This window comes from Mustela putorius, unplaced genomic scaffold (genome assembly GCF_011764305.1).
Source record: "Mustela putorius furo isolate JIRA1106 unplaced genomic scaffold, ASM1176430v1.1 tig00000139_pilon_pilon_pilon, whole genome shotgun sequence".
Classification (NCBI taxonomy): Eukaryota; Metazoa; Chordata; class Mammalia; order Carnivora; family Mustelidae; genus Mustela; species Mustela putorius.
The window spans coordinates 419,262-561,831 of NW_025421293.1; the positions used below are offsets into that span (position 1 = coordinate 419,262).

Here is a 142,570-nt window from a genome sequence, read left to right on the forward strand (position 1 = left end):
TCTGTAGAAATAAAGACGGGCCCTTTAAATAGGTTTTCTTGGCCAGCTGTTATGATGTTCAGCTTTGTCAGTAGAGGGTGAAAGAAAAGACATTGCAAGAAGTTTTCCTTCTTGCTTCTGATCTGTTCCCATGGGCAGACTTCTATGACATGGGCAGTTTCTCTAGTATCCAGCTCCTGCCTCATGACTTCCATACCCTGGATGCTGATTCCACTCGGTCACAGAGGCTAGAAACCTGAGAGTCATGTGAAACTTCTCTCTTTCCCTTGCTGTCCTATATATTGATCACCAGGTCAGGTTGATTCTGTCTGCTGAATATTTCTCATCCTCTAATCCCTTTGTCCCGGTCCTCAGCCCCTCTCAATTCCCATTTCCACTGCTTCAGTTGGAACCTCACTTGGAGGATCTGGATATCTCCTAACCTAGAGCCTCTGCCTGTATTTTCTCCTCAGTTAATTCACTCTCCACAATTCAGAAGGGTGATTTTACTACAATAAAATCTGATCTCAGCATCCCTTGGCTTAAATTCTTCAAATAGGGGCACCTGGGTGGCTCAGTGGGTTAAGCCGCTGCCTTCTGCTCAGGTCACAATCTCAGGGTCCTGGGATCGAGTCCCGCATTGGGCTCTCTGCTCAGCAGAGAGCCTGCTTCCCTCTCTATCTCTGCCTGCCTCTCTGTCTACTTGTGATCTCTCTCTGTCAAATAAATAAATGAAATCTTTAAAAAAATTCTTCAAATAGTTTCCCATTTTTCATAGCTGTGGTCTCTGTACTTCGTTCCCGCACCTGCATGAGGAAAATGCTTTTGGCCATGCAACCACAATACACAAAATAAAAATTATTATAAATAGAGTTTCTTATATTTTCTTTTTATGCCCAATAGTTATTTTTGGAATCTTTCAGGGAGTGTTTGCCTACTTCAAATACAACTAATTAATTAGACAAAAGAACTGCTTAGCTTAAAATACAAAGCCCTCATGATGACTCTTCTTTGACTAGGCTAAAGACTTAAGCCATCTTATTTACTTTTCTGTTGAAGTTGGAGACTTCTGTTTATGGTCCCATAGTCCTTTTTTCATATTTTTTCCATAGTGGTTTTCATTTCTGGCAGCTTCAGAGTCTCCATCTCAGAAGATTTAGAGGCAGAAATTAGGTGGAGGTGGTTGGATTTGGAGGGAGTTGTGACTATCTGACTTGTCCCAAGTCCTGACTTAAATTATAGTGATTTATCCAGCATGACTTTAGTGAAGGAATATTGAAGACAATGAGGGTATTGAAGTTTCCTGACACCCACCCCTTGGCAAATCCCAAAGACTGGTTGCAGGGCTGTCAGGGTCTGTTAAAAGAAGACTCACCAGAAAGGAAGAAAACCACAGCACACATGTGTGGTTCAAGAGTAATGGGCCAAAATCAAGGGAAAAGTAATTCTAAGAGGCCTGCTCAGTCTGTTCCTCTCATCACCATCATCCTCCAGCCCACATTCATGTTAGACTTGTTGGAGAGTCAGACAGGACCAGACCCTGCCACGAGAGCCATTTAGGATGTGTGGTGGGATGCCTCTCTACGGTTTGGAACCAGGGAATTACCTGGTCTGCTTCACATTTCATAGGCCCCACTCTGGCTAGCTTCTGGTAACTAGATTTAGAGGGACAGGTGGTTAGCTTTGTGTGAATATTGTGGCAGCAGTGCGGCCTCAGGTGGGCCATAACCCTGGCAGTCATTGCTACAGGGGGCCCCAGCAATGCCACAAGATATAATTAAATTTGTGCCACATTGGAGGAAGATCCATTGGATTAGCCAAGAACACATGTGACACATGCCCTGAGCAGATCAGGATTTTATAGCGGAGTTTTGTAGAGTTCCCACAAAACGAGTGGGCAGGACAAAACCAATGACATTCTCCTAGGACCATGGCTGTGGCCTCATTTTTCATCTCCAGGCTAGCATTAACATGGCCTGGGAAGCATGGGTTGCACCTTTATTGCTATTTGCATTAGGAATTCACTTTTTGATTTGTATATATGTGAATGAATACACAAGGAATATGTGAGTATATTATACGTATATATCATCACACAAACGTTCAATGTGAAAGAGATACTTGAATACCAAGAAATTGATAAACTTCCTTGGACTTTTGAAACCATTCTTAGAAAAAACATTAAAGAAGAAGAAAGTATCATCAGTAATGAAAATGGACAGAGAGGACCATGAGTCAATAGTACTTTGCACTTCAACCACCTGCCAAAAGAGCATCTCAAAGGGCTGGATATATCAGCATATCACACACTTCCACATAGATCAGAAGGCTGTGTCATTACTCCCTCTATTAAGACTTAAGAATGACCCTTGTCAGGGTGAATTCAGCAGCAGCTCTTTCCCAAATCACGGAGATATTGAGATATTGGTCAGGAAATGGGTATTGCATTTGACGTCTCTTGACAAGTTCCTGGTCTGGGCAGATGGAATACCGCAGAAATATGCATGTGTGTGAACACTCGTGTGCGCACAAGAGGGGGTGGGGGTAGGAAGTTGAGCTTGATTAAACCTGCAGAAGGCAGGCCAAGTAGGAAGACATTGGCTTTGGCATCAGGCAAGGTTCTGACTCTGTCTTTACTAACAGTGCGACTCTAGAAAATTCACAAATACTCATAGACCTCAGTCTCCTCTTCTGGGTAATGAATTTATAATTCCTACTTGATGAGTTATATGTGGATTATATTAACCAATATGTGTAAAATATCTAGTATGTAATAGGAGATGAGCAAATATTATTGTCTGTAACTTTCTTAATGATTCCTTAATTTAAAAAATTTTAGAATGACTATTATTTTTGTAAAAATAATTTGTATCTATATAAAATTCAAGCCACATTCAAAAGTACAAAGAAGAAAGTAAGAAATCATGAAATTTCCTACCACCATTAAAAAAAAAACCTATTTTAGCATTATGTGATAATCATTTCATACCTTTTTCTGTGCAAATATGTAACTTAATAGGGAGATAGACAAAGAGATTAAAAATAACTTTATAGAGACTGAGCCTGGGTGGTTCAGTCATTTGAGCCTCAAGCCTTGCTTTCAGCTCAGTCATGATCTCAGGGTCATGAAATTAAGCCCAGCATCAGGCTCTAAGCTGATGCCTCTGATCCCTACCCCCAGCTCTCTCTCTCTCTCAAATAAATAAATAAATAAATAAATAAAATCTTAAAAAAATAACTTTACATATTTTACATGTACTTTATTTTATTAAAATTTTATTTATTTATTTGACAGACGAAATCACAAGCAGGCAGAGAAGAGGAAGCAGGCTCCCTGCCGAGCAGAGAGCCTGATGCGGGGCTGGATCCCAGGACCCTGAGATCATGACCTGAGCCCAAGGCAGAGACTTTAACCCACTGAGCCACCCAGGTGCCCCCACATATTTTACATGTGTTTTAAATATATATGTTAACTTTAACTGCTTAACAGAAGCAAATGAAACTAATGATGGGGGATTTTCTGAATTTCAGATAAATGCTTATGCACAAATGAGATTTGTTTCTTCAAGATTCATTATATAAAAAAGATAATGAAAGTATGATGATTCTTTTTAATGTGCAGTTTCCATTTTAGCTCATATGTGCTTTATTTCCTGAGTTGGTGCATGTTTGAGAGCTTCTGCTTAACGATTTTATACTTGGATGACATCTTTATGAGTGAATATTCCCTTCCTTTGAGCTATGACATCTTTATGAGTGAATATTCCCTTCCTTTGAGCTATGACTCTAGTCTTCCTTCCAGCTATAACTTTAGTATCACCTGGAACTGGCTGTAGCTATGCATAGTTCTGGGGCTGGCTGAAGATTTTTCTCATGTGAAGGTCATGCTTTTCTGCCCAAAAGCCTGTGGAATGCTTTCTTTATCCTTGAAGTTCAATAGATTAGCCAGGATTGGCTCTGGTCCAGTCATTCTATATTAATTTTTCCAGGTACATGGTGTGCCCTTTGACTGCTGATTACATTCTTTTGTATCTCTGCAAACTTTTCCTGTTTCATTTTTTCATGTTCTCTACCTCGGGGCCACCAGTTAACAACCTGGATTCATTCTTTCTTTCTCTCAAGATTGATTTTATTTATTTATTTGTTTGTTTATTTATGTGAAACAGAGAGAGAGTGAGCACAAGCAGGGTGAGCAGCAGGCAGAGGGGAGGGGGAAGCAGCCTCCCGGCTGAGCAGGAAGCTGAGCCTGATAAGGGACTCAGATTCCAGGATCTTGGGATCATGACCTGAGCCAAAGGCAGATGCTTAACTGACTGAGCCACTCAGGCACCCTGGATTGTCTCTCTAATTTCTATAAATAAAAATCAATTTTTATTTTTATTTTCATTATTTTTAAGGATTTTACTTATTTATTTGACAGAGAGAGACAGCGAGAGAGGAAAACAAGCAGGGGGAGGGGGAGAGGGAGAAGCGGGCTCCTTACAGAGCAGGGAGCCCGATGCGGGGCTCTATCCTGGGACCCTGGGATCACAACCTGAGCCAAAGGCAGACGTTTAATGACTGAGCCACCCAGGTACCCCTGATTTTTACTTTTATTTTTATTAAAGATTTTACTTATCTGTTTGACAGAAAGAGAAGTCACAAGTAGGCAGAGAGGCAGGCAGAGAGAGAGGAGGAAGCAGACTCCTGCTGAGCAGAGAGCCCGATGCGGGGCTCAATCCAGGACCCTGAGATCATGACCTGAGCCAAAGGCAGAGGCTTAACCCACTGAGCCACCCAGGCGCCCGCCCTGATTTTTATTTTTGACCATTCTGATTCTCTTCCTTGTCACTGATCGATTAGATCGTTAATGGCGGCCATTTGTCCTCTCTTTGTTTCTTGGTTCCATGATCTTCCTTTCATCTCATTCTGTGCTGCTGTTTTCTTGTTCTTGTGCTTATTTTCCAGTTCACCTGTAGCACGAAGCACTTGTAGGGACGTTTTCTTCTGATTTTGGACTGTGTTTTCTTTCCAAAGAAAACTGTGTTTTCTTTCTAACATTGTCCTAAATGTTGTAGCCTCTCTAAGATTAGTCCTCTTGTCTGTCTACGTCCTTTGGCTGGATGATTTCTTCTAACCTTTGACTTTGGATGCTGTGTATATGTTAACAACGGGCATACTTATACCTCAAGAGTACACCTACCTCTTGAACTCAAATTAAATTTAAATAGATTCCTTGCTATTGCCTCTTGTATATTGAGAATGCATCTTAAAGCCAAATGTCTTATAGAGAACCTTGGTTTTCATCTCCTGCCTCCCATTCACTGGTTCCTCCCTCAGTGTTCTCCACCACGTAAATGGCACCACCAATACTCATCCTGTTGTTCAAACGAAAGTCCATCCTTCTCATGACCCACATCCAACCCACTACCCAATCCTGATATTTCTACCTTTCAAATGTGACCTAGCATTCTGCATGTCTTTCATCTCCACCCCATTGTCATTTTTCCCCGGACACCGCACTGACAGTGCCTGGTCTCCCTTCCTCCACCGTTGCTCCCATACAATTTATTTTTCCACTCAGGAACCAGGATGTACTGGTTTTAAGCATGTCTGCAAATTCTTTGACACTCTGTCATCAAAAGGTGAAACCTAGTTCTTTTTCCCTTGAATGTGGACTTAGTCACATACCACTTCCAAGCTCAGGTCATAAAAGATGATATAGCTTCCGCCTGGCTCTCCTGGGACTGTTTGTCCTGCAACCCACTTGCCACTCCCTAAGAGAGCCCAGACCACATGGACAGGTTGCATAGACATGTTCTATCAGGCAGCCCCAGCTAAGGTCCCAGCCAAAAGCCCACCAGATACTTGAGCCAGGAAACCTTGAGATGACTCCGTCCACAGTCAATATTTACAGACTATATAAGAGACCTTGAACAAGAGCCACCTAGTTGAGTCCAGTCAGCCCCCAGAATTGTGAGAATAATAATGAGTACTGCTGTTATTTTACACTACTAAGCTTAAAGTTGTTTGTTATAAAGCAATAGATAACCGATACACAGAGTGATTTTCAAATATAAATGATATTATGTCAGTCCTCCACTTGACAGCATTTAGTGGTTTAGAATCGAGTTTAAAATAAATAAAGTATATATAAAATAAAATAGCAAATCCTAGATCTGGTTCTGCTTGCCATCTCCTAACCCTTCCCTCTCGCTCTTTGTGCTCTGGCCACATGGGTTTCTTTTCTGCTCCTGTAAATACCAAGTGCTTTCTCTCCACAGGACCTTTGCACATGCTCTTCTTTGCATGAAATTAACATCCCATGCCATGGTTAGATCTTTCTCCTCTCTCATGCCTCAGCTCAAGCACAAGCTCTATGGAGTCTTTCTCATCCTGTCTAAAGAAGGAACTTATCCTCTTTCCCATCAATCACTCTCTTATTTCCCTCAGAACAGAGGGAACTAATCTCATTAAATCACATTAAAAAAATTAGTTTGTTATTTATTTTCTAACTTCATGTTCCCCAGATTAGAACATAAGCACCATATGACAAGAGTTTCATCTTATTCCTTCTCAGAACCTAGCATAGTGGTTGGCATATAGTAAACATACAATAAATGTCTGTAGAATGAGTGAGTACTGGGGGAAGGAGATTTGGGGATCTGCCACCTTTATGAATCTTACCTACCATTGAAACATTTCATCTGGTGTCATTTCCTACTATTGAATTTAAACTAATTAAAAGGGAATAATAACCTTTTCCCTTTTTGATAATTGATAACTTTTCCTGGTTGTTATCAATTTCTTTCTTTCTTTATCGAGTGCAAGATTCCTTCTCCCAGAAGGTAGGGTAAATAAACAATAAGCACTAAAGATATAACGTGGGGTTAGGATATGATAAGTCTATGAAGAAAAATAAAGCAGGGCAAGGGAATAGAGAGTGAGGGGCCCTGTATAAACGGAAGGATTAGGAAAGATCTCTCAGGAGGTGAACTGAGCAAAGACTTGAATGAAGCGAGAAACGGAGTCACGTGAAGATCTGGGTCTTCCAGCACGGAGAGCCGCAAGAGCCCAGTCCCTGAGAAAGGAGCCTGCCTGGCGTGTTTGAGGAATAGCAGGAAGACTAATGTGACCAGAGTTGGAGATATTGGCAGGATATGAGGACTGAGGGATAATGGGGGCCTGTCAGGAAGACTTTCTGGACCCCTAATAAGATCTTTGGTTTTTATTCTAAGAATATTGGAGATTGTTGGAGGGTTGAGTAACTAGTCATTGTTTTAAGAACATTCTACCTGCTTGTTGAGAAATTGGACATGGCGGGACGATAGAGGGAGAAGAACAATGGTGAAGAGCCACCCCATCAATTTCCTTTGATCATTCCAGGCCAAGTTTTGAGCAGGGCCTAAGAAAATATGACCCATCCCAAATCCTCTCATCTTCACATTCAGTGCCTGTGAAGGCCCAGTGGGGTCAGGCTCTGGAGGCTTCTTGGGAAATCATTGGCTTCTCAAATGAATATATATATATATTTTTTTTTTCCATTCAGATGATTTTTATTTAGTCTTTTTAAAAAAATTTTATTTCATTTTCTGAGTGTTCCAAGGTTCATCGTTTATGCACGACACCCAGTGCTCCATGCAATACGTGCTGACCTTAATGCCCACCACCAGGCTCACCCATCCCTTCACTCCCCTCCCTTCCAAAACCCCCAGTTTGTTTCTCAGAGTCCACAGTCTGTCACGCTTCATCTCCCCCTCTAATTTCCTCCAATTTCATTTTTCTTTTCCTTCTCCCAATATCCTCCATGTTATTCCTGATGCTCCACAAGTCAGTGGAACCATATGGTAATTGACTATCTCTGCTTGACTTATTTCACTCGGCATAATCTCCTCCAGTCCTGTCCATGTTGATGCAAAAGTTGGGTATTCATCCTTTCTGATGGAGGCATAATACTCCATAGGTATAAGGACCATATCTTCCTTATCCATTCGTCCGTGGAAGGGCATCTTGGTTCTTTCTACAGTCTGGTGACTGTGGACATTGCTCCTATGAACATTGGGGTACAGATGGCCCTTCTTTTCACTGCATTTGAATCTTTGGGGTAAATACCCAGTAGCACAATCACAGGGTCATAGGGAAGCTCTATTTTCAATTTCTTCAGGAATCTCCACACTGTTTTCCAAAGCCGCTGCACCAACTTGCATTCCCACCAACAGTGTAAGAAGGTTCCCCTTTCTCCACATCCTCTCCAACACATGCTGTTTACTGTGTTGTTGATTTTGGCCATTCTAACTGGTGTAAGGTGATATCTCAATGTGGTTTTGATTTGAATCTCCCTGATGGCTAGTGATGATGAACATTTTTTCATGTGTCTATTAGCCATTTGTATGTCTTCTTTGGAAAAGTGTCTCTTCATGTCTTTTGCCCATTTTTTAACATGATTATCTGTTTTTTGGTTGTTGAGTTTGAGGAGTTCTTTATAGATTTTGAATACCAGCCCTTTCTCTGTAGTGTCATTTGCTAATATCTTCTCCCATTCTGTGGGTTGCCTCTTTGTTTCGTGGACTGTTTCCTTTGCTGTGCAGAAGTTTTGATCTTGATGAAGTCCCAAAAGTTCATTTTCTCTTTCGTTTCCTTTGCCTTTGGAGACATATCTTGAAAGAAGTTGCTGTGGCTGATATCGAAGAGGTTACTGCCTATGTTCTCCTCTAGGATTTTGATAGATTCCTGCCTCACGTGGAGGTCTTTTATCCATTTCGAGTTTATCTTTGTGTATAGTGTAAGAGAATGGTCGAGTTTCATTCTCCCACATATAGCTGTCCAATTTTCCCAGCACTGTTTATAGATGAGATTGTCTTTTTTCCACAGGATATTTTTCCTGCTTTGTCAAAGATTATTTGACGATAGAATTGCAGGTCCATATCTGGGCTCTACTCTGTTCTACTGCTCTATGTGTCTGTTTTTGTGCCAGTACCACGCTGTCTTGGTGATCACAGCTTTGTAGTAAAGCTTGAAATCAGGCAACATGATGTCCCCAGGTCTGTTTTTCTTTTTCAGCATTTCCTTAGCAATTCTTTTCTGGTTGCATACGAATTTTAGGACTGTTTGTTCCAGCCCTTTGAAAAATGTCAGTGGAATTTTGATTGGGATGGCATTGAAAGTGTAGATTGCTCTGGGCAGTATAGACATTTTAACAATGTTTATCCTTCCGATCCAGGAGCATGGAATGGTCTTCCATCTTTTTGTGTCTTCTTTAGTTTCTTTCATGAGTGTTCTGTAGTTCCTTGAGTACAGATCCTTTACCTCTTTGGTTAGGGTTATTCCAAGGTATCTTATGGTTCTTGGTGTTATAGTAAATGGGATCAATTCTCTAATTTGCCTTTCTATATTTTCACTGTTCATGTATAAGAAAGCAACTGGGGGCGCCTGGGTGGCTCAGTGGGTTAAAGCCTCTGCCTTCGGCTCAGGTCATGATCTCAGGGTCCTGGGATCGAGCTCCGCATCAGGCTCTCTGCTCAGAGAAGAGCCTGCTTCCCCCTTTCTCTCTGCCTGCCTCTCTGCCTACTTGTGATCTCTGTCTGTCAAACAAGTAAAATTTATTAAAAATTAAAAAAAAGAAAGAGAGCAACTGATTTCTGTACATTGATTTTGTATCCTGCCACATTGCTGAATTGCTATGAGTTCTAGTAGTTTGGGGGTGGAGTCTTTCAAACAAGACTATCTTCATTCATTCCTTTGATGCTGGAAACAATGGCCTGTCCTCAACACACATCCAATTGCAAACTGAGTAGAATGTGTTTTAGCTCAGGAGTGTATGTTGCTCAAGAGTTCACACAAAGAGAAATCATTGTTACAGGCTCCCAGGTGAAGTACATCAATTATGACTCAGAACTCCCCTTGGGCAGCTGTGGGTTTCTAAATAATGAGTGTTCCCCCAACACCTCTTTTCCCAAGTTTGTCAATGAAACCCACACTTTGAGAGGGAGAAAGAAATTGGAAAGAAGGAAGGACAAAAAACCGATCAGACTGATTTGTATGAACACTGAGTTCCTTAAAATTGTTTTCTTACTTTCTCTAACAACTTTTGATTGGACTTTTTCTCAGTTTCTTGGTTATGTGTTTTTTAGAAGTTTCCAAATGAAAAAAGTTTCCAATTAAAGTTTCCACTTTAATTGCCATTACTCTCAGTAGATTTGAACATTGAGTGTCTATTCTGTCAGTGAATGAAGCGAATATTGTACACGTGGGAAACCATTTTTAAATTACTGGATTATAGAAAGGGAGGTACAAAGACTGGAGACAACGCAGAGGAGGGGGTCTCTCTGGCTGCATCCCTCTGTTCCTGACACCTCCTTAGGCTCCTATCCTCCGTGTCATCCCCCCCACCCCACCAAGGACCGCTCTCCCAGCATGCTTGTTCCGTGGCCTAGTATGTACGGTAAGGGATTACCAAATGGGATACCCAAAAGGCATAATTCTTGGTTTCACAGAGTTCATTTTATGTAACTGGTCTACTCATAAAATCCACTAAGTGTGTGCATCATCTGAGGGCTTCTGAATATCGACACTAACTGCTAAACACAATGATGTTACGAGAATATTAAAACAAGCGTCATTTTGTAACTGTGAAGATAGGCAGCCAGGGTGAGTGAGTTGTCCGTACTCTGGCAGGAGTCTGTCACCCATCTGGAGAACACACAGCCCTCTGCAGGTGCGTGGTTAGAGCACCTAACCAGGGTGTCAGTCCACCTAACCGACTAGGTGCACGGTGGACCAGCTGCACGGTGGCATGAATTCCTCCTCTGTCGCCTGCAAGCTCAGCGACTGATGCCGCGTGTCACACTGGCCATCTAACCTGGGGACCTGGGCCTGCTTTGGCTCTCCTTTCATGCTCCCCACGAGGTCTGCTTGCTCTCCAAGTCCTATTTGATGTACCCCAAGATCACCTCTCCCGTCTGCCTCCCCTCTCCTTCAGCCCATGGCCACTGTATCAATCTCGCTATCATTTCTGGGCTAGAGCTCTCCTACTTAGTGTCTTTTAAACTCCTTCTAATCAAAGAGAGCTCTTTACAAAATAGCTACATTTAGACACTTAGTATTACCATGCTCTGCCTCGAAAGTGATCCACATAGCATTTCTGTATGTTTAGAATGTTTAAGCTTTCTAATTACCACATGATCCCAAAAGGACATGATCTGACTCCTAAACTCATTGAGTGGTATGCATTAAATATGCACAGCTTTTTATTTGTCATTCACACCTCAACAAAGTGGGGCTAAAAAAAAGACACACTTTAAAGAAAACAAACTATGTAGGCACCTTTTTCATTAACTTTAATCATCATTAATGTACTTCAACGGTGATCTCATCAGGCCATCATGAAACTGATCACTTGTAACTCATTGGGTTTTCTTAGACCCCAAAGCTATTGCTAACGTATTTCACTATATCTAGAAGTGGAAAACCATTTTCTCTTTCCACTTCGCTTAAGTTGCTCCCCAGCTTATTTGGTTAAGCTTCATTCTGGTTCACCAGAACAGAGGCATCCCTGGAGTGAATGCTTGCATTGTCTGACTTTATTGTGTCCTATTTCTGTGGGGAAAATTCCAGAGGTGGTGGGGGACCAGATTTTACTAGCTCACAGCTCTCCTTCCTAACTAAATACTTGAGGAACAGGCATGGATTTAAAGATATAAGAGATAAGCCAAAGTGGGCCTTGGAATCCTTTCCTGTGCTAATTATAGAATTGGAAGGGAGAGCAGAGAACCAAAAGCACGGGCTTTCCCCCCAGCTTTCTTGGGGATTTCTCCAGTTCTCACCCAAGTCCATTTTCCTCTCCTTCATCTCCTTTCTTCCTTTCCCCTCCTTTTTTGGTGTTCTGTGAACCAAAGAGACAAAATGTTGGTCTTACTTCCATAGACAATATTTTAATGGATGGGAGTCCAATAAACACTATTTATGATTAAAAAAAAAAAAAAACCTGCTCAGCTTTCAGCATGTTGCTTTCTTCACACTCCGTGTTTTCCTTTCTTTATCTCTTAGCATCCAACTTCATGGAACACCTCTGGATACACCTTTCCTCCTTTGACTCTTGGGTCTTTTTAATGTGCTGTCTTGCATTTCTATGTTGTTTATTTTGCATTTGGAATGAAAAACTAAGTTTCAGGGACACCCGGGTAACTCTGCTAGATGAACATCCAAGTGTTGGTTTTAGCTTAGGTCATGATCTTGAGGGTCCTGGGACCAAGGCTCGAGTCAGGCTCCACACCCAGTGCAGAGTCTGCTTGAGATTTTCTCTTTCCCTTTTCCTCTGCCCTTCCCCAGTGCTTTCTCTCTCTAAAACAGACAAATAAATCTTTTTAAAAGGAGAGTAAAGCATCTTGGGAAAATGCAGGATGCTTACTCTGAAATAAATAAATAAATGGTAAATTTAATTTGGGCTGAGAGAAAGCAGATAGAAAAGCAGATGTTGCAACTGATGAATCACTAAACACTACCTCTGAAACTTAAAAAAAGAAAGGAAGAAAAGAAAAGAAAAGAAAGAAAAGCAGTTGAATTACTTCCATCTCCGCTAGCATAGACATGAAATACGTTTCCAGGTTTCTCCTTTGTCCCACCTGTTCCCTGACAGTCTGCCAGTTGTAAAGTCTCACCCACACGGAACCGTGGATGCTCTCCTCCAGTGTGAGTGCTTTCTTTACTTCATAAAGTAACTTTCACTCTTACTTGATGAGCCTGGTCTTTATTCACCTAACTGGGAAAAATACATGTGTTTTTCTGTCCCCTCAGGCCTCTGTGGAAGGAGTTTGGAGCAGCGCCAAGCCTTCCCAGCCTTAGCCCTCAATTGCACACCGAGTAGAGAGTCTCTTAGTCCAGGAGTCTGTGTGGCTCAAGAGTTTGCATAAGCACAACGTTGAGAAATAACTCTTGCTGGAGTGACTGCACAAGGCAAAGGACGAACTGTTCCTTCGGGATGGAGACATTACCAAGTTGGCTGTAGCTGTTCCACTGGAGCCCTAGTGGGAATAGCTTGTCTAAGTGTCAGTCTTCTCCCACTACTTGGTGTGTTACTCAGCCTCTTTGGGACCCAACTTCCTCATCTTCAAAATTAGGGGTGAGACCACATGTTCCCTAAAATCTTTTCATCTTGGCTGTTTTATGAGTTAATTACTGAGATTTGTTTTGCAATAAACACTCACCCAAAATAGTTCTGTGGTCCTCAATGTAGGCCTTATGTATGTTCCCATAATCTTGCAATCCCCCAGAATAAGAGGGGTTATTCGAAGCAAAGTTCTTCCTTCTTTGCTCCCTCCCACCTCCTTTCCAACCTGACTTTATTGCTTTCTGATAAGCTTAACTGTCTTTTGAGACTAGAGTTGACATTTACAAATAGCCATTTGAGGTAGGTCTTGTAGATAAGTGAGTGGTCAAGCCTGATGTCCCCACCTTGGCTACAGTAGTTTCCCAAAACCCACGCCGTGAACTCTGAAGTGCTCCCTGCCAGTCATGGGGCCACAGTTCACACTTCTTGCCAAATTCAAAATTCCATATGAAAAACTCTTCCTAATGTCAAAGGATTAAAGCACTAGGGCCTTCTCTTTTGTTTGATCTGTTTATTTTCTTGGTTCTGGAATTTTTAACTGCTGACTTTGGTTTTGGTAATACTAGATACTCCCACTACTTTTTTCTTTAAAACATGCTGATTCATTCAGTTTCTTAGAGAGATCTTTTGTGTTTCATATGTCAAATTATGTAAACTAATGGTTGCAGAAACATTCTACGTTCCAGGTTACTTTAAAAATTAGACCAAAAAAAATTTTTTTTTCAAAGTAAGGATCCATGCCCTGTATAGAGCCCAATGCAGGGCTTGAACTCACAATCCTCAGATCAAGACCTGAGCTGGACCAAGAGTGGACACCTCACTGTGGCCATCCAGGCACCCTGAGAACCAATCTTTACTTACAATTCACTTTTTAGCTTTCATCAAAGCAGTTGGCCATCACTGAAAGAGAATAAACACTTCTGAGCTTTCTACCATTCTCCCCGGTTACAGGATGCCTTCATGGGCATGAATGAATGTTACAGGCAGGTGGTTCCTAGCCAGGTATAACAAGGATACCACTTCTAACCACATCATTGTACAGATGTAGAATAAAAAGCTACTTGGCATGGAGCTGTATTAGGAATTCAGGCAGCACATGGATGGCTAGATCTAAAGGGCCTTCATTTCAGTCAGAAAATTCTACATTTCTATGATGCTAATCCCTTTCTTACCTTCTAGATATGTCTGTTGCAGGCAGCTACCGATAAGGCTCCCAATAATCTTGCCTCTGAGTATTCACTCCTTCATATAATGCCTTCCTCTTAAGTGTGGGTTGGACCGGGTGACCTGCTTCTAAGAAATGGAATACATGAAGCGAATGGGATATCATTTCCATGACTCGGTTACAAAAGATTGGGACTTCCGTCTCACCAGCATGCTGTCACTCTTTCTGCTTCTCACTCTGATAAAACAAGTTGCCATATGGATGGCAAGGAACAGAGGGTAGCCTCTGGGCCGTCAGAGAATGGAGGCCCTTAGTCCAACAACCAATGAGCTTTGAGGCAGATCCTTCCGCAGTCAAGCCTTCGGATAAGACTGCAGCCTTGGCTGACAACTAGATGCAGTCTTGTAAGAACCCGGAGAAAGAGGACTTAGCCAGGCTGTGGATTCCTGGAAGCCTGACTCCTGACTGAGAGAAAGTGTGAGATGATAAGTTTTGTCATTTTAAGACACTGAAGAGTCTAAGGATGGGGGGTAATTTGTGCCGCAGTAAATAATCAACACATCACCCAAGATGGTCAAGAATCCTCACTCTCTTAACACTGTTTCCTCTTCCAGAACTCCTTCACATGTGTCAAGTGTTTCGTTTACAGATTTAATTTTACTGAATTTGCTATTAAATGGGTTGGACTCAGTCCTTTCAAAGTCCCCCTCAACTGTAAATCTCAGAGTCAAATTCTTTGCTCCTCCCACCAAAAAATCACTCACCTTTTCACCCTCATGAAATAAGAAGGGTGAACTGGCCACAGTTGCAGGTATGAGACCATCTGGCTGTGCAGGGGCTGCTGCTGCGAGCTGATTCAAGAGCAGGGTGTGCCACCTGATCCCTGCAAGCTCCTTTCCCCTCTCCACTCTGGAGAAGCTCGGGGTCCGCACTGCCAGCCTCCCATCTGGGAGGGCTCTGACTCAAACACTTACTATTTGTTCCTATTGTGGCTCCTGTCTTGTAGCATTAGTTTATATATATCTGTGATGCCTTTCTTGCTTCTTTTGAAAGAGCGTTTGAACTTATAGTAAAAGAGTGCCTGAATTCTCCCTTCTGTTCTTCTTTTGAGGGCATTGAGACAAAGACACGTTAAGTGGTGGCCAAACCCTGGACTTCCTTCCTTCAAATGGTAGGGCGTCCTTAACCCTGAACTAGCTTCATTGGCAAAAGAACTTTAGGCCTCCTAAGCTTAGGAAGGTGGCGCTCAGACAGACCCCATGCTAAGCATGGAGCCTGACTTGGGGCTTGAGGCTGGACCCCAAGACCCTGAGATCATGACCTGAGCTGAAATCAAGAGTTGGCCACTTAACTGATTGTGCCACCCAGGCACTCCAACTTGGGCTAATTTAAAAAGGAAAGGAACTTCTTATTAAAATGATATTAGATATTGGATAGTTTTCAACATTCCGGAATGGCCAGGGAAAACATAATGGGAAGCTCTGTAGATAGCAACAAATGTCCAGGTCCTATCTGGGAGCTATTATAATGAAGAAACTGCTCTCCAGGATGGCCTGGCAGAACACCTGGCCTGTCCCCACTGACGCTAGAACCCTGTCACTGTCACCTCCAGGAGAAACTAGATGGAGATGCTGCCACGCATCTACCCTCCCTGACACGAGGCCTGTGGGTCTCCCTATACCTCACCCCCAGCAACGCTGGGGAAAGCAAGTGTCTGATGTTTTCAGCTCTTTCAGTGGGAGGTGAGCTCTGCCTCCTTAGGTGGGAGATTGCCCACTGTAGGAGCAGTTTAGATCCTGGGTACCTGCGAGAGAACCAGCCGTCCATGCAGTGAGACCAGACCTCCTGCCCCACTGGACACCCCAGCCTTCTCTGAGCCACGCGACACTTGGGCACCCAAGTGCATGGCGTGGACCCCAGGGCCCATAGGATCATGGGTGAGAACTGCCCCTTCAGCCTGAGCTGTGGCCCCTCATTCGCCAGGACAAAGTCGGACTCCTGTTGCTGTCTTCATGCCTCCTTACCTCCTCCAAAACACCTGCTGAAAATCTGCTCCTGGAGCAGCCATCTCAGCCACCCAGGCAACAACTCCTCCACCATCCTGGAAGTCAAGGAAAGCATGAAAACTTTTTCCTACATGGAGCATTTCCCCTGTTTTCTGAACAAGCAAGTGGACGAGGGGGTCCTCGCAGGTGTGACAGAGGGTAGAGGGAGGCAGAGCTTGTACTGAAATGTGTTCTGGGTCTGGGTCGAAATGGCTCTCTTCCTCCCAAGTTTCCATCTGCATCTACTGACGTATACAGGGGGACTCCGGGGAAAAATCAACTTCAGTTTTGTTCACAACTTAGACTATATAAATCTGTAGGAAGGGCTTGTTGGGACCAGTAGAAGCAGACTATGGAAACTATCAAATTCTTAATGACACCGGTATGATAACCAGATGTTTAAATGGGTTCACGCTAAAGAGGAAAGAGCAGGTGGCCATGGGAAACAGACTTGCCTCTGATGTAAGAAACCATCGTAGGACTGTTTCTGCTCCAGGGGAACAATCATGTCTGTCAGTTAAGAAGACAGTTTTACTACTACCCATCAGTTTGGGGCCCAAATAATAGTGTCCCAGCCTCCACAAGTGAGCATGGTATCAAGGGAGAGTTGTTTGCTTATTTGCTTCTGTGACTTGCTTTTCCTGAGCATTTGTGGCTGGGGGAATCAGCAGGTACCCTCAGGGATGGGGTGACAGCAGGAGACAGGCAGCAGGTCAACTCAGAGGTGACTCCTCTGTTGGGCTGCCTGCTAGAATTTGGGATTGGTGGCAATAATTATGCTGAGGCAGCAGCAAGCTGCAGCCAGTCGGTGTGGGGTCTGCGCACGGGCATCTCTGCGAAGGTGTGGGGACCAGTGGCTGCAGGGTCTTAGCTCAGCCAGCATGCCACTAGCAATGGTGGAAGAGTTACAGACAGCGAAGGTGACTCAGGGAAAGAGGGGCCAGAGGCAGTTGTGTACTTGGCCTCAGAGAGGCACTTCTGAGGACCCATGGGGATCACGACCGCATGGTTCCTTGTTCAGTGCGTGATGACAGTAACGGTGATGATAACAGCACACCAGAGTCTACTCTAAGCGCCTTCCACGGGTTTATTCACGTTGTTCTCACAACCCTATTTTTTAAAAAGATTTTATTTATTTATTTGAGAGAGAGAGAACATGTACAAGAGTGAGGGGGAGGGGGAGAGGGAGAGGGAGAAGCAAGCGGAGAGTCTGGCTGGGACTCCACCCCAGGACCCAGATCAGGACTGGAGCTGAAATCAAGAGTTGGTGGCTTAGCTGACTAAGCCACCCAGGTGCCCCCTCACAACCCTACTAAGTAGGTATTATTATCATCTTCCTTCTACGGCTCGGCCTCGGACAGGACATGTGGCAGATTGTGTTTTCCAAAGATGGCCACAACCACACGTCCTAACCCACATGTTATTCTGCAGTGTGACTGAAAGATGGGGTCTGGGCCCCTCCACTGGCATTGGAGCAGACTTCTCAATCTCTTGTAGTCTAGAGAATGCCGCAGAAATGAGGCAATGTGACTTCCAAGGCTAGGTCAGAAAGGGGATGAACTTTCCACCTTGCTAAAGAAATACTTGTCCTGCAGCCTTGAGCTGCCATGAGGCCACCATGCTGTGAGGAAGCTCAAACTAATCCACATGCAGTGACCACATGGAGAGGTCCCCAAACCACAGGAAGAAGGAGGAAGAGGTACCCAGCGAACCCAGCTGCTCCATTCCAAGCCCTGTCTGACTGCAACCACATGAAGGACACTGAGCCAACCAAGCCCTTCTGAAAGTCGCAACCACAGAAACCATGAGAAATAATACACTGATCATTGTTGCTTTAAACCACCAAGTTTGGGGATAATTTATAATGCAGCAACAGATAAGTAACAACTTGCCCAAGGCTTGTAGGTGGTAAGGCTGAAATTTGAACCATCAGTCTGGCAAACAAAAAGGTAACACATACATACACGAAAGCACTTTTTTTTTTTGAGATCTCCAGATACACCTGGGGAGGGAAACTGATTCTTGCATAACCATCTGGTGTTCAAAATTCACAAGACCCAGTTATAATTTTATTGTGACCTTATTTGTACCTACAAGTTGATGAGGCCTGAGATATTCAAATTACATGGGAAAGTCAGACCTTTTTCAGAAAAAAAAAGTATGCCTGGCTTCTCTCTAGCATGTGAACAGCAAGAGTCAAAACTGCTTCTCTGGGGCACCTGAGTGGCTCAGTTCGCTGGACACTGACTCTTAAGCTCAGGTCCTGTCTTGGGGTCATGGGATCTGTGCTCAGCAAACGAGTCTGGGGATTTTCTCTTTTCCTCTCCCTCTGCCCCTCCACTCACCCCTTCCTCTGCGTACTCGCTCACACCCGTGCTCATGACCTCTGTCTCTCAAAGAAATAAATACACCTTTAAAAAAGTGCTTCTCAAGGACTCACCCTAGAGGGGAAGGGCTGGTTGAAAATTGCAGATTCCCAAGTGTCACTTGAATCTCTTAATCTGCATCTCTTAGAGGTCGGACCTGGAATCTGGATTTTTAGCAACTCTCTTAAGCACCATTAGAATTTGAAAACAACTGCTCTGTGACCATTATTATTTAACCTAGAGAATATTCAAGGTAGGGCTTGTTAAACTGAGCTCCCCAGGGAAATCGTGCACTCACCAGCCCTTCCATCCATGTTGCTGTCTGAATTTGCCTGATCAGAAGGATCCCCTGGAGGCTTGACAAAAGTTTACCTTCCTAATAAAAATGCGCCTTCCTGGGCTCCTGCTCTGCTGGGAATCAGGTATGAAGCAAAGCCCAGGAATCTGCATTTTACATTAGGTTGTTAAATGTTCTTTAAGGAACTACACAATCTGATGTGTTTCATGTAGTTACTGGAACACAGATCAGTTCAATTTGGGATAGCATTTACTCAATATGATAATCTTCGCCTTCAAATAGCAGCTTATTTTAGGCCATTGCTTTTGGAAAAACTTAAGTTCACGGAATGCTGCATTTTTCTTTTCTCTGTAGAGGCCAAGATTAAGGTAACAGTAGTCCACATTTGCTGAGCACATACTATATGCCTGGCATGGTGTATTTAACCCTCCTCCAACCTTCCGAGGCAGGTGCTATCCCCATTTGACAGATGCAGATTCTGAGGCGGAGGGAGGCCGACCACCTTCCCGGGTGAACGCAAGTAGTGAAGAGGTAGAGGCGCAACCTGTGCTCTTCACCGCCACAACCGGCCTCTCCGCCCTGCTCCAGACCGACGCCTCTGATGCCAGCCTGTGCCTTCGTTCATCGTGCTTTCGGGCAGTGCGTTTCTAGTATCGAAGAGGTTTATCTCGTGCTGTGTGCAACTCACGACCAAAAGGTTACGAGGAGGGGCCTCATTCCTTCTAAAACATATGTTCTATACCAGCAAGGGAAGATCACCAACAAAATTGCTAAAGACAATAAAGCCTTTTGTTAATGATTTTTGAATTATTTATTCTGGGGCTTCCTGTGAATTACGGAGAAGTTCATCGAGGTAACAAATAAACAAAATGATAAAATTGCACAGGAGTTGGGTTTGCAGACAACTGCTTTCAACACATGGCCCCACTAGGAAGTCAGCATTGTGCAGGGGGTTGTTTATTTCGTGTTTTGCTTTAAACAGAAAGTACACACATTGATTAGCTCGAAAGTGTCCTTGTCTTCACAGAGTGAGGAAAGTGCACGCAGGAAAAGAAAGTGACAAGCAGGGACAGCCGGTGCGGCCGGCATATGGCTTCCTGCTGGCTGGGATATATGGACTGTGGGCAAACTACCTCACCTCTTTGGGAGGCGTATGAGCCGCCTCCGTCTCAGAAATCCTCAGGGAGAAAACCCTCTAAAAACAGGGCTTGTGCACCGCATCACCGTGCAGCCACACAGATTGAATATTCTTGGTGGTAGAATGCGGGAGAAGAGACATTTAGGTAGCCAAGCAGGATGAAAAATGGTCTGGAAATGGCCGGGAAGAGCAAAAAGATGCCCCAACCTACCTCCTGCTGGGACTGTGGGGGAAACATTGATTAGGTCACAGCAGGTCTCCAGCGAGAGACCGGTCTGGCGAGAGTGAGAACCGGGGAACTGGACGCAGGAGTGTGTCTCAGTTACTGTTGTGGCACAGTGTATAACCCCAAGCCTCAGAGGCTTAAAAAACAATTTTTTTCCCCCATGGTTCTGGGAGTTGACTGGATTCAGCACAGTGGTTTTCATTTGGGTTCCTCAGGCTGTTGCTATGGCTGGGGCTGGAGTTACCTCAAAGCTTTCTTCAGTCCCTGTCTGGTGACTGATGTTGGCTCTCGGCGAGACCTGGGGCTGTTGGCTGAGGGATCTAAACACAGCCTCTCTGTGCTGGCTTCCTCACGGCCCGGTGGCTGGGTTCGGACAGCTAACGTCCCAAGACCATGAGGAAGGAGTATCACCTTTTATGATCTAGCTTCAGAAGGTACAGAGGGTCACTTCTGCCACGGTCACATGGCAGAAGTAACCCTCTTGGACTCACGGACCCTCTTGGACTCAAAGGCACACAGACACCCCTCTTACCCCGACAGGAGCAGGGTCAGCACCGCAGTGTAGAAGAGCCCATGGCCTGGGGGATCTCGTCGCCCCCATCTTAGAAAATGCAATGTGCCATAGAGGGTGAGTACAAAATGCAGAGTATTGGATCGTAAGAATTCAGAGATCTGGCCATTCAAGAGGATTACAAGGGCCGCCCCCATGGGCAACTCCAGTGGAATGAAAGTAAAGGTCACCAGACATGAGGAAGATATGGGGCAATGAGTCAGGGACATTGCACGGCCGTCACGTGGACGCTGACATCCTCAGTAAAGCTGAGGACTTGAGAGAGGTGTGGGGAAGGCAGAGAGAGCAAACACGATTGTAAAAGCTGCAAGTTTTGCCTTTGGTTCTGGGGTGGTAAAAAAAGGAATCCCTGTGGGGAGGGCTTCTCTTTTATTTAGGAAAAGATATTGCTGTAGGCTATTGTTTGTGCAAAGATACTAATATTTAACATTTGTTAGAGTGCTCATTCATTCGTTCAAAATGTATTTGCTAGGTGCCTGCTCTGGCCAGGTCTGTTCTATTTTTTAATTTAATCAATTAATTTATTATTATTATTATTTTTAAAGATTGTGTTTATTTATTTGCCAGAGAGAGAGCGAACACAAGAGGGGGAGCAGCAGGCAGAGGGAGAGCGAGAGGGAGAAGCAGGCTGCTTGCTAAGTTGGGAGCCTGACGGGCTCGATCCCAGGACCCAGGGTAATTTATTTATTTATTATTTTTTTAAAAGATTTTATTTACTTATTTTGAGAAAGAGTGATAGAGCAGGAGCAGGGCCGAGGGGCCAAGGGTGAGGGAGAAGCAGACTCCCCACTGAGCAGGGACCCTGATCTCACAACCCTGAGATCTTGACCTGAGCCAAAATCAAGTGTCGGAAGGTTAGCCGGGGCCTCCCAGGGGCCCCTGGGCAGGTTTGGCCTAGATGCTGATCTAGATGTTGATACAGTAGTGAACAAAGCAGACAAGTATCTCTATCCCTGGGAGGTGCATATTTTAATGGAAGAGACACACATAAAAGAGGTGTTTTTTTTCAAGTATAATGCCTATTGTGTTATATGATGGTAAATACTAAGGGAAAAAATCCAGATTCTCTCTGCATTTTAGATCACAGCCCGGGAGCTGAGAGCATGGGAGCCAGACGGCTAGAGCTCGCGTCTCCGTTCTGCAGCTTCATAGCTGTGCGGTGTTTGGCGTCTCTGAGCCTCAGTTTGCTAATCTGTAAACCATAGAAAACAATAGTTCTTACATCACCAGTTGTTGTCTGGATTAAATGAGTTAATACAGGTAAAGAATTTACAACAGGATGACAGGGACATGAGGCCTGGTGGGGGACGTCACAGGCTTTGGAGTTCCTACTGCCCCTTTGGGATCAAGCTTAGGCTATCCGTTAGGATTCCTGTGCAGGGGTTCATGGGTCTTGGGAGGAAAGGCTCTCTGTGAAGACATATCAAAGGTCCTCAGGCTGCCTCAGGCTAGTATTTGGGATGGCAGTGTGCAGATGAATTCTCAGCAGACTTCGGGGTTTAACCCTGGGTTCAGCCTACTGCAAACCACACGAAAAGTATCTGCTTTTACCTTGACACAGGAACAGGACCTTGATACTCACCTTATGCAGATCTCTAGGAAGTTTAAGTACACCATATCAAGAGACTGACACCGTGCCTAGCATTTAGATGTGTGCTCAGTGGATGGCCTCTTCTCCTGGTGGGTCCGCGGGTTGTGAACGTAGGACGTATACTGGCCCACTCCTCATCAGTATTTATAAACGAGCATTTCCTCTGTACTGGTAGTTATGAAATGATATCAGACTCCACTATCCCTTGAATGAGAAAATGATATGTCATTTACCTTGAGTGGTATTTTACTGAAGGGCCCTGGGAGACCTGGGCTTTCACAGAGTCTGCTGTAGAGAGATCTGGCCAGCTGCTTCCCAGACTGTCCTGCTGTATCCTTGCTGTGACCTTTCCCCAATCAAAAAATGTAGAGGATAGCATTCTAACTCAGCAAAGGAAGTCTGGGGTCATTGAACGAGCTTATGGAAACATTTTTGGATTTCTGGTTCCGGCATGGTAGATTAAGCCAACACAGAAAATAAAAAAATACGAATATAGAAATCTGGGATAAAATGTTTTTGGGAAGAAAAAAAGAAACTTTGCCTTAGAGCCAAGCTTGGCAGAAGAAAGGCACCTCTCCAGGTGTTGATGAAAGATAGACCTTAAAGCCAGCACAGGGAACGGATAGAGTTGTAGCTGCAGGGGCCCAGGGGGACGTGGCCATGGCTGCCGGCCCCAGAAACCAAGGCGATGGGCTAGAGCAGAGATCCCTGCCAGAGTGAACCTGGCCCTCCAATGAATGGGAGTGTGTGGGGGGGGGGGTCTTGGGGAGCACAGAGTGGGGGGTTTCCTGAATGAGGTGGCATTCAAGCTGGTCTCATGCATCCATTCTCCCATTCACTCAGTGCTGTGCCAGGCACTGCACCAGCCACTGGGAATACAAAAGACCCAGCCGCTGGCCTCACGCAGACAGACATTAAGTGAGCAATTACAATGCAGAAGCTCTCTGTGCACATTTTTTAAACAGCTTTATTGAGATACGATTCAAATATGGTAAAATACTTTTTAAAGTGGTTTCAGTATATTCATATAGTTGTGCTTCTACACCACTATTAAGTTCCAGAACATTAAATGACCTCCAAAAGAAAGTCCATACCCATTAGCAGTCACTCCACATTTCCCGTCACCCCAGCCCCTGGTTACCACTAACTTGTTTCTCTCTCTAGCGGTCTGCCTATTCTGGACATCTCATGTAGAGGGACTCATACAACAGGTAGCCTTTTATGTCTACTCTCACCATGTTTTCAAGGTTCTTCTATGTGGTGAAGCATGTCAGTATTTAGCTCCTCCCTACGGCTGACCAGTAACATTCCTCTGTATACATACACCACATCTTCTTTATCCATTTGTCAGTTAATGGACATTTTTGGCCATTAGGAATAATGCTCCTGTGAACACTCATGTGTAAATTTTTGTGTGGACACATGTTTTCAATTCTTTTAGATGCAAACCTAGAAGTGGAATTGCTGGGTCATATGGTAATTCTGTGTTTAACATTTTGAGGAATTGCCAAATTGTTTTCCAAGTGACTGCACCATTTTACATTCCCCACCAGCAATGTATGAAGTTTCCATCTGTGCATAAATTTTGATGTTTACATTCTTGAATTGGAAATCAACCTCCCAGAGTTGTGACCACTAGCAGAAGACCTTGGTTCCCTGTTGAGAGGAAGAAAGGCTGATGAGCGGCTCTGTCCGTCTGGGAGCAGAGTGGCTTCTCTACAACAGGGGTTCTCCTCTGTGAGCCTCCGGCAGGGACAGCCTCCCCTAGCTTCTCCCACAATGTGAGCTCTGTGAGGCAAGGGCTGTTCTTTGTCTTCTCCACTGTGGCTCCAACTTTTAAAGTTGTTCCTGCACATAGTAGGTGCTCAATAAATATTTGTGGAATAAATAAATGGATGAGCCTCCTGCTTTGTCTGCACAATCACCTCTTCCTCCTTCTGGGAATAGCAATTTTTTTCTTTAGGAGGACTGCTCCTTTGTAGACTCTCCTATGCGTGTGTGAGGCTGCCATCCCTAGCACTCTTTCTAGCTACAGGGCCCATAAGTGACCTAAGGCTGGTCAACCTGGAATTCTTCATCAGGACTTTAAAAAATTTGGATTGAAGGGACGATAGGCAGTTCCTTTCTGGTAGGAGAAAATGGAGATGCAAGATGGAGGAATTATAGCGGTTACTTTTGCTTCTGAATACACAAAGCTGTCCTGAGAGGACAAAATGAACACACAGAGGTGGGAGATGGGCAGAGAGAGTCCTGATGGGTTTGAGTCCCTGGCCTGGTGAATAGGGTGTGTGTTACCAGAGTCCTCAGTACCACAGATTTTATCTATTTATTTGACGGAGAGATAGAACCAGAGAGCACAAGGTGGGAGGGATGACAGAGGAAGAGAGAGAAGCAGGCTCCTCACTGACCAGGGAACCCCATGCAGGGCTCAGTTTCAGGCCCCTTGGATCATGACCTGAGCAGAAGGCAGATGCCCAACTGACTGAGCCAACCAGGCGACCCAGAATCCTCACTAGTACAACAGAGGTGGGAAAGCCTTCTAGAAGAATTGGACAGGTAAGCTGTGGATAAGGAGGAGGTTGAAGTCTCCAAGTTGAGAGGTAGTGGAATGAATGTGCAGAATTCAAAGTCTCTTCTGTTGTTCAGCAAAAAACATCAGCAAGAGAGGGAAAAGGCAAGACATAGTGTGGGAGAAGATGTCTGCAATACATGTATTGACAAAGGGTTTGTATCCAGAATATATAAAGAACTTCTATTATCCAATAAGACAGACAATCTGTACCACAAAGCATTGTTGAGGATTTAGAGTATGAGGAAATCTCATACATTGCTAGTGGGAGTTTAAATCGGTATAAGCACTTTGGAAAGCTGCTTGGTAGTATGGTGGACCTGGTGGTACACCACTCAGATCTCCCTTCAAGACAGCCAGCTGCAAGGGGCTGCCAGTCAGCCAGTAGCCTCCAGCTGCCATACCTTTGGGCCCACTCCAGTGTTCATGCTGAGGCCATGCCATTTCCAGGCTGCTCCCAGTCATAACTGTGCATGGCAGACCTACTAGTTCCAGGCTGTCGTGCAGACAGCTCCTGTGACAGACACCTGTAGCCTGGGCTCCCTGTCAGCCTGGCTGAAATCGCAGAGCTTTCACAGTGGTCAGACCTGCACTGTGGTCTGGAGGTTCCCCATGTCCCCATGCTCCCTCTCTCCTTTATCCTTCCCAGACGTCGCCCCCTGTAAAGCTCTTGCCCATCCAGTTCCATCTGCTTTGTGGAAGACCTGAACCCACAGAGGGAATATCTGTCTATTCCCATTCCTGAATATGTTTCCCAATAGAAATGAGTGCTTATGTCCACCAAAAGACATTTATAGGATGTTCATAGCAACGTCATTCATAATAGCTAAAACGGATCAATGTCTGCCAAAAGTGAAGAGAACGGAGAGATAAAATTGTGGTTATGGCCGGGAATGAGACAGGGATATCCACCATTGTTATTTAACATAGTACTGGCAGTCTTAGCCTAAGCAATCAGACAACAAAAAGAAACAAAAGGCATCTAAATCAGCAAAGGAGAAGTCACACTTTCACTATCTGCAGATGACATGATGCTCTATGTAGAAAACCTAAAAGACTCCACCCAAAAATTGCTAGAACTAATACATGAATTCAGCAAATTCGCAGGATACAAAATCAACATACAGAAATCTGCTGCATTTCTGTACACTAATAATGAAGCAGCAAAAAAAGGAATGAAGGAATCAGGATCAGTTCCATTTACAGTTGCACCAAAATAATAACATACCTAGGAATAAACCTAACCAAAGATGGTAAAAGAACTGTACCCTGAAAAGTTAGGAATGAAATTGAAGAAAACACAAAGAAATGGAAAAACGTTCATGCTAATGGATTGGAAGAATAAACATTGGTAAAGTGTCTATACTACCCAAAGCAATCTATACATTTGATGCAGTTCCTGTTAAAATACCACCAGCATTTTTCACAGAGCTAGAACAAACAATCTAAAAATTTGTATGGAACCAAAAAAGACCCCAAATAGAGCAATCCTGAAAATGAAAAGAAAAGTAAGAAGCATCGCAGTTTCAGGCTTCAAGCTTTACTACAAAGCTGTAGTCATCAAGACAGTATGGTACTGGCATAAAAACAGACACATAGGTCAATGGAACAAAATAGAGAACCAGAAATGGACCCACGGCTATGTGGTGAATTAATCTTTGACAAAGCAGGGAGGAATATCCTATAGAAAAAAGACAGTCTCTTCAACAAATGGTTCTGGGAAAACTGGACAGCAACATACAGAAGAGTAAAACTGGGCCACTTTCTTACACCACACACAAAAATAAATTCAAAATGGATTAAATACCTAGATGTAAGGCCTGAATCTATAAAAATTCTAGAGGAAAACACAGATGGCAACCTCTTTGACCTCAGCTGTAGCAACTTTTTACTAGACACATCTCTAGAGGCGAAGGAAACAAAAGCAAAAATGAACTATGGGGGGGCGCCTGGGTGGCTCAGTGGTTTAAAGCCTCTGCCTTTGGCTCAGGAGGGTCCTGGGATCGAGCCCTGCATCGGGCTCTCTGCTTGGCAGTGAGCCTCCTTCCTCCTCTCTCTGCCTGCTTGTCTGCCTACTTGTGATCTCTGTCAAATAAATAAATAAAACCTTTTTAAAAAAATGAACTATGGGCACTTCATCAAGAAAGAAAACTCCTGCACAATGAAAGAAACAAACAAGACTAAAAGGCAGCCTCTGGGATGGGAGAAGGTATTCGCAAATGACAGATCTGATAAAGGGTTAATATCCAAAATGTATAAAGAGTTTCTTAAACTCAACACCCCCAAAACAAATAATCCAGTCAAGAAATGGGCAGAAGACATGAATAGTTATTTTTTTCAAAGAAGACATCCAGATGGCCAACAGACACATGAAAAAATGCTCCATATCACTCGGCATCAGGGAAATACAAATCAAAACCACAATGAGATATCACCTCACACCAGTCAGAATGGCTAAAATTAACAAGTCAGGAAACGAGAGATGCTGGCGAGGATGCGGAGAAAGGGGAACCTCCTACACTGTTGGTGGGAATGCAAGCTGGTGCAGCCACTCTGGAAAACAGCATGGAGGTTCCTCAAAAAGTTGAAAATAGAGCTACCCTATGACCCAGCAACCCTATTACTAGATATTTATTCAAAGGATACAAAAATACTGATTCAAAGGGACCCATGCACCATGACGTTTACAGCCGTATTATCCCAACAGCCAAATTATGGGAAAAGCCCAAATGTTCATCAACTGATGAATGGATGAAGAAGGTGTGGTACACACACACACACACACACACACACACAGAATGGAATATTATTCAATGATTAAGAGGAATGAAATCTTGCCATTTGCAATGATGTGGATGGAATTAGAGTGTGTTATACTGAGGGAAATAAGTTAGTCAGAGAAAGACACCATGTGATTTCACTCATTATGTGGAATTTAAGAAACAAAACAGATAAACGTATGGGAAGGGGTAAGAAAAAAAAGGAGAGAAGGAAGCAAACCATATAAAACTCTTAACTACAGAGAACAAACTGAGGGTTGATGGAGGGAGGTGGGTGGGGGATGGGCTGGGTGGGTGATGAGTATTGAGGAGGACACTTGTTATCATGGGCGCTGGGTGTTATACAAGTGATGAATCACTACATTCTATTCTTGAAACTATATGTCAACTAACTCGAATTTAATAAAAATTGAAACAAAAAAATAAAAGATAAAAGTATAATAGTGGTTATGCATATAATGGATTATAACACAGCAATGAAAAGTAACAACTGCTGTGTAAAATAGCATGGATCAACCTTACAGACATAGTGATAAGTGCAAGAAGCCAGATGATCAATGTCTCTGTCAATATGGAAGGAGGGGGGTTGCAGGAGAATGACTTCACTCGGATTTATGGAAACCACTAGAGAATTAGAGTGATCTTTCGAGGACTGTGATTGGCAACCTTTAAGATGACTCCGGGTGACCCCTCTCCTGGTTTCCATGCTTTTGTGTAATCCCTTCCCTTTCAGTACAAACTGGACCCAGAGACTAGCTTCTTTTTTCCCCTCTGGCTTTATTGAGAAATAATTCTTATGGAGAGGTCCCAGTGGCCGGAACTAATGAAGGACCTGAGGGCTTGCAGTGGTGTTTGAGTGAGCCTGGAAGAGGCCTACTGCCTTGAGATGCCTGGCCTGGCTGAGTTGAATGCAGCTTTGTAAGAGACCCTGAGCCAGAGGACCCAGCAGAATGACACCCACATCCCTGACCCACGGAAACTGTGAGAAAATAAGGGATTTTTGTTTTAAGCTGCTGAAGTTGGGGTAATCTGTTACCCAACAATAGATAATGCAAGGACATTGCTTCTTACTCAGAATCACTATATAAAGCTCCTGAAATCTGAGAGCTGCAACCAGGGAAAAGCTGGCCATCTCCAAGAATGGTGTGTTTCTTTCTTCTCAGAGATGGTGACAATCACACGTTTTGTTGTTGTTGTTGTTGTTGTTTTTAAATCGTGACCATCAGGAAACTCAGAGCCAAATTTATGGTTGAATTTTAATAATTATGCAAGACCTTATGACCTGCTTATCTGTATTCTTACTCCCGGTGTTTCCTTTTATTCTGACTTGTCTTTTTCTTTGTCCTGGTTTTTCAGTTCATTTTTACATTTTTCTGTATCACATTAATTATGTTAAGCCATCTCAAGTTCACCTTACAGAGAAGCAAGGCATTATAAATTTTTTTTGTCTTCTCATAAATAATTTTTAAGAATATTTAAGTTTGGGGGCGCCTGGGTGGCTCGTGGGTTAAAGCCTCTGCCTTCAGCTCGGGTCATGATCTCAGGGTCGTAGGATCGAGCCCCGCATCGGGCTCTCTGCTCAGCAGGGAGCCTGCTTCCTCCTCTCTCTCTGCCTGCCTCTCTCCCTACTTGTGATCTATCTGTCAAATAAATAAATAAAAATCTTAAAAAAAAAAAAAAGAATATTTAAGTTTGCACCTGTTGAACGCGGAGGTGTTGGAGGTCGTGGTGGGGCGTATCCGGTAATGAGCTCTGGCGTTGCCAGGGTTAATTTGGATTGGGTCAAAAATATCAAATGATAATGACAAAAAAGGAAAATACGGTGGCAATTGATCACCATCCCCAGGGGAAGGGCCCAAGGGCTCACTTAGTCACACAGGGTGGTATTTTGGAAATTTATTATTCATCGCACCCAGGCCCCTAAGGCCCTCAGGCGCCGCCCCGCCCCTCCGTTCCCTTCCCCGCCCCTTACTCCCAGAGCCCCGCCCCGCCCCCGGCCACGCCCCTCCTCTCGGTGCCGCCCGCTGCGTGCGCCGCGCCGCCTCCGTCTCCGCCTGCCGGCCCCGCCTCCCGGCCCCGCCTGCCGGCCCCGCCTCCCGACGGTTGCGCGCTCCGCCCCCTCCCTCCGCGCCCGCGCGCGCCTTCCCCGCCCCGCCCGGCGCTCTCCTTTCGGGGCGGTTGGGCCGCGCGCCCGTGGGGGCGGGGCCCGGAGCAGGCGGGGGAACCAATGGGGCGCGGCGGCGGCGGCGGCGGCGGCGGCGGCTGGGTCGGGCCCCGACGGGCGGCGGCGGCTGAGGTGGAGGCGGAGGGCGGCGGCGGCGGCGGCGAAGGCGGCGGCGGCGGGGGGAAGATGGCGGCGCCCGTCCTGCTGAGAGTGTCGGTGCCGCGGTGGGAGCGGGCGGCCCGGTATGCAGTGTGCGCCGCCGGGATCCTGCTCTCCATCTACGCCTACCACGTGGAGCGGGAGAAGGAGCGGGACCCCGAGCACCGGGCCCTCTGCGACCTGGGGCCCTGGGTGAAGTGCTCCGCCGCCCTTGCCTCCAGGTAGCCCGGCGCGGGGGAGCGGGGCCGGGAGCGGCCGCGCTGGCCGAGGGCGGAGGCTGGGGGCGGGGAGCGCGCGGCGGGAGCTCGGGCCTGGGGGCCGGCGGGGACCGGGCCGCGGAGGGACCGACGGCGCCGCGAGCGCGGCCGGGCGGGGGGAGGCGGCCGGCGGCCCCGGCCCGAGGGGCGGCCCGAGCGCAGGCCGGCGGGGCGGGGGCGGCGGGGCCGCGAGGCCGGCGGGGAGGGATGAGGTGGCAGAGCGCCGCGGGGAGGCCGGCGCGGACCGAGAGCGGCGGGCGGGCTGCGGCCGGGCGGGCGGGGGGTTCCTGGTGGGCGCCGGGGGCGGGGCGGGGTGCGGGACCCGCGCGGGGCGCCGCGAGGGCACCGGGCTCGGCGGGCGCCGGGGGCGGTGCGGCCCGCGCGGACTCGGGGCGCGCAGCCCCGGGCTCCCCGGCCCGGACAGGTGCTCCGCGGTCGGGCGCCTTTGTGCTCCCGGACCCGGCCCTGGGCGCCGGCGGACGCCGCGTCCCGTGGGAGCCCCGGGTGCCCGAGACGGGTGCCCGAGACGGGTGCGGGGACGGTGCGGGGCGCGGGGCCGCCTCGCGCCGGTCGCCGGTGGCCGCGGCGCCCCGAGGAGACCGAGAGCGCGCGGCTCCCGCAGCGGGGTGGTTCGGGGCTCGCGGGCCGGGGCGCGTCTGCTGGACTCCGCTGCCCCGGCCGTCCTGGGCGAGGTACTTTGGGGAAAGAGGAATTCGCGTCCTAAAGCGGCTCCTCTTAAAGATGGGGGGGGGGGGCCGTTGACAGGGCCGGAGCGGGGACGCGGCTTCGGAGCCGGAGGGCGACGGTTCTCACGCGCTGCTCGCCCGCTGTGCCGCGTTTCTCGGCTGGAGCTGCTTCGGCCGCTCGCCCCCGACCTGCGGCTCGCTGCGTAGACCGTTTGTTTGGACCCGCACGTTGGGGACCGCGGGAGCGGGCCGGGCCTGGGCTGGTCGGGTGACGCTCTCCACAGTCTGTCCCTCGGCCCCAAGGCCGGACCCTGTTGCTGCCGCGCGAGGGGAGGCGGCGATCCTGCTGCAGGCGGCCCGGGTTTCAGTGCGGTGATCCCGAGCAGCGGTGCGCGCCGGTGTCAGCCGCGTCCTGGGCTGTGTCCGAGCCTCGCCGCAGACCTCCCAGCCCGGCCTCCCTGCGAGACGCGCGGAGCCCCTGCTGTGGACACCTGCGTGCTGTGCACGTCCGGCTGCACTTGGAAGCGCCGGTACCCGAAGTTAGTTGTGCGGACGCGCGGTGAGAAGTGCAAGGTGAAAAGACTGTCCAGCAGTTGGGTTCAAGTAATCCTTTAAAAAGGGAAATAGAAATAACTTGGAGACTAGATGAGTAAGGAATGTAGGCAGAATCATTACCAGTGCTAGAGTCGCCAACTCTGGTCCATAATAGACTTCACTGGACCTCTTACCTTGGAGGCGTGCAAGAGTGCTTTCTGTTACCCAGACTGTCGGGCTCCGTTTAAAGTCGATTTGCCTTTAAAAAGGAGTGTTTTTGAACCGTGCGATAAGTATAGACTATAAATATTTTCAGGTGCATATCCTCTAAGATCCAGGTTTTTGTGCTCTTTTAAACATTTCTAATAAAGTACCAGAAAATAATATAAATAACATCACGTAGAATATTAAAAGTGTATATAAGTATGTAAGACTAAGAGTACCTGGATGTCTTTATAGTTTTAAATGTGAATTTAGTATGTTGTGACAGGAACTAATGTTTAAGTCTCTAGCTGTGTACATAAAATATTTTAAAATCGATGCTCTCTAAAGGAGAATAGGTAAGAAGACAGACATGGGTAACGAGGAGTAAATAGCTTATTTGCTGTAAACACAATAACATTATTTTCAAGAAACTTACTCAGTTTGATCAGCCTGTTTATAAACTACTTGCCTAGCTCCATGTATGTATATACCATATACATGTTTATGTGTGTGTATATATACGAATATATTTACTGGAGCTACAGAAATTTGGAAATTAACATGGCTTGAGTCTGATTTATAGACCAATTTTTTCCTCTAAGTTGGTAGGATAAACATCATTAAAAGTTTTTATTTTGTCAGACTGGCTTTAAATAAAATCAGATTAGTGGAGACCTCAAGTAATTCTTTTTATTTGACTTAAGTATTGATTGCTACTTAGCACAAGTATTAAAAAATGTGACTATCATAAGAAAAGAAAGCCTGAGCCCAGGTTAGAGTGAGTACAATTGCAGAGGAAGGACCAGGAAAGTTACCCAATAAACAGAATCCTGAGGAAAGTCCACTACCAGAACCCGTTGTTAACTCATGTGACTTTGGGTTGCTAAAACGCACTTTATTCTCATTTCTCAATCCTTAAGTATCTTGATCCAAATAGAATAGAGATGAAAGAGAGAATGTTGAGGGTGGTGCGTGTGCATGCGTGTGCGTGTGTGTGTGTGTGTGTGTGTGAAGTCCTCTAGTATTTTGGGAGGCATCATTGTCTAAGGGAGCAGTTCCCAGACTTTGGATTTCTTTTTTCTTTTTTTTAGATAATTTATTTAATCTCTGCACCCAGTGTGGCTCTTGAACTCACAACCCTGAGATCAGGAGTTGCATGCTTCACTGACTGAACCAGCCATGTGTGCCCCCCCTCCCCCAGACTTTGGATTTCAAAAGAAATGATTACCCCCACCCCATATTGGGAGGGTGTGATGGAGTTGCCAAATTTATTTATTTTTATTTATTTATTTTTGCCAGGTATAGCCAATGAAAACAGCAACAGTAACCCACATCACTAGCTGCTTTCATTTATAAAAAGGATATTTTAACTCAAATGATTTGAGAGGCCAGAATTTCAAAATAAAAGACTTTAAATCGAATCATTTAGCTTTATTAAAAGGTTTGCTTTCTTCTCGTTATTTTTCCTCCTTTTTATATAAATCAGTAAACAGTCTGTTGCAAACCTTCACCCGCCTCCCAGCCAACATTAACGCCTGTTCCGTGCAGCGCTCAGAACCATGGATTCTGGGTGGGCGCCTAATCTGCTACTTTTAGACTGTGGCCTCAAGCTAGTCACTTATCTTTGTGGATCTTCGGTTGTTTCTTGGGTTAAACTGGGCTCTTAAAACCTGCTTTGCCAGTTGAGTGGTGGGATTAATGATGATGTAAGGATGGACCTGGATGATACCTGGAATAAATTATATACTCAGAGCTGTTATCATTGATCGGAGGTGTTACCTTTTTTTGTGGTGTCTGATAATAAACATCCTTAAGTAGTATGTTTTTTTTGGTATAGTCATTTATGTATTTTAGATGTAAATTGTTTTAGTGTACTTTATTGCTCCTCCAAGCTGTAGTATACAGACTTAAAGTGCATTTAAAACAATCTCAGAAGTGTGGCGAGAGAAACAATATAATATGCAGAATATTCTTTTTTTTCCCCTAGAATATTCTTTATAGGTATTTTCTGCAAGTTATGTTAGACCCCTTTCTACAAGGGTTCTTATGTTAAGAATAGTACAAGTGACCTTTAAAGATGAATGTAGGCTTAGGGGGCACCTGGGGTGGCTCGGTCATTAAGCATCCTCCTTCTGCTCAAGTCATGATCCCAGGGTCCTGGGGAGTGAACCATTGGGCTCCCAGCTCAGCGGGAAACCTGCTTCTCCCTCTCCCACTCCTCCTGCTTGTATTCCCTCTCTCGCTGTGTCTCTCTGTGTCAAATAAATAAATGAAATCTTTAAAAAAAAAGATGAATAGGCTTGACAGTTCTACAGTTTTAAAAACTGTAAAATGGTATTCGAAAACCATCAGTTCCTCAAAAAATTGCGTTCTTTTGCAAAATGTTGAACTAATACCTCTCTCACATCTTAAAAAAAGTAATAGTGCTGTCTACTTACTACTTTTGTTGAGGTGTTTTTTTTTTTTTGAAGTAAGCTCTGCTGCTCAACATGGGGCTTGTACTCATGACCCTGAGATCAAGAGTCACATGCTGTATGGACTGAGCCGTCCAGGGACCCTGGAATCTTCCATTTTTAAAGTAGAACTAGAAATCTGTGCTACTCCTTTCTTTGTCCACCCAGACTCGGAGGTTAAACAGCTTGTCCAAGGTAACACAATTAGTAGCAGACTGGAAACCTGGCTTCTCGAGTACTTGTTTGGGGACCACCCCTGGACATTTCTTTCAGTTGAATTCTAGAGATAATGCATGGGTGTTTCACATTTGAAGATACTAAAGTGTACATGGTGAGTAATCTCTTTCATACCCTTCACCCAGACACGCACTTCTCCCTCTCCATAGCAGCTGTGAAACTTTGCAGAGCCATTTTATGTACAAGCATAAATATGACCATATTATTCTTCCCATTTTTAAACATAAAATTATCATATTATGTATTCTGATCTATATCCTACTTTTTTGCTAGCATTCGTTCCATCACATATTTTTAAGTGCTTATATTCGTATTTCATGCTATGTTAATACCTGTGAAAGAAAATTTGTTCTAGTAGTTAGTTTTGACTAATACGTAAAATAAAATATTGGTTCTTATGTTCTGTTGTTTCTTGGTATGGAAATTTCAGAAGCAGTAGGAACTTAGAGTATGAAAGAAGATATCACAATTGTAACTGGACTGCTGTGGTGTTAGAGAAAACTGTTAATACTTAAGATAATGCTTACTGTGTACTGTGTGCAAAGCAGTGTTTTATTTATTTATTTAATTTTAAAGATTTTATTTATTTATTAGACAGAGATCACAAGAAGGTAGAGAGGCAGGCAGAGAGAGGAGGGGGAAGCAGGCTCCCCACTGAGCAGAGAGTCCGATGTGGGGCTCTATTCCAGGACGCTGGGATCATGACCTGAGCCGAAGGCAAAGGCTTTAACCCACTGAGCCACCCAGGTACCCCCAAAGCAGTGTTTTAAATGCTTACTTACTTAATTCTCTTAACAGTCCTATGAGGTGCTTTTATCACCATTTTACAGATGAGAAAACTGAGGCACATGGAATGTAAGTGAAACTTGATATAGATAATACAGGGACAGAGGCTTGGTTCTAACCCAGGCTCTTTACTACTTTGAATTCCATTTAGATCTACTATTGATCGAGTGATGCCCATATCGGCCGAGTTTTTTAAAACTGCAAACATTGGTGCCATTTTTTTAAGACCTCTGTTTGCCAAAAATTTTTAGAGTTTGCATTATAGCTTTTTCTTGTTTAGAGCAATTTGGCGGGGGAAGGCAAGGACACTACTATGAAGGCTTGGTATTCAAGAAATAAGTTTTTGGAGTGTTTGCCTTCTAAGCCTAAACTTGTGAAGATAAGGGATTTGTCACACCTAGTTAGTGAACAGGTATGCAGTGGGGTGAGCTATCAGGAAAACGTAACAGAATTGCCAAGGGAAGGAAGATAAAGGGTATCTAGGCACCTGGGGTAGGGAGGAGAAAAAGTGAGTTTGAATTTGTACGAGGGTGGGGAAGCTCTTTCCGAGAGAGGTGTTGAGTCATGGATCTACTGTGCAAAGAATCTGGAGAATTGGGCCTGGGGTGTGGTGCCGGCTAAATCACCACCCGGAAGGAGGAATTTAAGAGGGATTCATTTCCTTGATGATTCGGAAGACTCCAGGGAACAGCATGAGGAAAGGCAGAAGTTGGTGGCCGTTTGGGGGGAATAACAAGTGATCATATTTGAATGTAACTCAGACCCACCTAGGTTGGAAAAGGACTGGAATCTAGAGCTTGTCCAGAAAAATGCAAAAGCAGGCATTCTTGTAAACCACATGTTCTTGTAACTATGGACAAGATTTACAAGCACTGAGCTTTGGGTTTCTCTTCTATGTAGTATTTGTACTCAGTTGCACTGCACTGGTATTAGATTATCAGTTTTCAGAATTTGTTCCCCCAACTCCTAGTTGTGTGGCAGGGATTTCACAAGCATTTGACTCACATTTTAACGTGTTAAACTTTAAAACATTTATAAACATTTGTATATACTCAAATGCATATCATGATAAATTTTAACGCAGTAGAGACCACTGATTTATACTGCCAGGTTGTCTCAAAGGAGTTATGCCAGGTGGAAAAAAGTGCCAGTCTTAAGTTGACATCCTGTATGATTGCATTTATATAGCATTTTTGAAATAACAAGATTATAGTAATTTATAGCCACCCAGGTACCTCCATAGGATGTTACCTTTGAGGAGGTTTGGTGAAGTGTGCTAGGGGCCATCCTGTGCATTTTTTACAAATTCCTGTGATTTATAGTTATTTTAAGATTAAAAAGTAAAAAAGAGGGGTGCCGGGGTTGGTCAGTGGGTTAGGCCTCTGCTTTCGGCTCAGGGCATGACCCCAGGGTCCTGAGATTGAGCCCCGCCCCCAATTGGGCTCTCTGCTCAGCGGGGAGCCTGCTTCCCAGGACCCTCACACCGCCCCCCCCCCACCCCCCCACCCCCCGCTGCTCTGCCTACTTGTGATCTCTTTCTGTCAAATAAATAAATAAAATCTTAAAAAAAAAGATTAAAAAGACAAAAAGGAAAAAATCACTATATTTAGAGTATTTGAGGGAAAATAAACAAAAGGAAAAAATTAAAATCACCCATAATGCCAATACTCAGGATAAAAATCCTTATAATAGAGTTTCTTTCTTTCTTTGTGTTTATACTTGAATTTTTAATTGATTAGGATTACAGCTTTATATTGGTATTTTAAAAATTCAGGTCAGTGCTTGTTTGTTTATCTAAAATGATAATCAGGGATTTAACTTAGAAATGTGCTTCTACATAGACTTGGGACAGGTATAATAAAGTCCTTAAATAGCATTAATGTGCTATTGAAAAAAACAACAAAACTCATCATTTGCAACTCTGTATCCGGTTGTTCTTGATGCTGCGCAATCAAAACAGAATAAGTCTGACTGCCCCAATCATCAGTAGTTTATAAAGTTTGTGTTGATCAGAAGACCTTTGTTGTAAATGTCATTGAGCTTTTAAAATACACTGATAGAGTGAAATATAGCTTAAATCTGTTTTTCATTATAGATCCACATACAGTTTCATTTTTTGCTAAAAAATTTTTTTAAACCATTGGATTATAAGCTATACAGTTTCTTTGGCTACTAGCATCTGTAATTTAGGGGAATTTCAAGGATGCTATTATCCTGTTGTAGGACTATTGACCTTTTTAAAAACAATCATTGTTTTTGAGAAGTAAAATGGTGGAAGATTCGTGACAAAATAAGAAAAGGGAGTATAATCAACTCCACTGTTCTTTAAAAGTTTGATTTATTTCCGCTTGCATGTTGTGCTGATAGTTAAGGTGACGTAGTATAGACCAAAGGGTACCTGCTTTGAAATTTTGGCTGCATAACTTGATCTCTCCTTTATCTGTTTCCTCCTCATAAAGGGAGGGTAACAGTAGTGTCTAGCTCGGGGTTATCTGAAGATGAATACACCAGTGCACTCGTGTCTGTACACAGCTGGAGCACAGCACCTGGCACAACAGCAAGTGCTCATAAAATGTACCTATTATTTTAAAACATGGTTGGGATAATACTGTATGTATTTTATATCTCTTTTCCTCATTTAACATGTCACAACTATTTTCTCTTGTTCTTAGAAATTCCACCAGTAATGTAAGAGAATGTCAGGAGTCCTGTACCCTTCTTGTTGAATGTTATGTCATTATTTAGACCTTTATGAATTTGTTTTATGAAAAATGTCACATCATTGTTTTGATGTGCATTTCCCCCAAGCGTAAACAAATTTTAGTGGGTTTTCACATTTTTATTAATTGTTTGCATTTCTTCTTTTTTTGAAAAAAAAATTTTAAAAGATTTTTATTTATTTATTTGAGAAAGAATGAGTGAGAGAGAGCATCAGAGAGGAGAAGGTCACAGGGAGAAGCAGGCTCCCCAAGGAGCTGGGAGCCTGATGCGGGACTCGAACCCAGGCATCATGACCTGAGCCGAAGGCAGTCGCTCAACCCACTGAGCCACCCAGGCACCCCTGCATTTCTTCTCTTGAGTCTTGCCTGTATTACATCTTAGGTTTTGTTTTTTGTTTTTTTTTAGATTTTATTTATTTATTTGACAGAAATCACAAGTAGGCAGAGAGGCAGGCAGAGAGGGGGGGGGAAGCAGGCTCCTGCTGAGCAGAGAGCCCGATATGGGGCTCCATCCCAGGACCCTGAGATCGTGACCTGAGCTGAAGGCAGAGGCTTTAATCCACTGAGCCACCCAGGCACCCCTGTTTTTTTGTTTTTTTAAGATTTTATTTATTTGACAGAGACACAGCAAGAGGGAGAACAAGCAGGGGAAGTGGGAGAGGGAGAAGCAAGCTTCCTGCCAAACAGGGAGCCCGATGCAGGGGCTCAATCCCAGGACCCTGGGATCATGACCTGAGTTGGAGGCAGATGCTTAATGACAGCCATCCAAGTGTCCCTACATCTTAGGATTTTTTATGTTGATTAGGTAAATGCCTTATATATTTAAAGGATATGGATGTTTTATCATTTGTTAATATTTTTGCCATTTTCTATTTCATTAGTTTTTATAATACATTGCTTTTTTTGAAAGTGTATGAAAAATTAATTATTTTTCTTTGTATTTTTTTTCTATAGGTTTGAATTTAGAAGGGCATATCTCATTCTGATATCAGATGAATGGGTATTTATGGTTTCTTTCAGTTTTGAAAAAAAATCATTTATCAAGTAGAATGTAGCTTATAGGTTGGATGAATCTGTAACCTAATTTTTATATAGACGTATGTCGAATGTTCGCTTAAATTTCTTCTGGAGATTACCTTTTTATACGTTTGCCCATTTATTTCTCTTCTAGGTGTCTTTTTTTTTTCTTACTGGTTAGTGGGAGTTCTTCAGGTATCACAGAAATTTTTTGTTATATGTATTACAGGTCTTTTCTCTTTGTTTGTCTTTTAATCTTATTAATGGTATCTTTATTCAGTAGAAGTTCAAACTTTTTTTTTTTAATATTTTATTTATTTATTTGACAGAGAGCACAAGCAGGCAGAGAGGCAGGCAGAGAGAGAGGAGGAAGCAGGCTCCCTGCTGAGCAGAGAGCCCGATGTGGGGCTTGATCCCAGGACCCTGAGATCATGACCTGAGCCGAAGGCAGAGGCTTTAACCCACTGAGCCACCCAGGTGCCCCAAACTTTTTTATGTGGTCCCATCTTTGACTTCTTGGTAGCTTTTGGGCTTGGGGTTTTTTTTCTTTCTTTAATCTTGTTTAACAAAATCTCTAGCATCCCAAGACTTTTTTTTTTAACTTCCATGTATTTTGTTTGAATTTTTTTCATATTTAGCTCCTTTAGTTTGAGTGGAATTTACTTTCATGTATGGTGTGAGGTAGGGATCAAACCTCCTTCTTAGTTGGTAGGTTTTGCCTAACCTCATGTATTGACTTGACCGTGTTTGAAATGCAACAAGAATTTCCTTGTATACCAAGGGCCTCTTTCTGGATTCTCCATTCTGTTCCAGTAGTATGTTGTTTGTTTCCATTCATTTCCATTACTACAGTTCTCTCTCCCCTGTGGCTTTAAATAGCACATTTGATATCTGATAGGGCAGATACGATCATTTTAAGACATTTCTTGGCTATTCTCATGCATTTACTGTTTCAGGTGAATTTTAGAATTTATTTTGAAACAATTGTTAAAAAAACAATCCCATTGAGATCTTGATTGGAATTGTACTCAATTTATAGGTGAATTTGGGAAAGAGTCAATCTTTACTCAAACTTTCCCATCAAGAAACAAACATATCTATTGATCCTGGAGTTGCTGTTGTTATGAATTTAACCTAGATGCCCACTGTAGTTTTGTTTTATATGTGATTAATGTGGTCCTGGAAATTGAGAAATCTTGTGATAGTATCCTGGACAGGGATCCCAGTAACAGAATTCTCTCCAGTCTACAGCCACTATAGGGCCCCGAGGAGGAAATCTGTATTAAATATTTGGACTTGCAAATGAAAAACTAAGGTACTTTGCATTTTATTCATAACTAGGATTTGGGCATCAAACTCCCAAGGCAGAAGACTGGAATGAACCCAGCTGGGTTCACAAGGGAATGCTTCCCCCCACCATCCCAGTCCAGTTAAGCTTAAATTGTTTCAAACTAAAACAGGCTCTGAGTTGGACCCCTTTCATCTCCTCATTTCTCAAATGTGACTAGATTTTCCCCATATGATGTGAGCAAAGCCTGCCCTATCTAACTCCTTCCCATCAGTGCTTCGGGCCATGTAACCAGAGAGCACATTTGCTTTGGTTGACTGCTGATCTGGCCTGGCCACATGCCTTAGGCCTTCTCTCCCCAGGTAGTAGGTTTGTCCCTGGCTCTCACTTAGAGGAGAGAAGGCCCTCTTGAGGTCACATGGAAGAGGCGGGAGAGTGAACCTGTACTCGTGTACTGACCTTTTAATGGTGTAGACTCAATCAGTGCTTTGAAATCTGTCTTCTTCCTTCCTGAGAGGGAGAAAGAACAGTGAGGGGGGCCTTAATTCCTCATTTCTAAAGATAATACAAAAGCTTTTTAGCCATTCTCAGAAGTATTGGTTTTTCCTTTGGGTTTTTGCTTGTCTCAAGTCAGCCAGAAAGAGATGGAGTGAAACTGGCTTGCTGGGTATTGCGCATAACCCGGAACCTTTCCTAACTGCATCAGCCTGCAGCGGTGAAGTTTCTCAGGAGACGTTCTCTTCCCCTGCTTAATGGCTCATGACACATTCTTGATTTTCCTCCTTCCGCTGGGTTCCCTGAAGTTTTCTTGACTGCCTTCATCTTCCTGCACCTTCCCATTAAGTGTGGACATACCAGGCATCAGCCCTACACCCTCTTGTCAGTCTTCTTTCCCTAAACAGTCACATCCATGTCCATGGCTTCACTCACGGATAAACCTAACACTTCTATCTCTAACCAGGAAATGTGTGTCGCCAGCCTCAAAATTTCTCTCTCTCCTTCGATCCTCCAGATGTGCCTATCTAATCCCTGCTGGACATCTCTACTTGGATGTCTCCAAAGTACCATAAATATAATATGTCCAAGATTTAATTAATGTTCCTCCCCTGAAAATGCTCTCTCTGATCCCAGTGAAAGGCATCGCCACCCAAGCGGTTGTGCAAGTCAGAAACCTAGGAGTTGTCCGCTTTGGTGGTTTCCCCACCCGCCTCTCTCCCCACCAAATCCAGTCAGCCACCAGGCCCCGTTGCTTTTTTCAGCCTTTTTTGTTCTGATTTGTAACCTAGATATGGAAGAGTCATTGAGCTGTGCATCTTTTTTGATGTAATAATCACAAAGCATAACCCTTGTGACCAACATTCAGGTCATTAAATAGACTGTTGCCAGCACTGCGGAAAGCCTTTCGTTAACTCCCTCCTTGTAAAATACACTCTTCTTCCTTCTCGAGATTAACTAAAGTCTGTCCTTCCTTTTTCCTGCTGCTTTCATTCAACATTATCTTGTGAGATTCATCTGTGTTTTATGGAGCTGAAGTTTGTCATATTACTGAGTACTCTGTTACACAAGTATGTCACAGTTAACTCCCTCTTTTTTTGAATGGGCATTTAAATTGTTTTCATTTGGGGCGCCTGGGTCGCTCAGTGGGTTAAAGCCTCTGCCTTGGGCTCAGGTCATGATCTCAGGGTCCTGGGATCAAGCCCCGCATCAGGCTCTCTGTTTGGCAGGGAGCCTGCTTCCTCCTCTCTGCCTACTTGTGATCTGTCTCTGCCAAAAAAATAAATAAAATCTTTAAAAAAAAGTTGTTTTCACTCTGTAGCAATTATGAATAATGCTGCTATGAACATTTTTGTGTATTTAAATTTTAATATATATATATATATTTTAAAGATTTTATTTATTTGAGAGAGACAGAGTGAGAGAGAGAGAGCATGAGCAGGAGGGAGAGGGAGAAGCAGGCTCTCCACTAGCCGGGAGCCGGACGTGGGGCTTGACCCCAGGACCCTGGGTTTATGACCTGAGCCCAAGGCAGACACTTAACTGACTGAGTCACGCAGGTGTCCCTGTGTCTTTTCAAAATTAGTTGGTAATGCCAGACTGTTTTCCAAAGTGATGGCAATAACTTCGATTCCTACCAACAATGTGTGAGATTTCCTGTTCTTCCACCTGTTTGCCTTGGAGTTGTCAGTCTGTTACGTGTTACTAACCGTTCGAGTATGTGCAGTGGATTTTTATGGGTAGTTGAGGTGTGTTTCATATATAATAAAATACATAAAATTTTTTAAATGTACAGCTTGGACATTTTTTCGCATTTGCATGTGCCACTCCTCAGATGAACATTCCCATTACCCCAGAAAGCTCACCTGTACTCATTTTCAGTCAGAAGCTGTTACTCTGACAACCTGGTGTTGACTTCTAGCACTATAAATTTGCTTTGCTTGTTCTCGAACTTGGTGTGAGTGGACTGATGACAGTGTGCACTCCCTTGTGTCTGGCTTCTTTTGCCCAGCATAATAATGTTTTTTGCAGTTCATCCAAGTTGTTGGTTTTATCAATTAATTCTTTTTGTATTGCTTATTGCCGTTGTATGATTTTATACACACGCACACACATACAGTCATTTCTCTGGGGTGTATATTGAAGAGTGGATTTTTGGGTCCTCGGGTTGGTGTTTAATTTTATTAGAAACCATAGAACAGTTTCCCAAAGTGGTGGTTCTAGTTAGTATTCCTGTTTGGTTTTAATTTTTAATTTGCATTTTCCTGATTACTAATGGGATTAAGCAGCCTTTTACCATGTTTATTGGTCATTTGGATTATCTTCTCTTTGAGAAGCTCATTAAACTCTCATTGAAATCTTTTGCCCATTTTTCTGCCTGGTGTTCATCTTCATCTTACTTGCTTTAAGATATTTTAAGATATATTTGTGTATGCGTATATATGTATGTGTGTATGTATGTATATATAAGATACGTATATACCTGTATATTTTCAGATAATCTGTATCACATATATCCCCTTCCACTCTGGTGTGCCTTGCCTTTTCATTCTTTTAAAGGTGTGTTTTGATTAACAAATTATTAATTAAAAAAAGAAATGATTAATTTTAACATAGTTAACCTTTATAATGAGAGCTTTTTGTATTTGGGTGTTGAAGAGCTGTTCTGCATGAAAATATTTTCTATTTTGCTTTTCACATCTAGATGAACAGTCTTAAGTGGAATTTTTTTAATGCTCTGAGTTGGGGTCAATTTAATATTTTCCTGTGTGACTGTCCAATTATTATTGTGGCACCAATTTAAGATCATTTTCCCTTGCTCTGTAGAGTTATTTTTTCGTAAATCAGCTGATTGTGTACAAAAGGATTTTTCTGGGCTCTTCTATACCATTCTTTTATTTGTTTGTCCTTGTGCTAGGGCGTCGCTATCTTTACTGCTGTATTTCAGCAGTTCTCCAGGGACCAGGTGGGTCCAGACCTTTTCAGAGGGTCTTTGAGGTCAAAAATATTTTCATAGTAATAATAAGATGTTATTAGCCTTATTTACTCTTACTCCCTCACAGTGGTACAGTAGGTTTTCTAGAGGCTGCATGACATGTGGTACTGAAATAGATTGAATACAGATGCAGGTATGAGAATCCAGGTGTCTCCTAATACCTGCCAGATATTAAGGAGATGTACAGAAACGTAAAACACTGCCTTTCTTGGGGCGCCTGGGTGACTCGGTCATTAAGTCTGCCTTCGGCTCAGGTCATGATCCCAGGGTCTTGGGATCAAGTCCCACATCAGGCTCCCTGCTCTGCAGGAACCCTGTTTCTCCTCCCACTTCCCCTGCTTGTGTTCCCTCTCTCGCTGTGTCTCTCTGTCAAATAAGTAAATAAAATCTTTAAAAACAAAAACACTGCCTTTCTTTTCACTAAATTTTTATGTTTTGAAGAACAGTTATTTTTCATAAAGAATTTATTTCTGTTAATATATAATTGGTTTCTTGTTATTTTTATTACTTATTTTTTCAAATTTTTATTTGAACTCTAGCTAACATACAATGTTATTTTTAAGTGAACAAATATTTCACAGTTTTATTTTAATTTCAAATGCAATAAATAGACAAAATCACATAAACCAGAGCTCTTTAGTCTCGTGTGAGAATTACTGAATAGTTTTATAAACCCTTATAACCAGTAGGTAATAAGTCTTGGTTACTTTTGTCCCCTTCCACTTAGTGTGTAAGGTTCTTAAGGAATACTCATTAGGGTTTTGTTTTTGTTTTGTTTTGTTTTGTTTTAGATTTTATTTATTTATTTGACAGAAAGAGATCACAAGTAGGCAGAGAGGCAGGCAGAGAGAGAGGAGGAAGCAGGCTCCCCGCGGAGCAGAGAGCCCGACGCGGGGCTCGACCCCAGGACCCTGGGATCATGACCTGAGCCGAAGGCAGAGGCTTTAACCCACTGAGCCACCCAGGCGCCCCTACTTATTAGGGTTTTGATTGGAATTAGCACTGAATAAGTTTAGGGAGAGGTTTTGCACATCTTCCTAATAGAATTTTTAAGGGGGAAAAAAAGGGCACATAGAATTACATTAAAAAAAATTTAACAAAAAAACAAAGGGTATCTCTGAAAAACGTGAAACTTTAATGCTGAAACATAACTTGTTCTTGGATAGGGTAACTCACATTGGAAAGGTGTTAGTATCCCCGCTAAATTGTTGTATTGCATATTGCTAGATACACTTTTGCATTTTGTCATTTCTAAAATTGAGATACACCTTAAAATTGAGGATATCTTCCAGGGGTGTCTGGGTGGCTTAGTTAAATGTCTGACTCTTGATTTTGGCTCAGGTCATGATCTCATGGTCTTGGGAGGGAGTCCCAGAGTCCGGCTTCATGCTCAGCAGGGAGTCCGCTGGGGATTCTCTCTGCCCCTTGCCCAGCTTGCACGAGTGCATGCTCTTTTGGTCTCTCTCTCTCTCAAGTAAATAAATAAATCTTTAAAACAAAACAAATTTAAGATACCTTCCAGTCACTTCTAGCCTTGTAGTAGTGGTGAAGGAGTTTTATTTATGAACATCTTAGCAAATTTATTGTATTTCTTTTCCTTACTGTCATTATAAGCACAACTCACATGTGATATAAAGACAAAACAGTATGTAAGTCTGAAAGATCTATTTTAATAAGCCTAAAAGAATAACCCTCAATCTCCAGGCAGCATTCTGTCAGTGTGGCAATGTCCTTTTTTAAGTGCTACACAAAATTGTACATTTTACATTGGAGCTATTTTGGAGTTGATAAAATATAATTTGTAAATTCAGTGTGAAATCCCAGTTAATATTTCCATAGGCTTCTCAAACTGTGATTCTAAAGTTTATATGAAAGAATAAAAATGGAATTTTTCATAAAAAATGAGAAAATATTCATGAGGAGGGAATTACTGCTGTTAAAGTCAGTTTTAAAGCTAAAGTAACTAAGAGCATCAGAGCAAAAAGGTTATGCCTGGAACAGAGTTGAGAGTAGTGACATAACCTCATTTATAGAAATGTTATAGGTAATAAAAATGAAAGCAGTGAATTCTTCAGTAAGTAGTATTGGGTCAACTGAGTTAGCCATTTGAGAAGAAGAGAAAGCTGGCTTGTCGTCTCACACACAGAAGAAAGAAAAACTTCTATTGAGATACGATTCACAGATAGGAAAGTACACATTTTAAGGAACCAGTAATACATATCACCTAGATGAAGATATAGACGATCTCGGCACCCCCCCAAATTTCCTTTATATGCCTCCCAGTCAGTACCAAGCCCCCTTATTGGTAGCCCCTTTTCTGACTTCTCTCCATAGTTTTGCCTGTTTTTTAACTTCAAATCAAATCAAATCATACAGTAAGTCTTCTTTTGTGTTGAGCTTTGTTTGCTTAACATTGTGTCTATGAGATTTATCTATGCTACATGTAGCAGTTCTTTGTTTTATTGTTGTGTAGTATTGTGTTAATATGCCACGCTTTATTCTACTGTTAGAAATCTTGGTTGTTTACATTTTCTTTTTCTTTCTTTTTTTTTTTTTTTTTTGGCTAACATGAATAAAACTGCTTAGAACATTTTTGTATGTGTTTGATGGGTGTTACGTACTCATTTGTTATTGGAATTGGATTGAACTACTGGGTGCTAGGAGATAATATATGTATATGTATATACATATATATATTTAATTTTATTTTTTTAAATATTTTTATTTATTTATTTGAGAGATCACAAGTAGGCAGAGAGGCACAGAGAGGGGGAAAGCAGGCTCCCTGGTGAGCTGAGAGCCTGATGCGGGGCTCAGTCCCAGGACCCTGAGGTCATGCATTACCTGAGCTGAAGGCAGAGGCTTAACCCACTGAACCACCCAGGCACCCTATATATTTAATTTTAGTATATATTGCAAACAGTTTTTTAGAGTAAGTGTACCGGGTTACACTCCCACCAGCAACATATGAGAGTTCCATTTGCTCTAAGTTTTATAAAATCCCAGAAACCATAAAGAGATATGAATTTGCATAAAAACAGACAAAATCTATCCATGCAAAAACTAGCATAAACAGAGTTGGCACTCCAAAGATAAACTGGGAAAAAAATATTTGTCATGCATCATGTTCAAGGAGCTAATTTCCTTAAAAAACACAAAAAACCGGGAATCCTTTTAAGTAAATAGAGGAAAGAGCAACAACTCAGTAGATAAGTGGGCACAGGACATTCAAAGACCGTTGAAAATAAACACAAATATCTGTAAACAGGACCTTACAGTCATAATAAGAGAAGAGCAAATTGAAACTATAATGAAAGTGTTTTTAATATATTAGATTGGCAAAGATCAAAAATTTTGCATTGATTGATTTGACCTTGGCTAAGATGTAGAGAAATGGTGACTTCCATAAAGTAACAGTCAGGTTCTCAACTCTGGAGAGCAGTTTGATGATATCCATTAAAACTAAGAATGTGTGTACCTCAGGAATAGTAAGGATAAATAATTTGTGTGTTTGCACAACAGTATATTATAGAGAAAAAGAATGAATGAGTTAGAATTTACACACAAAATAAAATCTTTAAAAAGATGGGGAGGGTGGCTCAGTTGGTTAAGCATCCAACTCTTGGTTTCACCTCAGGTCATGATCTCAGGATCATGAGATCGAGCCACATGGGCTCAATAAATCAATAAAATCTTATAAAAAAATTTACGCAAAAGAATAGTGATTTCTTATAACCATAGTGTGAGTGAAAGAGCTGGCACAAAAATACAAAGTTTGAAAACACACAAAATTGTTCTGTTCTGTTAGAAGTCGGGATAGTGTTACCTCACTGAAAAGGAACACAAGAAGAACTTTTGGGGAATTGTGATGTTCTGTATCTTAATGTGGGTCCTGGTTACACATTGTGTTTATATTGGGAAAATTCATTAAGCTATAAACTGAGGATCTGTGTACTTCTCTGAAAATATGCTATAATTCAATAACATTTTAAATAAAAATAGCAGTCATAAGGAATGCACATATGCTTTGTTTAGCAATTCTTTGCTGTGCTTGTAAACACACACATACATATACTTACTCACTCTTACATGTGGGGGTTACATTGTATGAAGACATTTCTGTGCTTGTCATAACAAAAGTTTGGACAAAACCTAGTTACCTGTCTGTGGGAAACTGATAAAGTAATGGTATTGTTATATAGTGAATTATTAGTATCTCTTAAAAGGAGGGTGTTCTTTGTGAACTAATTAGAAACATCTCTTAAGATGTTTTAAATAAGAACGCCAAGCAAGGTGCATGAGTTGTGCATGCAGTGTGCTAATAGAGTTGACCCTGAACAACATGGGGGTTAGGGGCACTGACTACCTGTGTAGGCCTGTCTCCGTACAGTTGACATGCAGAGTCGTACTTAAGTCCGACGTTGTGGATCCGCGACCTGTCACCACGCATTTCTGCAGTATTACTGACTATATCCCTTTTGCTGTATTTTTCATCCCTGTCTTACTTTATAACTGAAAGTTTGTGCCTCTTAATTCCCTTTGCCTACTTCACCCATCCCCCCCACCAGCGACCACAAGTTTGTTCCCTGTATTTGTGGGAACTTTTCTGCTTTTGTTTGTTCATTTGTTTGCTTTTTTAGATTCTACATATAAATGAAATCATGTGGTGTTTGCTTTTTCTGACTTATTTCACTTGGCATGATAACGTCTAGGTATGTCCATGTTGTTGCAAATGGCAAGATTTTATTCGTTTCTATGGCCACGTCATGCTGCAGTGTGTAGGTGAACCACATCTTTTTGATCCACCCATCGCTGGGCACTTAACGGTGCTTCCATTTCTTGGCCCGCCGTGGTAAATTACTGCAGTAAACGGGGGTGCATACATCTTTTCAAATTACTGTTTTCATTTGGGTAGATAACTAGCAGTGGAAGGGAATTACTGGATCCCTTAATATTTATAGTCTTTTGAGGAACTCCACACTTTTCCACAGTGGCTGCGCTAGTGCATGTTCCCCCCATCGGTGCACGGGGTTCCGTTTTCCCCACATCCTCGCCAGCACTTGTTACTCCTTGTCTTTTTGATACTAGCCATTCTGACTCGTATCAGGTCATTGTGGTTTTGATTTGCATTTCCCCATGTGTAACTTTGATTCCCCAAAACTTAGCTGCTAATAGCCATGTTGACTGGAAGCCTTACCGATAACATAAAGCCATTTAACACATATTTTGTGTGTTATATGTGTTCTATACTGTATTCTTAGAATAAAGTAAGCTAGAGAAAAGACGTTAAAAAGGAAGAGAAGACACATTTACAATACTGTACTATTTTTGTAAAAAAAAAATTGCATATAACTAGACCTACGAAGTTCAAGCCTTTGTTCAAGGATCAACTGTATTTCCATGTTTGTGTGTTTTTTAAGTCATTTATTTAAAAAAATATAAATAGAATATTTTGGGAAAGATGGAAAAACATATTAAGAGGTGCCTGGGTGGCTCAGTCCATTAAGCATCTGCCTTTGGTTCAGGTCATGATCCCAATATCCTGGGAAAGAGCCCCATTTAGACCTCTCTGCTCAGTGGGGAGTCTGCTTCGCCCTCTCCCTCTGCCCCGTCCCCTCCTTGCACTCACTATCTTGCTCTCATAAATAAAATCTTTAAAAAATATATATAAATGCTGGCTCTCTCTGAGGAGAAGTTGGTGGCTGGGGGACAAAATGATGCCCATTAAACAACTCTTAAACTTTTTTTTTTTTTTTAAGATTTATTTACTTGACGGAGGGAGAGAGATCACAAGCAGACAGAGGAGCAGACAGAGGGAGAAGGAGAAGCAGACTCCCCACCAAGCAGAGAGCCCCATGTGGGACTCGATCCCAGGACTCTGGGGTCATGACCTGAGTCAAAGGCAGACACCCAACTGACTGAGCCACCCAGGCACCCCACCGACTCTTAAACTTAAAAAAAAATTTTTTCAGAGTGACAAAAAGTACATAACAAAATTTACCATATTAAGCACTTTAAGTTTATAATTCAGTCCTGTTAAGTTTATTCACATCATTGTGTAAACCAGTGTCCAAAACTTTTTCATTCCCATGAAACAACTCCTAATTTCCTCCTCCCCTTTACCCCTGGCAGTCAGCGTTCTACTTGTGCTTCTGTGAATCTGACTACTCTAGATGCCTCGTAAAAGTGGAGTCATACAGGGCGCCTGGGTGGATCAGTCCGTTACGAGTTTGCCTTCGGCTCAGGTCATGATCTCAGGGTCCTGGGATTGAACCCTGAATTGAGCCCTCTGCTCAGAGGCGAGACTGTTTCTCCCTCTGTGATCTCTCTCACTCTTTCTCAAATAAATAAAATCTTTTTTAAAAAAGTAGAGTCATACAATATTCATACGTATCCTATGTATTTTTGTGACTGACTTAATTTAATTTAGCATAATGTCCTCAAGGCTCATCCATAGTATTTTGTGATCTTTGACTCCTGTTCCTTGTTCATTTATTACTTATTTTTAAAAGAGCATTAAAATGAAACCTTTATGACCTTATTCAGAGCTGGTTAATTATACAGTAAAAAGTTAGTAGTGTGTATTAGTCACGTCAGCCACCATTTTGCCAGTTTTAGCAACAAAACATCTTTATGCCAAAGAGCAATTTGAGGCTTTATTTTACTATGTGTTTCTCCTTGTTTTCTTGTAAAGGTGCCAGTCAGAATGGAGGGTCATTAAGTCCCCAGCTTCTTTTTTTTTTTTTTTAAAGATTTTATTTATTTATTTGACAGACAGAGATCACAGGTAGGCAGAGAGGCAGGCAGAGAGAGAGGAGGAAGCAGGCTCCCCACTGAGCAGAGAGCCCAATGCGGGGCTCCATTCCAGGACTCTGAGATCATGACCTGAGCTGAGGGCAGAGGCTTTAGCCCACTGAGCCACCCAGGCGCCGCAAGTCCCCAGCTTCTTGACCCTCAGTCTGCTCACTAGTTTTTTCCCTGCGCTTACTGTCTGACTTTGGCCCTCCTCAAAGTCCGCCTCTGGTTCTAAGCCAAGGGCATTGCTTCCTCTTTGCAGATTTCTCCTGTATCTCTGACCTGGGGGAAGGAAAAAAAGGTTTTTCATTCTCTAGCTATTCACTGCTGCTTGAGATCATTATTCTGTAGCTTTCTGCATTAATATTGTTTCCCACAAATGGAAACTCATTGTTTCCATTAGGATTGTTGACTGGACGTGGGGACAGAGGAGTAAGCTGCAATGACTTAGAAATTTAGGAGTGGACTTTGTGCCATTAAATAGAATGGAACAGAGAGGGACAGGCAGACTCTAGGCTGAAGATATGTGACTGGTCTTTGAATATATTGGCTTGAGATGCTGGCCTATGAAATAGCTGAAACAATGAGCTGGAAGTGGGGATTTAGAAAATAATTTCTTATTGTAAATTTAATGTATGGCTGTGTTTGTGTAGAACATACAGAAAAGTATATAGGGGGCACCTGGGTGGCTCAGTGGTTTGGGCTGCTGCCTTTGGCTCGGGTCATGATCTCAGGGTCCTGGGATCGAGCCCCGCATCGGGCTCTCTGCTCCGCAGGAAGCCTTCTTCCCTCTCTCTCTCTGCCTGCCTCTCTGCCTACTTGTGATCTCTGTCTGTCAAATAAATAAATAAAATCTTTAAAAAAAAAAAAAAAAGAAAAGTATATAGAAGAAAAAAATTCTAAAACAATAATTCTTTTTTTTTTTTTTACGATTTTATTTATTTATTTGACAGAGATCACAAGTATGCAGAGAGGAAAGCAGAGTGGGGCGGAGAGGAGCAGTCTCCCTGCTGAGCAGAGAGCCCAATGCGGGCTCGATCCCAGGACCTTGAGATCATGACCTGAGCCAAAGGCAGAGACTTAACCCACTGAGCCACCCAGATGCCCCTAAAACAATAATTCTTAACATTTTATTTGAATTAACTTGTGGGTTTGTCCATTTTGGTTACATGCTATGAAAGTACATATATAAACTATTTATTTATTTATTTTGAAGATTTAGAGTGTGCAAGTGAGGGGAGGGTTTGGGGGAAGGAAGCAGACTGCTGAGCACGGACCCTGATGTGCGCTTGATCTCATGACCCTGAGATCATGACCTGAGCCGAAATAAAGAGTTGGCCACTTAACCAACTGAACCACCCAAGTTCCCCTAAACTCTCACATTTTAAAATGGAGTTGAGATTTCACATTTTGTATTCTTTTCTTCTTTGTATTCTATTCATGAATGAAAAAGTCCAAGAACCAGTTACGTATGATGCTTCTGTTGTGTTCAGAGTCAGTAGCAAAAGGGTCATAAATGACATTGTAGGGCTTATTGAAATCACACATGGTGAGACCCTGCACAGATGGAGAAGAAAATGTGGCAAGAACAGTCCTTTGGAAACGTGCCTATATTTGAGGATTCAAGAATAAGGATTCGTAGAGAATTTAGAGAGGAGAATTTAGAGTTTAGTGTCGGGGCTGGCTGGCCCCTGGATGGCTCATTGGGTTAAGCCTCTGCCTTTGGTTCAGGTCAAGAACTCAGGGTCCTGGGATTGAGCCCCACATCAGGCTCTCTGCTCAGTGGGGATCCTGCCCCCCGCCCTGCTGCTGGCCTCTCTGCCTACATGTGATCTCTCTGTCAAATAAATAAATAAAATTTTTTAAAAAGAGTTTAGTGTCAAACTAAGAGTGTAGCAAATTCCAAGAGAGAAAGAAGTAGTTAGTATTGTTACATAGAGTGAGATGAGTACTTTGGATAGGAAATTGTGAAGTCGCTGGTTGACTTACAAAATATATTCTGTGGAACAATGACGGAATAACAGGGACTGAATTTTCCTTGCTACCTTAAACTAGAAAATTAGTATATGAGATAACAATTGAGAGACATTGGGTAATGGGCAACACAGGACTGTGACAATGAAAGAAGAGAAATGAACCTACAGGATTCAATGGTTACCCCCAATTTCTTGTCTGGAGGTATTTTTTAGGCTGCAGAGAAAAGCAGGGAACCCAAATAGAGCCCAGTGGTTCCATTAAGAAGACAGAGATGGGGGCTTGAAGGGGCAAAGGCAGCTATAATTTGTGGGGTACAACATAAGAGAGAAGTTGCACAGACAGAGAACTCAGAGATATGCAGGTGTGTACTCTTGAGGCTGAGAGGAAGAAACCACCTGAAGCCAGAGAAAGTGCTCCACGAGAAAATAGGCTGGAGCTTACACAATGTTAGAAATAATCTGTGTTCTCCCTTGCCAGGGTAGAGACAGGACATCAAAAAAATATTGCCTTGATAATAGGGCTAACTTAGCCCTAATGTAAACGCTGTTCTGGACCTGCCCTAAGAAAACATAAAAGTAAGCCTTGGAGGATCCAGGTGATTCCAAGAAACTTAATTGTATGCCAGAACAAAATGATACATTATTTAAGGGAATATAGCAAAATCCAGCACCCCAAACATAAAATTCACAATGTCTCTGGCATCCAGTTAAAAAATCACTGGGCATGCAAAGAACCAGGAAAATATGACCTGTAATTAGAAAGTAATCTGAAAAATAAAAAATGGAAATAGACCCAGAGATGATGGAATTAACCAATAAGTTCATTAAAGCAGGTCTTTTAAATATGCTTTATATGTTCAGGCAGGTAGAGGAAATGGTTAACATAAAGGAAAGAGAAACGGAAGATACAAAAAGGACCCCAGGGTTCTTTTAAGCATCTGTCTGCCTTTGGCGAGGTCATGATCTCTGGGTCTTGGGATTGAGCCCTGCATCTGGCTCCCTGCCCAGTGGGGAGTCTGCTTCTCCTTCTCTCTCTGCCTCTCTGCTCATGCTCACTCTCTCTCAAATAAATAAATAAAATCTTAAAAAAAAAAAAAGATCTCAATATAACTTCCAGAGATGGAAATGAAGTGGAAATATATACTCAAGGTATTAGCAGGTGAGGCATAGCAGATCAGTGAACTTGAAGATATGACAATAGAAACTGTTCAAAATGTGGGAGATGTGAGGAAAATAAATCATCAATGTCTAGAACAGGGACCATAGTCAGAAACAAGAACAGTCTAACATATGTGTATTGGAGCCCAGAAAAGAGAGAGGAGAACAAAAGACATTTTTAAGAATAATGACCAGAAAATTTCCAAATCCGATGAAAATTGCAAACCCAGAGATTCAAGAAGCGCAACAGATCCAAGGAGAATATATATATATAACTACATCAAGATACATCATAATCAGAGTGCTGACCACCAGTGATAGAGCAAAATCTCAAAAGCAGGCAGAGAAAAAAGACAAATGATGTAGAGTAACAAGAATGTCAGCAGATTTGTCAGAAATACAACAAATCAAAAGACAATGGAGAGACATCTTTAAAGTGCTTAAAAAAAATAAAACTGTCAGCCTAGTATTATCTTGGAATATGCTTTCCAGAAATGAGAGTGAGATAGACTTTTTTTTTTTAAAGATTTTTATTTATTTATTTGACAGAGAGAGATCACAAGTAGGCAGAGAGGCAGGCAGAGAGAGAGGAGGAAGCAGGCTCCCTGCTGAGCAGAGAGCCCGATGCGGGACTCGATCCCAGGACCCGAGATCATGACCTGAGCTGAAGGCAGAGGCTTTAACCCACTGAGCCACCCAGGTGCCCCTGAAATAGACTTTTTGTACAAACTCATGCTGAGAGGATGAGTTGCCAGCAGACGTATACAAGAATTGGTAAAGGAAGTTATTCCGGCAAAAGGAAGATTGTTTAAGATGGCTATCTGGATCTTTATAAAGGATTGAAAAGTGCTGAAAGTGGTAAATGTGGGGGTAAATATTCAGGACATTCTTATTTCTTAATTCCTTTACAAGAGAGTTGAATTTGATGACTATTAACAGGTATGGTGTTTCTTTTTGGAGTGATGGAAATGTTCTGGAATTAGTAGCTTAAGAAGATACTTGATTTTTAAAACAAATAATAATGTATTGTGGGTCTTATTTATTTATTTATTAAAGATTTTATTTATTTATTTGACAGACAGAGATCACAAGCAGGCAGAGAGAGAGGAAGGGAAGCAGGCTCCCCGCTGAGCAGAGAGCCCTCCCAGGACCCTGGGATTGTGACCTGAGCCGAAGGCAGAGGCTTTAACCCACTGAGCCACCCAGGTGCCCCATAAGATTTATTTATTTGAGGGTGGGGAAAGGGAGAATCTCAAGCAGATGCTGCACTGAGCATGGTGCCTGTCACAGGCTCAATCTCATAACCCTGAGATTATAGCCTGAATGGAAACCCAAGAGTTGGCTGCTTAAGTAACTGTGCTCCCCCAATCTGTATAATTTAACATTTTTTTCATCTTATTAATATGTTTTGTCCTTTTTATCATAATTGTGGTATCACTTATCCATTTATTGTTTTACATCACTTTTTGTTTGGTAATATTTCATCTGCTACACACTATTTTTTAAGATTTATTTAGAGAGAGAGTGTGTGAGTGGGGGGAGGGGCAGAGGGAGAGGGAGAGCATCTCAGGCAGACTCCGTGCTGAGTAGGGAGTACTGATCTGATTACGGAGCCCACTGCAGGGCTCTCTCTCATGACCCTGAGATCATGACTTGAAATCAAGAGTCGGTCGCTTAACCAACTGAGCCATCCAGGCACCCCTCTTTTCAAATATTTTATTACATGTCAAAATGCTTCCATTGCTTCTCCCTCTTCCACTCCTCTTGCTTATGTTCCCTTTCTCTCTCTCCCTCTCTCTGTCAAATAAGTAAATAAAATCTTAAAAATTTTTTTTTGGTAAATCATATTTTCATCTCTGAAAATCTTTTCATCTCTGTTACTCCTTTCCTTATATGCAGAATTCTCTGAGATTCTTTTAAAACATTAAATACGGCGCACCTGGGTGGCTCAGTGGGTTAAGCTGCTGCCTTCGGCTCAGGTCATGATCCCAGGGTCCTGGGATCGAGTCCCACATCGGACTCTCTGCTCAGCGGGGAGCCTGCTTCCTCCTCTCTCTCTGCCTGCCTCTCTGCCTACTTGTGATGTCTGTCTGTCAAAAAAAAAAAAACTTAAAAAAAATAAAACATTAAATACTATGCATTTTATTATTTTTATGTATTTATTTATTTTATTTTTATTTAATATTTTTATTCAATATTTTATTATTTTCCCCTCAACTTATACTAGCTATTTAAGGCTATCATATTTTTATATCTGTTTTCCAGCTCTAGGGTATTTAAACCTAACTACGTAATACATTTTGAAACACATTAGGACCAGGAAATAAGAAAAAATGGGATGTTCATTTGTTTATTAGTATTGACATATGTTTCCTTACTTCACTTTGACAAAAAATGTGGTATCACAGAGTTTTTGTAGTACAAAGTTAATTTTTATTCACAAAGATTGTTATGTGGGAGTATTATAAACATCATCTACTTCTTGACCTATTTTTTTGAGACCTCCCCCAAAGGTAGAGAACTGGATCAAGAAACAAGTATCAGGGGCGCCTGGGTGGCTCTGTGGGTTAAGCCGCTGCCTTCGGCTCAGGTCATGATCTCAGGGTCCCGCATCGGGCTCTCTGCTCATCAGGGAGCCTGCTTCCTGCTCTCTCCCTGCCTGCCTCTCTGCCAACTTGTGATCTCTGTCAAATAAATGAATAAAATCTTTTTTTTATTTTATTTTATTTGTCAGAGAGAGAGGGAGAGAGAGTGAGCACAGGCAGACAGAATGGCAGGCAGAGACAGAGGGAGAAGCAGGCCCCCTGCCGAGCAAGGAGCCCGATGTGGGGCTCCATCCCAAGGCCCTGGGATCATGACCTGTGCCGAAGGCAGCTGCTTAACCAACTGAGCCACCCAGGCATCCCAATGAATAAAATCTTAAAAAAAAAAAAAAAATTAACAAGTAATCAAAGAAAGTTTGAATAGAAAATACCTATTCTTTTTTTTTTAATTCAATTAGCCAATATATAGTACTTCATTGGTTTTACCATAATCCAATATATAGTACTTCATTAGTTTTTAACATAATGTTTAATGATCCTTTAGGTGCATATAGCACCCAGTGCTCATCTCATCCTTAAGTTAAAATGGAGATTTAAAATTTTTTGAGAACCCTTTATGGTAGCAGTAATTGTGATGGCCTCAGGCATCATCTTCCCGTCACTGACCACTGTCGTGAAAGAGTGCTTAGGTTTGCTTTCACGAGTGACCCACAGTACACCTCCCAGGCTTCCGTCTTGATTATTGGCAATATATGCCACTATTAATGCTACCGTTATTTTACTTTTAATTTTTTATTTAAATTCAATTTAGTTAACATTTTTAATTTAAATTCAATTTAGTTAACATAGAGTATACTATTAGTTTCAGGGGTAGAATTTAGTGATTTATCAATTGCTTATAACACCCAGTGCTCACTGCCTCACATGCCCTCCTTAGTACCCGTTACCCAGTTACCCCGTCTCCCCACTCCAGGAACCTCAGTTTGTTTCCTAGAATTAAGAGTCTCTCATGGTTTGCCTCCCTCTCTTATTTCATCTCATTTTATTTTTCCTTCCCTAATTTTTTTTTTTAAAGACTTTATTTATTTATTTATTTGACAGACAGAGATCACAAGTAGGCAGAGAGGCAGGCAGAGAGAGAGGGGGAAGCACGCTTCCCTGCCGAGCAGAGGACTCGATCCCAGGACCCTGGGATCATGACCTGAGCCGAAGGCAAAGTCTTAACCACTGAGCCACCCAGGCGCCCCTCCTTCCCTAATTTTTTTAAAAAAGATTTTATTTACCCTTTTTGATAGAGACACAGTGAGAGAGGGAACACAAGCAGGGGTAGTGGGAGAGGGAGAACAGGCTCCTGTGGAGCAGGGAGCCCGATGTGGGGCTCCATCCCAGGACCCTGGAATCAGGACCTGAGCCAAAGGCAGATGCCTAACAACTGAGCCACGCAGGCACCCCTTTCCTTCCCTTGTTTCAAAATCATGGGGGGATGGTCTAACATTTTCATTGATATTAGCTAGTATAATGATGTACAGATCTCTGAGCCAGGTGCTTAATTTTTTTTCAAGTTCAAATTTACTTGAGCTTCAGGGAGTCTGAGATTACATCAGAACATTTTGATATTTCCAAAGACAATTTTCAGTTTATTACTCTCAGCTGGATAGGTTTGTTGTTAAGAGGATCTTCATCAGTTTCTTTTTTCCATCAAAGACAATAGTTTGAATGGCTAAAATGCTGGGTTAAATATGAAAATATGTTCTAGTCCAGCTTCTCTTTATTTACTGTGAAAACAAGCAAGTAGTGGACCAGACCTGTGAACTCCTTTGATAAACGGAGTTCTGCTTTGCATATGAATACCAGCAACTGGTTAAGACCTTTTTATCCACCCTTCAAATTTGCAAATACTTAAAAATTTAAGTTTACTCCAAGTGTTCACAATATCTCAATTAATAGAGATTTATTCAGGATTCATGTGGATTTACTCTTCCCAAATTCTCAAGATACAACTAGCTACTTAAGGTACCCAGTGTTTTTCAAATTGTAGTAAAAGATGAATTTTTAAAATTTCCAATCCATTATGGACTGATGGGTTTACAAAATGAATTATTAAAAAATAAATAAACACAAGCTAAATACAAGCTCAAGTAGTTTACTCAAATGACAAAAATCACATTTTAATATAATCAGTAAAATAATACGAAGAATTGTAAAAACTATGCATGTATAGTCGATTATTATGGTAAATTTCTCTATTACACTCTTTTTATATGTTTTGTAATCGTAATCTTAAGCTATGAAATAGTGGGGCACCTCAGTCAGTGGAGCATGTGACTCTTGATCTTGGGGTTTGTGAATTCAAGCCTCACGTTGGATGTAGAGATTACTTTTTAAATAATAAAGTTATGGGGCACCTGGGAGGCTTAGTGGGTTAAGCCTCTGCCTTTGGCTCAGGTCATGATCTCAGGGTCCTGGGATGGAGCCCCGCATCGGGCGCTCTGCTCAGGGGAGCCTTCTTCCCTCTCTCTCTCTCTCTCTCTCTCTGACTCTCTGCCTACTGGTGATCTCTCTGTCAAATAAAATCTTAAAAAAAAAAAAGTTATGAAATAGCAATTGAGTATTTTAAATACCTAACTTACACCTTGAAAAAACATTGTCTTAATATTTAAAGTTTTAATGTGACAGATGAGCTTATATCTTGGTTATTAATTTATCTAGGTTGGGTTGAAGACAGCACTACTTTCAGATGATGACATTATAGTTAAACTCGTTATGCTTTGATTCAGTAATACTGTAGAGAAAATGTTGAGTTATATTGGTGGGACTCTAGAAGAAGAAATCTTAAAGGCAGTTTCATCAAGCTCAGGATATTTGTTTAGAATTTAACCAAAAACAAGTGGTGCTGGAGTCCCAAACGTGTCCTTTATCTTTCCGCAGTGGCCACTTCCAACAGTTTAAGCTGTAAATGGTTAAATTATCTTCAAATGAAAGAAATGGATTCAGTTCTTTTACATTTCCTATCTGTAGTTCTCATTTGGATGGAAAATTAAATTGGAAGGAGTTCTATTATATTTATGAATTGTATGGTGATAACTGTAGAAACTGTTCTTCCAAGCAAAGTTTTGTTTTTCCCTTTAATCTTACTCGCCTTTGAAAAACATGTTGCATTTCTTCCTTGTAAGGAAACCTTAAGAACATTAAGGTACTGAAGATATTATAGAACCTGGTTATCCAGTTAACATCTTTGAAAAGTTGGACCAAACTTGTTTTTTATCTCACAGAAGCGCTAAGAGTTTGTAATTTCGACTTCCCCTCAGGAGCCATTGTTTTAACATTAACCCACTAATAATCATTTATAAGATACGGCTTTATTATTACATAATAAAGAGAACAAACTTTACTTTTTTTTTAAGATTTTATTGTTTTATTTGACAGACAGAGATCACAAGTAGGCAGAGAGGCAGGCAGAGAGAGAGGAGGAAGCAGGCTCCCCGCTGAGCAGAGAGCCCGATGCGGGACTCGATCCCAGGACCCTGGGACCATGACCTGAGCCAAAGGCAGAGGCTTTAACCCACTGAGCCGCCCAGGTGCCCCACAAACTTTACTTTTTAAACGTTTATATTTTCATGATTTTTATTGGGATACTAAACATGCTCTTGAGTTCAGCTGACTCTTCTAACAAGAGTTTGTTAACAGCAGGAGCTGCATGTTGATTTACTTTCGGACGCTCCTTCATCTGGGAAATTTGGTCCAGAGTATTTTCTTGTCCTGTCAGTTGTGCTGTCGGAATAGTTTTCTCCGTAAAACTCCAGACCACTGTGGTTGACAGTGCAGTTCTTCATAGTTTTATCCAGTTCAAAGCTGCTTGCTTGTTAGCTCTAAAACTGAGAACAAGAACTCTTTCTTCATATCACTATCATATTCAAATAACACATTGGCAGTGTCTGTGCATTTGTCCAGGTGCGATGAAAAATATTTTGCAAGTACGGTTTTGTAAACTGGTTCTTCCAGGTCATGAGTTTCTAAATGTGGAGAGCGGTGTTAGCTTTGAAAAAGGTTTACCCACTATTTCCAAGCAAGTATTTTTGATGTAGTTATTCTCTTGTTTCTTAACAGTTGTATTTACCATTTTAGTATTACCAGTACAAGATGTAAGATAGGAAGATGGATAGCTTAGCTTAGGAGGCTAAAATAGGAAGCCTGTAAAACAAATATTTAAGGGTAAAATACTGCATAGCTGTTTCTTTTAGCCTTTTAAATTCAGTGTTCTTTTTTTTTTCTAAGTAATTCTTTTGGTTTTGAACTTATTTTTGTATATATTTTTGTATATATTTTGTGTATAAATACTCCTGAAATTTAGATGGTTTCGTTGCTCCATTAACCAGTATATTCTGCAGCTGATATACTGTGACGTTAGCACTTGACCATCAGTTAATAGCTGCGAAATGAACTCATTATACAGGGATCATACTGCCAAGTGAACACAGGCCTCTGTGTCCTCATGGGTTCCAAATCAATCACACCCGCCATCCTAATCTGGTTTCCTGCTATTGTTGATTCAGAAAAGGTGTGTCTTCTCCAACAAAAAGATGCTGAAAAACCCACTGAAGCTTGTTTGTCCGCGTGTAAATTAGTTTAAGTAGCATAAATTTCACTTCTCTAATTTAGTGAATTATGTTAATTTATAAAATAATAAGTAGGCTTAAGAGGAAAATGTTCATAAAATTAACTAGTTATAAAAATGAATAAGCCTGCGCGTTTTCTCAGATTCCTGTACACCTTTACGTAGCTGACAAGATAACCGTGAAATATCACATGTAACTTGATTCTGTGCTGCATGCACGGTGCACTTTGATGTCATGTTAGTGTCAGCCTTCTGTGAAAGTTAACGAGTGCTTCCTTTCGGTCTCTGAACTGACCGCAGCATGGATCCGTGAGAGTTCGTAGACCATCACTGCTGGAGATCCATGCTATGGATGTCGGACGATCGCGCCACCCCCATTAAAGGTGTAGGCTTTATACGCACGTACTTAAGTTTGTAGGAAATAACCAGTTTCACTGCGTCTTTAAAAGATGAATTTAAAAGGATTTGATACCTATTATATGACACAACAGAGCATATTACACACTACTGAGCTATAGTTATATAATAAGTTAATACTGAGGTAAAAAAAAATGCTTTGTTAGAAAAAAGAAATACCATAACCTATATTTAATTATAACTAATTTTACTTTTCAAATGTTTGACCATGCATTCATGAAATGATGTGCAGGCATTTAGTTCTAACTAAATATCAGATTATTTGAAGTGTTCTTAAATGTTTATGAGGCGTGAATTTACTAATGTAACTTATGAGTGGTTGTGGGGCTGTAGAGCACTGTTTCTTTGTCAAGAAGCCATCAAGAACCACACACCATGAGGTATGACTTGTGACTTCTTTCCAAGATCACAGTGCTTAGAGCTGATACTTTCCAATGCACAAGTATCCCCAGGTTTCTGAACTGACTCCACTTGGGGCTTGATTTGTGTAATGGGTTGATGAGAATAACCCAACATTTTATTATGAAAATTTGCAAACATACAGAAAAGTTCAAAGAATCATATAGAGTTCCTCTATATCTGCTACCTACATTCTACCATTAACATTTTGCTATTCGGGCAATATTGCATCACTATACAAATATATCCACCTCTCTATCCAACAGTTGCTAAAAAAGCCCTAAATACTTTAACATGCGTATCAGTAACTGGAGTTCATTATGTGTTTACAGTTTGTTTTCTTTTGAGCTAAAATGCACATACACTGGCACACACAGATAGTAAGTGTATGTTCTCTGATTTTGATATGAATGCATACACCTCTGTAAGCCACAACTCTGTGAAGATGTAGGGCAGTAGTACTCAGTGAGGGGCGATTTTGCCTCCCAGGGGACATTTGACTGAGATTGTTTTTGGCTATGCCAACTGGGTTTGGTAAGGGTAGGGTTGTACTGACATCTAGTGGGTAGAGTCTGGTCACAATTTTTTGTTAGTAGTGTTGTTTCCAAGAAAGTCTAATGTGGAACATTACTATAACCTCAGGAAGCTTCATCCTGCTTCTTGCCAGTCTCCCAACCTTCCAGAGCTGTCCATTGGTGGGATTTTTTTTCCTACTGTAGTTTTGCTTGTTCTAGTGTATCATATAAATGGGATCAGACATTATGTACTTCAAGGCAGTCTTACCTAAAAAAGAAACACTGCATATAACTCTCCAGGGAAGGCAAAATTTTTCTCATTAATTATCAAAGAAAAGTCTTGTAAGTTTACACGTGAAAGGACACAGATATATAGACAATGTTTTCAGCGACATTCCTGTAGCAGACAGTGTAAAGGAGCTCATATGATTGTTTCCTTTAGAAATTATCAGGTTGTGGGGCGCCTGGGTGGCTCGGTTGAGCAGCCGACTCTTTTTCTTTTTTAAGATTTTATTTATTTATTTGACAGAGAGAAAGACAGCAAGAGAGGGAACACAAGCACGGGGAACACAAAGGCAGCCACTTAACGACTGAGCCACCCAGGTGCCCAGAGCAGCTGACTCTTGATTTCAGCTCAGGCTGTGATCTCAGGGCTGTGGTACTGAGCCCCGCATCCGGCTTCCGTGCTCAGTGTGGAGTCTGCTTGAGATTCTCTCTCTTCCTCTTCCTCCACCCTACCCCCCGGCTCACACATGCTCTCTCTCTCTTAAATGAATAAATAAATAAAATCTTTTAAAAAAAATTACCAAGATGTAATGCCAACATGAAACTCAGTGCAAGCAATTCTACATAGGAGAGATAGTATCCAAAGGCATAGATTTCTGATGGTCCAGGTTGATTTCCAGTTAATACCCATCAGAATGAATGGTTGGGATGATCTTCAAATACTCAACAAAGGGTACGTTTTCCCCAGGATTTCATATGATGAGTACAGCATCCATTTCATGGTGTGTATATATATATATATAGAGAGAGAGAGAGAGAGAGCAGGTAACAGCATCCATTTCATGGTGTATATATATATATAGAGAGAGAGAGAGCAGGTAACATGGTGCCAGCTAGGAAATCTACCAATTTTGGAGAAAAATAAGAGGAAACTGAGGAAACTTGCCATCCCTTAATGTTGGCTAGCATTTTTTTTGCCCTTGGAGGTGCTCTTTGAGAAGATTCTTCTTTAAAAACTGAAACAAACATAGTTGTGGTTTCACTCCAACTAAAGTTCAGGTCCCCAGATCTCAACAACCCTTTTTCATCCATGACAGCTCGGATGGCTAGCAGTCCTATGTTTATTCGTCATTGATTAATGAATTGATGCATTTGTCAGCGGTTTCTTGGTGACACCATTCAACCTCATGATTTTAAATACCACCAATACGCTGACAACTCGCCAATTTCTATCTCTAGCTTACACGGAAAACTCAATCCAGTTGCCTACCTGACACCTCCACTTGGATACATAAAGGGCAGATGAAATGATGGGTCCCAAACTGAATTCTCCGTGAATTCTCCGCCTCCCCAGAGCCTTCTCTTTCCCAGCTCAGAAAGTAACTTGTTTTTAGCTGCTCAAGTTGAAACCTTGGTATCATCTTAGACCATCTTCTTCGTCTCACACAGCACATCCAGTTTGTGCGCAAGTCCTGCATGGCTCTACCTTCAGAATTGATGCTGGGTCTAACCACTTCTCACCACCTCCACGTCTGTCATCTGGTCCAAGCCACCATTATCTTTTTCTGGGATTACCACAGTGGCCTCATAACTGGACTCCTGGTTCCCACCTTTCGCCCTTATAGACCGTTTTCAACACTACAGCCAGAGCGATCCTTCTAGAATAGAAACCGTGGCCACACTGACAAATGAGCTTCCTATTTCATTCCGAGTAAAAGCCAAAGTCCTAATAATGGCCTAAACACCCCATATGATCTGCTGAGACCCTAGCCCTGATGTTTTCTGACTTTGTCTTCTGTTTCTCTCCCCTTCCTCGATACCCTCACTTTGCTCCATCCCTGCTTTCTGATCGTTCTTCCAACCTGCCAGGTGGGCATGGTTTACTTTCTTACCTCAGCAAAGCCTCCCCTGACCACCTGACTTTAAATTTTAAACATATAGTTTAAGTTGCAGTTTTTCGGTTCTACACTCACTTTCCTGCTTTGTCTGCTTGTCCCCATCCGACATAGTATGTATTTTGTTTGCTGGTCTCTCCTTCCATAAGAACGTAGGCTCCACGAGGCCAGAGGATTTTGTCTGTTTTGCTTATTGTATTCTGAGCACCTAGAACAGTACCAGATACATGGTGGGCGCTCAGTATTTGTTGAGTGAGTGCTTACTGAGTCCCTGCCCTCCCACATGCTGTACATTGTGCTAGACTGTGGGTAGTGACGGAGCGATTCCTCTCCTCACGGAACAGACTCCTACTGGGAGACACAGAAGCATGTACAGAATCAGAGAAAAGCTGGCTGACGGGAGGGGTGGGGAGGCTCTTCCTGGTCAAGGGTCAAAAGCTGGGATCTGAAAAATGAATGTTAGGGTAGCTTCTTCAGTGGAGCGCCTTTTATCATTGTTGTAGTTTCTCTCTTATTTAAATTAAAGATGGGTCTGAATAGGAATTGATTCTTTTTATTAATGTCTGGTTTCTGCTGTTATGCTTGTTTCTATTTCATTATTTGTATTTGTTTATTTTACTCTGGGGAGGTTTAATTTGCTGTTATTTTTCTAACTTGAGATTGATACACAGATCACTAATGCATGTGATAATGGTTAGAAAGTACCTCCACAGAGAGTGTTAGCTAAATCCCACAAGTATTGATGGTAGAATTTTAACAGATATTTTAGTAGACCTTTCACATGGTTAGTCTAATTACTGATATATTTGGATTTAAAAATAACACCTCACAGTTTCTCTTTCTCCCACAAGTTCAGTATTCATTTTGTTTTTCTCTTCTTGCATTAATCAAACAATTACAGTTTTTGTTTTTTTAGGGTTTTTTGGCCTGGTCTATGGAATGAAACCTCCATTAAAAACCTGGGACTGGGTTAGGAGAGCTTTTGGGGCTTGCAGCTGGCCTCTGAGGCAGTCTTGTAGGACTGAGCCCTTAACCTGTGGAATCTGATGCTATCTCCAGGTAGATAGTGATGGAATTGAGTTGAATTCTCAGCTTGATGGTGTCCAAGAATTGCTTGGTTTTGTGGGGGATGGGAACCCTCTGCCCCATATTGGAATTAGGAAGACCAACATCAAAACGACCTGCCCATTCTTTTAAGTCATGTTTCATTGCTAGCCTAACTGCCAAATCTAGAAGGTACTTTCTCCTTGGCACTTTACTAATCTTTTCCTCAGGATTCGATATTGCACACTGTTCTTTCCTTGAATCTTTCTCATCCACTCCTCTTCTGCTCCCTCCTTGTTCTACTGCTCTAGCCAGTTATCAGTCACCTCCGTGGATTCCTTCTCTATAATCTTTTTTCTTAAAACCCTTCTGGAGCTGGGGCGCCTGGGGGGCTCAGGTCATGATCTGGAGTCCTGGGATTGAGTCCCACATCGGGCTCCCTGCTCAGCAGGGCGTCTGCTTCTCCCTCTGACCTCTCCCCTCTCATGCTCTCTCTCTCAAATAAATAAGTAAAATCTTAAAAACTTCCGGAGCCATCATATTTGTGGCTGTAGTTTTTAGAATCACACTGCTAAATCCACGTTTTAGACCCATTTATAAATTTTTAGATTTTTATTTTGGGCTGCTTATTAAACATAACTATCGTTGTGGCTCAGAGATCTGTGTAAACTCCATATGTCAGAGCAACTTGGTCATCCACTCTTCTTCCTCTCAGGGGGTCTCATGAACGGTCTCACCATTTATCCCGTCCCTGTCCCTTCATAATTCAGTTACCAAATCTGTTGATTTTTCTTCCTAAATATCTTTGAGTCCGTGTTTTGTGCTCTTAGCCCTAGTTCGGACCTTCACAGTTCAGCCGAACTATTACTGAGCAGTCTCCTAACTCCTATTCCTCCAATTCTGAGCGCCTCGCGCAGTCTCGGCTGTGTGCTAATACCACTGTCACTTGCTAACCCTCTGAGAAAGAAGGAAGTTCTCCACTCAGACTCCTAGGTACTTCACACCGTTTATTACTTAGTGTTTCTGAATGTGGCTTTTCCCTGTTCTTTAAAGAGAAAGTGTCTTGGGGTCGACACTCTGACCGGTGCATTCTTAGGGCCGACTTCACAATTCCTATCTCCTGCTTCAGACACCATCAGTTTGGCACATGGGTACTTGATAAAATTTGAGAAAGTAAATTTTAGATCTCCAGATAAACATCATAGCTTTTATGCATTTGTTTATCTCTACATCCTCAGGGAACCCTAAGGAAATGAAAATAAAGGAACAAAAGAATTGTATAGAACCACAAGGACAGATAGAATAGAAAAGTAGACACAGGGACGCCTGGGTGGCTCAGTTGGTTAAGCAGCTGCCTTCGGCTCAGGTCATGATCCCAGCGTCCTGGGATCGAGTCTCAGCAGGGAGCCTGCTTTTCCCTCTGCCTCTGCCTGCCATTCTGTCTGCCTGTGCTTGCGCCCTCTCCCTCTCTCTCTCTCTCTGATAAATAAATAAAATCTTAAAAAAAAAAAAAAAAAGAAAGAAAAGTAGACACAGCTGTAAGAACACTAGCTGGTGGCCTCTTCATGCCTATCCCTACCTCTAGCAGTGGGGGACTGGTGGCTTCTTTTTTTCTACTGAAATTTTATTTTCTAGATCAAATATGTACAGATACTGACATTCAGGGACCCTTACTGATATGATTAGCTCTCTGCCTAATTATCTACCTCTGATAACATTTAGTGTTGACAGAACTACATCCAGTAATAGAACATCCATTCTGCTTTTTGAATTTAATTGATTTAAACTTGCCTATAATGAAATTCACTATTTGGTTTACAGATTGTTGAGTTTAAACAGAGGTGCCCAGTCAGGTGACCACCAGTCCTGTCAGCATGAGGAGAGTTCCCCTTTTTGATCAGCCTCCATCCTCAATGCCTGGCAGGCACTTATCTATTCTGTCTTTATACTCTTGCCTTTTCCAGAATGTCATTTAGGTGGGTTTTCTAGTATCCAGTCTTTGAGTCTGGCTTTGTTAACTTTTTCTAATGTGTGTGCAGTCTTGCCCGCGCTGCTCTGTGCTTCGGTGGTCTTTCCATTTTATTATTGAGTGAGGCTGCTTGGCAGGTACAAGTTCATTCATCCTTTGATCTGTTGAAGGACAATTGAGTTGTTTCCTATTTCCAGCAATAACAGATAAAGTTACTGTAAACACTTGCAAACAGATTTTTGAATGAGTGTAAGTGTTTATTTCTCATGGGTAAACAGGGGGATTGCTGGGTCACATAACCCATGTATTTAGTGTCATAGGAAACTGGCACTTCGTTTTCCAAACTAACTGCACCATTTTGCAGGAGCATCAACGATGTGTGCGTTCCAGTTGCTCCGCATCCTCACCAGCACTTAGATGTGCAGGTTTGGTCTTGTTCTGTTCTGCTTATTTGCCATTCTGGTAGGTATGCAGTTGTATGTCATGGATTTTTAATTTGCATTTCTCTAATTACTGAGCATCTTTCCATGTACTTAATGTACCATCTCTGTATGTGTTTATATAAATCATTGGCTTTGTCTTTTTTAATTGAGTTTTGTTTCTTATGCTTGAGTTTTTAGTGATCTTATATATTCTGGATAAAAGTTCTTCACCTGATATGTTTTCATTTTCTTAAAAATGTCTTCACAGAGCAAATATTTTAAGTTTTGAAGTCCACTTTGCTAATCTTCTCTGTTGTGAATCATGTTTGAGGTATGAGGTATGGGTCAAGTTCTTTCTTTCTTCCTTTCTTTCTTGCATATCCACGTTTAATTATTCCAATACCATTTTGTTGAAGATGTTTTTCTTCAGTAAGTTGTTTTTGTACTTTTGTTAAAAACATCGTTTGTGTCTGAGCTCTGTATTCTACTCAGGTGATCTATGGTCTGTCCTTTTGCCAATACTGTCTTGTGTACTGTAGCTCTAGAATAACTTTTTTCCCCTTATTTTATTGATTTTTTAGGATTTTTTTATTTATCTGAGAGAGAGAGATCAAGTGGGGAGAAGGGGCAGAGTGAGAGAGAAACTCAGGCAGACTCTGAGCTGATTGGGGAGCCCGATGCAGGGCTCCATCTCATGGTCTTGAGGTCACGACCTGAGCTAAAACCAAGAGTCAGACGCTTAACTGACTGTACCACCCCAGTACCCCATAGAATATCTTAAAATTAGTGTGTATTTTCCGACTATATGCTTTTTCAAAACTGCTTTGGCGTTTCTAGTTCCTTTACTTTTCTATGTAAATTTTGTCATTATCTACAAAAAAATCCCACTGGTATTTTGATTAGAATTGCACTGAATGAGGGATGCCCGAATGGCTCCATTGGAATGGCTCCATTGGTTAAGCGCTGCCCTTGCCTCAGGTCATGATCCCAGGGTCCCGGGATTGAGTCCTGCATCAGGCTCCCTGTTCAGTGAGGAGCCTGCTTCTCCCTTTGCCTCCACTCCCACTGCTTGTGCTCATGCTTCCTCCCTCTCTCTCTCTCTTTCTCATCTCTCTGACAAATAAACAAATAAAATCTTAAAAAAAAAAAAAAAGAGTTGAAGGAATCTGTAGATCAGTCTGAGGAGAGTTAATATTGTATCCATACTGAATCTTCCAGTCTATGAACACAGTATCTTTCTCCAAGTAGGTCTTCTTTGACTAATTTTGTCAATGTTTCATAATTTTCTGCATATAGATACTACATTATTTTGTTAGATTTATATCTGTGTATTTTCTTTTTGTCTGTATACATTATTATAAATGATGCTCCAAAAATTTTATTGCCAGTAATTCATTGCATGTATATGGGAATATAGGTGATTTTTATATATTGACCTTGTGTTGTGTGACCTCACTTACCTATTAATTCTAGCTTATTTTGTAGATTTCTTGTATGGAAATTAATGAAGACCACCTAAATGAGAATAAGTAAGGCATCAGCCACCATTACTTGGATTTGGCAAGGACTCAGAAGGGAATCTAAAAGGAGAATATAAAAGCTTTTTAATGAAAAAAGGGAAAGCTTCAGGTTGTCCTAATTGGAAGTTGTTGGTTTGGGGAAACTGGAAGCTGGCCTGACTAGAAGTGGGGCATCCTATGTGATTGGTTAAGGGAGCTTATTTAACTTCCTCCTGTTGGTCCTGAATTGGGAGTGGGGGCAAAAATTAAGGAAGCTGGCAGTCACTGATCAAGTCCTAGCTGTTTGGAACCAACGATCACTACAGAGGTTGTGGTTTGGCTTCCTGAGCTAGTTGCTACAGAGGTGGTAGGTTTTTGTGTATGAATTGGCTCTTGTCTCTTTGTGTATCTGTCCTCTCACTTAGGATTCTAGGTAGACAGTCATGTGGCCTACAGATAGAATTTTATGTCTTCCTTTCTAATCTGCATGACTTGGTTTATTTTCTTCTTGTATTGTACTGGCTCAGACTTCTGTGCTGTGTCAAATAGAGGTGAGAGCAGACATCTTTGTTCAGAACTAAGGTCTTTTGTTGAATGTGATGTTAGCTGTAGGGTTTTTGTAAATAACTTTTATCAGATCAGAGAAAATCCCTTCTCTAACTAGTCTGATGAGCATTTTCAAAATCACGAGTGAGCGGTCTGTGTTAGTACATGTGCTGTCTGCGTCTGTTGAGATCATCACTGAGTTGTTCTTCTTTAGTCTGTTAAAATGGTGAATCACACTGACAGACTTTTGAATGTTGAACTAGCCTTGCATTTTCAGAATTACTCCCACTTGGTCATGATACATTATCCCTTATATATATTGCTGGATTTTATTTATAATATTTCATTGAGGATTTCTGTGTCTCCTTTCCTGAGTGATTCTGGCCCATAGTGTTTTTCTTGTTCCTTTTTGTTTTTGTTTGTCTTGTAATGTTTTTATCTGGTTTTGATGTCCAGGTAATGCTTGCCTTAAAAATTAATTGAGTTGAGAAGTGTTCTATGTTCTTCTGTTTTCTGGAAGTGAACTGTGTAAAATGGGTATTATTCTTTCCTTCTGTATTTGGTAGAATTTGCCAGTGAAATCATGTGGACCTGGAGTTTTTGTTTTGGGGAAAGATTTTAAACTACTAGTAGGACCATTCAGATTCTCTATTTCTTCTTGAGTAAATTTTAGTATTTGTGAATTTCTGAGTATTTAACTATTTGTAGATTGTCCAAATTTATGGGCATAGAGTTGTTTGTAGTATTCTCATCCTTTTAATGTCTATGCCTGTCTGTAATAACATCCTCTCTTCCACGTCTGATATTGATACTTTGTGTCTTCTCTCTCTGTGTGTGTCTTTCTCCCCCTGTCAACTGTAGCTAGTGGTTTATCAGTTTTTTTGATCAGAGAATCAGCTTTTGATTTCATTTAGTTTTTCTGTTTTAAATTTCATTGATTTTGCTCTAATCTTAGTTTTTCCCTTTCTTCTTTTAACCCTATAAATTTCCCTGTAAGCATGAGTTTAGCAGGATACCATTACATATATTTACATATGATCTCTTTCCTTTGGTCTAAAGTATTTTCTAATTTCCTTGAGACTTCTTCAATCTGCGGATTTTATGTTTTTTAGAAGTGTGTTGATTTCCAAATAATTGGCATTTTTCAGGTGTTTTTCTGTACTGATTTCTACTCTAACTCCTGCTATGGTCAGAGGATATACTTTGTATGGATTCAGTTGATTTAAATTTGTTAAGGTTTGTTTTAACATATTTGTTTATGTTTTGTTTACGATTTGGTGTATCTTGGTGGATGTTCTATGTGTATTTGAGAAGAATGTGTATTCTGTTATTGCTGGGTGGAGTGTTCTATAAATGTCAGATTAGGTTGGTTGGTTGTTCTGTTCAGATCTTCTATATCCTTTCTCATTCTCTGTTCAATGAGTTACTGAGAGATTTGTGGAAGTCTCTATTTATGGTTTATATATCTCTCATTACAGTTCTCTGCCTCATTTGTTTTGGAGTTCTCTCTCTTTAGATGCTTACACATTGAGGGTTGATTTGTCATCTTGGCTGATTGACCCTTATATCAGTATATAATGTCTCTTTTTATATCCAGATAAATTCCCTTGTTCTGAAGACTACTTTTTATCAGGTTAATACAGCCACTCTAGTTTTTCTTATTTTTCTCCCTCATGGTAAAATATACATAACACAAACTTCAACATTTTAACCATTTTCTAGCTTTGTTTTGATTAGTGTTTTTCTGATATATCTTTTTTCATCTCTTTAGTTTTAACCTATGTTATATTTAAATGGTTTTCTTGTAGGCAGCATATACTGCATCCTTTTCTGTTCTTCAGTTCACTTTGACACTGTCTGTCTTTTAATTTGGGAGGGATTTTTTTATTGAGGTATAACTGACACATACAATATTATATTAGTTCCAGATGTACAGCATAGTGACCTGTCTTTTAATTGATGTGTTCAGGCTGTTTACTTTTAATGGAATTACTGATATGTTTAAATTTAGGTTTATCTTTTCATTTTTCTTTTGTTTTTGTTTTCTTTTGTACTCTCTCCATTTTGCTCATCCATTCCCTGTTTCATATCTTATTTTGGATATACGGATTTAAAAAAAAATTTTTTTAAGACTTTTATTTATTTATTTGACAGGCAGAGAGAGAGATCACAAGTAGGCAGAGAGGCAGGGGGCGGGCAAGTGGGGGGGTAGCAAACTCCCTGTTGAGCAGAGAGCCTGATGCAGGGCTGGATCCCAGGACCCTGAGATCATGACCTGAGCTGAAGGCAGAGTCTTAATCCACTGTGCCACCCAGGCGCCCTGGATTTTTTTTTTTTTTTTTTTTTGACAGACACAGTGAGAGAAGGAACGCAAGCAGGGGGAGTGGGAGAGGAAGAAACAAGCTCCCTGCTCCCTGCTTGGGGCGCAATCCCAGGACCTTGGGATCATGACCTGAGCTGAAGGCAGCCGCTTAACAGAATGAACCACCTAGGCGCCCCTGATATCTGGATGTTTTTGTATTTCATTTTAACTTATCTATATAGACTGTTTATATCTCTGAGTTTTTAAAGATTTTTATTTATTTATTTAACAGAGATCAGGAGCAGGCAGAGAGGCAGAGAGTGAGGAGGAAGCAGGCTCCTGCTGAGCAGAGAGCCCGATGTGGGGCTCGATCCCAGGACCCTGAGATCATGACCTGAGCCAAAGGCAGAGGCTTTAACCCACTGAGCCACCCAGGCGCCCCAGTCTATATCTCTGAATTTTTAAATTTGAACTATTTTAGTGGTTCTTCTAAAGATTATGATATTCATACATAACTTTTGTTTTCTATTTAGACTTAGTATTTAATAACTTAAAGGAGAATGTGGAAATTTTACAACTACAAAGGTCCCATGTTTTAACTACGTATGTTGAAAATGTATAATATATAGTATATCTGATATATAATGCATACTTCACCGAGTCTTCCTTTGCGTGTCTGCTCTGCCGTTTGACTTCATCTGGACTTTTACCGTCAGGTGTTGTAATGTCTGGTTCTGTAATTTCCCTTTTGTTCCTTTTTCATAGTTCTTCTTTCTTTGCTGAGAACTTTCATCTGGTTACCCTCACCTTCTGGAGCGTAGATGTAAGCGTTTTCCACGTAGACTGGTAATTTCGATGTCATTTTAGGATTGACATGTGTTCATTATTTTCCCCTCGAGAGTCCCTTTTTTTGGTTCTATGTATTTTGTAATTTTGGAGCGTATCTTCGATGGATTTTGAATATCAGGTTGTCAGACTCTGGGTCCAGTTAAGCGTCTCCCGGCGAATGTTCCTTTTCGTCCCGCAGTGACCTCCGTGCGACGGAGGGTTCTGTCCCCGCCGCGGGTGGTGGCTGCGGGGTCGCCCGGGTCCCGGCGCCTGGGCCGCGCCCGCAGTCGGTTCTCGGGCTCGCGGCGGGTCCTTCCCCGCATGCGCAGGGCGGGCCGACCCGGGGGCCCCTCGGATCAGGTCAGGGTCCTTCGGAGTCAGGGTCCCCTCGGGGTCAGGGTCCTTCGGAGTCAGGGTCCTTCGGAGTCAGGGTCTCCTCGGAGTCAGGGTCCCCTCGGAGTCAGGGTCCCCTCGGGGTCAGGGTGCCCTCGGGGTCAGGGCCTTTCCCGGCTCGGGCTGGGGTTTCGCGCTCATCCCCGCGCCCCCCTTGGCAGGTGCTCCGGGGAGAGGACGGGTCCCGGGCGGGTCCGTGGGGAGCGGGGAGATGCCCGGGGGTCCTGCCCGGGGTCGCCGCGGGGTCGCCCGCTCTTCCTGCCGTGGCCGGAGCCCCCGAGGTGCGGTTCCCGCTCGCGCTCGGCCGGGCCGGGCCGGGCAGACGTGACCCGGGAGGCCGCCGCCGAGGGGCCTCCCACGGTCTCCGCTTCCCGAGGTCGGGTCTCGGGTCGGGCTTGTCAATGCCCCCGCCCCGCCCCGGGCTCTCCCGGCTGCACCGCAGAAGCTGAAGGAGCGAAAAGCCTCAGAAAATGCCACGGGGCTGGTTTCTGCCCCAGCTCTGGCCCCGCTCCTCTGTCCACCTGCTCTTTGTACTCCCGTAGGCCCTTCGGTGGCCGCTGTCCGGTCCGGTCCGGTCCGGTCCGGTTCGGTTCTGTGTGCGGTCGGCGGGGGAGGGACAGGCCGCGGCCGCCGTCCAGTCTGTCTGCGGCCGGAGCGGGCGTCCCAGTGTCCGGGGCCCTGGTCCTGCAGAGGAGCGGACCGGGCGCGACCCTCAGTCGTGGAGCGCTCGCCGGTGTGAGACACAAGCATGCAGACGCCGGGGACGAGGGACGGAATGAACTGACCCTAAAATAAACACCCATAGCTGCGTCTCCTTGGGTCCGAGAAGAGAGCGGCTCTCGGTAAATGGAAGGAAGATGTACTGCTGTAGGAAGAGCAGTGACGGAGGAGAGAATGCTTACAGACCAAACACGTGGTGGCCCCAAGCTTAACGAATGGATTTGATAGAAGCCTTGGCAGAGTACACCATGTTACTCTCCCAAGAAAATGGAACAAAAGGAAAACAAGAAGAAAAGGGTAAAAAAAAAGTTCAGTTTAAGAGTTCGAGAACTCTAACATTTGGCTAAGTTCTAGAACATGATAAATTTCTAATATTGGAAAACGTGAATTTCTACATTGAAAGGACCCACCACAGACCCTTCACAATAAATAACTTAAGACCTATACCAAGGCACATCCTTTGTGAAATTTTAGACCACCAGGATTAAAAAGAATGGGTTAAAATTAACAGCTCAGGAAATGAGGTGTTGACAAAGATGCGGAGAAAAGGGAACGCTCCTACACCTTTGGTGGGAATGCCAGCTGGTGCAGCCACTCTGGAAAACAGTATGGAGGTTCCTCAAAAAGTTGAAAATTGAGCTATCCCATGACCCAGAAATTACACTCCTGGGTATTTATCCTAAGGATACACACAGTGATTGGAAGGGATACATGCATCCTAATGTTTATAGTAGCAGCATCCAAAACAGCCAAATTTTGGAAGGAGCCCCGATATCTGTTGATAAATGAATGGATAAAGAAGATGTGGTATGTGTGTGTGTGTGCATGTGTGTAAATACACACACATATACATACAATGGAATATTAACTCACCCATCAAAAAGAATGAACGCTTGCTGTTTGCAGCCACATGGATGGAACTGGAGGGAATTAAGCTGAGTGACATAAGTCAGTCAGAGAAAGACAAATACCATGTGATCTCACTCATATGTAGAATGTAAGAAACAAAGCTCATGAACATAAGGGAAGGAAGAAAATAAGATAAAAACAGAAAGGAAGGCAAACCATAAAAGACTCTTAACTATAGGGGACAAACTGAAGGTTGCTGGAAAGGTGGTGAGTGGGGGATGGGGTAACCGGGTGACGGGCATGAAGGAGGGCACGGGGCGGAATGAGCACTGGGTGTTCTCTCCAGCTAGCAAATCATCGAATTCTACCTCTGAAACAGTAACACACTCTATGTTAACTAACTTCAGTATAAATGAAATCTGAAAACAGTATTAAAGTTTCTTAAAGCCTCATAATGGAACGAAAACAGGTCATATTCAAGGGTCAGAGTTGTATTAGATTTTCAAGGACACTGACTTTAAAAATTCTGAGGGGAAGCTATTTTTAATTTATAATTATATACCCCCGAAACTGCCAATCCAGTGAGGGTAGAAGAAAGATGTTTAGACTCTCAGTATCTCAGAAGTGTTACCTCCAGTCTGTATTTTTTCAAGGAACCTGTTAGAAGATTGTTTCACCAAAACCAAGTGAGCCAGCAAGGGGGAAAAGAAGATACTAAATCTAGGGAACAGAATGTCTGCTGGAGAGGAGAGACTGGAAATCGGGAGGGCGGCTGTGCGGCAGGCCCAGACAGCAGCCCGAGGCCAGCCATGGTACGGACTGTATTTCTCCGTGACCTGCTGCATCCAATGATCCAATCTGAAAATGATGAAGAATTTATGTCAAATAAATACCAAAAAAACCCACAAAAATGAGTTGAAAGTGCTCACCTCTGAGGAGGGTGACTCCCAAGATCAGAGAACTTCAAGGTGTTGTGCTAAGTCTTATAGTAATATCTGGCTTTGAAAAATAAGTATGTATAACTTTAACAAAATTTAGTGTCATGAAAAGAAAAAATATTATCAAGTTGAGTATACAGGTCTTAACACGAAGTTCCTCAGAAATTTTTATAGTCACAAGTATTTTTTGAACATAGAGCATTACCAGCTACCATGCTAGGCCCAACACAAGTATTACTCCACTTCTGTGCACTTTCCAGGATCCATTTTTCCTTTTAAGTGGTTATGACCCTTTTGGGTTCTTGAGCTGATGTGAAAAAATAGAACTTTCATCTTGAAAACATTTTAAGTTTTATTTAACATCTACTGTCCACAGTGGCCTGAGAATGAGGCACTTTCCTGGTATGAGCTGGTCATTTCCACAAAAGAAACTTTGAGAAAGATTTTATAGAACCAAATATTAACTTCTTTATTTCTGTGATTTTTGTGTCCGTTGTTACTTAACTTTACCATCTGGATCAATGTACATATTTATATGGTAATTTTTTTCTCCAAAAAGTTCTTACTAAATTGATGCTGTATCATAACCCTTGAGTTTAGAACGAGAGAAATATATATTACTTCTTCACCTTCGCCCAGGGCATCACCGCCTGTGAACCGGGCTGTTTGATCTCACGACAAAGTGGTAGGAGAGGACCTTCTAGCACCTCGTCTTTGACTTGTCTTGATGTTGGGTTTTATCTGAAATTTTACTGTCGAGGGTGCTAGCTCCTGTCACAGGATTGGGTAAAAAATTACCAGAACATGGCAGTTGTTTGGGGCAACAGAAAAAATATATACAGCAGACAAGCTTTATGTGCCAAAAGGTGCAAGCAACCAGTGCCAGTGAGTAGATGAACAAAACATAGTGTGTGCATAAAATGGCATATTAGCCAACTTTTTATTAAAAAGGGAGGAAATCCTGTCACGTGCCCCGACGTATATGAACCTTTCAAGGTGCTAAGTGAAAGAAGCCAGTACATAAAGAGAGATATACTGTGTGGTTCTCCTAAAGTAGAGTGGTCAGACGCATAGAAACAGAAAGAAAGTGTGGTTGCCAGGGTAGGGGCAGAGAGAAAAGCAGAGTTGTTTGATAGTGTTTCGGTTTGCAAGGTGAAGAGGTTCCGGAGATCTGTTTCCCAACAATGCAAACATATTCAACATTCCTGACCTGTACACTAAAAATGGTTAGATTGGTAAATTTTATGTTTTGTGGGTTTTTTTAGACCACATTTTTTTAAAAAAAGTTTAGTCTTGAATGCATCTTTGTTCAGGTGGATAAATCCCAAGGAAGGAATCCAGAAGGTCTTATCCACAGATGCTCAGTCCCTTGTTGGAAACTGATCAGTCGAGTAAGTTTGCTACTGGCCCAGCGAGGGATGAGTAAAGGCATGGGTCAGGAGGCAGGAGGTATTGTGTAAATTTGAGGAATGTAATTCAAATATCTGTGTGTGGGTATATAAAGAAAAATTTTAAATTACTGTTATTAAATTGTATAATGATAAAAACAGGATAATGGCACACTTACTATAAAATTTAAATACCAAAGAAAAAAGCAAATGATTTCCGATATATAAATAAGCAATTAAAAAAGGTAATCAGAAATTTAAACTTGGGAATATATTTTTCTATTTAACTTTGTAAAAGCATGTTTACCATTTGTTCTGTTGTAGCTATTATTAAAAAAGACATTTCAGCGCTGATGCTGGAGGTATAAGTTGGCATAAAATTGAATACAACCTCTTGCACCATAGTACAGTAATTTTTTTTTATAAACATATAATGTATTTTTATCCCCAGGGGTACAAGTCTGTGAATCGCCAGGTTTATACACTTCACAGCACTCACCATAGCACATACCCTCCCCAATGTCCATAATCCCACCCCCCTCTCCCTACCCCCCCTCCCCCCAGCAACCCTCAGTTTGTTTTGTGAGATTAAGAGTAACTTATGGTTTGTCTCCCTCCCAATCCCATCTTGTTTCATTTATTCTTCTCCTACCCACTTAAGCCCCCATGTTGCAACACCACTTCCTCATATCAGGGAGATCATATGATAGTTCTCTTTCTCCACTTGACTTATTTCACTAAGCATAATACCCTCTAGTTCTAGCCACGTCGTTGCAAATGGCAAGATTTCGTTTCTTTTGATGGCTGCATAGTATTCCATTGTGTATATATACCACATCTTCTTTATCCATTCATCTGTTGATGGACATCTAGATTCTTTCCATAGTTTGGCTATTGTGGACGTTGCTGCTATAAACATTCGGGTGCACGTGCCCCTCTGGATCACGACGTTTGTATCTTTAGGGTAAATACCCAATAGTGCAATTGCTGGGTCATAGGGCAGTTCTATTTTCAACATTTTGAGGAACCTCCATGCTGTTTTCCAGAGTGGCTGCACCAGCTTGCATTCCCACCAACAGTGTAGGAGGGTTCCCCTTTCTCCGCATCCTCGCCAGCATCTGTCATTTCCTGACTTGTTAATTTTAGCCATTCTGACTGCTGTGAGGTGATATCTCATTGTGGTTTTGATTTGTATTTCCCTGATGCCGAGTGATATGGAGCACTTTTTCATGTGTCTGTTGGCCATCTGGATGTCTTCTTTGCAGAAATGTCTGTTCATGTCCTCTGCCCATTTCTTGATTGGATTATTTGTTCTTTGGGTGTTGAGTTGGATAAGTTTTTTATAGATTTTGGATACTAGCCCTTTATCTGATATGTCATTTGCAAATATCTTCTCCCATTCTGTCATTTGTCTTTTGGTTTTGTTAACTGTTTCCTTTGCTGTGCAAAAGCTTTTGATCTTGATGAAATCCCAATAGTTCATTTTTGCCCTTGCTTCCCTTGCCTTTTGTGATGTTCCTAGGAAGATGTTGCTGCAGCTGAGGTCGAAGAGGTTGCTTCCTATAATACAGTAATTTTTAAGAGGGACATCTGGGTGGCTCAGTAAGCTGAGTGCCTGCCTTTGGCTTGGGTCATGATCGAAGGGTCCTGGGATCGAGTGCCATGTCTGGCTCTCTTCTCAGCAGAGCCTGCTTTTCCCACTCCCCCCATTTGTGGTCCCTCTCTCGCTGTGTCTCTCTCTGTCAGATGAATAAAATCGTAAAAAAAAAAAAAAAAAAACAGTAATTTTTAAGATGCTTATGCTACTTAAGTCACTTCTTTCTTTTTAGTTTATGTTCTGGAAATAATGTAACGTACATACCTATGCTTTGCATGATGTATCTGTTTAATGTTGTATAATCGTGAGGAGTAAAAATAGCCTGATGTTCACCAGCAGTGATCTGCACCATTAATTACAGTATATCTATAAAATATCAAACTAAATGTTTAAGATCAAAAGTAAAATGTTTTAATAAATCATGCCAGTGTTTGTGGAAGAAAAAAAAAAGCTTTATATAAAGGCATGCTATATCAAAACCATTGGGCCTAGAAGATACAATGCTAGAGAGCAGAATGTTTTGTGTATACATATCTACTTATATTTTTTGACATTAAGCCACCCTGTAATTTTTCCATTTTCTTTCTTTTTAATTTAAATTCAGTTAACCAACATATGGTACGTCATTAGTTTCAGAGGTAGAGTTCATTTAATCATCAGTTGCATAGAACACCCAGTGTTCATCACATCACATGCCCTCCTTAATGACCGTCACCCAATTACCCCATCCCCCACCTCCTCCCCTCCAATAACCCTCAGTTTCCTAGAGTTGAGTCTCTCATGGTTTGTCACCCTAATTCCTTCCCATTTAGTTTTCCTCCCTTCCCTTATGATCCTCTGTGGTCCTACAGTCCACATATGAGTGAAACCATATGGTAATTATCTTTCTCTAATTGACTGACTTCACTCAGAGCAACATCCGCCATTTCCATCTACATTGATGTAAATGGTAGGACTTCATCCTTTTTTTTTTTTTTTAAGATTTTATTTATTTATTTGACAGACAGAGATCACAAGTAGGGAGAGAGGCAGGCAGAGAGAGAGGGAAGCAGGCTCCCCGCTGAGCAGAGAGCCCGATGTGGGGCTTGATCCGAAGACCCGGAGAGCATGACCTGAGCCGAAGGCAGAGGCTTAACCCACTGAGCCACCCAGGCGCCCCGACTTCATCCTTTTGATGGCTGAGTAGTATTCTGCTGTGTGTGTGTATGCGTGTGTGCGCGCGCGCACGTGCGCACACACGCACACATTCTATCTTCTTTATCCATTCATCTGTTGAGGGACATCTGAAGCCACTATAGAATTATTCTTAACACACTTATTTCCCACAGCAGTACCATGAATTGAGTACCTAATCATCTCCATTTTACAAAGGAGGGGCTTCAGAGTCCAAGGTTAAGTGACTTACCCAAAGTCACACAGCCTGTTAATGACAGAATCAAGTTTGTCTGACTCCAGAGCCCACACTCCCAGCACTGGGGCTTTGGGTTATCTGATAGGAAGCTGGTCCACAGTGGGTAGACCTTTTCTTTGTAGAAATTACATCCTTAGTATTTTTCTTGAATGTATCAAACTTTTTGTCATATCTGGTGCCTAACGCATCCAAACTCTTTTGGAAACCAACTGAATTTTTATTTCTGTTTGTTGCCACTTATTTAGATTGGTTTGTTTGTTTTCAATAAAATGGACTTCTCAGGGTTTTAGAACCATCAAGCACAATGCAATTTTAAAGATTTTTATTTATTTATTTGACAGAGATCACAAGTAAGCAGATAGGCAGGCAGAGAGAGGGGAGAAACAGGCTCCCCGCTGAACAGGGGAGTCCAACTCGGGGCTCGATCCCAGGACCTTGGGGTCATGACCCGATCCAAAGGCAGAGGCTCACAATGCAATTTTAAATGTTTGAATAGAGTTTTTATGCCAGTAGGCCATTACAAAAATGCTCATACAACCTAAAATGAGAAAATTATTAAGGCGTCAGCGTGGCTCAGTTGATTAAGTGTCTGACTCTTGATTTTGGCTCAGGTCATGATCTCAGGGTCCTGAGATTGTGCACCCCTGTTGGCCTCCTTGCTCAACAGGGAATCTAATCATCTCCCACTCCCTTTCTCCTCGCCCCCAGCTTGCATGAATGCTCTCTCCCCCCACTTCAAGTCAGTCAATCTTTAAAAAAAATTTTTAATAGAATTAGAGAATTACAGGCAAAATATATGTTATAGATATTCCTTTCACTTACACATGAATTTAAATTTTAAAAAGAAAGAAAAGGAAAAAATTGTGCATAAGCAAGTAGTCAGAGATCATAAATTTTTTTTTTAAGATTTTATTTATTTATTTGACAGACAGAGATCACAAGTAGGCAGAGGGAGAGAGGGGGAAGCAGGCTCCCTCCTGAGCAGAGCCTGATGTGGGGCTCGATCCCAGGACCCTGGGATCATGACCTGAGCTGAAGGCAGAGGCTTTAACCCCCTGAGCCACCCAGGCACCCCCATAAATATTTTTAAGTGAGAGGAATATGTATAAATGGTATGTACAAGCCAGCATCTCAACAGATTCTCCCCCAGAGCAAGGAAGATATCAGGGAGACTCATACTGTTAATTTAGTTCCTTTCTTATTAATTTTGTATTCCTGAATGTTTTAGTCATTATATTAGGGTCTTGTATTTATTCCATGAGGAAAGAAATTGCAGTAAAATTTAAATCTGGTTGAGTGGGAGAGAGTGAAGTTGGAATGACATTAAAGTTTGTCATCAATTTAAATGTGATTAATGAACTTGATATAGCATCTTTTTTGGCTGCTGTCGTAAAAGTAGTATTTGCTCATTAAAGAAAATTTAGAAAATACAACAAAGTAGATGGGGGAATAAAGTACCCTTATTAAACTCGAAAGAAACTGTTGATATTTGTGGTATTTATTTTCTTCCTGAAAATAATTTGTTCTTTTTCTTTTCTTTTCTTTTCTTTTTTTAAGATTTTATTTATTTATTTGTCAGACAGACACAGAGAGAGCACAGGCAGGGGGAGCAGCAGGCAGAGGGAGAAGCAGGCTCCCCACTGAGCAAGGAGCCCAATACGGGACTCGATCCTAGGACCCTGGGATCATGACCTGAGCCGAAGGCGGACACCTAACCAACTGGACTACCCAGGTGCCCCCACAAAGCTTCTTTTTAACTGAGGTGAAATCTGTTTGAAATTAACCATTTTAAAGTGTACATTCAGCCCATTTAGTACACTTGCAGTGCTGTGCAGCTGTCACCTCTATCCGGTTCCAAAGCATTTTCTTTTCTTTTCTTTTTTTTAAGAGAGCATGAATTGGGGGAAGGGTAGAGGAAGAGGAGGAGAAGCCAACTCCCCACTGGGTGTAGAACCAGACACAGGGCTCAATGCCAGAACCCTGAGATCATGACCTGAGCCTAAATCAAGAGTCAGACACTTAACTGACTCAGCCACCCAGGTACCCCTCGAAGCATTTTCATCACCCGCGAGGGAGATACTGGATGCATTAAGCTGTCACACCTCACTGCTCCCTCCCTAACCCCTGGCAACCACTAGCCTATTTTCTGTCTCTGTGGCTTTGCCTGTTCTAGATTGATACAATATGTGACCTTTTGTGTTTGGCTTATTCCACTGAGCACAATGCTTTTGAGGTTCAGCCACATCATTATAGCATGTGTCGTGCTTCATTCCTTTTTACGAATGAGTAATGTTCCACTGTAGGCACATGCCATGTTTTGTTTGCCGTCAGTTGGTGGACTTTGAATTGTCTCCACCTTTCGGCCGTTGTGACTAATGCTGCTTTGAACAAGTACTTGTACTTGCTTGAATACCTGTTTTCAGATCTTTGGAATCTGTACCTAGGAGTGGAATTGCTAGCTTGTATAGTGATTTTGTGTTTAACTTTTTGAGGAACCGCCAAATTGCTTTCCACAGGGGCTGCATCATTTTACCCACCAGTAGTGTACAAGGGTTCCAAAGTCTCCATATCCTTACCACCATTTATTATTTGACTTTTTTCTAATGTTATGGCCATGAAATCTTTAAAAAATATAATTTACTAAAATGCACGTTATTTAATTATTTTTTTTAAGTTCCTCCTACTTTACCGCACCCCAATTTTTTAAAATTTTGTCTGAACTGTGATGTATTTTACTGGGAAATTGGTTGAAAGCAGTGAGATCAAACAATTTGATCTCAGGACTCCCTTATACTTTAATAGTTATTGAGAACCCCAAGTATGTATTTATGTGTGTTATATCTTTGGTATTTACTGTACTAGAAATTAAAAATTGCAAAATTACTTATGTTATTTAAATCATTCACTTAAAAGTTATAGTAAACTCCATTATATGTTCACAAAATAGTTTTATAAAAAATAGCTTTCCCCAAACAAGCACACGTGCACACACATACAGTAGTGAATTGAACAGCATTGTTTCTCTTGCCACAGATCTCTTTAATGTCTGTTGAAATTGAAGACGGTTGGGTTCTCATATCAGCCCTTGCATTTCAGTCTGTTGCATTATTACATGTCACACCTGTAGCCTTTGGAAAACTTCCTTGGACACTTAGGAGGGAATGGGTGAAAGAGGCAAATAATGTCTTAGATTTATCCTCAGCGACCTACGAGAATTGGAAAACTATTGACTCGTATTTGTTGTTTCTGGCAAAAATAGAAGTGTTTAGAAACTTTTGAGTGATTTCTCATTCATACCATAGTAAAGTGGTGCTTGTTGCTTATGCCCCCAAATACAAAATATTCAAGGACGTCATTATTTGGGTCATAAATGAACCTTTCTTAGAATCAAAGATGAAAGAAATTCTCTCCTGCGTAATCATCTCATTAATGTCTGAAGCAAAATGAACATCTATATAAATATTACTTTAAGAAAATATTTCCTTACATCATCCATTCATGATATAAACCCTCAACAAAGTAGGTCTAGAGGGAACATACCTCAGTGAAGTCGAAGCCACCTCTGAAAAGCCCACAGCTATTATCAGCCTCAGTGGGGAAAAACTTGAGGCTTTACAATCAGGAACACGACAGGGATGTCCATCCACTCTCACCACCTTTTCAGCATAGTGCTGGAAGTCCCAGCCACAGCAATCAGACAAGAAAAAGGGGGAAAAAAAGGCGTCCGTATCAGAAAGGAAGAGGTAAAACTTCCACTATTTGCAGATGACATGATACTATATAGAGAAAACCTGAAAAATTTCAACAAAATCTGCTAGAAATGATACACAAATTCAGTAAAGTTGCAGGATACAAAATCAATGTACACAAATCTGTCACATTTCTATACACCAATAATGAAGCAGCAGAAAGAGCAATGAAAGAATCAGTCCCATTTACAGTTGTACCAAAAGTCAGATACATAGGAATAAACCTAACCAAAGAGGTGAATAACCTGTACTTTGAAAACTGCAAAACACTGATGAAAGAAATGAAAGAGAACACAAAGAGATGGAAATACATTCACTGCTTACGGACTGGAAGACTAAATATTGTTACAATGTCTATACTACCCAAAGCATTCTACAGATTTAATGCAGTCCCTGCCAAGATACCCAGAAATAGAACAGACAATCCTAGGGGCACCTGGGTGGCTCAGTCAGTTTAGCGTCCCAACACTTGGTTTCAGCTCAGGTCATGATCTCAAGGTCGTGAAATTGAGCTCCCCATTGGGCTCCACGCTCAGCAGGGAATCTGGGAGTCTTTGTCCCTTTCCCCCACTTCCCTACTCGTGCTCGCTCTCTCTCAAGTAAAAAATCTTTTTTTAAAAAATCCTAAAATTTGTATGGAACCACAAAAGACCCCAAATAGCTAAAGCAATCTTGAAAAAGAAAAAACAGGAGCTATCACAATTCCAGACTTGAAGTTACAATATGAAGCTGTAGTAACCAAAACAGTATGGTACTAGATTAGACACACAGATCAACAGAACAGAATAGAAAACCCAGAAATAAACCCACAATTACACGGTCAGTCTTTGACAAAGGAAGAAAGAACATAAAATGGGGAAAAGTCTCCTCGACAAATGGTGTTGGGAAAACTGGACAGCCACCTGCAAAAGAATGGAACTGGACCGCTTTGTTTTTCATTTTTTCCCCCCAAGATTTTATTTATTTATTTTCAGAAAGAGACACAGCAAGAGAGGGAACACAAGCAGGGGGAGTGGGAGAGGGAGAAGCAGGCTTCTCCCTGAAGCAGAGAGCCTGATGTGGGACTCGATCCCAGGACCCTGGGATCATGACCTGAGCCGAAGGCAGACGCTTAACAACTGAGCCACCCAGGCGCCCCAAAAGTGGACCACTTTCTAACACCTACATTAATAAAAATCAGTTCAAAATGGTTAAAGACCCAAATGTAAGACCTGAAACCATAACCTTAGAAGAGACCACATTCGCTGTAGATTATGTCTCCTGGGCAAGGGAAATAAAAGCAAAAAATGAACTATTTGGCCTTCATCCAAATATAAAGCAAAGCAGTCAACAAAACTAAAAGGCAACCTACAGAAGGAGAGAAGATATTGCCAATTATGTATCCAAAGAATGGTTGGTGTCCAAAATAGATAATGAACTTGTAAAATTCAACAGTCACGGAACAAATAATCCAAGTAAAAACTGGGCGGAAGACATGAAAAGACATTTCTCCAAAGAAGGCATTCAGATGGCCAACAGTCACAGAGAGGGTGCTCAACATCATGGCTCATCAGGGAGATGCAGACCAGAACTACAATGAGACCTGTCAGAACGGCTAAAAAAAAACCACGAGAAACAACTTTTGGTGAGGATGCGGGGAAAAGGGAACCCTCTTGCACTGCTGCTGGGAATGCAAACTGGTGTAGCCTCTGTGGAAAACAGTATGGAGGTTCCTCGAAAAGTTAAAAATAGACCTACCCTGGGGCCCCTCGGTGGCTCGCTAGGTTGAGCATCCGACTCTTGGTTTCAGCTCAGGTTATGATCCTGGGGTTGTGGGATCAAGCCCTGCACCTGGCTCTGCACTCAGCACATAGTCTGCTTCCTCTGCTTCTTCCCCCACTCACGGGAGTACACACTCTTTAAAAACAAATCTTAAAAATCTTTATGTTTAAAAAGATTTTATTTATTTTGAGCAGAGGGAAGGACAGAGGGAGAAACAGTCTCCTGGCTGAGCATGGACCTTGACATGGGGCTCAATCCCAGGACCCCAGGATCATGACCTGAGCTGAAGGCAGACACTTAACTGACTTAGCCACCTAGCACCCCTAAAAATCTTAAAAAAAAAAAACAAAACTATTCTGTGATCCAGCAATCACACTACTGGGTATTTAGCCAAAGACTATGAAAACACAGGGTCCGGGTGGCTCAGTCAGTTAAGCGTCTGTCTTCGGCTCAGGTCATGATCTCAGAGGCCTGGGATTGGGCCCCACATCAGGCTCCCTGCTCACCAGGGAGCCTGCTTCTCCCTCTCTCTCAGTCAAATAAAATCTTTTTTAAAAAAGAACACAAAACACTAATTTAAAGGGATACATGCACCTCAATGTTTATAAGAGCATTATTTACAATAACCAAATTATTGAAATAGCCCAAACCATACATGACTAGATAAAGAAGATGTGGTATATATACAATGGACTATTGCTCAGCCATAAAAAAGAATGAAATTTTGCCATTTATAACAACATGGATGGAACTAGAGAGTACAGTCTCAGCAGGATAAGTCAGAGGAAGACAACTACCAGATGATCTCACTCATACATGGAATTTAAGAAGCAAAACATATGGGCAAAAGGGAGAAAGAGGGAGAAAAACAAGCCAAGACTCAGACTCTTAATTCTAAGGAGCAAACCGGTGGATACCGGAGCGGGCGGGTGAGTGAAGTGTAGGAGTAAAGAGCATGCTTACAGTGAGCACTGCGTGATGTGCAGAATTGTCGATCCCTGTGTTGTCCACCGGAAACCGGTATCCCATTGTGTGTTAACTATACTGGAATTTAAAAAAAACAAAAACAAAAACAAAAAAAACTTTAAAAAATGATCAACAAAAATCATCATTAAAAATTGTTTTCTTGGGCGCCTGGGTGGCTCAGTGGGTTAAGCCGCTGCCTTCGGCTCAGGTCATGATCTCAGAGTCCTGGGATCGAGTCCCGCATCGGGCTCTCTGCTCAGCAGAGAGCCTGCTTCCCTCTCTCTCTCTCTGCCTGCCTCTCCATCTACTTGTGATTTCTCTCTGTCAAATAAATAAATAAAATCTTTAAAAAAAAAAAATTTAATTAAAAAAAATTGTTTTCTTTTGGCTCAATTGGTTAATATCCCATTCCTTCCATAAATTACTTGGGGCAGCTCTGGGATAAGTAATATAATAGAATTGTGAGTATAGACAGAACAAGGAAAAAATGGTTAGAAGCTAAGATAGAGCCAGGAATAAAGTTAGTGTATAAAATATGTTTCATAGAGTATAGCTTTTTAGAAGTAGGGGAAACTACAGTATTTTCAAATGTCCCATCTTGAAAAACAATTCACTAAAGTTTTTAAATTACAGCACCCATAGGAGTTTTAAAGTATAGTGTCATTTATGAAAATCTGTTTTTCGTCCCCTTTCCAAGGAAGATAATCTTACGTAAATCCAGTCTACCTCACTTGTGACTTGGCTTGCTGACAGTTTTAACATCAAGTTTATCAGTTTATTAAGTGTTATTACTTGTATTCATTGAGGAATTAAGTGATTGTTCTGTGTGGTTGTAAACGTTAGGATGGTAATTGTATTTTATAACTTTGAATGTGACCTAAGGGAAATAGTGCTGTGATCCAGGACACCCAAGATGTAACTTGGGTTTTGAAGTTGGGTTCCTGTAAGCCTCGCTAGCCCAGTATTTGATGCTAAGGGTGAAGAAGAGTGTGGGTTGATGAGGATCTAACAATGTACTTGGGGAGATGGAAGCACTCTCATGGTTTTGGAGTGTTCATTCGTTCGATGTTTAGGAAAGGTACTTAAATTGTCCTGTCACACCAGTGGGTAAGTATTCCAGAATTAGTCCACCAGGACAATTCAGGTGTTCCACTCATCAGAATTACAGAAGAGTTAAGATTTGTGCATTAAATGTATGTAAATTTTGCCTTAAAGAGTAACAAATTGATCTTCGAGTGGTAAGTTGGGTAGAGGTGGAAATAAAACAGGGAAGGTGCGGTTTCGGTTTCGCAGCTGGGCGACAGCTGCATGAGGTTATTACACTGTTCTGTTAACTTTGTGTATATACATTTAAAGCTCTCCACAGTGGTGGTGTTTGTTTATTTTGGGGCAGCAAAGCAAGGTTTATTGAGCAGTAGCAAAGTGATAATACAAAGCTCCCAAGGAGGGAGGGGACCCAAAGGGTTACCCCACAATGTTTTGTTTTGTTTAAGATTTTATTTATGTGACAGAGTGAGAGATCACAAGTAGGCAGAGAGGCAGGCAGAGGGAGAAGCAGGCCCCCACACAGCGGACAGCCCGACTTGGGGCCGATCCCAGAACCCCAAGATCATGACCCGAGCTGAAGGCAGAGAGGTTCAACCCACTGAGCCACCCAGGTGCCCCCACAGTGTTTTTTTAAAGTGACATTCTAGTCTACCATATTAGAAAAGCATAAGATACTAGAATTTAGAAATCACCCCTGGAACTAATAATACACTATATGTTAACTAAATTGAATTAAAATTTTTAAAAAATTCAAAAATCAAGAAATAGCCATGTAAGCATATTATTTAAAAATGTGGAATTAATGGGCACCTGGGTGACTCAGGTTAAGTGTCTGTCTTCGGCTCAGATCATGATCCCAGGGTCCTGGGATTGAGCCCCGCATCAGGCTCTCCGCTGAGTGAGGAGTCTGCTTCTCCCTCTCGATCTACCCCTCTCCTCCTGGTTGTGCTCTCTTTCTCTTGCTCTCTCTCTCAAATAACAAATAAAATCTTTTAAAAATGTGGAATTAAATAGGGAAAAAGGTTTAAAGAGCATAGTGGTTGTCTCTGGGGAGTCAGAACTGTGTGTAGAGAGGGCGGAAGCGTGGGAAGTCTATTTTGTAAGACTTTCGGTATTATTTGATTTTTAAACCGTATGCATGTATTACTTTGATAAAATGATACATTCTGTGGGTTTCTGCATTTTTTCAAGGAAAATACCAACATGATCCTGTGTAAGTAATTAGACACAGACCAGTGCTTGGAATATATAAAAATTCTGTTTGCCCGTGATGATTTGGGCCGCATGCTCAATTATTTCCATTGCCAAAGGTGGTGATTTACATTTGAATTACTACTTCAGATGAGCAGAGCTGAGAAGTCTGATTGCATAGTTTCTTCCTGTTGCTCGGGCCCTCCTGTAGTTTGTTTCTTACACAATAGTTAAGAGTGATCATAAATAAGCCTGTATTAGTCTCCTATTTAAAAGCCACCGAATGTCTTCCCATTGCAATTAGAATAAAATTCGGACTCTTTATCATGGCCTGCAAAAGGCCATAAGTGCTGTCAGTGATGGGGTGCCTCGTGCCCTTGCCGCTCTTCCCGCATCACTGTCAGCCTTGAGGCCTTCTCCCACACTTCTTGGACACGAGCAGCTCTTCCCTGCCACAAGGCCTCTGCACTTACCATTCCTCAAGAGACTGGCTGCCTTTCATCATACAGGATTTAATTCAAAACGTGGTTCCTGAAAAAGGCCGTCTCGGATCGTCGGCTAGAGTAGCTCCCTCCACCCTTCCCTTCCAGAGTGTGGTCCTCCGCCAGAAGCCCGAGCTGGGAGCGTTGGGTTTGGTTTGGAAATGCAGTCTTGGTGCTACCACAGACCTGCTAAAGGAAAACCTGGATTTTAATGAGACCCCAAGATGATTGTGTGCGTTTCTAAATTTTTAGAATTACCACTTCTGGTCTGGAATGACTCTGCCCTCACTTTTCCTGCAGGTCTGTTAGTAGTTTCATCCGTTTCTGAAGGAGACTTTGTCATTTGTTTCTGTGCGTCTCCTCCCCCAATGGAATCAAAGCCCCACAAGGGAATCACCTTCTCCGACTTGTTCACTCCGGTATCCCAGCACCTGGCCCGGGACCTGCACCTAGAATGCGCACAAGAATGTGCAGGTGGATGACTCTGGATGATAAAAATCCTCAGGGCTCTCACTTGCTTGTAAAATCAGGGTCGCTCTTCCCTCCCAATATCATTATGAAGCAGTTTCACCCTTTCTTGGACACTATTAAGCTCGTGTGACAAATAAAGAATTACTTACTTTTCCTTGTTTTCAGGTAGTTTGTATTCCAAAGCAAAGTTCAGGTTTCATTCAGTGCTTTGCTACGGACTTGAAACCATGACTGCTGTTTTCTTTCTTATTTTCGAAAAGCATTCTCGTTCAGAGTTAAAGTTATCTTCAAAGGTTTTCATCAAAAGTAAATGCTAGTTTGATATTTGAGTCAAATTTTATTAAATCAGAAATAATCTTTCTTAAAAACAGGAAAATATGATTCTGAAAACATTAAGTGCAAAATTTGAAGTTAAACTGCAGATAAAAAGTGACAGAGCAAATTGTGTATCGGGTTTTTTAGTCTTGAGGTATGATTCTAGAAAGGACCCGTAGTTTCTGATACTGTTCTGTGTTTACAAATATGTTCCCAAGATATGTTTCCTGTTGCATATCCTGGTGAAATTTGTCAGGAAGCAACATTCAGTCCTCATACTTTGTGATTTTATTTATTCATTTATTTATTTACTTATTTGTGGGCAGAGAATTCCAAGCGGACTCTATGCTGAGTGTGGAGCCCGAGGCAGGGCTTGATCCCAAGACCCAGGAGATCATGACCTGAGCCAAAACCAAGAGTTGTGTGCTTAACCGACTGAGCCACGCAGGTGCCCCTGCGCTCCACATACTTTGAATGAAGAAATAAGGAAACTTAAGTCAGCAGCTTTCATTTCAGGGAGATTTTGCCCCCCTGCCCCTGGGGACATCTGGCAATGGCTGGAGACATTTCGCTTGTCCAGCTGGTGGCAGAATACTACTGGCACCTCGTGGGGAGAGCCCCGGGATGCTGCTGCTAACACCCAGTAATACACTGAACAGCCCCCAAGTGCAAAGAGTTCTTCAGCCCAAAATGTCAGTGGTGCTGCTGCGAAGGGACTGGCTTAAATTGATGGAGCCCTTCCTCTGCAAGTACTAATGCCATCAGAAAAAACATACTTCCATCCTACCTTTTGGATAAGAGAATATGTAGAAATAGGCAACTTAGAGATTCAGATGGGTATATTGGCATGGCATTCTCAGACAATTTTACATTTTTTAAAATAGGAAGACTCAAAATGGGGTTACTGGTTTTCCTTATTTTACAGATGGGGTCGAGGATTTGGTCTTTTGGGTTCCATTTTTGGAAAGGATGGTGTATTAAACCAGCCAAACAGTGTCTTTGGACTTATATTTTATATACTACAGTTATTACTTGGTAAGTATTTATACAGCAATACAAAAATAAGTTTGTTTGTTATATTCCCTTTAGTACTTTGTGTCTTTGCCCTGAAATGTCTTTATATTAAATAAAAGCATGTTAATGATAGAACCGCTAGTTTGCAGCACACTTTTCTGCTGTGAAAATTTGGTTCCCCGAGACTTTGATGATGCTAACGCTGGATTTGGTATCTGTTGGTCTTTAATCAAGGACAGCAGCGTCCCATAATGTCTGGAAAAACCATCCTCATTCAGGGAACTTACTCTTCCAGTCTCCCGCAGAAACCTGTTTATTAGTTTATATACTGTGCAGATTCCTGAAACATGTCACACCCCGAGAGAGCATCACTGCAAGCACAGACGTAACTCCTCACCTTCACACACCTGCTCTGTCCGTTGTCTTCTGCTCTTTCCACTTCACTGTACGTGAACGCTTCCATGCTGTTTCCTCGCTGGTGTTTGTTATTGTTGACATCAAGCTTTCAAGTTTCTTGTGTTCTAAGTAACACTGTGCTGATCAACTTTGTTTAAAGTGCCCCTCACACACACCTCCCTGTTTGAATTAGTTCTGCAAAATAAATTTCCAAACCTTGGGCGAATGAGCCAAAACACACAAAGTATTTAATGGACTTTAATACGTATTACCAAACTACTTTTCCCTCAATTGTCTGTCTTCATCCATCTTCATTTTTTACAAGTGCTTTCTATAAAATTTCTAATTTAATAGTTACAAATCCCCATCATTTTATTTTAATTTTTCTGGCATTGTCACTTTTGTTGTTGGGGTTCTGATAATAGTCCATTTTCATATTTGTTACATTTTATCCATTCTTTGTCCTTTTTGTGTTAGTTTGGTGAATTTTGATTGTACAGTGTTTTATACTTTCAGAGTTAAATCCAGCCAATTTTGACCTTTGGTTTCCATCGTTAATATTTTACCCCATTACCTGCCACCTCTGCGGTGTTCTCCTGCCTAGTTGAGGTTGAGTTCTTATGAGGGAAATTGTGAATCTAAATTTTTCTGAATACTTCTATCAGGTTTACCCAGTTCCATATCCTATAGAAATATAAAAATATGCACAAGGATATTCATAGCAGTATAAAATAGCAAAAGACTGGAAGTAGCTTAGCAAAATGTAATGGTTGAATAAATTAGGTTACACCTGTACTAGAAAATACTATGTAGCCATTAAAGGAAAAAGTAGGTCTTACATGAATATTCTGGGAAGATCAAGACATAGTTTGGTGAAAAAAGCAAATTGTAGTATAACAGATATGAGAGAAGTTCTATGTTTATATATATGCACAGGAATGCATATAAAAAGGGTCAGTGGTTGGGGGCCCAGGTGAGACTTTTATTTTTTATTCCATTTATTTGTTCATTTGGATTTCTAAAGAAGAATATAACGTATAGGCCAAAATTAAAATAGCATGAGAAACACTTTTGACTTTGTTAATTTTTAGAGATAGAGATAGAACAAATTTCCATTTGTCATATTTAATTTCTGAAGTTCCTTATATATATGTTTTATAGATCGTGTGTATCCTATGTGTTTTTTTCTGTTCACATTCTGTGTGTTCACACGAAGCATTTATAAAGTCAGGCACACGGAAGGCACACGCGGACTCCTCTAACACGATTTTCCAGAGCACGTCATCTTCACTCCCTTCTTCTAAGTTGTTTGAGATATAGCATTTCCAGTCTAATTTTCCATAGGGAATACTTCCACGAGTCCGAAAGTACAAACATGTAAAATGCCGTGCAGTGAGAAGCCTGCCCGTGACCAGTGCCCCACTGCCCACTCCGTAGCCTTTCAACCCCAGCTGGTAGCTGCGTGTTGTTGCTGTACTTCCTTGAGGCCTGTGCAAGAAAACACCAACCTATCATCTTCATTTTCTCCTCTCTCAGATGTAAAAGACAGATGCTGTACATAATGTTCTACATACTCCTTTTTCTTTTTTGCTCAACTAATTCATCGTGGTGGTATTTCCACACCAATCCATGAGTGTCTTTACTCTTCTTCCCAGCTGCAGAATGTTCCGCTGCTCGATGGGACCTTCATTATTTAGAGGCACAGCACGTTGTAAATTCCACTGGGAATTGTATCCCAAGCCACCAGCTTCATCACATCAGGACAGGTTGGGTACAAAATGGTATTTAACTAATAGCCAGTGTTTATGGAGCATTCGAAGTGCTTTATACCCTTTAGCTTTATACCCTTCATTTGGTCATTGGTTCATTCATTCATCAAGTAAGCTCTAGGCCCAACGTGGGGCTTGAGCTCATGACCTTGAAATCAAGAGTCCCACACTTTACTGGCTGAGCCAGCTGGGCGCCCGCCCAACAGCTCTTTTAATTCACACATCGGTATTAGGAGGTGAGAAAGTAAGTAACTTGTCCCTCATGTTGAAACCAACTCTCTTGGTAAAATTAAGGTGAGAGCATTAATTTTGGAGCTTTAAATAACTAGTAAAGGGCCAGACAGGAAAAACGGTGTAGGCTTTGCTGTCTGTTGAGCTATTCAGTCTGTCCTAAATGTTACATACGAGTGAGCGCGGCTCGGTTGGTCAGTCTGTAGGTGCAAGAGCGGGGGCCGGTCAGATTGGCCAGTCCCCAGCATCAGGAATCCGGCAGTACATTAGCCGTGAAGAGCCTTATGAAGGGTCACACTCTAGCACGACCGGGCCTGGGGGCACGGCCGGTCTTTGTGGTCTGAGCCCACAGGCAGCTTCTGGTTAGCAGGCAGTGGGGATTTCAGCCCCTTCATTAGCCTCTTCCAGCCTCCTACCACTGATCATTTCTTCCTGTTTCTGTTCTCCTTGTCTATTAGTTTTTGGGAGGGATGGTAGCTTAATACACCGCTGTCTCTTCTGTCCCACGTTCCCACGACCGTTGGCTGCAGGAAATGACAGAACAGAACACATGAAGATGTCAGACAGCATCAGAGAGCCCCAGTTCAGTGCACAGAACCGCCTTTTTTCTTGGTCTGGTTTGACCCACATGTGACCAACTGGCCAAACATGGCTTGTTACCTCCTAGCCCAAGCCCTTCTGAAATGTTTATTACAAGTTTTTCCTTCTTTAGCAGCATATTGGTACAATCATCTTTGTATGGTTTTTGAAAAATCTGACCTAAACATTAACAGATTTTTTAAAAACTTTGACCTAAACATGGGAAGCCAGGTTTTAAGCGCCCACAGATGGAAAGCCTGCAGTGCCAAGGCCAGGGGCAGCGTGTTCTGCTTGGGAGAGAAGTTGTGGTCCTCACGTTCCTTTCTCCGTTAGGGGTCGCAGCGACGGGGCTGCCGATTTCACAGGTGAGCTTCAGGCAGACTGTGGACTCGGAGCCTGCATGTGCTCTTGGCAGGGCTTAACTAAGGCCCGTTCACGGTCCAAGTAATGATACTTCGCCTAGAATGCTGACAAGTGAGAAACACTACGGCTGTAAGACTGGTGCTGTGTGCAGAGTCAGCCTGCAGAATCTCACCAGACCAGTCATTTTTGCTCCCCAATTCCATCACATGTTTCAGTAAAATCAGCATTCCAGCACTGCAGCAGGTCGCAGAAGCCTTGCTTTTGACTCCGAGACTTTCTCCGTCGTCAAGGCCTGACTGAGCCGTGTCTCTCCCCTTGCAGGCATGACCGCAAGCGCAGTGGCAGCTTTAGTCCTAATGACATCCTCCATCGTGTCTGTGGTGGGCTCCCTGTACCTGGCCTACATCCTGTACTTTGTGCTGAAGGAGTTCTGCCTCATCTGTGTCGTCACGTACGTGCTGAACTTCGTTCTTCTCATCATCAACTACAAGCGACTGGTCTACTTGAATGAGGCCTGGAAGCGGCAGCTGCAGCCTAAGCAGGACTGACCGCAGACAGACAAACTCCGAACTGGCCGCCGAGCCCCCTTTCCCATTAGGGTTCTTTTGCAGCAGTTTTGTTTTGTTTTGTTTTTTTAATTCTTCACAACAGACACTCTCCCTAAGAATCTCAAACTGATTTTTTAAAATCCTGTAAATTAGAAGGGGCCCTAGCTATTTTCTGTGTCAATCTTCATTTTGAATATGGATACAAAAAAAGAAAAGAAAAGAAAAAAGGATATGCCGAGCCAATCAAAGACAAGCTTTAACTTTACTTTGAAGATATTTCCGAAATAATAAAATATAGCCCTAGCCCCCTGCCCTTGATTGTAAAGTGAGCGACCATTGCTAGTAATTCTCTAACGTGTATAAATTCAATTTCAGGTATAACAAATGTGATCATGACATGAAAATATTTTAGAATAGATACTGTATTAAATATTGCCATGTTTACAATATGTAATATGTTTTTAGCCGATGGATTTAAACATGTAGATTCAACTAGAATCCATTTATGTGATATTTGTAAATAAAGGTAGAAATATTGGATCCATCCCTGCAGAACTTACTGTACAGTTTAGTTGAAGTGTAGCGATGAAGAATTGTCAGCCCAATGTTGACTGAAGAAATAGTGAAAATAGTAAGTCTGAACGGAGCATCTTGTGAGGAGTACTGACAGCAAAATCATAGGGTAGTTGGTTCCCTTTCATCTCCTTCCTTGGGAAGGAAGAAGCTAAATTTGGACATTCAAGTCAAGCTTGTGTCTAGTCATAAAACTGGATCAATTATAACCTTACAAAATGAGTCCTGTGACCAGACCTTCACATCCAAAGTCTTCAGGACACTAAAGATGGGGAAGTGGGTAGAATTCTTTGGAGAAAAGCTGGGAACATTGATATGGCATTTCTAGGTAAAGCCTCTTACGGTAGCTGAATTGTCCTGCAGAAGTTTTCCCTTCACATTGGTGCCAGCCAACCAAACAGTATTAGGACCTTGAAATAGAAGCCCCGTTGCTCCAGAGCAGGATCGCTCTTGGGTCACCCTGTGGTATTTCCCATTTCATCCTGCACTAATTGGATGTCTGACTTAATTGTTTTAGAGTCAGCATTAGATTGGTAAATCTTAGGGCTGACATGCTTCTCAGTTTGCTCCATTGGGAGTAGTGCAGGTAGAAACATCTGAAGGTGAAGTACACTAATGGTGTCACTGCTCTTTCTAGAAACTACGCAAATGCCTAGATTTTAAAGGTGATGCGAATAAACGCAAATGAAATTGGGACAGTATGCTTCTATGATTAACACCTTCTATCAGAATGTTAAAAGTGCCTTCTGTCTTAAACCTCAAACCAAATATTTTGTGTGTTGAACTTGGGCAGAAGTGTCCTTCCTTCCTCTTACCATGAAGTAGAAAACCTGCATTATTCTCTAGAAAGGTTCTGTATGATCATTTTATTCCTTAGATGGAGAAGTAGGAGCAGTGTTTTTGCTTCCAGTTAGTCTCATCGTTCTGTTAAAAACAGACCGGTAACTTTTGAGTGCTTTCATGAATGAGCCTTCTTTTTGAAGGGAGGGGACAGGTTCTGCTCTGTAACCCATAATATGTGGAGTCAGCAGCTGTTCAGCAGTTTCCGCCTAACTGTCCTAATTGATGCAGTGTATCTTTCTGGCCCAAGGCAGGTGTAACATCTGAATTGTAATGAACTTTCAACCAGTTTTACCCAGTTTTGTAAAAGCCGAACTCGGATTTCCAGGCTTGTGTTTTCCCATAAATGTGAATATTCCAATGCCTGTTTTATTATGTATGTATTGTTCTTGTTTCTGTAGTGAATGAACTCCAGAAAGCATTGAATTGGATGTCGGGTGTCTATGGAGAAACAAGTCCTAGCGCTGAAGACCTTGTCCAGTCATGATGTCCAGAGGTCATCTTTGTAGAGTGCTTCCAGTCCTGCCACACAGCTCACAGTCTGTCTTCTAAGCTAGAGTGGAAATGGTTAACAGTGAAGACTTCTGTGGTATATATAACACTGGTTGTCCTAAATAAGTTCCTCGTGTCCCAATTTAAAATGGTTTTTCATCATATTTTGTATCAATCAGCAGAGTATAGTTAAAGCTTGTCTTGATGCAGCATTCTTGCAAATGTCTTGAACTCTCATATGATAAAATGTAAAAATGTTCAGCCAGACCCTTCCAGGTTTTCCTTTGCTTTCCTAATAAGCCTTGGGGAAAACACCACTGTTTCAGTCGTACAAAAATTTCTGCGACGTTCCTGTGACCCCAGTAGAATTCATACCCTTTTTCTCACTGAGCGATGACGGTGTGCTGCCTCAAATAACAGCATCGTAATGCCAGCATCTCTGTAAGCAACAGGACCCCGATGGAAGCATTTAGGCTCCTTTCTCCATCCTCTCTCCCACCCAAAGGAGAAAACACCATGCTAGAAACTACAAGGCCTATTAGGACGATTTTAGACTCAATATTTAAAACACTGCAACATTACTAGCCACCAACACTTAAGAACAAATTTGGGCGGGTGGAGGGTGGGGATTGGATTTCTGGGCTTTGCAGTAATTCCACGCTTCTTGATTTAGGGAATCTGTCATAACAAATGAAGCCCCTTACTTACTTGGTAATCGTATCATTTGAAGAAATAAGAGAAACTGGGGTTAGATGACAAATTCTAGGCAATCTAGGTGGTTTGGAGGATTTCATTGTTTTTCACTGCAGCTAGGTGCTTTCCACGAAGGTAAACTGGTGAAATAACTCAGGTTTAACCAGCTGTGTGCCAGGAATTACTTCTACTTGATGTATGTCACCTCACTCTAAATCTGTTACTTTTAAAGATGTTGAAAGCATTGACTATTTTCATACAGAGATGAAGATCTGTCGTTTGGTACAAGAGATCTTTGGACCCTACTCAGTAGGATATAGGACCGAGACTCCAATGAAATTAAAACCATTTCTTGGGTTTACTTTGCTTGTATTTCATTTATAAGATTATCAGAAGTGCAGTTATCTTCAGTGACTACTTGTGAACTGCGATTGGAACCAGCACTTGACATGAGTGAAAGGTGACAAATCTTGTCTTGAAAATTCGTGTTAGACAAACGCCAACAAGAAATCCACTATCATTTTTGGTAACCTATTTGGGAAGGAATACCTAACATGCAACCTTTGTCCTCCTGTATTTTCCCCCAACGAGCAAGCATTGGTGGAACATTTCTATTCAGACATTTTAGGCAGCACTTATGATTCCTAATCTGTGAGAACTCTCCCCTTCAATAAAATAGGAGGGGCAGGGGTGGGAATCCAGGCTACTTGGTTAATTTTTTCCCCCACAAATGAGCCCAGAAAAGGTAAAATGTTTTGTTATAAAACTGTATTAAGCATGGCCTAAGTATTAGGTGTCTGATCTGTATAGTACGTTCCATCAAAAATATTTATTATTCATGCTTTAAGCTCCAGAACAAACACTCATTTAAAGTGGAGTTCACTGGGCAGACGTCCCCCTTTACTATAGATAGAAATATTCTTTATCAGAGATTTAGGACAGTTTTGCTAACTGGTTAAAAAAAAAAACATGTAAATATGTAAGAATGTTTATTTGTTGCACATAACTTTTTTGGTATAAAATAAATGTAGCCGTTACCCATGTTAGCTGTGCTGCCGTCCTTTTTATACTAGTGTTCTAGTCCAGACAAGGCGCTGGAACCCAGCTGGTCTTCCCATCAACACATCCTGAGGCTGACACTCTAACTTCCTTTCCACAGGTGTACTGACCTCTTTTTCCCTTAAATTATTTGTTATTTATGGAAGACACATGCAGAATTCTTAGTGATTCTGGTTACTGGAATCTGCGTGGGCTTGTGATGTAGGTGGCTGTCAGGAATGAATGAAAAAGGAGGTACTGCCCGGAGGCGAGGAAGCCCGCAGACGGCGCAGATGAGCTCTGGCCACGGCTGTGCATTGGCTCCCCCTGAAGGCGCCCCTCCGTCTCCCCGAAAGGCAACATCTGCAAGGATGAATCTGTTTAAAATGCGATTCGGCTGGATTTTACTGAATACGACAAAGGACCTGAGGACTTAGGATATGGAACTTACCCCTAACCTGGAAAACATTTAAGTGTGTCTGTTACGTTTCATTTTTTTAATGTTTCAAGAAGAGAATTCTGTCATTCCCAGACGTTACATGTAACCTGGAACTTGCGACCTTCAAGGAACTGAATGAGGTTCCGTGGTCCCAGGAAACGCGGGACCCCGAGAATCCCTAACTTCCTGTCTGAACCTACCACGCTCACGTTCCTTGAAAGTGGTCTGAAGAGGGCCACGAGAAGGAGGGGACATCACGGCCCGTCGTGGAGCTCGGAAAGGGCCACGAGAAGGAGGGGACATCACGGCCCGTCGTGGAGCTCGGAAAGGGGGGGTAAAAACGGGGATGTGCTGAGAAGCGAGGTACCACCCACGAGTGAGGGGCGAGTTCCGCACTGAGAACCACACTGGGTCACGGTCCCCATCTGACGGGACACCCACCGGAATCCTGTCGCAGAGCGCGGCGCTTTCGGCCGGGGTTGATCTGAAACCCGGGAGCGCTGTGCGGGACTCGGCGCCAGGCGGCCGGTGGACGAGGCGGGGCGTGATTCCAGAAGGAAGACCCAAGGCCGTCCCGCAGGCGCAGGGCAGGTGGCCTCACGCCGAGGCCCAGAGACCCGCCGGCCCAGCGGGTTGGAGAAGGTCCCGTCACGTTCGTCACGTTCGTCACGTTCGTCACGTTCGTCACGTTCGCTGGAGCCAGAGGGGGCGGGGCCGTGGGCCTTTGATCCCGCGTGTCCTCCTCCGTCCCGACCGGATGGTGGCGGAGGCCGGAGCCCTGTCCTGAGGAACGGGGAACCTCCCCGCTCCCTCCGGCCCGGGCTTCCTTCCGCTTGTCTGTCCGCTTCACGGGCGACGCGGGCGCGGCCCTGCTGCTCCCCGGGAGGAGCCTCCCCGCAGACGCGGGCGGCCCGAGGGCGGCGGGCCTGGTCCTGTGCGGGTGTGGAGGCGCCGCAGCCCGGCCTGGACGGAGCAAGCCCGACCCGGAAGAGAGTCGCCAGCGCTCTCCGGCGCGAGCGCTCGGGCGCTTCCTCAGGCTCGCACGGGGACTCCGCTCGGGGCCCGACGGCCGCCTCCACAGAGACAACTCGACTCACGTACAACAAAAGCCTTTATTTTCGCCGCCGGCCGGCGGGTCGTCACCGTCGAGGGCCGTCACCGGCGAGGTCGGCCGCGCACGGCCCGGGAGGCGCGGGCTTCAGACGTGGAACAGGCCGCTCTCCAGGCACTGCGCGCCGCCGGCGGCCGGGGGGCGCCGCGTGTCGTTGGCGAGCTGCCAGTACCGCTCCCGCAGCAGGAACGCCGCCGCCTTGGGCTGCCTCTGGCGGGTGAAGATCCCCTTTTTGTTCCCCATCACTCGCTGCGGGGCTGAAAACAAGGCAACGGCGTCTCAGGCGACTCGTGCGGGGCCACGCGGGAGCCCGCCCGGAGCCACGCGGGGCGCCAGCGCAAGCGCCCTGTCGCGGTTCAGGCCGCTCGGGAGGCGGCCTCGGAGGCGGCGGCGGCACCACCGCTGCCCCGACCCGCTCGGCTCCCCGCGGCGCTGCGTCTGCGTCTGCGTCTGCGCAGCCCGAGGGACGTCTCTTCCCTGGGAAACGGGCGTCCCCGCGGCTCACTGGCGGGGGCGGGGCGGCTCGGCAGCGGCCGTCGGGACGGGCCGTCGGGGGCTCCCGCTGCTCGTCGGGGCTCCCGCTGCTCGGGCCCAGCCGGGGAGGAGCCGAGCGGCGACAGGCTCCGGGCACGTCCCCTCGGGCCCCGCTGCGCGCAGCCTCTGCCGAACGGAAGGTCGGTCCGCGACAAGCCTGGTCTCGGATGGGTTCCCGGGCCGCCCGCGCCGCCGCGCGCACTTGCCGGCCTGCCAGAGCCAGGCAAGGAGCCATCAGAGCCACTGATCTCCTCTGCCGAACACGGAGAGGCTCACGTTCTCCTTCCTTTTCCTCTTGCCCCCCTTCTCCATTCCAGTTTTTAATGAAACTGTCCCCTTCCGCAGACTTGTCTTCCCCTATTGGGTGACGCGTTCTAACTCCCACCAGAGCCAAACCCTTCCTCACCTCCCCAGATGGCTGGGCTGCAGGCTGCAACACCCGGAGGCACAGGAGGAAACGGGGTCCCTTCGTTTGCGACTTAGCTGAAGGGGCCCTCCTGTCGCCCCACTTCAGAGCATGCGGACTTAGAGCCTCCACGTGCACAACACTGCGACGCCTGCTTGTGCTCGTGAAGCTGCCTCTTCCCGGGGAACGACGGAAAACACATGAAATACCCTGTTTCCCAGGCTCTGCACCCGACTCTGGAATAAGGGGTGCGTTCCACAGGGAAATCCAATACAAGGTCTGATACTTCCTCACCCTGTTGTGAACAGACTAAGGTTCAGCTGGTCATTTTTGCCTCAAGACAACAGGCTCTTCTGTTGGCTTCTTTTTTTTCTTACCATAAAATGATCTGCGAAGTAGGCAAGTGACTGCTGCTTGCTAAACACAACTTGCTTCTCCCAGGAAACTCTCATGTCGCCAGACCTAATGAGCGCTTCTTAGAACCAACTGCCCCGAACTAACAGGCCAACCGGATTGAATGAGAAACGGTCCATTCCTTAACCCCAACTGCCACTCACCCTGGTCAGTCATAAAGTCGGCAAAATTCCAGATGAGCTCTCCAACCACGTAGTTTTTGCGTTTCTCATCCAGAACCATGTGGTACTGCTGCAGCAGAGCCTTCTGGTACTCCTCACTGAACATCACAGGTGGATCCTGGAATTCAAGGCACAGGGAGAACGGAAGAGACGAACTGATGCAACTGTAAATGTTAGAAAAAATGAAGACCCACATGACGGTAACCAAAACACCCAACTTCCCAGCGGCTGTAGTGACTGCAGGACGTGCTGGTGCAGACACAGCCAGGGCGGAGGTAGCCCGGAGTAAAGACCAGGGATTTTTAGTAAAGAACCTGAGTTAGTAAGTGCTTCACTTATCAACAGAATTTGGTCTTTTCTTGCTCTTCCTCTAACATCTCTATTCACCGGTGTAGTCTGAAAGCTGAGCTACATGGAAAGTAAAAATAAGTCTTCACATGATAAATTTATTTATATTATTATTATTATTTTTGAATATTTTATTTGCCAGAGAGTAAGCACAAGTAGGGGGGACGGGCAGGCAGAGGGAGAAGCAGGCTCCCTGCTGACCAACGAGCCCAATGTGGGACTTGATCCCAGGACCCTGGGACCATGACCTGAGCCGAAGGCAGAGACTTAATGACTGACTCCCCCAAATAATAAATTTAAGCCTCAAGTTTTAACTAGCTGCCAGTGTATAACTGGAGAACCAGGGTGACTCACTGCCCTCAGGTCACATTCAGCTGGTCTGGTCCAGGTGAGTGGCTGCTACTCAGCACCCACCCATTCCACAAGTCACCACTTAGTGTCTGCTTCCCTGGCAGTTTTGGCCTCGAGGCGGGAAAGGCGGGAGCATCCCCACCCCTGCAGCTCGGCCCTCTGGCTCTAAGTGTAACGAGGGTCAACAGGAGAGAGTGGAGCCGAGGCTGGGACCCGGGGGGACGGTTAGCAGGGGGGCTGCGCGGCGCCCCACAAGGCTCCCCAGGAGACACTGGAGCTCCCACTACTCAATGACAAGGGTCCAACCAAGGCAGAGGGGGTGGGGGCTCATTCAGTGTTCTGTGGAGAGCGCCTCCGGGTGGTGTACTGAGACATAACAATGTTCAGATGCCTTCCTCCCATGGGAACCTGGGGGCACTGCAAGTTCAAGGTTCAAGGAGGCAGTGTCTCCCTCCTTTCTCAAGAGAACAAAACACTGTAGGCTCTGGCTTTCTGTTCCAATGAGAAGGATTAAAACGCTATATAGGACGCACTGATGTAGCGTCACGTTACTACAGAACCATGTTTTGTTCTGGTTCGAGCGAATGTGAGGGCAGGGCCACACTCAGGTTTTCTTACCAACACTGCCTGGCCTAACACTCGCCACGCGTGGCTAAATAAACCTAAGACTGAATTATAAATCAACTCGGCCAAACCGGTTGCACTGCAAAAAAATTCCATCCCGCAAACAGTCCCATCAGCGCTATATGCAGACTGAGCTGCTTAAACATTCCGAGTTCGTGACCTTTTCAGGACGAAGGGCTGGTACGAATATATATTGTTCTCGTAAGCTACTTCCCCTCGCCCACCTGTCTTCACAACGGCCTCCCGTGTAAGCAAGATGAGTGGAGAAATACAGTTGGGCGGGGAGCCTGCCCGACCCAGCAAGGATAAGCATATTGTGCGTCAACACGGAATCTGACATCTGTGACAGGTGAGTGTGAGGGGGCTGAGGGGGCTGGGGGCTGGCTGTGGCTCCAGAAATCACAGGAGAAAATCCCCGCAGGAGCATCTCATCTTTGGTGAGGAAATTTAATAAAAAAGCAGAGAAAGAGGGAGGGAAAACGCTAGTGATTAAACCTCGCTCCGAGAGTTCATTCATTTCCCTACTGAGTATTATTTAGCATCCTCCGAGTGCTGGAGGCTGCCGAGGGCTTGGGAAGCAACGGTAACTAGGAATCCGCCACTCTCTTGGAGCCTGCACTCTGGCCAAGGAGAGAGTCAAAGCAATAATGACGGTACGTGGTGACAAAGGCTGAGACAGAGCCCAAGCAGAGGGGACAGCTTGGACATCTCACCAAAGAGGGGACATCGGACCTGAGACCTGAACACAGAGTGGGAACCCAGGAGTCGGCGAATGTGGTGCTAACACGGGCGTCCCTGGAGAAGGGACAGCCCACACCAGAGCAGGAGCCGACCAGCACCGTGAGAACAGTCCAGTGGCCAAGAGCGAAGGCCGAGGAAGACGACGACCTGGGGGAGGACAGAGAGCGAAGGGCGCGACCGCTCTGGCCCGGGACTGGGACTTTAACGTGGAGGCCACGGGATGCCAAGGACGGGACCCCCAAGGTTTGGATTTGCTCAGGAGATGACTCGGGCAGTCACTGGGCAGCTCTCTGGGAACCCGGCCAGAAGGACCAAGCGAGGGAGGCAGAGGCCCGAGCCCTGGAGGACGGCGTGAGCCTGAAGAACCGCAGGGAGGTCATCAGCACCAGTGAGGGCTGGGAGAGGCGCAGCGTGCTGGCCTGGGGGAACGGCAGACACCTCTGTCCCGGAGAGGGAGGAGATAACGGAACACCCCTCACTGCTTACCTGGTGAAACCCTGGGATGGCCCCGGCTCCGTACTCGCTCTGGATTATGGGTTTCTGGTAAGTCCTGTACCAGTTCTCAAACTGCGTGGCCAGCTGCAGCGGAATCACCTCCAAGTGCCCGTAGTCATGATACCAAGAGTAGTAGCTATTCACACAGATGACGTCCACATACGGCGCCTAGGAGGAGAGCACGGCACCTGCTCAGAGACCAGAAGGCTGTAAAGAGCTCTAAGGCTCACAGCCTGGGGGGCGCTTCCAGCAGGGAGGTGGGAGGAGGAGCTCCCGTGTGTGGCAAATGTAGGCAGGAGTGACAATCAGGCAAGGCGCTGATTCTGCACGGGCGCTCCTGAGTCCCGCAGCTGGACTCGGGAGAGGCACAGAGGTGCCCCACCAGCCAGCCCCACTGCAGCCCAGGGCCCGTAGCATCGGATTTTGTTCCTCTCTCTGCAGCACTCCTGTTCCACCGGCCTTCCCTTACCTGGCCCTAGAGAAAAGTTCCCAACCAAAGGACAGACGCACTTTTTCCCCTCACAAAGACCTTGGTTAACCGTGCTGTTTGTGAGACGGTGGTATGGGCCGTGGGCTGGCCGGAGAACTCCCTCCTGGCCGGGAGCAGAAAGAACGGGCAGGACCGTCTCGCGTCCACACGGGGCGGTGCCCGGGACCGTGCGGCGAACACTAGGCAGCCAGTGTCCAGGCCCTCCTGTCACTTGAACCAACGCCCATCTCCAGAGCCTGCCCTGGACTGATGCAGTCTGACTTTCCCAGGTGACAGAGCCCCTTCCCAAGAGTGGTGGCAGACAGTGCCTGGTGGGGGAGGGAGGAGCTACTGGCATTTAGGGAACAGGATCGGTCCTGCCCAACAGGGTCACTTGAGAGCAGTTACAGTATGTATGTCACTGAAAGCAGCAGGCGGGACAAGGAAGCCTGTGGGAGACACATGCGCCCAGATGGCATATCCCCCCAGGAGTCTGGCGACCCTCGGAGGCTCAGGCACTGGCTGCCCTGTCCGCGCGGCAGACCAGAACAAGAAGAGATGCCACTTGGGCTCTGAGAACGTCCACACCTGCCTGTGCCACGCTGGGGTCTGCCAGTCTCTTGAAGGGGTGTTCCCGAGAGATGACGAGGGAAGCACCAGGGATACAAACCTCTCCCATCCGTGTTAAAATGAGAGCTCCCAATTTATATTCGTATGTTGCATTTTCTCCTCCGTTCTTTCCATGAGATGTTTGCTCCCTCTGCACTTCCCTCCTAAGTACTGGCCTTGAGTGCTCTCGTGAAGAAGCGTTTTCTTGCTCCCACGTCTTCCAGCTTCATGCAACGGCGCACGTCGTTTCCAAGGAGCTGCTGCCCACCAGTCATGTGGGAGCCCGGCTGTCCCTTCCATCCCAGCCTGCGGTGCCCAGACCAAGGTGACGACTGCAGTCGCTGAGGAACTTTCTAAAACTCAGAGCCGCCCCAGACGCAACAATCCGGAATCTCAGAATCCAGGCATCCCCCGTGGGAGTTCTGACAATGGGCCAGGTTTGAGAAACCCTGGACGGCGACAACTGTGGTGCTCACCAACTGAGCAGCATCAGATGCGGAGTCTGCACTGACAACAACCGAAAGCTGCCTGTGCCCTGCCTGCCTGGATTTGGAATCACTGCCCGGCAGGTCAGCAGCTGGCTCTCCCTCACCCGGACACCGTGAGGAAAGCACGTGGACCGGGTGCTCAGGGCTCTTCCCAGCAGCCCATGTTAGCAAGCACCAGAGATGGCGAGAGGACAGGGGGGGGGGCCCCCCAGGCTCACCCCCAGGTCTGCTTCATAGTTGGAGTTGGTCACAAAGGTCACGGGCCGGGAGGGGTCCAAGGCTTTGGTGTGAGCAATCAGCGTCCTGTCCACGGAGGGCAGAAGACACAGGCTCGTCAGTCCGGCAAGGACCCTGGACAGCCATCTCTCTCTCTCTCTCTCCATCCCATCTCCCAGCCAAAACCCTGCTCTCCTCCTGACCCTGAAGAGGACCTGAGGGGAGCAGACACGTCCTTCCAGCCTTAGATCACATTCCCCAGCATCTTTCTCCACCCCCAAGTCACCCCTCCCCAGAGAGAGGGCCGCCATCACAGGGGTGTGCAGGCACCCGAAGCTGGGACTTGGTGTGGCTAAAAGCTGCATTCCCAATCTCTGGAAAAGCTCTTGAAAACAAGAATGCGCGGGGTGAGGGACGCCTGGGGCCTCAGTCAGTGAAACGTCTGCCTTCGGCTCAGGTCGTGATCCCAGGGTCCTGGAATCGAGTCCCACATCAGCCTCCTTGCTCAGCGGGGAACCTGCTCTGCCCACTCTTGAGCTCAAGCTCTCTCTGACAAATAAATAAATAAAATCCTTAAAAAAAAAAAAGAAAAGGAGGAGGAGGAGGAAGAATGCGTGGGTGTAGACCGGGAGGGACACAAAGTCCACAAGGCAGGGGTCTGTGCCAGGAGGCAGGCTGTGCCCAGGGCCCTGGCTGGAGAACAGCCCCGGCCGTCCGCAGCTGGGTGGAGCAGTGGGAGCAGACACTTGCACAGGGAGACACTATGAATGGTGACAAGGGGCGGGAGGACCATGGCGGGGAGGCGCAGAGTTCTGGGAGGCAGTGACAGGGCACTTAACGGGCACGGGCGAGTCAGCCCAGACTCAGAAGAAACAACATTGATGCTGAGACGCATTCATCAGGGAGGGACCCTAAGAAAAGGCTTCCCAACAGAGGACCCAGCCTGTGGTCAGGGCTCAGCCCGGGGACCTGGCAGAGGCCACCCCAGTGCAGGTCACCCCATTCACAGCGTAAGCCTGCTTCTCTCTTCTCGTGGCTAGTGTCCTTCTCCTCGAAGCCCTCCCCACACTGCTCTTCTCTTTCAAGGGCTGTGGTTTCCCCAAGCCAGAACGCTATCCCTCACCTCGAGTCCCAGAGCCACACTCTGAAACAGCCTGTGTGTCACTGGGAAGCCTCGAAGCCTCACTGAGCTCCTCAGGCCCAGGCAGCCTTAGCCACAGCCCCCTGCCCTGGCCATCATGCACCTCCCCGAACAGCTGGTAGGAACCTCAGGCACCTATTCCCGGGCGCCTGCACTCCTTCCCGCTCCACAACAAACATCTGTCCCCCAACCCTGGCTCAGCACGGCCTGAGGCCCCAAGGCTCCGGGCTGTGTGTGCCGGGCAGTCCTTTGCCCAGGTGGACCTGCAGCTCAGAGCTGCGCATCTTCTACCCACAGCTCAGCTCACAGCGCTCCGTGACACTGGGACGGTCTGTGCTGCCCCCAGAAGCAAGTGACCCCCCCCTTGCAGGCTTAGTTACAGCTGTGACCGTGACCCTAAGAAAGACAAGGAACCAAGGAAGCCTCCCCGCAGGGCAGCAAACCGGGCGGTTGTTGCCAGCACTGCCCTCCGGGGGCTCTGTCCCGGCCATGCCTGGTGGGGGACGGAGGAGCTACTGGCACTTAGGGCAATGGTGTCACTTGAGAGCAGTCGGAGCGCGCACGTCACGGACAGGCCTGCGCAGGGTCATCTGCCGGGAAAACGCGGTCTTACAGAGCCGAACTGCACGGACAAGTGAACCCGAAGCAACACCCGGCGGTTTTCTGCACCTTCAACGTACACGAGCCTTCCCAGGAGTGGGGACAACGGAGACACCGAGACGGTGGAGACGGGGGTGGCTTGGAACTTCGCCTCGCGCGGCTCACGCCTCCGAAGCGCCGAGGGCGGACGCGGCACCTGCCCGGCGCCCCCCCCCCCCCCCCCCCCCCCCCCCCCCCCCGCACCCCTGTTCCCCATCCCCCCATCCCGCTGCCCGCATCCCCCCACCCCCACCGCACTGGCACCCCTCCCATCCCCCCCATCCGCGCTCTCAGCCCCGACCCGGCCCAGGGCGGCCGCACTCACTTGAAGTAGTAACCGGCGGGCGGCAGGAAGGAGGCGGGCTCGTTGGCCACGGACCACATGACCACCGCGGGGTGGTTCTTGTCCCTGCGCACCAGCTCCCCCATCACCTCCAGGTGGTGCTGCAGAGACCGGTTCCCGTAGCTCTGGCTGCGGCACACGGAGCGGCGCGGTCGGGGGGCGGGGCCTGGCGGGGCGGGGCGGGGCCTGGCGGGGCGGGGCGGGGCCTGGCGGGGCGGGGCGGGGCCTGGCGGGGCGGGGCGGGGCCTGGCGGGGCGGGGCCGGGGCAGGCACTCACGCCAGCACGATGCCCACGCCCGGGCTCTCGTCGATGACCACGATCCCGTAGCGGTCGCAGAGCTGCAGCACCTCCTCCGCGTAGGGGTAGTGGCTGGTGCGGAAGGCGTTGGCCCCGAGCCAGCGCAGCAGGTTGAAGTCCTTCACCAGCAGGGCCCAGTCAAAGCCCCTTCCCCGGATCTGGGGCAGAGCACGGCGGGGTGAGCCCGAACCCCGGCCCCGCGCACTGCTTTCTGAAGCCAGGCCGCCCAGGGGTCACCGCCTTAGCCCTCTGTGCAGCCCCAGCACAGCCCGTCGGGCAGCGGTTTCCAGCACTATGTTCAACTGCTCCGAGCCACCTCGACTGCTTCAGGGGGCCGTGGGGGCGGTGAGACAGGAAATGGCCCTCCGAGGGGTCCAGAGGCCACAACTCACATCTGCATCCTCGTGTTTGTTGACGCCATGGAAATAGAAAGGTTTCCCGTTGATGAGGAACTGGCGCTCTGTGACCTCGACAGTGCGAATCCCCACGGGGAGAGTGTAGAAGTCAGACACGGGCCCAGCTGCCGTCTGCGTGGTCACCCTCACCTGCCAGCGCGGACAAACCGGGTGTGGGGCTTCTGGCAGGCCTGAGCCCCACACAGCCCTCCCTTCAGCACGAAGGCCCCGCACATGCACCGCGGGGCCCACAAGCTGAGAGATGCGGAAATTCCCGACTTCTGCCACCAGCAAGGAGCAAACTTTCCTCACCCTGCCCCATGCCTGCTCTTCAAAGCCGGGCTCCTCACCAAGCGCTGAGACGGCCAGGCAGAGTACACTGCGATCCAACTGACTGGGACACTCAGGAGACCTGGTGTGCCTGACCGGACTACCTGTCCTGTACCCCCGCCCCACCACCGGGAGCCGCAGCTGCTGGGTGGGGGCAAAAGGCCTTCTGCAGCCCCAGGTCATTACCTCCAAAGAGTACAGGTAGGCGGGGTGCTCATGCATCAGGTAGGGCCACCAGAGGTGGGCATTGGGAACCTGCAGCTGACCGCGGCACCCTGTCCCCTGGGCCACGACTTTGCCTTCCTGGTCCAGAAGACGCACTTCCAACTGGAAGTGTTCACTGCCCTGCACGAAAATCTGGTAATCCACCAGCCCTGCAAGGGACAAGACAGATCGGACAAAAGAGGGGAAGGAAACAGCCTGGGTCATACAGAGGACAGTTCCCTGGGGCCACCACCCTGAGTCTCAGTCTGCAGGGAGGGCAGCACAGGGGGAAGAGACATGATTCTCCTGAACCCTGAGCTATCCACCCGGAGCTATGGTTTTAGGCAAGCCCCGCATCTCTTTGAGCTTCCTTTCCTCACAAAATGAGGTCAGACCAGCTGGGTGATTTCTGCTGCCCGTGCCTATTCTGACAGGCTGGGCCGCAGCTCCTCTTAGGTGGATGGGAAGCCTGCGGGTGAAGAGATGCTGGGAGAGCGTCTCCCCTGGAGGATCTTTCTATACAGGGAGCAGAGCCACTTGGGGCCTGGCCGAGGGAAGTTCCTGCTAGGAGCCCTTACCGGTGCCCTGGTCCACGCTGGTGGTGACGGTGATGTCATCGATGTAGGTGGTAGGTGTAGTGTAGAGAAGCACGGGCCGATGCAGTCCCGCGTAGTTGAAGAAGTCAAAGTTTGTGTTCTGCACAAAGTAACCCTTAGGGTACCTAGGATGGGAGAGAATGCCTAACTGCAGACTTGCTCTGGTCCTTCGACCTCAGCTGGAACATCTGCCTGGCCTCCCAGAGCCAAGGCCTCACCTCTGCCAAGACCACCCAGCCCCTAGTGGGAAGACCAATGGGCGGGGTGGGGAGTGGGATGGAGCGGGGAGCAGGGTGCTGCTCACTTGGAGGTATCCGTCCTGTGGAGGATGGTCCCTGGCGGCAGCGTGTGGGGGGTGAGTGTGTTGTTGATGGCAATGGTAATGCGGCAGGAGGACAGGGGCCCACTCTGGACCAGCTTGCTGATGTCAGCTTCGAAGGGGAGATGCCCCCCCTCATGCTCCACCACATGCACCCCATTCACCCACTGCAGACACAGGGAGATATGGGAGGGAGGAACAAGTCGGTCCTGCCATCTCCAGCACCCCCCCGCACGATGGGCAGTATGTGGGGCCTGAGGGCCCTGCCGACTGCCGCCTGACTCACAGAGGGAGGAACCAAGCTCCAGAACAGATCGGGCAACCCTCCCCTGACCCCCGCCACGAACCCCAGAGTAGGGCCTGAGCGTGCCCCCCATCCACCCCAGGGGGCAGGCTGTCAGGTGACCCCTGTGAATCAGGCAGCCCCAAGCTGCTCAGCAACTGCGCCTGACCGCTCGCCCTGCCTGATGCTGGTGGTACTGACCACAATGGCATAGTAGTGGGCACTGCCAATCCTCAGCACCACCCTCGTGCCCAGGTCCTGGGTCCATCGCTGGGGCAGGGTCACCTCCCGCTCATACCACACCCAGCCGACAAAGCTGCGCAGCTGCCTATCCTGGCCCACATCGTTGAAGCTGGAGGGAACCGGCATGTCCAGTGTGGGGCCCGACTGAGGAGAGAAGGGCTGGGGTTAGGTCCAGAGCACCTTGGACTCTAAGACCAGGACCCAGGCAGCCCCCTTCCCTAGAGGCCAGTTCCTCCCACAAGCCTGCCTGCAGGAAGAAAGCTGGACAAGATGACTTCTCCCAGGCCCTGGGATTCCAGGCCGTCCTGTCATTGTCATTCTTCCTCTTTTTTTTTTTTTTTTTTTAAGATTTTATTTATTTGAGAGAAAGAGTGAGAGAGATCACGAGCAGGGGGGAGGGGTAGAGGAAGAAGCAAACTCCCTGCTGAGCAGGGAGCCTGATGTGAGACTCCATCCTGGGATGCTGGGATCATGACCTGAGCCAAAGGCAAGCGCTTAACGGACGCAGCCACCCAGGCGCCCCACCACTGTCCTTCTCTGCCAGCACCTGACTGATGCCTTTCCTGGAGTTCATTTAAGCGGATGCTGGTCGCTCAGACACGTAATGGACAGTGTGCCCCGAACCTACAAGGCCGCTGTAGGTGCCAGGAATTAAACGAGGCCTCCGCAGGCAGGTGGTCAGCTCTGTGAAGAGTCTGGAGGGTGGCGGGAACTATCGTGGGGTCAGGGAAGGCCTTCTGGGGCCCACGGGATACTGCGTGAGGGCCAGTTGGCCCAGCTGGGTGAACCTGAACCTGGCAGGGAACCCCCTGATCCCCTCGGGCACAAGGCCAGGCACGAAGGAAACAGACAGCTCAGTGGGCCTGGAAGCAGCCTGGGGAAGAGCGTCCGCGATTTCCAGAGACTCAATGAGCAGTGGCTGGACGGGTGTGGGACTTGGGGACAAACGTCTGCGGGGCTGGTGGGCCAGGCTGGGGGAGGGGCAGGCTGTGCACCGGGGTGAGCCGGCCGCAAGCCTGCCGGGGACAAGCGGACCCTAAGAGGAAGACGGTCAACTGACCGCCCGCGGGAGGAAGGCGGGGGGCAGGGACCGCTCTGCAGGGGAAGCTCGCAGTGCGCGCGCCGGCCCCGGCCCCCGGTCTTCCTCCCCGTGAACGCCGAGCGGACGGCGGAAGGGGGTCTCGGAGAGACGCGCGCCCGGGAGCGCGAAGGCCGACTGCGCCCCCAAAGTCGGACGGGAGGCCTGGGGGGGTCCCCGGCTGGGCGGGGGTCGAGCCCCGTCCTCTCTCCGAACCCCGCGATGGCTCCTCCGCGCCGCAGCGGGGCTGGGGACCCGGGAGGGCTCCAGCTCGGGGCCCGGCCGCGGCGCCTGTCCCAGCGGGCCGGGTCGCGCAGGGGCCGCCCCCGCCCGGCAGGCCGCCGCCCGCCCGCGGCCCCCCAGCCCGCCCTTCGCGCAGCTCCGCCGGCCGCCCCCGCCCGCGGGCCCGCACCTCGCGCAGCGGCGACCGGTACCACCGCTGCTCGAAGCCGCGCTGCCGGTTCTCGGAGAAGTCGGCGCGGAAGCTCCAGAGGCCGTGCAGCTCCTTGCGCTCCCGCGACGGGCTCTCCCGCGGGTACAGCATCCCGCCCCGCAGCGCCAGCCCGCAGGCCCAGAGCAGCGGGCCGAGCGCCGCCCAGGCCGCCGGGTGCATGCCTGCCTCCGGCCGCTCGCTCGCAGGCGACTGCGGCCGCGCCGCGCTCCGAGCCGCGCGGGAGGGGCCGGGAGGGGCGGGAGGGGCCGGGAGGGGGCCGGGGCGCGGCCACGTGACCCGCCGTCCGCGCCATCTTGGTGGAAGGCGGCTGCGGGGGCGGAGGAGCGCGAGGCCGGAAGGTCCCCCGGGGAATGCGCTCCCCGCTGCCCCGCGGCGACGGCGGGGAGGGCCCGCGCGGGGCCCGAACCATCTCCGGTTCCCCCGCCGCCCGCGTCCCGCCCCAGCTCCGGAAGGCAGCGACGTCCCTGGCCAGGGGTCCGCCGGCCCCCCCCGGCTGGGGCGTCTGGGGCCGCGGGCCAGCGGGAGACCCAGGGCCGGACGCCTCGTGAGCCCAGGCAAAGCCTCGGCCGTGCCTGGCGGTGCCCCCGCCGCGGCCGTAGCTTGGCCCTGGGCCTCCCCCTACGGCCGCCTTAATGAGGTTCTGGAATAGAGGTGGGGTGAGGGGCCGAGCCCATGGTCATCCCGAAGTGGCTTTGGCGCAAAAAGGTGGTTTTACTAGAGCTTGGGGACAGGACCCGGGGGCAGCAAGGGAGCCGCGCCGGGGTCCCCAGGGGTGACGCATGCTGCGCTTGGCAGTCGGGGGAGCAAAAGGCAAAGGGAGATTTTCAGAACTTCCCTGCGCTGAAGAGGCCGGGGACACGCCCGAGGCCTTGCCGTGGTCACGTTCCCGTGGTTTTCCCTCCACCGACGCATCCGCGTGAACTTCCACCGGATCCCCCCCAGCGAACGGGAGGGGCGGGGGCAGCGGGGCGGGGAGGGGCGGGGGCAGCGGGGCGGGGAGGGGCGGGGGCAGCGGGGCGGGGTGCCGGCCGGGGCGGGGTGCCGGCCCGCGCGCTGTCCTCAGCCAGCCTTCTGCCCCCTCATGGCTGCGGCCCAGGCCTCCAAGCGGGGCCCCACGCTCCCCTTTGACAGGCGGGGGCCGCAAAGAGAGAAGCAAGTGGTGGGGGAACAGAAGGCTCCCTGAGGACGGGCGGGGGCTGACACCCCTCAACACCCCGCCGTGGGACAGTGACGCTGAGGACGGGCAGGGGCTGACACCCCACAACACCCCGCCCTGGGACACAGTGACGCTGAGGACGGGTGGGGGCTGACACCCCTCAACACCCCGCCCTGGGACACAGTGACACTGAGGACGGGCGGGGGCTGACACCCCACAACACCCCGCCCTGGGACACAGTGACGCTGAGGACGGGCGGGGGCTGACACCCCTCAACACCCCGCCGTGGGACACCGTGGTGTTCCTGACGCGCCCCTGGCTGCCCTAAAGGAAAAGCAGTTCACATACAGAGGTTCCAATCCTGCACGTCACGAGTCTCCCTCAGTTTACAGCAGCTGGAGCACTGGGCAAGAACAGCGTCTCCGCGGCCAGCCGGCCTTCCAGGAGGGAGTGTAGACACGAGTAAATGTCCTTAGAACCCGCGGCCGGTTGACAGACACTTGAAGCTCTTGAAGCTGAGGGGCTTTAAATTTAGGTGAGGTTCAGAGGGGCGGACGGGGACAGGACCCATGGGCAGAAGGAGCAGCCGCACGGGCGTTCTGAGGGGAGGCCGATTCACTGCGGGGTTGGGGGAGATAAGGAAAGGGAAGTTTCAAAAGGATTTTCACGTGTTAAAGACGCATAGGATACCAGAGGCCTTGCCACTGTCCCGTTAGGGTGGTTTTCCCTCCAGCAAGGCAGTAACAGTAGGACAGCTGGGAGTTTCCGGAGGAGCACTACACCCTGCCGCGTCCAGTGTCGGTCAGTGGGCCGTCGGCCACAGGTCATAAGGACATTTTCCTGGATCTACATTTTCCTCCGGTAGCTGCGGTATTGCTAGACATGCCTTGTTCCTGTAGATTGCTAACACACCTGTTAACGGGGGCAGGCACCTGTCTTGCAGGATTGTGATGTATACAAGTTTACTCCTTGCTTTTCCTGTCCTTAGCTTTAGGGCAGCCAGGAGTGTGCAAGGAACGTCACACATATCCCATCTGGGTTGGGGGGGAAGGTTGGGGGGTGTCAGCTTCTGCTGTGTCCTCAGTTTGCCTTTTGTTTCCTCATCAAAACAGGCCAAGTGTAATGTTCCTCCCAGATATCGTACTGTTAATGCCTTTCCTCCAGAAAAAGTCAACTCTGCTAATACCTCTATTTCAGACTTCTGGCCTCCAGATCCGTGAGATAATAAATTTCTGTTGTTTTAAGTCAAGGAAAGAAGGAAGGAAGAAATGAAGGGAGGGAGGGTAGGGAAAGGAAGAAATAAAATAATAAAATAAAACCTTTCTAAGAGAAGCCCTCACCTTCCACCACCAAATCTACCCACCCCCTTGCAACTACCCCCACATTCTCTGCCTGCGTCCCTATTACCCTAGATGAATTGTCCCTGTTCCCCTCAAAGTCCAGCCCCTCCGTGTGGGCTCAGAATCCCGTCTCTTCGTGCCTGCTCAAGGACCTCCTCTCAGTGACCCCTCCCAGGCGTCTTGACATTGACAGTGTCTGTCCTGCTTCTGGACAGCAGTCAAACATGTTCTAGATCTCCTATCATGAAAAGTGTTCTTCCTTGATCCTGAGGTCCTCTCCATAGCAAAATTCATCAGAAGGATTTTCTGTGCTCAATGTCGCCAGATTTTTCCATTCTCTTTACCCTCAACCTATTCCAATCAGGGTAACACTCCTTGGAAACTGCTCTTGGCATAATCACCAATTATTTTTGTGTTGTTTGATCCAAACTGCTTTGCAGTCTGCTTACTCTCCATGACAGAGATCTAAAAATAGTCTCTCAAGTCCAACTTCTTAAAAAGTTCTTCCCCCACATTTTGGAAATACTTTCGAGGACTTTTTTTTTTTTTTAATTTAAGACAAATTCTGGAGTCATAGTTCCCATGTAATAAAATGCATGCCCATTCCAAGTGCACAGTTTGATACAAATTGGCAAATGTACACCTGAGTGCCCAGCACCACTGTCAAAATGTAGAACTTTCCCACTACTCCAGGTAGGACCCTCTGATTCTTCCCGGTCAGCCCTGTCCTCACCCCTGGCCCCAAGCAATGACCAATCTGTGTTGTGTTGCTATAGGTTAGATCTGGCTTCTCTAGAGCTTCACACAAACAGAATTACACAGGATGAGTTTCGTGTCTAGCTTCTCTCACTCAGCACAGTGTTTTTGGGATTCCCCATGTTGCTGTGTAAAGCAGCGTCTCCTTTCCAAGGACAGTGTTTAGTAACAGAAAATAAAACAAGCGTCAGTTCTGGATGGAACTTTCATGAGTATTCTCAGTTCCACACTTCATTCAGGCAAGATTCTTTGAACCAACTTAAGACACGGAATGACGTCTCGCATCTGCGGTTGCCGGAAAGAGGAGACATGCCCTTCCTGAAACTTTTTCTCCTGCAGCATTCTTCAAACCCAGTGTTTGGAGCTTTCCAAACACTTTCCACCCCCACGTACAGAAAAGAGCTCAAAATCCACCATATGGGAAGGAGAAAAGCAGAGGATTTTAAACGAGGGGAATAAGGGGCACGTGATGTTCTTCTCTGACACAACTGATACAGATTAGCCCCCTGTCCGGTCACCTCCCATCTCCCTGACTTATCCCTGACACTGGCTGCCGTTGAGTGACCTTGCTCCTTTGAGTACCTGTGGCACATGAAGAGCCGGTCACCGGCAGCGGCATCCCTCCCTGGGAGACCATGCGCTCTCCCACCCCAGGAAGCCCCACGTGGCCACGAGTTGCACTTTGGCCGGATCTGAAGTCCTGGCTAGAGACAGCTCCAGCTCATACACTGAATTGCTGGGGACGATTCCCCTGCGTGAACACGCCGCCACTGACTGTGCCCTCAGCCTACTCAGCATTTAGGCTGTTTCCATTTTTCACGTTCACCGTCGACACCTCAGCACGCAGTCCCCAGGCGGCCCCTGAGCCCGTGCTTTCGTGGGAGACGTTGCCCGGGTGTGTGCTGGGCCGGGGGTGGCAGGCTGGAGGGTCTGTTCTTCTTCCCCTTTCCGGGGCATCTTGAGGGCTCTCCAGGGATTGTGCCAGGGGCTCTTTTACTTCCTGCCACCCCAGGGGAGGGAAAACGGAGCCCTTCAGACAGGACCTCTGCCCGTGAGCCAGAGGCAGGCCCTGTGGCTCCCCAATCCCACTTTCTGCTTGTGTCTGGTTCACAAAGAGGTCTCCCTCACTTGGATCTTGACGAGATCTTTTGGGGCCTTTCTCCTTTTGTGTTTCATTCACGGCTATTGTACATCTGAAGCTTGGAGTCACTTTGCTGTCGGACTGTACGTCTGTCTGTCTTAAGCTACTTTTCCGGGCTTCCCTTCCATCCTCCCGCTGTGCACTTCTGCTTGTACACCTGCCTCTTGGGCCCAGAAATACTTTCCCAGGCTTGTCTTGGAGGCTGTAGCGTTCTTTGTTCTGTTCTCCGGGTCATCTTTCCAAGCTCGGTTCAGACGCCAGCTCTTTTGTTTCTTCGGTCGGAAGGAACCTCTCCCTTTTCCTTCTTCCTGGGACAGTCGCTGTGACTACGTTTGTACTCGGGGGTCTGCACTGTCTGGTGTTAGCCGGACTGTGACTTTCTGGCAGCTGATCCCCCTCCTTGTTCCATGACCATCCCATGGGCCCTGCCCCCCCCCCCCCCAAATGAGAGCATACAGAGCATCATTGAGGCAAAGGTGACCTGGGCTGTGTGGGGTGCCCTCTGGGTTCCTATTGCCGGATGGCCATAGTGCTAGCAATCTCCATGAGTGGGCATTCTGCGAAGAGAACCTTACAGCTCTGAAAGACTATGAAATGGTTCTGCTGTCTCTGTCACAGATGAGGAAATTAAGGCTCAGAGAGGTAAAATGACTTATTCAAGGTAATACAGCCCAAACTGCATTTACCATTGTCGATGGCCCCTTCATTCCTTTTCCCAAATTACCCTACAACCACAGGACTTTCTGATGTCCAGGACAGGAAGTGCTCGTAGAGCACGCTTCCCCTTGTGGTGGGCAGCAGCAACGCCCAGTGTCCCTGCAAAGGTTGTCTGGTCACAGCCTTGAGCTTAACAAGCAAGTCACAGGATACTCGGTTGATCAGAGAAAAGTTTGAGACTTCCTATGTTTTAAAAAGATGTTATTTATTTATCTGAGAGAGTGAATGAACAAGAGAGAATGAGCAGGGGAAGGAGCAGAGGGAGAGGGAGAAGCAGACTCCCCGCTGAGCAGGGAGCCCAACACGGGGCTTGATCCCAGGACTCTGGGATCATGACCCACGCCAAAGGCAGATCTCAACTGAGTGAGCCACCCAGGAGCGCAAGACTTCCTATTTTTTTTTCCCCCGACAGATAAATTTCATTGCATTTAAACAATATCTCAAATAGGTCTTGGAACTCATTTGGCATCTTGTTACTCTAGTGGGAAAGCTCAGATCTTCTTGAGTTCCTTTTTCAGAGACAGACAGCATCTAAAATTTTCTCATGTCCTTGTGATTAACTGTTGTAGCTTGCTGAATCAAAGAAGGTGAATTTGTACAAGTTCAATGCCAGTTACTTTCTGGGTTTGGGACAGGCACCGAGCAACAGCTGGCCTCATTTGAACCAGCAAATGGATTTTTTTTCATCCAAGAATTTTCAGATTTTAACAAAAGATCTGCTCTCCATAATAAAGGCATAAATGGGGAAATGAGCACACACTGACCTCACCCGAACGGAAATCCAGTGGAACACTCTTGCTCATGTGCTGTATTTGACTACCGACCACATGAACGGTCGCCAGTTCCTCTCTGTTTGTCAATCCAAAGCCTCTCACTTTCCTTCCAAGGAGGCTGATTTCCACACTGATGACATCCCTCCGCAGGAGTCTTCTGGGCTTTTCGCAATAACTGTCCCATCAGAGGGATACATTTTCTAAAAGGTGGACAGTCTGGTTACTGAAAATGTCTTCATTCTCACAGTGGATTCAGCAAAGAGAGCACCCTAATGTTTATTTTTTTTAAAAAACGCTTTCATTGAGCTATAATTAAAATACCTCATAATTCATCCACTTACAGTGTACAATGCAAAAGTTTTTAGTATATTCCCAGGTGTGTGACCATTATTGCGATTAAGTTTGGAACATTTTTTTTTTTAAAGTTTGGAACATTTTCATCACCTCAAAAGGAAACTCTGTGCTCTTTGCTTTCTACCCTTCTGTCCCACCAATCTAGTCCTAAGCAACTACTAATCTAGCTTTTGTCTCCATAATTCAGGGGTTTTATGTAAATGCAATCATGTATGTGGTCTTTTGCCTCTTAATGTTTTAAAATATGTGTTTATACTGTAATTCTGCTTTGAGAAAATCAAAATTTTAAATCAAAGTTTAAATTAAAAGCTCTGTGACATTATACATTTTTTTTTCAAGATTAGCAGAACATTACAGCAAATACAGAATTAAATTTTCTCTTCCCATCCTTGAAAAAGTGCCCAGAGGCATTTTTTTTCCTTTGAGTTCACTCCAGCTGAGGGGAGTTGGGCGCCTGGGTGGCTGAGTCAGTTAAGCCTCTGCCTTTGGTTCAGGTCGTGATCTCAGGGTCCTGAGATCAGGTCCTCTGTTGGTCTCCACACTCACTGTGAAGTCTGCTTCTCCCTCTCCCTGAGCCCCTCCCTCTGCTTGTGTTCTCATGCTTGCTCTCTCTCATATAAATAAAATCTCTTAAAAATATGTTACTATTGGGGGGCGCCTGGGTGGCTCAGTGGGTTAAAGCCTCTGCCTTCAGCTCAGGTCATGATCTCAGGGGGGCGAGCCCCCATGGGCTCTCTGGCTCACGGAGCCTGCTTCCTCTCTCTCTCTGCCTGCCTCTGCCTTACAGCTCAGGTTCATGATCCCGGGGGTCCTGGCAGCGGCTGGAGTCCCATCAAGGGGCTAAAAGGATTCCTGGGGCACCTGAGTGGCTCCGTCATTAAGTGTCTGCCTTCAGCTCAGGTCATGATCCCGGGGTCCTGGGATGGAGCCCCACAAGGGGCTCCCAGAGCATGTTTCTCCCTCTCTCTGTGTCCCTCCACCCTGCTTGTGCTCTCTCTCACTCTCTCTCTTTCAAAGAAATAAATAAAATCTTAAAAAACAAACAAACAAGAGCCAGCCCTCTGGAGTTTTGTTGACTTAGAGTCTACCAGTTCTGCGGTAGGTGTCCGTGCAATTTGGGTTCTTCAATAGGACAGTAATCAAATATTCGGGACACAATTGGCTGCTAAACTCACAACCGCCCACCCCAGTTGACAGACCTTGATCTTGCTCAGGAGACAGCAGGCCTAGCGAGGCGAGGCCCGCCCCAGCCCAAGGGATGACGCGCGGTCAGTACAAAAGCCGGCAAGCCCAGCTCGTTCCTCTCGCCGGGAGCCCGCTTTCTCCTCATCCCTTGAAGCTGAGCGTATGGAACAGCGGCCGGCTGAGGTAAGGACTGGGAAGCAAGAGGAAACCAGGCCTTGATGATTTGGGAAATTCTCCGCCTGTGCCGATTTCAAAGGACGGCAGAATGAGGAGCAGCAGGGTCAGAAAGCGCGGGCTGGAGAGGCAGGCGGCGCCCGGGCATCCGGCTGCCTGAGGAGATCAAAGCTCCGGCCGCTCCGCTGTTGGGGCGCTCGGTGCGGGCCGCGGGCTCCCCTCAGCCCCCGCAGCAGAAGCAGGAAGGGACGCGGCACGATCTCGAAGGCTCCGCGGAGGAACCTCTGGTCCCCGACGCGACCCGTGACAGGCCCAGGAGACCCGCCACGCTCTCGAGGCCGTGACGGCAGCAGAAACGCCGGCGCGGACACGCGGAGCGCGACGAGGACCCCGAGGAAGGCTCTCCGGGCCTCCGCAGAGCTGGACGAGCAGGAAACGGGCCGACAGGACCCCGTGTCCCTCCGCGGGCGGTGAAGACGAGCCGCCCTGGGGGTGGGGGAGGGGCCCATGGCTCGGCGGGGGGCGGGGCGGGGCAGGGCCGGAGGGCGGAGGGCGGGAATCCCTTATTTCCCGGAAGTTCGCCTTATGCCACTTCCCCTGTCTGAGAGCTCGACCCAAGCACCCGTCCTCACTCACCAAAAGAAACCCGAAGATTTTTGCTAAGCGAACCGGGCGTCGTTCAGCCGTGAGCCTTCCTGGCGGCGAGGGCGGCGCCCCCTAGCGTCCTGCCCGGGAACCGGCGAGGGCGGCGCCCCCTAGCGTCCTGCCCGGGAACCGCACCGGCCCCGGCGTCCCGCCGCCGACAGCTTCAGCTTGAGGTATTTGTGCGTCTAAGCCAGGCGCGTCCGGAGGCCCCAGGAAAGCCCGAGAGGTCGTGGGAAGGCTCAAATGTTCCCATATTAAAATAACGGTCATTCACGGTAGTAATTTTTACTGGATACCATTTTGGCTCATGAAAACTTTCGAAGGAACACTACTTTCAGACACCAGGGAAACCTGTATTCCCAGGCCTTGAAGACTAGTGGAATTTTCGGGGTTGGATTTCAAAATTGCTTGGAACCAGGGATTCCTTTTCCCTTCCGTTTTCTTCCTTTTAAAACGGAAATGCCTTGGGGCACCTGCGTGGCTCAGTCTGTTAAATGTCCTACTCTTGATTTTGGCTCAGGTCACGACCTCGAGATTCTGGGATCGAGGCCCGTATGGGACTCTATGGTCAGGGCAGAGTCCGCTTGTCCCTCTCCCTTTGCTCCTCGCCGCCCCCCACCCCACTTGTCCTGTCTAAAATAAATACATAAAATCTTTAAAAAGACATAAATTAAAATGCCTCTAAGTGTCAAACGATCGTTCGTTTGGGCAAACCCTAATCCCCACCACAGTCACATGAGATTCTCAGGTTCATGGATAAGGAGGAACTTTGCCCCTGGAGGATCATGTCCGTCTCTCAGACCTAATTCAGATGATTTAGATAATGAGATGTGGGACTTCCAAGCTGATGAGATTTAGAACTTGTGCTGATGTTTAAGGGGCTAAAACTTTGGGCGGGGCGGGGGGCGGCGCATGGGATGGAGTGAATGTGTGGCCCGTGGATAGACACTGGCCTTTGAGAGCCAGACAACAAAATACAGTAAACTGAACAATGATCCCCCAAACTTGTGTATATGTTACCTAACATGGTAAAAGGAACTTTGCAGATGTGATTAAGTCAAGGATCTTGAGATGAAACGATTTTCTTGCTTTATCCAGGTGAACCCAGTGTAATCACAAGGGTCTTTATAAGAGGGGGGCAGAAAGGTCAGGCAGAGGATGTGACAAAGGAAGCAGAAGGATTTGAAGATTTGTACCACTGGCCTCAGAGATGAAGGAAAGAGCCACAAGCCAAGGAATGCAGATCGCTTCTAGAAACTGGGAGAGGCAAAGGACATAGATTCTCCCAAATGCTTCCTGTCACTTGATTCTGTCTCAGTATAAACGCATTTCAGACTCTGACCTCAACAATTATTAATGTTTATGCTGTTTTATTCCACTATGAGGGGTAATTTGTTACAGCAGCAATGGGAAACCAGTCCGAAGTCCTACGGAACTTTGGTGTAAATTGTTGGCAGAATGGAAAGAGGCAGACAAGGGGAGTAACTCAATCACGTATGGGCAGTCTGGAGAAAAGCCATACAAACTCTTGCTCTCCCTGACCTAGGAGAGGCCCATTCCTCTGGTCAGGTCAGAGGGCATGTGGCTGGGCTCACGGGTGGGAAGCCCTGGGGGGCTGATTCCAGTTAAGGAGAAACTTTTGATAGGACTGTCTGAGAACAGAGTTCCCACTCAGGTGGTGGTGTGTCCTGCTGATGGAGGTGTAGGGCAGGAACTGCTCCCTGTGTCGTCTGTGTTACGTATGCATTCCAGTCATTATTTTAATCCTGTCTGTTGTTTGATGTACATTAGTCCCTCCTTCATTTCTGAGACTAGATATTAAACCTTCTCAGGTCTAATTAGATCAGCACTTTGACTCTAATGTGTACAACCAGTACCTGGGGAGTTTGTTAAAATGCAGATTCTAGATCAGGTCAAGCTGGGACCTGGGAGAGGTGGTGACCTGTGGTTACTTTAGGTAACAAAATTCTAGAGATAGTGATTCTCAAACCTGAACGTGCATCAGAATCATCTGAAGGCCTACCTGCACCCCCACCTAGAATTTGATTTTGTAGGTCTCAGGCCTGAGAGTTTGCATTTTTTTTTTTTTTTATCCTTGCGCAGGGGCCATGCTAATCTTCTCTGTATCGTTCCAATTTTAGTATATGTGCTGCCGAAGCAAGCACGAGAGTTTGCATTTTTTAAAAAACTCCCAAATGAGGAGGAGGAAGTGAAAGAGGAACCACACTTGGGGAGCCAACATTCTGTGAGCCATGGCTTTGGCCCCTTTCGGAATGTGGTGAGGTGTCCGCACTGCTGAAGTTTTAACTGCTCAGTTTACAAAGTGTTTCCATTGCTCCCAAGAAACACTTGGGAAGGGTTATTCATTCTTCCTTGGGTTTAGCTCTGTTGTTAATGAAACGTAAATGTCAGACATTTCTTATGAGGATTTTGGTGACAGCCGTGTAGAAGAGGTCTCTGCTGGCCTCTTCTGGGACTCACTGCTATTGAACATTTACTGTGTGCCAGACCTGGCCTCGGGCCCTTGCAGAGTAAAGGTAAGTCCTTGACGGCAACGGGGGAGCAGCCCCCCACCCCTTGCACTGCCTGTCTGTGGACCTCGTGATCTGCGCCGGGACCATCATTACCCTCCAGGGTGAAGGAGACGCCTCGCACGTATATGAAGTTCACCCAGCGCCTGGCATCGCACGCCAGCTGACCGAGTGACTCTACCTCCAAATGTACCATCCCCCCCCACCCCGGAGCCCCACGACAGGTGCTGCTGACTGTTAGGGAAGGGTGGGTCAAGCAGGGGAGCCAGGAGGACACTGGAAGGAAGGATAATGGACGGGCTGGCTGAGTTCCCGAAGCCCATCAGGCACCATCAAGGCTCCAAGGAGGCCAGCGCCTCCCGGGAGCTCGGCAGTTACTGTGGCCGCCTGCCGATCAGGGTGGAGGCTCCAATGAAGGCTGCCCCCTCTGCTCCTTCCCCATCTGTGCCTCCTGCCATCCTCGTCCATTTTCCCCGCTGCCTTGATGGCCCCACTGTCCACCCAAGAGACCCCCGAGAGCCTGTGGCTGAGGGAGTCAGGCAGGGCAGGGAATAAGCAGCGGCCTCCCCTCAGGCTGGCTTTATTGGGGGGCACAGCGGGGGCCTCTAGGCCTGCTGGAAGGGCTTGGTGGGGGGGGGGGTGGGGGTGGCTAGGCCTGCTTGGGGGGGCGCGGCAGGGGGCTAGGCCAGCTGGGGGGGTGCGGTGGGGGGCTAGGCCAGGGGGGGGGGGGGCTAGGCCTGGGGGGGGCCGGTGGGGGGGCTAGCAGCTGCCCGCCCCTGCAGCGATCACCTGGCCAATCTGCCAGTCGACGCTGGAGCGCGCTGTGCCCCCCAGGGCCGCGTACTGCTCCACGCTGTGGCCATAGTCCCACACGCGGCTCACGTCGCCCGAGAACAGGGGGCTGCGGGACAGAGGACCAGGTGGGCCAGGGCCCAGCGGGGGTCCCCGGGGACCCCACTGGCCCAGGCACACCCCCCGGGGGGCCGCCGCGGGGAGGCAGGGGCCGCACCTGATGGCCTGCAGATCCTTGAGTGACAGCTGGTTGAGGGCGACCCCCTTGGTCTCGGCCATGAACACGGCTTTCCCGGAGGCCTCGTGCGCCTGGCGGAACGGCATCTGGGGTGGCCGGCGCGGGGGGCTCCGACTCAGCCTTCCTCGGCCCCTGTTCTGCCCGCACCATCCCTCACGCCCCCTACCCTCGGCCCGGGACGTCCCCATCTCCTCCCGCTGCACCCCAGCCACCCCACACTCACCCCTTTGCGGACCAGGTAGTAGGCGAGGTCAGTGGCCAGCATGTCAGGACTAAGAGCCCGTGCCATGTTGTCGCGGTGAATCTGGGGGACGCCAGGAGGGGAGCGGTGAATGCTGGGGACCCTGGTGGTGAAGCCGCCAGCCTTCCACCCTCAGCCCCAGGCAGATCTACTCTGACCCAGCCTGGTCCGCCCTCTCCGCCGTTTGCCATCATCCCCGATAGTGTTTAGGGGTGCTATCGGGGCAGCCGGCACTTTCTCTCGGGGTCCCCAGCTTTGGCTGCATCAGAACCGCGGGGGCAGGGCGGGTGGTGGGTAAAGAACCGAAGCGAGAAATGCCACGAGTTGCTCGTTGTTGAAGTTGGGCGCTAGTCCACAGGGGTTCATTGTGCGGTCTCAGCTGTGTGTGCTGAGATCTCCCGTCATCAGTGACCAAAAGGAGATCCAGTCAGGCCAGTTGATGGGACCCGCAGCGTCTAACCTGCTTCCATTCTACTGTGGCTTTCGTCTCCCCGCTGTTCCTAGGGCCAGGAGCAAACACCCACCCTCCTCCCCCTGCCCCAGATCTTTTGGATGCACCCACCCTCCCCTCCTGGCATGTAGGGGCCTGGGGGAGAGGACAGGGACTTGCCTGCAGCGTGGAGATGACGCCCGTGGCCACCTGCAGGACGGCACTCATGGTGTCTGACACTTCAAAGACGGCTTCCTTGTCCTCCTGGGGGCCGCGTGGCAGGAGGTGAGAGCCCAGCAGCCCTGCCCCCCACGGAGGCATCCCACTGCCCTCCGCGAGGAACGCTCAGCACCTCGTACAACCCACATGGACAGAGAGAGAGAGAGTTCTCAAGGACTGTCAAGGGCTGGGTGCATAGGATGGGAGGCGGCAATTCGCGGGGCCCCTGCCTGGACGTCCAGGGCCCCGAGGAATGGGATACGGTGTACGTGCAGGTGGGGCCCTCACCCACGGCCCCAGCCTCGCACCTGTAAGTCCTTGTTGTAGGTGCTTGGGAGCCCCTTGAGCGTCATCAGGAGCCCAGAACACTGAGAAAAGAGTGAGAATGAGGAGGCTGGACCTCAGAGCCCATCCTGCACGTTCCCTCGGGACCCTCAGGGTCAGCCCAGAGCCTTGCCCCCACTCCCTGCCCCGCTCACCCGCCCAAACACGCGCCCCGCCTTGCTCCGGATTAGCTCCAGGCTGTCTGGGTTTTTCTTCTGGGGCATCAGGCTGCTTCCGGTGCTAGGGACAGAGAGGCTAGGGCTGAAAGGGCTCCCCTGCCCCTTGGCTGGTCTGCTGGCTGGGTCAGGGGAGGTCTAGCGGCATGCAGTTCCGGTCTGGCCCGGGGCCAGGGCCAGGGGGGCGGGTGTCGGGGCAGGGTGGGTATGGGGAGGAAGGATGCCACGCTGGCAGGTGCAGAGCCAGGTAGGGCAGGGCCCAGCCTTACCTGTAGGCATCTGAGAGCTGCACAAAGCTGAATTCCTTGGTGCCGTAGAGGATGAGATCCTCGGCCATCCTGCTGAGGTGGGTCATGCACAGCGAAGCCCAGAACAGGAACTCAGCTAGCGGGAGAAGGGAGAGCAGGCCTTCCGGTCCCCAGGCTTCTCCTGCTCCCCACTCGTTCTGGAGAAGCCCCGGGGGACCAGACTTGGGAGGTGGGAGGGGTGGGAGGCGGCGGGAGGGGGGCCAGAGCTAGATGAGAGCCAGACAGAGCTAAATCAGGGCACAGTGGGGAGTGGCCCTAGAGGACAAGCGGGCAGGCTCCGAGGACTCACCCACGAAGTCTCGCTCACTGGTGGCGTCCATGCTGTTGAGAGTGATGGCCCCAAAGTTCAGTTCTGGAGAAGGACGTGGGGAAGGCAACAGGGCTGGGCTGGAGGGCGCCCCCTGCCGCGCCCCCCCAAGCAGGCCTAGCCACCCCCCCCCCCCACCGCCAGGCCCTTCCTGTACCCCTGATCAGGTTGCCCGGCCACCTCCTCCTTGAGGCCCTTTTAGGGAGGAGAGTAGGAGCGGCACGAATGGGGGAGGGTCTCCTGTACAGGTCCCGGGCACGAAGCAGGAGCCCTGAGTGTCCCAGCGCCATGCACCGCTGCTACAAGCCTTCTCGTGCCGCTCTAGCCTCACTGTCCGCAGGTAATAAATGAGGGTCTCAGCCAGCCCCCTGCCCGCTCCAAGTGTGTGTCTGTGGCACCTGGCAGGTGCTGCGGGGGATCGCCGGGGGAGGGGCAGGGCGCCTCACCTGCTCGGAGCAGCTCCCGGTCCACACCCAGAGGGTTGCCTGCAATGGCCCCGCTGCAGGAACAGGGGATCCCAGGTGAGCAGGGCTCCTGGCGCGTGCACACACACACACACACATACACACACACCCAGAGCCAAGCCCCGATGGTCAGGGCGGCCACCCAGGCAGCGTGGCTGACGGAACGCTTGTCCCCACGGAGCTGAAACGGCAGGCTGAGGGCAACCGCCGGCTCTCTAACCTCTCTGCAGAGCTCTGGCCCCGCTCTGACATCCTTGCTAGCGGGGTCAGCCCCATCTCCGAGACCGCCGTGGGTCCGCGCGGAAGAACCCCGGACGGACAGGCCCGTCACCTGGCCGGCTGCCTCCTCTGTCCTTCCTAGCGCCTCCTCTTCCGTTGATCCCCAAGGACCAGCTAACCAAGTGGGACACCCCCCCACCCCGCCCCGCCACGAGGTCCTCGGGACACTGGGGGCTGACTCACCTCCCCAGGGGCAGGACGTTGACCCGCTTCTGGACCTCCAACAGCCTCTCCGAGTCTCTGGTCAGCGCCACGGCATGGCTGTAGGAAGCCAGAGGGTAGAGGTCAGGGCCCCGGGGGCCCTCCCCTCCATCACAGCCCCTCCACAACACCCCTGCACGAGCCCTGCCCCACTCGCCTCAGTATCCAGTGGCTCCAGCGGATGGGCTGAGCCCTTTGCAGGTGTGTGTACCCCGGGAAGAGGACGTCGCGTTCCCTGTGGGGGGGGAGAAGAGCCGCAGGGTCTGAGGGGCTGCGCAGCTGCTGCAAGTTCGGCCTGTGTTGCCCGCGCCCCGCAGGCCCCAACGGGGAAGAGCGAGGCCAGCCTTGCAAGGACCTGCCTGTGCAAGAAACCAAGCGACCTCCTGGGGACAAACACATCCTAAAGGAAGAGACCAGAAGCGGGGCAGCGTGACCCAGGGACGGGGCCAGGGCCCAGGGCCTCTCCAGAGCAGGATGGGAGCCGGGACGCGAGGCGGTGCCATCCTCAGCTCTAAGCAGAGGTGACAGGGAAGGAGGGGACGCCGAGGGGTACTACTTGGCGGGGGAGTTGCCATCTGTGAGCCCGTGAGACACACCCAAGGACCTCAGAAGAGCAGGGGGCACTTTCAAAGAGACAAGGTGCTGCAGGTGATGGTTTTGGTTTGTTTGTTTTAATAAACAGCTTTACTGAGACATCATTTGCCCACTTAAACTGTACACTTTTGTATGCCTGTCACCCCGTAAATTTTAGAATGTTTTCATCCCCCCAAAGAAGCAAGTCATAGTCATTAGCTCGCTCCCCATTTCTCCCAGCACCCCCGGGGGCGACGGGTCTTAGGCTGTTGCTCTCCCCCACATGGTAAGGTCTGTGAACAAGAGGTCACAGGGAGCTGGGGTCACCCTATCTCTGACACCAGACGGGGACTTCTCAGCAGCAAATTGGCCAGGTCTGGAAGGAGCCAAGTCACCCCCAAAGATGTGAGGTCAAAAGAGCCAGAACTTGGGATGAGGCCGGTGGGAGGCAGCTTTGGCCGTCCTGTGCCAGCCATGCTGGGTGGGGACCGGGGCGTGGAGTGGCTGAGCAGTGACCTGGGCTGTCCCTGGCACAGGCAGCCCCTTTCCTCAGGCTTCAGGCGTCTGCCTAGTGCCTTAGTCTCCTACATACGAAGCCTCAGAGGGTGAGCTCGCCCTACCTGCTGAGTTCAGCTGGCACGGGAGTGGGAAACATGGCAAGAAATGCCCCCATTCCTGGCTGCTTTACCTCATTAGTCCAGGAGTTCCAGGACATCCCTGAGCTCCAGGGCCTTGCTCCCCAACCCCCTTCCCCCTTGCCACGTAGATCTGGCATTCAGGCTGCCTGTCCTAGGGCAGAGGAGACCCTGGCTGCCCTCGTGCTCCTCTCTGCCACCTGGGTGTCCACGGGAAACTCACGCCTCGGCCCGGTCCACCATCGTTCTGATGAGCTCCCACAGGAGGGCGGAGAGTTTAGAGCAGTTCTGCCGCATCCACAACCTGAGGTCTGTGACTACCTGTGGGAGGAGAGGGTGGCACTCAGGGGCACAGATATGTTGCTTCGCTGGGGAGCCAGGACCACTGCAGCGCCCTACATCTGCCACCTGGGCTCCCCAGGATCCGGAATGCACAAGGCCCAAGGCCGGTTGGGGGGAGTGCAGGAGCAGCACCTGGTCATTCCGACTTCGGCCCGTGTGCAGCTTCCCCGCAGTTTCGCCGATGAGCTCCTGGGGGCGGAGGGAGGCAGGGGGTCATGGTCAGCCCAGGCAGGGCCTGGTTCCTCCCAGCCCTGTCACCTTCCCTCCCTACCCCTGGGCCCTGCCATCTCTGCAGAGGCCACCTGCTCTGAGATCCAGCCCGCAGGGAACAGAAGGATGGTGCTTATGCTCCAAGGGGCCATGGGTGAGGGAGAAGGGGGAGGCCAGGTGGACAGCAGGGGTCACACCTTCAGACGTCGCTCGTTGGCTGTGTGAATGTCTTCATCGTTGGGGTTTAGTTTGAAGGTGCCCTGGGCCCACTCCTCAGCCACCTGCAGCAGATGCCAACAACCCAGGGGTCAGGGGTCAGCCATCCACAGCCTTGGTCCCACCCAGCTCTGATCACTGACTGTCTCTGCGTAAGAGCTGCATCCTCGGGGTGCTCCCCAGGAAGCGTGAGTGCTCCCCGGGGGGTTGTAGCCCCCACACCCAGGGGAACACCTCGGGCCCAGGTCTCCTTCCCCTATGAGCCACGGAGGCATTGAGGGAGAAGAGAGACACAGCACAGCACATGGTTTACACGGCACCTCGACGGGGGCACCCGGGGGGCTCAGTAGGTTAAGCAGCCGACTCCTGGTTTCGGCTCAGGTCATAATCTCAGGGTTGTGGGAACAAACCCTGCGTTGGCTCCCCATTCAGTGAGGAGTCCACTGGAGTTTCTCTTTCTTCCTCGCCCTCTGCCCCTCCCCCTGCTTTCTCTCAAGATAAATAAAGCTTTTAAAATTTAAAAAAAAAAAAAAATGAAGAGCACCTTGACAGACATTTAGTCCCAAGGGAACATGTGCCTGGAGAGCACATCCTCCACACCCCGTTTGGGACTTGGTGGAAGCCTGGGACCACAGGGTGGGGCTCTAGAGGGGGCTGTCAGGTGTACAGAATACCTTGTCCAGTCCATGAAGTATCTGGTCCATCTCGGCCTTGGTGAGGAGCCCTGCCTTCTCCAGGCCCCGGCTGTAGGCCTTGCTGCCCTGCACGTCCACCTCCCACAGGTGCCGGTCGTAGGCAATGGATGAGTTGAACTTCTCCATGATGGGGTCCACTGCGCCCACAAAGCGGCCACCCCATAGCTTCCCACTCTGGTCAGGAGAGCAGGAACAGTTAATCTCCTTCCCACCCTGAGAACAGCGCCTCTCACCAAGGGCCCGCGGGAGAGCTAGCAAGTCTGACGGCAGTGAGAACCAGCAGGCAGGGCCATTCTCACTGGACAGATGAGGAAACGGAGGCTCAGAGAGGATCAGGAACTTGCTCGAAGCCACCTGGGGAGTCAGTGTGGGAACGTGGCTGGACACTGAAGTTAGGTTCTCTCCCACCTGTGACATTTCTCTAAGGAAATGATGGCAGGGGACGAGGCACCCCTGAGAGTAGAGCAGAACTTCTGGGACCTTTTGTGCCACTGACCAAGGGGAGAAGTCACTCGGAATGCAGTCTGAGTCCAGCTCTGCCACTCTGACGGTAATGACAACCGTCCTCGCTAGCATACTCCGCACTCCTACCGCGTGCCAGGCACGACTGCCATCGCTTGGCCCGCGCCAACAGAGACTCTGATGTGGCTACCAATTCTATCCCACTGCAGAGAGGGGGAAACCAAGGCACAGAGCCCTTGCTGGGTGACAGAGCCCGGACCACAGCCCAGCTAACTGAAGCAGAGCCCGCACGCCTCCCTCCATGTTCCCCTCTGCTGGCTCTGATATCCTGAACTTTTGTAGCAGGGACAGGTGAGGAAGCACGTGAGGGGCCCCGTCAGGCTCAAATGGCCTGCATTTCTCTCCCACAGCTTGGGGCAGGGCCTGACATCCCAACCTCCACCATTCCTTTGGAGAGTGCCTCTGGCACATCTCTTATCTTTGGCCTTCCAGAAGGTCACCAGCTGACCCTATGCCCCCCAGGAGCTAAGGACAGAGGGGTGGGGCAGAGACACCTCTGTTTTGAAAGAGTACAGAGGCCACAGCATGTGACAGATGGGGGAGGGGTACAGAACACAAGGGAGCCGTCCTAGCTCCCAGAAAGCCAAGGACTGGGAGAGTGTTCCCTGGGTGGACGGAGGCATTTTACTTCACTGCCGACTTTCCTGCGGAGGGGGAGTTTATAACGGCTGCTGGGGACATATGTCCTCCTCTGTCACCCTGCAATGTCCCAGACCCCTCCTAGCTACCTGACTGTGGGCATATTCCATAACCTTTCCAAGCTGCAGGGTTACCCCAGATAAACGAGGACAATGGTAGTACCTATCTGCTCGAGCTGTTGTGACATTCAGTTAGGTGAAATTTCTAAGTGCGTACATAGCACAGTGCCTGACACTCAGTAAATTCTCAGTAAGGGAGGGGCCGAGGGCTGCCAGAGGCTGGCGGCGTCTTAACGGTGCTCCCGGCTGCTGTGTGCACCATGGGGGCCTCCACTGCGCTCGCGCCCCAGGCTGTGACCTGACCCCTCGTTGCCCAGCAGCCTTGGCTGTCTGAGGACTCTGCCCCGCAGAAGCGGCCTCCGCCCCCCTCAACCTTTTGAGCTAGATCCTCCTCTTACCCGCCAAGCCTTGATCTCCCGCAAAGCACCACGTGGGCCCCTCTCCTGACCGCTGGGGCCAGAGGACCAGGGCAGGCCAATGCCAGTCAGGACTGGGAGCCAGTGGGCCCCCTCCGCCCGGAACCTGGCGCTGTCTCCTCCAGCAGGCCCTGAACTCCCAGCCTGGGTTGTTAGTAATAACAACTACTTAACAAGTGGGGAGGCAGCCAAACCAATTAGCACCAACCCACAAGATGGCCTGGGGCAAGCAGAAGTCACCTGATGCACTGGTCTCCTGAAGGCAGCCCACTTTGCATTGGGACCAAGCTCCCGCCGCACAGGCAGGCTTAAAAAAAGACCCCAGAAAGAGGGGGCCTAGTGGCTCAGTCCACTGAGTGTCCGACTGTTGCTTTCGGCTCAGTTCTAAGCCCTGAGATAGAGAGAGCTGCGCAGCTGGGCTCCCTGCTCCGTGGGGAGTCTGCTTGAGATTCTCTCTCCCTGTCCCTGCCCCCTGTCTCTTCTCCCCCGGCCCAAACTCTCAATCTCTCTCTCTCTCTCAAATAAATAAATAAAATATATTATTTTTAATTTTTTAAAAAAGATTTTATTTATTTGACAGACAGAGATCACATGCAGGCAGAGAGGCAGGCAGAGAGAGGGAGGAAGCAGGCTCCCCGCTGAGCAGAGAGCCCGATGTGGGGCTCGATCCCAGGACTCTGAGATCATGACCTGAGTGGAAGGCAGAGGCTTAACCCACTGAGCCACCCAGGCGCCCCATAAAATCTTTTTTTAAAAAAAGATCCCAGATGGATGTCAGAATGAGGTGCTACCATTTGGGCTCTGAAGAGAGGGGGAGTCCCAACAAGGCAGAAAGGGCCCTCCTCTAGCCTTGAGCACATCTGGGCCAGAATGACACCTTTGGGGCAAGGGTGCAGGAGTACTGGTTTGGGTGGGGATGAATAAGCAATAACCAATTTAGAAGGCACAGGGAAATACCGTGTTGTTACTGTCATATCCTTAGCCAGCATTTACCGAGCACCTACTGTATGGACGACAGCTCAGCCCTGGGCTAGGCATTCTACATATGCTATTACACCCTCCTGGGAGGTAGGCACTGTTACCCTGGGGGGTCAAGGAATTGCCTCAGAAACGGACTCTGTTTGCCTCCAAAGTCCAAGCCCTACTGTCGCTGCTGACACCATGACCCAGAAACCAGCAGGACAGACATTCTCATCCCATTTATGCAGATGAACAAACCGAGGGCCAGAGAGAGGAAGTGCTTTGCTAGCTAATGAGGACGAGATAGGACTGGAACCCCGACCTCCTGCTTCCCAGCCACAGGCTCCCTTCGCTGGCACCAAGCAAACAGCCCCCTTTACCTGAAAGGTTCAAAGCAATGACCTCAGGACCCAGTACCTTCCAGAAGGAGGCAGAGAATTATTATTACCCCCATCTGCCAGATTATCCAACTGAGGCCCCAGAAAAGGAACCTGTGCCTAGGACTCCTGCCAGGAGTGGTCAGGAGAAGAACCCCGGCGCCCTGTGGCTCTAAGAAAGAGTGGCCAGTGAGAGAGCAAGCCACCAGCCCTGGGGCCACTAGGGCCACAGGGCATGGTCCCTGAACCTCCTGGTTTTGTCCACCAGCCAGAGTCACGTGGCCTCTGTTTGCTACAGCGGGAGCAGGGGCGCAGGGTGGGGACCGACAGGAAGGGCATCGGGAGGTGACGGAGCTGAATGAGGGGGCAGCTCGCTCCCTGCGCCCTGGCTGGGAGCACTGTCCGGTCGGGTCGGTCAGGGCCACCCCCCTCGCCTCGCGGGTTGGGAGCGCCACAAGGCTCCTGGGGCGCGGAGCGGGCCGAGAGCCGACGGTGATGCGCGCTGGGAAGTCCAAGCACAGGCCTCCCAGGCTCCGGCAGGTGCACCGGAGGTTCCGTCGCCCGCAGCCGGCGAAGACCCGGAGGGTGGCCGGCGGCGGGTGCGGCACGCGGGATCCCGCGCGCAGGTCAGGGCCCCCGCGGCTCCCAGAGCGCCCCTCCCCCCCGTGCGGCGTCCCCGAGGTCCACTCACCTCCGAAGCCATGCCGGCGGGTCCTCGCTTCCAGGGGCTCGGCCGTCCGGGTCTGGAAGACAAGCCGGGACTGAATGTCCTGCGTCCCCCGGGAGGGGCGGGCCCCGGGCTCCGGGCTCCGGGCTCCGGCGCTGCGCTTGGCCCCGCGCGGCCTGCGGGGAGGCGGACGTGGGCAGCGCCCAGCGCGCGCCACGGTCGTCGGCGTCCTCCGCTCCGCCCGCCGCGCGTCCCCGCCCGCGCCCGCCCGTCCCGCCCGTCTGACACTCACCGCTCCGGGCCGCGCCGTCAGTCCCTCGCCCGCCCCCTGGCCGGGCTTTTCTGGCCGCGAGCGCGTCACAGCTGCCCCGCCCCGGGCCCGCCCCTGGCGGCGGCCGCACCAATCCCAGGCGGCCTGCAGGGGGGGCGTTGCCTCCTCCCTCCAACCCCGGCTGTGGGCGGAGCCTCAGGGGGCGGGGCTTCGGATCCGGGGACCCAGGGCGGGCGACGGGGCGGTGAGGGCGGGGCCAGAGCGACAGCGCCGAAGGCGGCGACAGCGCGGGACCCTGAAAACAGCGGCCAGGCCTGGCGGGGGAGCAGATACAGAAGGTGATGATGGCGAAGGCCCCATCATCCGTCCGTCCGTCCATCCGTCCGTCCGTCCACCCATCCAACCGTCCATCCGTCCATCCACCCATCCGTCCGTCCACCCATCCAACCGTCCATCCATCCGTCCATCCATCCGTCCGTCCACCCATCCAACCGTCCATCCATCCGTCCACCCACCCATCCACACATCCATCCGTCCATCCATCCGTCCATCCGTCCGTCCACCCATCCAACCGTCCATCCATCCGTCCATCCATCCGTCCATCCATCCGTCCGTCCACCCATCCAACCGTCCATCCATCCATCCATCCGTCCGTCCACCCATCCAACCGTCCATCCACCCGTCCGTCCGTCCATCCATCTGTCCGTCCACCCATCCAACCGTCCATCCATCTGTCCACCCACCCATCCACACATCCATCCGTCCATACATCCGTCCGTCCACCCATCCGTCCGTCCACCCATCCAACCATCCATCCATCCGTCCACCCACCCATCCACACATCCATCCGTCCATCCACCACCCATCCAACCCATCCAACCGTCCATCCGTCTGTCCATCCATCCATCCATCCAACCATCCATCCATCCGTCCATCCATCCGTCCGTCCACCCATCCAACCGTCCATCCACCCGTCCGCCCGTCCATCCATCCGTCCGTCCATCCATCCATCCGTCCGTCTGTCCATCCGTCCACCCACCCATCCGTCCGTCCATCCATCCAACAGAAGGCACCGGCCCCTCCTCTGTGCCGGCTGGACTTGACGTGAAGAAGAGAAATGGCACCTGCCCCAGGAAGCCCTGACAGCGCAGACGGTGTCTGGAAGCCGGAGGGCAGTGCGCAGGGCCAGCGTGGACCGGGTACTCAGGGCAGATTTCCCTCACGAGATTCACTCTTCAACAAAAGTGACAAGCATCTGACTCAGGCCCCAAAGGGGCTTCTGGTGGGCACGTCCCCACGATGAGAGGGAGTTGGCTCTGCGAAGACGAGGATTAAGATTTTCCCTGCAAAGGGAGCAGCCTGGGCAAGGCCCGGAGGCCAGAATGCAAACGGCCTGCTTGGAGAGCAGGAGCGGGTTATAGCGGCGGCAACACACCGACCGGAGAGGGCTGGGCGGGACTGCTGGACGGAGGTGGGGGCAAGATTAGGAAGGACTTTGAGTGTCGAGGGACAGGGTCCAGGCTCGGTCCTGTAGACCACAGGGACCAACAGACCGGGCTTACTCGCAGTTCCTGGAATGCATCAGGCTGTTTCGAGTCTCCTTAAACGCTCTTCCCGCACTGGGAATGCCCTTCCTTCGCGGTCTGTCTCGCTGCTCCCACCGCCGATCAGTGTTCCAGCTAAGCATCATCAGTGTCGGGAGACTACAGGTGTCCGTCCCTGGGCTCCCACCGGATCTACAGGAGCATCCAGTAGTCTTTCCCTGAATTGAGAGTGCTGTAGTTTTCTTTTGTTTCGTTTTTTATTTGCATGAGAGAGAATGTGCAGGGAGAGAGGCCTAGGGAGAGGGAGCAGAGTCCCCGCGGAGCAGGGAGCCTGACCACAATGCTGGGATGATGACCCGAGTGGAAGGCAGATGCTTAACCACTGAGCCCCCCGGGCGCCCCAAGAGCCGCGTAGTTGTAGCTCCCAGGTCCTCTCCCCTACCCAGGCCTCTTCCACATTATCTTCAGGACTCCCAGCCCTTTCTTGTCTTCTCCCACGGAAGCCCCAGGACTGGGCTGCATCAGGCCACAGGCAGACAGAGTTCGGGAAGCCCATGAACCCAGCTGTGAGTCATGTGCTCCTCTAACCTGAGAGAACATTGTGGCAAGGGATCTACCTGTTAGGGTCTGAAGCCCGACATCCCTTCCGGGGGAGGCCAAGAAGGGAGAACCAGCGCTGCTCTGCAAACAAGAGTTCACAGCCCTGAACATACAGCAACCTTCAGGCTCCAACCCTCGGGAGGGTTACTTGAGGCTGGAAAAAGTCCGGAAAGATGTTTGAGAGCAGAGCTCTAACCACGATGCAGAACACAGGCAGGGCTCTAGATAACAACACCTAACGCAGTGGCTCATCAGGTACCTCCTGCGCTAACGCCTTTACACAATTGATCTTTCAACTACACAACAGTCTTCTCTACAGATGGAGAGATTGAGGCCACAAAGAGTTAGAGGTTATGGACATGCCCGTGGGCAGCCAGTTCCAAGGAGACAGTCAGGCTGACCGCAGTGTGCCACATGATAGAAGAGAGACGGTCACCTCAGATTGGCTTGCAGCAAACAGCAAGCCTCTTCTGTGCGGAGGCCCCTGCACGGCTGGGGAAAGGAACTCAGGAGCACGAGGAAGACAAGGAGGCAGAATGAAGGCTTGTGAAAAAACAAAACAAAACAAAGCAAAAACAGACAAATCAATAGAACCTGCAGTTAAGGCCCTGACAGTAGACACTAAAGTGGGCATGACCTTAATCTTAAGGAAATGTCCTTGGCATTAAAGACTCATGGAAGCACAGTAACCAAGTTCTCTCTGGAAAAGCTGACGTCTCTGAGCAAAACCTCAGGGAGGCTGAGAGAGCTTTGGAGAAGGGTGCCTGCCAGTGGCCAGTCTGTTACCAGCACAGGCAAGATGGAAAGGAAGGACAGGTCCTCTGTAACCATCAGAGGCCACCCTCTGCTACCTGTAGTCTAAACAGAGGTCAGACAAGGGATCTGAAGACATGTGCAAGTCTTTCTATGCACATATGCTTTCATTTCCCTTGCTTAAATACCTATGAATTGAATGGCCAGACCACATGGTAGATGTATATTTAATTTTTCAGGAAATTACCAAATAATTTTGCAAATTGTTATACAAATTTGCTTTTCCCACCAGCAGTATAGGAGAGTCTCAGTTCTGCACATCCTTGTCAACACTTAAAATGGTCAGTCTTAACTCTAGTCACTCCTATAGGTGCAGAGTGTTTTTCATTTATTGGTTTAATTTGCATTTCCCTAATGACTAATGCTGAGCATTTTGAGCAATATGATTATTTGCCATCTTCTTTATCTTCTTTGGGGAGGGGTCCATTCGAATTTTTGTCCTTTTTAAATAAGATTCTTTGCTTATAATTGTATCTTGAGGGTTCTTTATATGTTCTGGATACAAGTCATTCACCCAGATATACACTTAGCAAAGATTTTCGTCCAGTCTGTGGTTTGTCTTTTCTTTGTCTGAATAGCATTTTTCTTAGAGGAAAAGGGTTTGTTTTTTTTTTTTTAAAAGAGAGATTTTATTTACTTATTTGAGAGTAGAGTGAGAGAGAGATATGAGAGGGGAGAAGGTCAGAGGGAGAAGCAGATTCCCCACGGAGCAGGGACCCCAATGCGGGACTCAGTCCTTGGACTCCAGGATCATGACCTGAGCCAAAGGCAGTTGCTTAACCAACTGAGCCACCCAGGTGCCCCTTAGAGGAAAAGTTTTTAATTTTGATGATACAAGCCCCTTATCAGGTACATGATGTATGATCTGCAAATATTTTTTTCCTATCCTGTGGATTGTCTTTTCACTTTCTTGTTTGTATTGTTTGTAGCACAAATGTTTTTAATCTCGGTGAAGTACAGTTTATCCATTTTTTTGTTGTTGCTTGTTTTGGTCATTCTGCCATTCTGGGTCCCTTGTATCCTCACATGAATTTACAACTAACGTGTCAATTTCTGCAAAAAAGACAGTTGGAATTTTGACAAGGATGTATTGAGATCAGTTTGGAGAGTACTGACATTTTAACAATATTAAGTCTTCCAGTCACGAACATGGAATGTTTCTAATTTAATAAGATCTTACTTAATTTCCTTCAATAATATGTTATCATTTTCAGGACACAAGTTTCAGATTACTTTTGATAAATTTATTCCTGAGTATTTTATTCTTTTTGATGCTATTATAAATGGAATTGTTTTTCTAGATTTCGTTTTCTAACTGTTCACTGTTAATGTATAGAAATGAGATTGATTTCTATATATTGACCTTTTGTCTTGCAATCTAGTTGAATCTATTTACTCAGCAGTTTTTTTTAGCAGGCTCTTTGTGATTTTCTACATACATGTCATCTGCTAATATAATATTGCTTCTTCCTTTCCCATCTCAGTGCCTTTTTTCCCCCTTGCCTAATTGCTCTGGCCAGTACTCCCAGTACAATTTTGCATAGCAGTGGTGAGAGTGGACATCTTTGTGTTGTTCCTTATCTTAGGGAGAAAACATCCATTCTTTTACCATTAAGTATGGTGTTAGATGTAGGTATATTATTTTCCTGGACTGCCCAATAGAAACTACCACAAGGTGTGGTGGCTTAAAACATGGAGGTTTATTCTCTCACAGTTCTGAAGGCTGTTTGGCTAATTTTGTCAAGTGCTTTGGGATTATTGATATACCTGGAAAGCTTTGTATTCACTCTTTATAAAAATTTTTATGTGTTTTATTTAATTTTATTTATTTATTTGACACACACAGAGAGAGAACACAGCGGGGTGGGGGCAGCAGGCAGGAGAGGGAGAAGGCGGCTTCCGCTGAACACAATTCAATCCACTACAGTCAGATTGTCATAGATGCCCTTTATCTGATCGAGAAAGTTCCCTTCTATCCTTACTTTGTTATTTTTGTTTAAACCATCAATATGTTTATAGAAATTTAAATAGTAGGAAAAAAAACTTTCCTATTTGCCTACGTAGTTAGCATTTCCTGTGCTTCTTATTCCTTTGTGCGGATCCAGATTTCCCTCCGCTGTTATCTGCCTTTCATCTGAGGCATTCCCTTATTTTTCTAGAGCACCAATGATGGATCTTCTCAGCTTTCGTAGACCTGAAAGCGTCTTCCTGTCATCTGGTTGTTGTCTTGAGGGACATTTCTTCCACATACTGAATTCTAAGTTGACTCTTTTCCCCCTTAGTTCCCCCACATCGTCTCATTTGCATTGTTTCCAACGACACATCTTTCAGGATTGTCTTTGTACCTCTATACATAACACGTCTTTTTTTTTTTTTCCCTGCTAGCTGCTTTTAAGATTTTTTTCTGATTTTGAGAAATGGATGCAGTTTTCTTCATTTTCCTTGTTGAGTATCTTAGGTCTGTGGATTTATAATTTTTAATATTAAACTATCTTTCTATTTTCTTCTTGCTCCCCTTTTTAGAGACCCCAGTTATTTTTTCATGGGCTTGAAGGGTCCCACGGCTCCTTGATGTGCTTTTATTCTTGTTGATTCTTTTTCTTTCTGTGTTTCATTTTGGACGATGCCTATTTTTATGACTTTAATTCACCAATCTTTTTCTCTATAATGTCTAATCTGCTATCCATCCAATCCAGTGTCTCGAATCTTGTCGTTTTCTTGCCTTTTCTTTTTTAACATACAGCTGTTAGTGCCTCTCTAAAATATCGCAAAGAAGTCTGAAAAATCATCTGGTATCTTGCTGTTTCTGTAGGTGAACAGTTTAGATCCTACTCATTAGCCTGCTGGACTTTTCCTTTTTCAGCAACGGATGCCCTCCAAAAATTTTCCAATATCCTTATTTTTAACTCTTGTGGCTTCCTGAATCAAAGCAGCTGAATTTGGTACAAGTTCAATGTCATTTCCTTCAAGAATTAACTCATCTCTCTGGGCCTGTGATACTGAACAGGCAACCCTTGGCCTCAGCTGAACCCAGCAGATGTATTTGTTTGCCCAAGAAATTTCAGATTTCAGCAAGAGAACCGTTCGTCTGAGTCACAACATTGATGGGAAGTGAACGCACAGAGTCTTCATCTTCTACTGGAAGCCCAGCGTCACACTCTCGCCCACGTTCTGTCCATGACTACAGATAGTGTGGATGGTAGTCCACTCCTTTAAACGGCTCCACCACCTGGGAACGTGGAGCCTCTTCCTCTGCCTTTCAAGGAAACGGAGTTCTACACCGATGTGGCTGGGGTCCTCCTCAGGTTTCTCCTGGGGGTCGTCACAGTAACGGTGTAACCCTCCACAGCGATGTCAGCATTTTCTGGAATGCCGACAGTCTGATTGCAGAGAATGATCTTTATTCCCATGGTAGGTGGGGCAAAAAAAAAAAAAAAAAAAAGCTCAAATCTTTTAGTTTTCAACTCTAGAACTTTGGGCCTTTTTTATATTTTTCGTCTCTCCTTAACTTTTTTTTTTTTGGCACGGGGTGATAATTTTATTATCAGTTTCATAATATTTTAAATTATTTTGACATCATACAGAAATGCTATTGTATATTAACTTTTTGTTGTGGTAGAAAACATGTATCATAGGGATGCCTGGGTGGCTCAGTTGTTAAGCGTCTGCCTTCAGCTCAGGTCTTGATCTCAGGGTACTGGGTTCGAGTCCAGCATCAGGCTCCCTGCTTGTTGGGAAACCTGCTTCTGCCTCCCCATTCTCCCTGCTTGTGTTCCTTCTTTCACTGTCCCTCTCTCTGTCAAAGAAATAAATAAATCTTAAAAAAAAAAAAAAGAAAACATGTATCATAAAATTTATCTTCTTGCCATTTTTATGTTTTTTATTTTTTTAAAGATTTTAATCTATCTGTTTGACAGAGAGATCACAAGCAGACAGAGAGGCGGGCGGGGGAAGTGGGAGGGAAGCTGGCTCTCCACCGAGCAGAGAGCCCCATGCGGGGCTTGATCCCAGAACCCAGAGACCATGACGCGAGCCAAAGGCAGAGGCCCACTGAGCCACCCAGGTGCCCCTTCTTGCCATTTCTAAGTGTACAGTTCAGTAGGGTTAAGTATATTAACACTGTTGTGAGACAGGTCTCCACAACTTTTTCATCTTGCAGAAGTGAAATTATATCCACTGAACAACAACTCCCCTTTGCCCAGTGCCCCTAACCCCAATAACTACCATTTTACTTTCTCTATATATGAATTTGACCGCTTTCTGTATCTCATATAAGTGGAATCATACATTATTTTAACTTTTTAAAAAAGATTTTATTTATTTGACAGAGAGAGACACAACGAGAGAGGGAATGCAAGCAGGGGGGAGGAGAGAGGGAGAAGCAGGCTTCCCACCCAGCAGGGAGCCCGATGTGGGGCTTGAACCCAGGACCCTGGGATCAAGACCTGAGCCGAAGGCAGACACTTAACGACTGAGACATCCAGGCCCCCATTATTTTAACTTTTGTGACTGGCTTATTTCACTTAGCATGATGTCCTCAAAGTTCACGTCATATCATGTGGCAGGATTTCCTTCCCTTTTAAGGCTGCATATTATTCCACTATGATAGTTAATTTTCTGTGTCACCTTGACAGAGCTAAGAGATGGCCAGATAGCTGATGAAACATTTTTTTGGAGTGTGTCTGTGAGGGTGATTTCAGAAAAGATTTGTATTTGAATTGGTGAACTAAGTAAAACTGATGACCATTTCCAGTGCGAGTGGACACCACGGAGTCTGTCAAATGCCCAAATAGAACAAAAAGATGGACAAGAGTGAATTTGCTCTACCTCTGCCTGAGCTGAGACACCCATCTTCTCTTGGCATCCCCGGTTCTCAGGCTCTCAGGTTCAGACTGGGACTTACACCATCAGCCCCCTGGTTCCCAGGTCTTGGACCCAATTATATCACTGACTTTCCTGTCTCCAGTTTGCATATCTTCATGACCCAATTACTATAATAAATCTTTTTTTAAAGTTTTATTTTTAAGTTATCTCTACAGCCAACATGGGGCTCAAACTCAAACCTGAGTTCAAGAGTGACATGCTCCATCCACTGAGTCACCCAGGTGCCCAGCCTATAATAAATCTTCATATATATATATCCTATTTGGTTCTGATTTTTTCTTTTTGAGAACCTTGATTAATATACCTGTATTAATGCATTGTGAATTATGATGCTATGAACATGGGTGTGCAAATATTTCCTCAAGACCCTAGAATTTCATGTGTGATACCTTCAGTTCTTGAATATATACCCGGAAGTGATATGCCTCTATCATATGTTAGTTCTATTTTTAATTCTTTGAGGAACTGCTACACTGTTTTCCAGTTGTACCATTTTACAATTCCACCAAGTGTGCAAAAAGATTCTAACTGCTCTACATCCTCACTAAACTTATTTTCTGGTTGTTTTTTTTTTTTTTTTTTTTTTTTAAAGATTTTATTTATTCATTTTACAGATAGAGATCACAAGTAGGCAGAGAGGCAGGCAGAGAGAGAGGTAGAAGCAGGCTTCCCGCTGAGCAGAGAGCCCGATGTGGGGCTCGATCCCAGGACCCTGGGATCATGACCCGAGCCGAAGGCAGAGGCTTTAGCCCACTGAGCCACCCAGGCGCCCCTGGTTGTTTTTCTTTTTAGTAGTAGTTGTTTTCATGGGTGTGAGGTAATAGCTCCTTGTGGTTTTCATCTGCATTGCTCTTATGGTTGGTGACGTTGAACATCTTTTCAAATGCTTCTTGGCCAT

The 142,570-nt window shown here is 46.5% G+C and overlaps 3 protein-coding genes and 2 pseudogenes across 7 annotated transcripts; 1 reads left to right on the forward strand and 4 right to left on the reverse strand.

Moving 5' to 3' along the window:
• Positions 1 to 30,070: 30,070 nt before the first annotated feature.
• Positions 30,071 to 98,777, forward strand: VKORC1L1 (vitamin K epoxide reductase complex subunit 1 like 1). 2 transcript variants are annotated; one of them, XM_045074894.1, is made up of 4 exons: positions 30,071 to 30,356; positions 91,159 to 91,268; positions 94,907 to 95,036; positions 96,948 to 98,777. In XM_045074894.1, the coding sequence occupies exons 1-4, from the start codon at positions 30,163 to 30,165 to the stop codon at positions 96,952 to 96,954; spliced, it is 441 nt and encodes a 146-aa protein (XP_044930829.1). In that variant the 5' UTR covers positions 30,071 to 30,162; the 3' UTR covers positions 96,955 to 98,777. The 2 variants fall into 2 exon arrangements, with proteins under 2 accessions (XP_044930829.1, XP_044930828.1); XM_045074893.1 differs by having other exon boundaries at positions 30,072 to 30,356; positions 94,907 to 98,777.
• Positions 98,778 to 100,301: 1,524 nt separating this feature from the next.
• Positions 100,302 to 112,871, reverse strand: GUSB (glucuronidase beta). 4 transcript variants are annotated; one of them, XM_045074889.1, is made up of 12 exons: positions 112,457 to 112,871; positions 110,925 to 111,110; positions 110,426 to 110,607; positions 110,104 to 110,246; positions 109,508 to 109,695; positions 108,989 to 109,141; positions 108,576 to 108,754; positions 108,281 to 108,427; positions 106,178 to 106,262; positions 104,385 to 104,561; positions 101,817 to 101,952; positions 100,302 to 100,576 (listed from the first exon to the last, which is right to left on the reverse strand). In XM_045074889.1, exons 1-12 carry the CDS (start codon positions 112,655 to 112,657, stop codon positions 100,407 to 100,409), a joined length of 1,947 nt encoding a protein of 648 aa, XP_044930824.1. In that variant the 5' UTR covers positions 112,658 to 112,871; the 3' UTR covers positions 100,302 to 100,406. The 4 variants fall into 4 exon arrangements, with proteins under 4 accessions (XP_044930824.1, XP_044930826.1, XP_044930825.1 ...); XM_045074891.1 differs by lacking the exon at positions 112,457 to 112,871 and adding an exon at positions 111,830 to 111,971; XM_045074890.1 differs by lacking the exon at positions 112,457 to 112,871 and adding an exon at positions 111,514 to 111,792.
• A 9,933-nt stretch (positions 112,872 to 122,804) lies between these two features.
• Positions 122,805 to 122,904, reverse strand: LOC123390731 (annotated as a pseudogene).
• Positions 122,905 to 124,029: 1,125 nt separating this feature from the next.
• ASL (argininosuccinate lyase) lies at positions 124,030 to 133,925 on the reverse strand. Its single transcript, XM_045074860.1, has 17 exons — positions 133,853 to 133,925; positions 133,585 to 133,636; positions 129,900 to 130,094; positions 129,207 to 129,290; positions 128,932 to 128,988; positions 128,681 to 128,778; positions 127,407 to 127,484; positions 127,232 to 127,309; positions 126,752 to 126,804; positions 126,288 to 126,350; positions 125,960 to 126,074; positions 125,670 to 125,754; positions 125,499 to 125,558; positions 125,152 to 125,235; positions 124,524 to 124,604; positions 124,280 to 124,386; positions 124,030 to 124,171 (listed from the first exon to the last, which is right to left on the reverse strand). Exons 2-17 carry the CDS (start codon positions 133,594 to 133,596, stop codon positions 124,030 to 124,032), a joined length of 1,392 nt encoding a protein of 463 aa, XP_044930795.1. The 5' UTR covers positions 133,597 to 133,636; positions 133,853 to 133,925.
• Positions 133,926 to 139,616: 5,691 nt separating this feature from the next.
• Positions 139,617 to 140,198, reverse strand: LOC106006707 (annotated as a pseudogene).
• Between the last annotated feature and the right edge of the window lie 2,372 nt (positions 140,199 to 142,570).

Coding starts and splice junctions, on each gene's coding strand:
- VKORC1L1 (XM_045074893.1), top strand. CDS start 30,163: ATGGCGGCGCCCGTCCTGCTGAGAGTGTCGGTGCCGCGGTGGGAGCGG. Junction 30,357..91,158: donor TCCGCCGCCCTTGCCTCCAG/GTAGCCCGGCGC, acceptor CTTATTTTACAG/ATGGGGTCGAGGATTTGGTC. Junction 91,269..94,906: donor TATACTACAGTTATTACTTG/GTAAGTATTTAT, acceptor CTCCCCTTGCAG/GCATGACCGCAAGCGCAGTG.
- ASL (XM_045074860.1), bottom strand. Junction 129,291..129,899: donor TACTTCATGGACTGGACAAG/GTATTCTGTACA, acceptor CATCTGCTGCAG/GTGGCTGAGGAGTGGGCCCA. Junction 128,989..129,206: donor CCAACGAGCGACGTCTGAAG/GTGTGACCCCTG, acceptor CTCCGCCCCCAG/GAGCTCATCGGCGAAACTGC.
- GUSB (XM_045074889.1), bottom strand. CDS start 112,657: ATGCACCCGGCGGCCTGGGCGGCGCTCGGCCCGCTGCTCTGGGCCTGC. Junction 109,142..109,507: donor CCTACCTGTACTCTTTGGAG/GTAATGACCTGG, acceptor CCGCGCTGGCAG/GTGAGGGTGACCACGCAGAC. Junction 108,755..108,988: donor ACAAACACGAGGATGCAGAT/GTGAGTTGTGGC, acceptor GCTCTGCCCCAG/ATCCGGGGAAGGGGCTTTGA.